Source organism: Odocoileus virginianus, chromosome 21, assembly GCF_023699985.2.
Source record: "Odocoileus virginianus isolate 20LAN1187 ecotype Illinois chromosome 21, Ovbor_1.2, whole genome shotgun sequence".
NCBI classification, from domain to species: domain Eukaryota; kingdom Metazoa; phylum Chordata; class Mammalia; order Artiodactyla; family Cervidae; genus Odocoileus; species Odocoileus virginianus.
Window position 1 is genome coordinate 10,645,487 of NC_069694.1, and position 144,179 is coordinate 10,789,665.

The following is a 144,179-nucleotide window of genomic DNA, read 5'->3' on the forward strand; positions in this document are numbered from 1 at the left end:
ATCCCCTGGAGAAAGGGATGACTATCCTCTCCAGTGTTCTTGTTTGGAGAATTTCATGGACAGAGGAACCCGGTGGGCTACAGTCCTGGGGTTGCAAAGAGTCAGGCATGACTGGAGGACTAACCCTTCACACTTCTTCATATACATATATATACTTATCTAATATATGCTTATTAATAGGTCAGGTAGAAAGAGAATAATATGACCTATGATCCATGAGTAACCTTGAGTCAGAGACAGGTCTGGCTGAGTTGGAGAGTTGGCTTAGGTGGGAAAAATAAAAGATTTCCCCCTAAAAAGAAAGGCAGGGAGAAAATCTTAGGCACAAATGTAGGTCAGCTGATAGATTTGGTGATGAGAATATGTGGAAGATCTGCCAATGGCTTCATTTTCCCAGTGAAATAAGATAAAAGATCATGAAGTAAAAGTTAGAAAAAAGGAAGAGGTCTTGGAAGCTAATAATAAAGTATGATTAGAAAAATGCACCAGAAAATGTACCAGAAAATTGCAGTAGTATTTTGGACTAGCACTAAAATTAAGAACTCATTTGGTATTTGATTTCACAAATGTAAAGAGATATATGGTAACATGGTGTGTGGGTGTTTTTTTGTTTGTTTTGATTTTGTTTTTTCCTTGAGATCTGCTCAACTCCTTAGTTCCAGTAATGAGTAAGTGGAGAGGAAGACTGAATCAGCCAAATCAGTATGTCTCAGGGAGAGATGGGTAAGGAATTCATGTGTGTATTAGTTAGGATAGTCTAAATTGCTGTAAAAATAGATTCAGAATGTAATGGATCAACACAAAATAAATTTTTATTTCTCACCTACATATCAGGTTGGTAGGCATCTTTCTTCCATTTGGTGATTCAGGGACCCAGCCTTCCTTTTTGTGACTTTGCTATTCCCGAAGGCCTTGATTCAAAAGAGTTTTGTAGAAAATCTAGACAAGGAAGACCAATTCAAAAAAGAGAAAAACCATTATGGTAGCATCACACATTACATCCACTCACATTCAATTAGAACTAATCATACTTTCAGTATGCTTGTGAAAATAACTCCTGGCTGGATATCTGATTTTCAGCTACACATCTATCACTACAGAAGGGTAAAATAAATTTTGGTGGACTTTTCGAGATGTCTAGTCTCTAAAATACTGGTTATAGTGATGGATATGGAACTTAACTAGGTTTGGAGGGAAGTGGGAATAAAAAGGTTTACTGGACAGAGATAAATGTTACTGATGCTAGTGGACAAATTGTTGGAATTGGATGACTAGAGGTCTTAATTCAGAAAGATATGAAGTGATGGTCAGTAAGTAGGATAATTGGAAGGATGAAGAAAATTGTTTAGCTTCTAATCTATATGACCCACAAAGCCAATTTTGAGTAAACATAGGGTAACTCAACATCAGAACCTAGTAAATGTAGAGTATCTCAACATGAGATGTCAATTCTCATCCTAATTCCTCCACTGATCATGTGTATTGTAGAAAAATGTATTATTTCCATGATTTTTAATTTTCTGTTGTTAAATATAAATACTAAATCATTCCACTGGATTATTGGAAAATTCAGTGATAGTACATGTGAGCTAAGTTGCTTCAGTCATATCCAGCTCTTTGAGACCCATGGACTGTAAAGTCACCAGGCTCCTCTGTCCATGGGATTCTCAAGGCAAGAATGCTGGAGCAGTTTGCCATGTTTTCTCCCAGGGTATCTTCCTGATGCAGGGATTGAACCCGTGTCTCTTACGTCTGCTTCGTTGGGAGGCAGGCTCTTTACCACTAGCGCCATCTGGTAAGTATGCAGGTATTAATAAAGTGGGCTATAAAATGTATACATTCTGATCGCTTATTTTTTTATACTTCTACCTAAATGTCAGGATGCTGCTGATTCCCACGAATCTGGAATACTTGTAAGTAATAGGGAGAAATACATGTTGCTTCCAACGTGTCATGAATCTTCACTGACTGACCAAAAACTAAAAATGACTTCTCAAAAAAAAAAAAAAAAGGAGTCCGAATATTAACATAGTAAATTGGGAACATATGTTGGGGTCCAGGGCAGAATTTAATGGTTACAAAGTAAAATCCTGTCCACATTCTCAGAGTGATTCATTCCTAAGGTCTGGATTTTCTCCTCAGGTCTGTCATACCAAAAATACATTCAACTGAAGGTTAAAATATTTTGCTATGATAAAACTTCTTTTCACTATATGTAATACAATAAAACTGGTAAGCTTTTTCTAAATTACAATGAATATTTTTCAAACTCATGATACATAGGAAAAGATAGGAACCTAAATTTGAGCCAGTGTTGGAAATATAACTACCAAATTTATAATTATATCCTCTTCATTTAAAGGAGGAAGAAAATTTGTGAAAGATATTTGAAATGCATCCTTCCTTTTCCTCTTCCATTATCTCCACAAAGAATTCTGTACCTCTGACACTAAAACAAAACAAAGCAAGAACAAAACAAGAACACCTGAAGATGTTGGAACTTGAAAGGCTATCAAGATTTCCACCATAGAAGTAAAGATAATTTAAGGCAGAAGACAAGAAAATTTGCAGAGGGAAAAATGAAAGGAGAAAGTTAAATCTAAGAGGACTTGACTGGATTTTGAGAAGAGATTCTAGACATGTTCTGTAAGAGGTTTTGTAAGAGATTTTGAGAATACGTAAATGTTGGTAGCCTGCTGTGTTAGTTAGTATCATAGACCAGGTAGCTTAGACTATTATTTCTCACAGTTCTGGAATCTGGAAGTCTGAGATCAGGGTGATGGCCTGATTGTATTTTGGTGAGAATCCTTTTTAAGGTTGCAGAGTGCTGACTTCCTGTTAGATCCCCTCCTGGGTGAGAGTGGAAATAGGAAGCAAACTCTCCTGTAAGTTTCATAGGGACAGTGATCCCACTTCACCCTCATGATCTCATCTAATTCTAATTATCTCCCAAAGCCCCCAACTCCTAATACTATTGCACTGGGGGTGGGTAGGGTTTCAACATATGGATTTTGGGGTCACTGACATTCACTCCATAACACCTGTATATTTGGGAGCTGATAAAATAATAGAAGTAAGTGAAAGCAGTGTTAGCGGAAATTGAGAATGCAAAATCTGATAGTTAAGAGAGAGAATTAGTCTGGAGGTTCATGATTTGGCATCTGATTAGAAATGGGGAAGAGGGTGCTTGAACTTTCTCTTGTCTTGAAATATCCTCCCCACTGACCTTCCCTTTCATACTCTCTTCTCAGTCTTTAGATTTAAGCTCAGTCATCATTTCCCCAGGTCATCGATCCCTCAGGAAATTTCATCCAGGTGACACAGTCTTAAATGCTGTCACAGAATCCCACCAATGTCCTTGGGTCTAGTCACATCCTTATTTCATGTATCTGTCCCATTAGACAGTAAGTTACCTGAGATCAGAGCCTGTTTGTGTTCTGCTCAATGCCTCACATACTGGCTGGTATACACAGTGCAACTCAATAAAAATGTATTTAACATATTAATGTTTAGGAAGCCTCAAGGTATGTTCTCAGTAAGATATTGCATGTGCTGTGCTTGTCATGTCTGACTCTCTGGGACCCCATGGACTGTAGCCACCAGGCTCCTCTGTTCATAGGATTTCCAAGGCAAGATTACTGGGAGTAGGTCATCATTTCCTCCTCCAGGGGACCCTCCCGACCCAGGGATCCAACCCTCAACTCTTGCATCTCTAGTGTTGGCAGGCAGATTCTTTACCACTGTACTGCTTGGGAAACCCTGGTAAGATAAGGATATGACAACTAATTGGCTGGTGTTGTCATTCCTTAGGTAGAAAGGGAACAGATAGAGGAGGTGGGACTTACTGTTGCTATTTTCGATGTTAAGTTTCAGATGCCTCTGTGCCAGGTAAGTGGAGACAGTGAGTCAGCTGTAGGGTATTGTGGACAGTGTGCTTTAAATGCCAAGATAAAGGGTTTAAATTTCATGAAACTGGAGTGGGATATAGAAAAAAGACTGGAAAGAAGTGGACCAAGAGGACATATTCACAGAAGCAAAACAGACAAGCTGTGTAGAATTTTCTGAGGAATGGACGACCTGGGGAACTGATTACAGAGTTTAAATCTAAAGACTGATACAGGAGTATGGAGGAGGAGAGGGTTCAGAGGGGAGGGCATTTCAAGACAGAGTACAGGTCAAGTGCCCTCTTCCCTGTTTCTAATCAGATCCCATATCATGAACCTAACTGACGTTAGGAAACATAACAGACATTCCTTCACTCATGGAAGGAGTTGGGAGACCAGGCTGATGGATGCTTTAGGTTCTTAACACCCGATCCTGTTGCTTAGCTGCAGAGAAATGTTAATGATTAATCAGGGGCAGCAGCACAGGCAGAAATTACTTCTCCTGTTTTTATTCATATTTATGAGAATCTGTACCTTATAATTTTGCCAGATATGAAATAGCCAGAGGCCTTAGTGACCAATCACTTAAATGTATATTTGAGCCAAATGAAAGCTTGAGAAATCCAGACTCTACAAAATGTTTCCTCAGAATATTTTTGCATACATTATCAGAAGAAATGGTTTTAGGCAAATTTGTATAACTAAGTGCAAAGAATGCAATTTGGTAGGCTGAAAATCAGTATACAGGGTATTTTTTTTTTGTATCCAAAATCCATAAATGACAAAGAAGTGATTTAGATAATGTAATTGTTAAATTATTGTAGCAGAACCCTTTTTGTTTCTTTTTCTAAAGTACTGAGAAGTGTATCTTCCTTTCCTCAAATTGAGAAATAATTGGAATGTAAAAACTGTGTAAGTTTAAGGTGTAATCTCTCAAAGCTAACTAACATTTTATTTCTTCTCATGCAGCATTTTAGATGTTAACCAGAGAAAAAACTAGTTCTGGCCAGGAAGGGATATGATTTAGAAACTAACATTTACATTGCATTTTTTATTTGAAAAGCCATTTAAGAACATAAATTAATCTTTACAACACTGTTGAAAAGTAGTTAATGATAAGAGGGATGATCACTACTCCCATATTACAGATGAGTAAAACTACACTGAATGTTTAGCGACCAAATTAAAATTATCACTCGTGTGGCAAAACATTTATGACTATCCCCATCTGATATTTCATGCTTCAAGTTTTTTTAATGCATAATCATCTCTTGGATGAATAATTGTATTGCTCTGAGGTCTTCAGTAGAAAAAATACTGAAGTAAAAAGACAAGGCACGTGGAGTTTGGTCAGTACACGATGGAATATCATCACCCTCTACTGCACACCCAGTGGTAGAGAAAACTTATACATCACTGACATACTTCATCACTTCCCATACAGGCATCATATTCAATTAAAGAGAGAACTTTCTGTCAACAAACCTGACATGCTCACCTAGGGGATGTCACAACCTCCCCCAAAATCAATATTCAAGTTATGACGGACTGACAGCTTCACAGATGAAGGAGTGTCCCTTGATTTTTACCTACTTTTGCTGCAGAACAAAGAAAAGTGTACAAAGCATGAATAAATAAACTTAATTAAGTTTAAGGGATATGGTTGAGCAATGTAAATCCAGAGCAAACAAAGTCATAGAGCATTAAAGAACAGCTTAATGAAATTCTGATCAACAGGAAAATGATGAAACGCTGCTCCAACTGATTCAATAAAGTTGGTTCTTGGTGATTTAGGAAGGCAAATGTTCACTTGCAAGTGTTTACTTTTGAGAAGTAATTTCCTACACTCTTTAGACTGATACATATCTTGAGAATTTCTATATTTTCTAATATATTTGATAAACTGCTGATCGTTTTCCCTTTCTGCTTTGATCTATAAAATGATTCATAACAGGCTCCAGAAATTAAAAAAAAAAAAAAAAAAGGATTTAAAAACTTCAGTGGAAAAGCAGAAAGACTGGGTTATCAAAAAACACAAGTGCCCAGTCCCAGAAGTTTTGACAGATGCCATTCTCTGGGACAACTTTCCCTAGGTGGAAGGTATTTCTCATGATAGTGTTGGTTTCATCTATTTTTTTTTTTTCTGTACTGTACTTTTTAATTGCACAGGTAGTTTTAAATAAGCAGAGAAAGCACCTTCCAAAAGTTCCATTCGCAGGGAAAGATTCCATCAAGTATTTATATAACAAATTTCTATAATTTACAAAACATTCTTGATCGTTACTTGAACTGTACATGGGGGAAAAGGAGCCCCCTCTCGTAGGTGTTCTGCTTGCAGAAGCAAACCAAAGGACCTAAAATGGAGGCAAGCCTGGAATGCTGAGAAAGGGAAAGAGAAATGATAAAGGGCCATTCATTAATTCCATGTCTAAGACACTGGTCCAGTGGCCCTTGTGTAAATACTTAAGGGAAAATTACTGAAAATTACTGAAAATAAGATAAAGGTACACCCTCAGAAGCTGTAATTCTGATTATAGTAATGTATCTGCATACCCTGGACCTCTGAATATTAAAAGACAATACGTGGGGTGACCTATGAGTTTTGAACCAATACTTCTGAGGAATTGTGTAGGACCACACACCCTCTGCTCTGGCATTTTGGATGAAGCACAGGCCTCTGGGCTGTCCTCAGGCTGTGTAACAGTCAGGAAAAGAACATCCATATTGGATCACTCTTTAGACACTCATCAGCCAGGGAGAGTTTCACTGGCAAAAGGGCCCTCCCAAGAATGGGCAGAGAGGACCTGTCACTCAAGGGAGAAGGGGAACCCTCATAGCTACAGTCACCACAAGCATCGGCAGGCAGGAAGACGGCTTCAGGCAGTGGATGACTGGAAGCGGATCTGAGATATCCAGCCCCGCAATGAAGTCATCTTCTACAAGTTCTTCCTTCACTGAAACGGTGAATTCAGGGTGATCTTTTTCTGAGGTGAAAGGTGCTTCCTCAATCTTCACTACCACACTGACTTGGCTCTCTATCTCAGAGGGTATCTCTAAGACTAGGTCCTTTGTACATACCTGGTCAAAGCGAATCAGTTCAGTAATGGCTTCCAGCTTGGCTGATGACATCCTCGGGGATGGACAACAGGAGGTCGGTCAGGAGTTGGGTCCTTCTGAGTCCGCTTCTGGGAGCCACTCCAGTCTGGCAGACTCCGGGGAAGGACATCTGAGGAACATGACCGGGTCCAAGTTGAAGAAAGTGTCAAACAGGATATCAGACTCAGAGTCTGAAGAGTCAACACCGCGAGAATCCATGGGGAATGTTCTGGAGGGGTGATGACTGGTTCTGCAGCTGCTGTGGACTCACAAGAGGCGGCCACCGGCCCGGCTCCATTCCCCCTGTCTCTGCTTCCTCTTTAGTCATCCATCCCCAGGAGCTGTCTTAACTTCTGGTTCTCAACTACAAACGAGGCCAGGAGTTTTCTCTTGTAAAAGCTCATTTTTCTAGCAGTTCCTGGTTTTCTTCTCCCAAATCTGCCACTTGTTTCAGCTCACTCATTCCAGCTTGCTTTCGGTCTCTGGCAGTCTGACCTCCTACTACTTCAGTTTCCCCGCAGCACCTTCTTTTCCGGGCTCAGGTGCATGAGGCGCGGTTGCTCCCGCGCCTGAGGCGCCCTCCCAGCTCCGCACCCGCACCCAGCGAACACCTCCTCCGTGCTGCGCCGTGCTGGCCCGGCACCATGACCCGCAGGGCCCGGCTGCGGGCCGGCACGACTGCCCAGTACTTTGGATGCCTGGGCGGCCGGGCTCTGCGCGGCTACAACCACCACCATGGCCTAAGCGTTTCTGCCAAGTTCATCTAACTTAACCTCTTCCCTGACCTGCTGTTCTATTTTCGGACTTTTCCCCTGTGACTCCAGTCTCTTCGGAGATGTCACATAGCCACTTCTTCGGGTGAAGATATCCATGAATTAAAAGGCAAAGGTTAAGGCACCCATGAAATAATTTAAATTATAAATGACGTCATTAATCTACAACTTAGTGCATGCTTTCACATGAATCAGATGGCCACGACCTCTGAATAGGGTGAGTACAGAAAGTTTTAGTGGGACAGAGAAAGGCGTGAACAAGTGAACTGTGACTCGTAATGTCCTGGAGGAGGCCTTTTTCTTCTGTTCAGAAATTGTTGTGTCTCTAATTTTAGACTTTAAACATGACTTCATGAAAAAACCAGTGGAGAGAGAGAAATAGAGAAACACACAGGTCCACTTCTACAACTAAACACAATTCTATTTTGTATGAAAAAATAAACAATGAAATTTCTTCACATTCAACTGCAAATATTAGACCTTTTCTTCCTTGGATGACTTCACTTTTAAAAAGATACATACAGAATAACTAGTGATATTAATATATAAATTGGAAAATATAAAATCTAGAAAACCAGAGGAAAAAACTCAGATGTCCAGGATTCAGTTCCTCTAATATAATTAAAGTCAGGAAGTTAAAAGGAAAAAAAGGCAGCGGCAAGTTGTCTAAATAATGCCACAAAACTTCATGGTGAATGACATGCATTTATCTAAACATACTCTTGTTTTTCATTTTCATTTGGATATATTTCTATGAAGTTTGGTTAAGATTTTCCAAAATAATATCAGTTAGATACAGAATAATGAAGGGAAAAGCTTAATAGGGATATTGATTTTAAGGATTTTAATGATGATTCTATGCTACCAACAAGGACATGAATGCTCCCTCCATGTTTGTTCTATTATTTTTTCATTTTCTTCATTTTAATTCTTCAACAATGTGAATGCTGTGCGCGTGTAATATGGCAGGTACAGTGCTGGACCCTGAGATTTTACACTGCTATGACACGAGGGTAGGGCAGTTTCTTATGCTTCCCCCGTGGCACTGGTCATAAAGAACCTGCCTGCTAATGCCGGATATGTAAAGAGATGTGGATTTGATTCCTGGGTCAGGAGGATCTCCTGGAAAAGGACATGGCAACCCACTCCAGTATTCTTGCCTGGAGAATCCCTTGGACAGAAGAGCAAGGTGGGTTATAGTCCATAGAATTGCAAAGAGTCAGACACCACCGAAGCGACTTCACACACAGAGCAGTTTCCTTATAATTAAGGCAGATTTCTATTTTAAAATGCTGGAATGAATCTTTTTTTTTTTTTATTTTGCAATTTCATTTATTAATAGCTTTGGGTATTTGGACACCTTACTTGACATTTTTGATGCTTAGTTCCTTATTCCACAAAATAAGGAAATAGAAAATTCTTAAGCACCTGATCGGTGCATGGCACATAATAATGTGACATATTATCATGTCGTTTATAATGTGACATATTAGTGTCATTTAGTATTAAAGGCAAAAATTTCAGCCATTCTGAAAGTGTACCTACTTAAGCCCAGTTTACCTCCAATGTTTTTGTATACCTATATTTTACTATTTTTATCTCCAGTTTATTTTTGTTTTCATTCCTCCTTGAGAGACATTTGAAATATATAAGGCATTCAGAAACTTAAAGTAGGAAGTTTGGTTTTAAAATTGACAGAATATCTGAATAGACATTTTTCAAAAAAAAAGACAAGTAGATAGTCAATAGGCATGAAAAAATGTTCAGCATCACCAGTTATTAGGGAAATGCAAAACAAAACCACAATGAGATTGTTACTAAGCTCAAGTTCTTGTGCCCAAGGCACAGTGAGGCCAAACATCAGAGTCTGGAGCAGAAAAAGGTTTGCAAGGAGATAGGTGGCTCATGGCTTAAAAACCCTGAACTCTCTGAAAACTTTCAGCAAAATCCTTTTATAGGAAAGTTGAGGGAGGAATGTGGTTAGTTGTTGCAAACTTCTTGGGGTCAGATCCTTTGTGCTTGAAGTGAGCTCACAGTCAGGTCATGCTAGTCCTGTAAACCTCCACCAAAACAAATGTTATTCTCCATCCTGACAAGAAATGGCAAGGTCCTCAGTCTTAACTTTCACTCTCTGAGGTCAGGCCCTGGCTAAGAAAAGGCAGTCTCTACTCCAGCCCGTTAACACTGCCCGGGAGTCTCACGGAGCACACAGTCCGGGTCCTCCCACTGGTGCATAGGCAGGGCTGAAGAGGCATATCTCCGCTGGTGATGCCCCCGTGGCCGGATCCCCAGACCCTGCCCAGCTGTCATCACTGGAGGAGCAAGGCATCTAGTTCCCACCAGTCCTCAGGCTCCTGAGGCCCCAAACAGGCCCGATCCTGTGGACCACAGCTCATGGAGACCGCTGTGGCCATTAGGTTGTGGAGGCAAAGATGGGGGAGAGGTTTACTGCTGCTTCAAGGCCTGGACCAGGCTGACTGGTTGCCGTGGAGTGGGTTCTAGAGCCCTGCAGGACACAGCCCTCAGCCTGTCCCTGCCCTGGCCTTCTCCAGCTCACCCGTAGGCCCAAGGGTGGAGGGCATGCAGGGCCCAGGCGAGAAGACTGCAATCCACCTTTCATCTCCCTCTCTGCAGCCAGCACCATTGCCTGGCTGACTGCTTGGAGGAAGTTCTGTAACCACTATGCTTAGGATCTCATGCTAATGGCCTAGTGCAGCCCTTATTACAATACAATCCCTCCCTTTTCCTGTAGGACAAAAACAGAAGTATAAAGTTCAACACTTTCCTCAAGTTTCTCACAACCATTATGAAAAACAGTATAAACAATCCTCAAAAAATTAAAGATAGAACTAAAGATATGGTCCAACTATTTCACTTCTGGATATTTATGTGACAAGCATGAAAACACTAATTTGAAAGATATATGAACTGTTATGTTCATTGCAACATTGAGTACAATAGTCAAGATATGCGAACAACCTAAGGGTCCTTTGATGGAAGAATGGGTAAGGAAAATACACACACATACATATATGTGTATCTATCTATCTATATATATATATAGGAATATTGCTCAGTTATAAAAAAGAATGAAGTCCTGTCATTTGTAGCAACACGAATGAACACTGAAGGTATTATGTTAACTGAGAAATAAGTCATACTGAGAAAAATGTCATATCATTTCACTCATATGTAGAATATAATAAAGCAAAGCAAATTCATAGATACTGGAAATGGAGTAGTGTTTACCAGAGAGAAAGTGGGTTGGGGGTAGGTAAAAGGCATGAAGGAGATCAACTGTATGGTGATGAATGATAACCAGACTTATAGCAGTGATCATTTTGTAGCATACACAGTTGTCAAATTATAATGCTGTACACTTAAAATTTACATAATTAAAAGAAAAAAGGTAAGTAGGGAGTTAAGTTATAGATTGAAGTTGTGTTTTAGATGCTTGAGTATCTGAACAATTGAACCTGTTTTCTATAAGTGAAGAATTCATTGTATTGTTTTTCATATTCTATATTTTTATTATCTTTGGAAATAACCCATGTATTTAAAATTTCCAGCTTTTTGTGAAAATGTTAGCTGTTTACTCCAATTCTGTTTTTTTTTTAACTTAGAAAAGAAAGCAGCAACAAATGCATCAACTTCCACCATAAAAATATTGATTTGGGTTCATTATGATACATATTGTTGCTTCTAGAATCATTACATTCACTCACTAATTCCCAGAAGCAGACTTTCCTACCTTTTTAGAAACACAATAAGCCATCTACAATGTCACCCAGGGCATAATTGTAATTATAGCTAAAAAAATTTATGGCTTCAAACCAGTTAGATATATTTGAAGATAAACACAAGCATAAACGTGGCTCAGCATTAGCACAATGCCATCTCATGAGTGCTGCCAAACATCTGTGTTGGAAAGAAAGAAGCGAATGCAGAAGCAGACTCTGTTTTCTCCATCTCTGCACGTGTGTTCTGAGATGACACACAAGGGTGTATGTGAACAAATAATGAGAGAATGTTGTGATCAGCAAGACTCATTACTCGTCTCATGTGAATTTATGTTGGTAATTTTGTTGTCAATTTTTTTTCTCACTAATTCTGTGATCCTGAACAGAAAGCAAAGTCAAATCAGAGTTAAAGATAATAATATTAGTTCATTTCTAGGTCTTTGAGTGAACTTCTCAGGCTGTTTATAGTTACAGTTCTTCGAAATAGGGAAAGGTTGCTATCAACCAGATTGGGAATGGAGCCCACTTCTTTGTTACCTCCAGCTACATAACATAATGGCTCCACATATCTTCTCCTGTTGGCACTGTTTTGTATACCATGAATTCCAGTTATACATAGTTTTGCACTTAAGTGAAAGTGAAGTTGCTCAGTTGTGTCTGACTCTTTGCGACCCCATGGACTGTAGCCTACCAGGCTCTTCCGTCCATGGGATTTTCCAGGCAAGAGTACTGGAGTGGGTTGCCATTTCCTTCTCCAGGAGATCTTCCCGAGCCAGGGATTGAACCTGGGTCTCCCGCATTGCAGGCAGATGCTTTACCATCTGAGCCTAAGTGCCCCACAAATATATGCTGATCATGTGATGAGGAGAATGAGTTTATTCACTATGTCACACTCCTAAGATTGAGGTGAATCAATTTGAGTATAATGACCTTGGTTAAAGCAAACACTCATCTTTATTATATAATAAACTATACTAAATGCTAGGATATACTGAGGAGAAAAAAATCAACATAATTCTTCTTGGATGCAGGGCAAAATCTTGTTGGAAAGAAAATATTAATTATATAATGAGTGATGGCTAAGAAATAAGAGGTGTCAGCGCTAGTTACTGGCAAATAGGAGCAGGAAGAAGAGCAGTTTATGCCGAAGTTTCAGCCCTTGAGATGGTCTTGTGATGAAAGGATTATAGAAGGATTGCAAGACATCATAGGGAAAGTGGAGTGGTCTATGACTTAAAATGAGACTGGGGAAATGGGAACACAACTTTTGTTACTATTTTATTGTGAGAGCAACAGGAAAATATGAGGGGCATGTCACTGTGGCTTTGGGGTATAAAGAATTGATTAGAAGGAGTCAACTCTAGACATAAATGAACAATGTAGTGGGGAATTTAGCCCCACCCAAAGAGAAGTCTGACTTTTGATCCTGGCTCCTGTCAGGTAACCTTTGAACCCTTAGAATTTGTTGAGTGTTAGGAGTCTTTGTCTAGTAGCAGGTCCCAGGTATGAGTAAGATGAATCCAAATAATGGTGAAAGTTTAGTCCTTCTTCTAATAAAATATTGCACAGATTTTAGTATTTTAAATTGTTAACCAGATGAAGATTACATAGGCTATATTGTTCATACTGTTTAATGCATGTTTCTGGAGTCTCACAGACACATGCTTCTCCGGACTCATAATACTCTCTTTATTGCATACTCTGCTAATACATATCTTTATGAGCTTATTGTGAAAAATTATGAAGCCTCAGATGTCTAATGTAAATACAAAATGATGTTTAAAACTGTCTTTATCCTTATTTTTGAAGTAGCTTTCTAATGAGAAAACACTGCCGTGACATACCATGCTTCTTTAAATTAGTATGCTTCGTGTGAAAATAAGGGATCGATTGTCATTTTACCAGAGATGTTAAGTATTGTTTGATCATCTAAAGGACTGTTCTAAGAAGGAAATATCTATCTTACGTTATTTTGGGAGTCTGGTAACTTAACAGCTTAAAAGTATTATATGCTCTGCAGAAATGGAGGTGTATATACTCAGAAAATCTTAGGAACATGGAAATGAGACTATTTTGAACTTGCCTAGGTTATTTAGACTGTTCTAAGGCAAACCTTCCTATAATATGAAAATAATGTGACATTGTCATTAAATCAAAGACTTATATTTAACCCCTGTGAATTTGCCAGGAAGAGTGAGAGAATGATAGTCACTGTATAAGATTTTTTGAAGACAGGAATCTCTCTTGTTTTTTGAGTACCCAACATGATCTCCACCTGCACAAGCTGGCAAACAACTGGTGTCAGGGGATTGACTCATTATATGAAAATAAACCTAATCCATTTAGGCTAGCTTGTACTTTATGGGACACAATATTAGTATATTAATGTTCATCAGTAGAAGAGGGGGAAATCTCAAAGCAGATATGTTAAGTTCAACCTTTGAAAGTATTGGCAAACAGTCAACAACTCTGCCTCTCCATATGCAAAAGCATTCAGTAAGCTGAAAAGCTTAAACCAATGTTAGTTGATGTTACTTATAGATCTTAAAGACTAGGATGTCACCAGCATCACAAACTGCTCATAGATATTTTATGGTGTAATTTTAAAGTCAGCATTCTAACCTAATACTTTCATCTAGTAGATGAGCAAGCAGGCCCAGAGATCTTATGGGACTTCTTAAAAGAAGTTCACACTGGAAGTCAATAGGAAGTGTGATTAGAATCTTATATGGGCACTACTTTTACATTATCACTAACATTGACTTTTTTGAAATAGTTTTTGAACTAAATCTCTTACTATAAAAATTTGCCTGAATTTGAGATTTCCCAGCTTGTTTGCATATCCACAATGACAATGACGAAAGTGCCAATGATATTTTGCAGCCAAACCATTGTAATAGGGGCGGGGCAGGCACACAGACATTGGCGCGTGACGGTCAGCTTGAGACCCTGAGAGCAGGGGTGAGAGGCCTGGCGGGCCAGCAGTCCGCAGGCCCGTGGTCCTCGCGGCAGAGAGTGCAGGAGGAGACAGATCACAGCCTTCTCCGTGGGGCCTTCCAGACCCTGTGGCCTCCGGGATGTCAGTGAGCGGGGAGGCCGGCTGACAGGCTGAGGGTTGAGTCCCACAGAGTTCCAGACCCCTCGCTGTGGCTGCCGACTGGCCAGGCCTAAAGCAGCAGTAAATCTGCCCCAACACCACCTCCACGTGGGCTGCGGTCTGTGGAGGCCTCAGCAACTGGAGTATACGGACGCTGCCTTTAAGGTAATATCTTCAGCCAGCTCCAGTCTCTCCGTTCTAATTTCAAAAGTTGGTTCAGCTGAAATCAGTTGTCTCCTCCTAGAAGGTGGCCTGAGGTCAGGGTTAAGTTGTGAACACGTTGCACATCAGTGCTTCGGGTCCAACCAGAAGCGCAATTGCTGTAAGCTGGGAATGAACCTGATTGGTATTTACTACAACACGCAGTTCCAGTGATCTTACACAAATGAATTGCTCCAGGTTAAATGAAAAGCCTGAGGGCGGGCTGGGTCCTAGGTGCCCTGCTCCCTTAGTGACGATGGCTGGGCAGGGTCTGGGGACCTGGCCTCGAAGCCGCTACCAGCTGAGATCTGCCTCCTCAGCCAGGCCTGGGCACTGGTGGGAGAAACTAGGCAGGTGCTGGACCAACATTCCCTGGCTGGATAGCTAGCTTACACAGGGACTCTCTTCTCAGCCAGGACCTGGAACTCAGGGATCAAATGTGAGATTTGGGACCTTGCTCTCTCTTGTAAGAAAAGAAAATTTGTTTTGGTGGAGGTTTATGGGAGTGTGACCTGACTATGTCACTGACCTCAGGGACAAAGTGTCTGACACCAAGAAGTTTGCAACAACTATACCTCTCACCCAGCTTTTCTATAAAAGGGTCTTGCTGAAAGCTTTCAGGGAGTTTGGTGTATTTAAGGCATGAGCCACGAGTGTCCGTGCATGGCCCTGCAACAGACCTTTCTCTGTTCCAGACTCAGAAGTTTTGGTATTGTTTGGTCTCACTGTGCGTCGGGCCCATGGACTTGCATTTGTAGCACCATGTCTCCATTAGCAATGAGCAAAACCAGGCAGAGAAAGGCAACGAGAAGCTATGTGATTCCTAAGGTTAGTGGTGACAAAGACTAGAATGGCTATTGCTGACTTTTCAATCATGATGAAAATTAGAGTTCCGCCTAAACAGCATCAGAACTGCAGGAAGAGAAGGAGAATTGGGAGGTGTTGTCAAGTCCTGAGAGGGGACACTGAGACTTTGATCCTGAGGACTTACTTGGAAAAAGGGAACACAATGGTTGCCTTTACTTGTTTCGCTTTCTTCAGTTTTTTTTCCCCCTCACTTTTGATGTTATCATATAGACAGCCTCTTCATAAAGGAAGGCAGCACCTGACCCATGAGATAAATAATTAAAGCAGTCATAATGATTCCAGTTCTTTTCACCACTTAATGCTTTAGTGGTAACCATGTGACCTATATCTAGCCAATAATAAATAAGGGAATGCCTTCCAGGAAAAATAACCATATTAGCAAAAGAGAGAGAAAAAAAAGAGAGAGCTCTCTGACCTCTTCTTCTTGGCTTTGAACTTACTTGTATAATTATGTGATGCTTGGAAATGCAGAAATCTGTTTTCACCTTGTAAGAAAATTGAGACACTCTTAAAGTTTAGTGCTCTAATGTCATTGAAAGCTGAACCAAGTCTAAAATTACTGTCACTGGGCTTAAAAAAAAATAGTTATATTTTGCTTAAGCCACTTTTAGCCAGGTAATTTGTTATTCATGGTCAAAAGAACCATAATGGATTCTGGTTCCCATTAGTCTCCCTTTGCCCTCAGGTCCCTTCTCTGCTCTTCTTTGTCTTGCTCTGTGCCTGGAAGACCTCTCTGGACCATATCACCTGGACCTCTTTGCTTCCGGTTTCTGGTTGGCATCACCTAATGAGGGGCTCCTATAGATCAGAGTATTTTTTTTTCCCTACAATTTTCTCTGTTTAAATGCGGTTCACGTTGTGTTGTGCCCCCTAAGTGGTGGTTTCTGCCTGAAAGCCTTTATTTCATGGTTGCATTTCTAAATTAAGCCTAATGAATTACATATTTGCCCCTTTTTCCTTCAGGTCATGGGGAACAATATTAACTTCTTGCTTAACTTCTTGTTGATTCTTCTTGAAAGTCTCAACACCTTGTGGATTCCTTTAGTTTTACACATATGTACCTCCATAGATAGTTTCTTCATTAAAAATTCTTACCTGAGGCTGCTGACTTTTTTTTTTTTTTTACTGAAACCCTAACTGATACCTACAATATCTAAAAGCTTTAAAAAATGTCTAAAAGATTTTAAAAATGAATCAGAACATATATATGCCATTTATTTTAAACAGTAGAATAATGCTGGGCCGACACAAGCTGCTTGTAATTAAGATGGAAGTCTTACCCTGTACATTGATTTGCTAGAACTGCTATAACAAAGGGACACAAACCTGGTGGTTTAAAATTGTGAGACAACTGTCTCACAGTTCTGGAAGCTAAATTCCAGGATCAAGGTGTTGGCAGGGTTTGTTTCTTTTTATGGCTTTGGAGGAGAATCTTTTCTGTGCCTTTCTCCTAGTTTCTGGTGAATGTCTGGATCTCAAAAGTCTTTGATATTCCTTCGTCTCTGAGACATCACCACAATTTCTTTCCTCTTCAGATGGTGTTCTCCCACGGGCTTGTCGGTGTCCAAATTTCCTCCTTCATAAGAAATGAGTCATACTGAATTGGGGTCCCACTCTCAGCATTACCTCAACTTTACTAATTATGTGTGCAGTGATCTTTTTTCTAAATAAGGTCACATTCTGAGGTGCTGAGGGCTAGGACTTCAATACAAATTTTGGGAAAACATAATTTTACACATAGCATTCTGTCTGAAGAAATCAGTATGGGTTAGTTCTTCTGCCATGGAACAGAAAAAGGACTTAGAAAAGCCTGTCAAACACTAGCTATGATTGGTGATGATATACTGGACCAAGAATATCAACTCTCAACATAAATTCTCTAGTCTGAATAGTAGATATACCATCATCTTGGAAATGGTTATCCCACATGACTTTAATCATATTTAACAAGAAACCTTCTGACTATAATTTACCTGTCCACTTTAAGACTTTTTATTTAAATACTTTACATGTTTTATTTAGTTTAATCTTTACAACAATCTTATAAGTTAATGTAAGTAAATGCATCAACATTTTTCAGATAAGCTTGAAGTCACTTGACTAAAGTCTCCTAGCTTGAACAAGCTAGAATGGTGAAGCAAGAATTAAAATCTAAGATTTGACACAGTGAGAGAAGGTCATATCGAGGGATCCTAGTGTTGTGTCATCTTGGCTTTTTAATTTTTTGTTGATTTGTTTAATTTATGAAACTGATAATCTCAAGTGCACATCAATATGACTGATTAAATGTTAGATTGTCCTGGGGCTGATCAATGCATTATGCTATCAACTTTGGTTTCCAACTCTAAAGTCTGAGATTCACCTATAACCTCATCTTCTGCTCATTTTCTTTAAATTGTCCCAAGAACTTACAGACAGTAGAGTTACTCTGAGTGAGATTTAGCTAAAGAATCCTCCCCTTTCCTAAATATAATTTCTGTGCTTTTATTTATTTACTTATTTATGGGTTGTGGAATTTTAGTTCCCCAACCGGAGATCGAACCCAGGTGTCAGCAGTGATTGCAAGTCCTCCCACTGGACCATCAAGGAATTCCCTTGCACTTTTATTTTTTAAAAAGCATTCCTTTTTTTTCATTTATTTTTATTAGTTGGAGGCTAATTACTTTACATTGTTGTAGTGGTTTTTGTCATACATTGACATGAATCAGCCATGCATTTACATGTATTCCCCCCTCCCACCTCCCTCACCACCCGATCCCTCTGGGTCTTCCCAGTGCACCAGGACCGAGCACTTGTCTCATGCATCCAGCCTGGGCTGGTGATCTCTTTCACTGTAGATAATATACATGTTTCCATGTTTCGATGCTGTTCTCTCGAAACACCCCACCCTTGCCTTCTTCCACAGAGTCCAAAAGTCTGTTCTGTACATCTGTGTCTCTTTTTCTGTTTTGCATATAGGGTTATTGTTACCATCTTTCTAAATTCCATATATATGCGTTAGTATACTGTATTGGTCTTTATCTTTCTGGCTTACTTCACTCTGTATAATGGGCTCCAGTTTCATCCATCTCATTAGAACTGATTATGTGGTGAATATAGAGAGAATATTCCTTAAGACCACTCACCACTATGTAAGAAATGATGACTACCCTGAATTGGCAGGGAAAACTAACAAGAAGCTATGGAAGTCTGCAGTAGGAATTAGTATGTTTGATCTTAGCACTACCTGAGAAATCGTATATTGGAAAGACCGTCCTCCTTCAGTTAGTCAGTTCAATCGCTCAGTTGTGTCCGACTCTGTGACCCCATGGACTGCAGCATACCAGGCTTCCCTGTCCATCACCAACTCCTTGAGCTTGCTCAAACTCATGTCCATCGAGTTGGTGATGCCATCCAACCATCTCATTCCCTGTCACCCCCTTCTCCTTCATTCACTGGGAAATAAACAGGCAGCAAACAGGACTATATTCTAAAGCAGATGGAGTTGGAGGCCTGAAAGAATAGCATAGCTGCAGCAATCAGAAATGGAAGCTTAAATTGTTTTTCTTTTCACAGATTACTTACTAATGAATGTAATTCCTTATGTTTAGTCAGAGCAAAATTGCCTTTATTGGACCAGATAAACCTCCCAGGTAAACCTTGTTATCTTTAAGGATGATTAGATATCTGTGGTCAGAGTGGGTGTATTTTTGCTGCTGTTTTACCATTTATAATGTAGTTTAAAAGCTTAAATTACATTTCAAGCCAATATACTCTTTTCTCATCCTCCTATAATTGGGCTTCAGAGACTTGAGACTCAGATTGTCTTGCATATAAACATAAGTGGACAATTTACAGATGTCAAATAAGAAGTTCTTGATGCTAAATATGATGGAGAAATGGAAAGAAAAGTGTCTATGATGTGCACTTGATCTTACATAGATGAGTTCCTTTGATCACTTCAACAACATTTGAAATGAATATGCTTAACATTTATCACATTCATGAGAATATTGGTGTTAGGGACATTAAGTTGTTTAAGGTCTCATAGGTAGGGAGAGGAGATATCATAATATTAATCTTAAACTCTTTATAGGATAGCACACCCCCTTAAAGAGCAAATTAAATTCTTTGCCAGATATAGCACAATATTTATAAAAAGTCTGTTTTATAATAATTGATTTGACGATTCATATAAGTATATTCCCCTCCTTCTCTCCCATCCTACTTCTTTCTGTTTCTTTCTTCTTCCTTCTCTCTTTCCCTCCAACATTTTTACCAGACACCACAATGAACCAGATCATGTTTGATTTGAAAGGTGACATGGGTTCATTGATCTATGATTCTCAGTTAATGACAGTTGACTCTAGGAGTCTCAGACTTCAGAGATGAGAGACCTGAGCCTATATTGGGTAAACTAGGAAATCACACCCTCATGAGACTGGCAAAACTATATAAAACTGGTGGAGAAAAGGAAAGTCATAGTATAGCATACACTCCAGCCACCTCTAAATGGACCAACATGGCCAGTCCTTCTTTTCATGGGGGAATTTTATTACCCCAATTTTAGCTAGTATTGCAAACTTAAGCCTTGTATATAAAGTAACATTGATCATTTAATCTACATTCTTGGTCAGGTAGTACTGTCTTTAGCAATCAGACTGGAAATAACAGAGATTAAATTTGGGGATGTGACTACTGGGCATTCTGTTGTCCTATGTCTCTGAAGTCAGATTTTACACAGTTTTGAATATTGGATAATCCCATGGACAGAGGAGCCTGGTGGGCTACAGTCCATGGGGTCACAAAGAGTCAGACACCACTGAGCGACTGAGTACACATGCACATATATGCCTTTGAATGTTAATTAGAAATCAGTTTATTCATATATTCATGATATACTTTAAATTAATTAAAATTCTTTCCTTTCTTCATTCATTTCTTTCTCTAAGCCAAAGATAATTGATTCATCATTTTTTCCTAGCCTAGTGGGAGGCTCTGCAGTTAGAGAAAAGAAAAAGAAAGATCTCTGTTCTTTGAATTCCATTCAGACTTTGGCTGGAGTATATTTTGCCATATATCCAGACTACATCATGTGAAATGCCAGGCTAGATGAATCACAAGCTGGAATCAAGATTGCTGGATTCCATTGATTGCTGAACTATCAACAACTTAAGATATGCAGATGATACCACTTTAATAGCAGAGAGTGAAGAGGAACTAAAGAGCCTCTTGATGAATGTGAAAAAGAGTGAAAAAGCTAGCTTAAAACTCAACATTCAAAAAACTAAGATCACAGTATTCAGTCCCATCTCTTCATGGCAAATAGAGGGGGGAAAATACACTATCAGATTTCATTTTCTTGGACTCCAAAATCAATGCAGATGGTGACTGCAGCCATGAAACTTAAAGACACTTACTCTTTGGAAGGATAGCAATGATAAACTTAGGGTTTTAAAAAGCAAAGACATGACTTTGCTGGAAAAGGTCCGTATAGTGAAAGCTATGGTTTTTCCAGTAGTCACATATGAATGTGAGAGTGGGACCAGAAAGAAGGCTGAGTGCCAAAGAATAGATGCTTTTGAACAGTGGTGCTGGAGAAGACTTAAGAGTCACTGGGACAGCAAGGAGATCAAACCAGTCCATCCTAAAGGAAGTCAACCCCGAATAGTCATTGGAAAGACCAATGCTGACACTGAAGCTCCAATATTTTGGCCACCTGAGGCAAAGAGCTAACTAATTGGAAAAGACACTGATGCTGGGAAAAATTGAGGTCATGAGGAGAAGAGGCAACAGAGGATGAAATGATTGGATGACATCACTGACTCAATGGGCATAAGTTTGAGCAAACTCAGGAAGATGATGATGGACAGATAAACCTGGCATGCTGCAATTCATGGGTCACAAAGAGTCGGAAAAACAACTCAGTAAGTCTCAAAAATGACTTAGTGACTGAACAATAATAACAACAACGTGTTTAGATATATTTTTACATTTTCTATTTGACTTTCACCAACAAGCATACCAATGGGTATCATCAGAACACAAGAATCAGCATATTACATGGAAGTCAACATTTTAACATGCTTGCAATCTAGAATTTGAATATTGAATTGTTTATCAATGTAATAAATTACATAACATAGTACTTGTAGGGCTTCCCAGGTGGTGCTAGTGGTAAAGAACCCCCATGCCAGTCCTGGAGATGTAAAATACATGGGTTCGATCCCTGGGTCAGGAAGATCTCCTGGTGAAGGGCATGGCAACCCACTTCAGTACTCTTGCCAGAAAAATCCCATGGACAGAGGAGCCCCAAGGATAGGCTACAGTCCATAGGATCACAAAGAGTCGAACATGATAGAAGCAACATAAAAATACTTGTGATTTAAAAATGCACAGCCATCTACCATTCCAATTTAAGTATTGAACCAAAGGACTTTTTATGGTAAAGTTCCAAGACATCCCTTAAAAAATCTTGGGAGGAATCTGAAATAAGTTTATTGTCATCTTGAGACAGAGCAGTGCTGAACCTCGTCAAGATTCATGCCCATCCAACTACCTTTCAGCCTTTCACTTAATCTCTTGGTATCTAAAACTCTGTCAAACTAAACAGCTCTGTTTTACGCACATGTTTTGAAAAACCTCACAGACTTTCTGTCTGCACATACAGTATATCTTTAAAATAATATAACCTTGAAGCAGCATTGAACTATTATTTTCATAAAAGGAAAACTAGAAATCAGTGAAGCTTACATATTTGCTGTCTTTACAGAAAAAGAAATGCACTCCTTTACAGAAAAAGAAATGCACTCCTTTCCTTATTTTCACCTTGTAGCAAAGTTCTGCCATTTTGAGACTACAAACATAATTCTCTTTTTTTCAAATAATTCAGATATGGGTTTGCTTCATTTCTCCCTAAATTTGAGAGTTTTTTCAAATTAAATGTCTTCTCAAAGAATTGAAACTGTGGGACACACATTTTACCTATTATTTGTAGCTCAGAACTCTAGTGAATATTGTAGGTAACCTATAAACTCAAAGACTAGTAACAACATAGAGCCTACTCCAGAGTCTGTGCTTAAAAGGCAGAGTGTAGACCATGGTGGTGCTAGTGATAGAGAATCATTCTTTCATGATTTGCTTTATGTTATGTCATGGTCTTATCTATATTTGTTTCTTTCTTTTTTTTTTCCATTTATTTTTATTAGTTGGAGGCTAATTACTTTACATCATTACAGTAGTTTTTGTCATACATTGAAATGAATTAGCCATGGATTTACATGTATTCCCCATCCCGGTCCCCCTTCCCACCTCCCTCTCCACCCGATCCCTCTGGGTCTTCCCAGTGCACCAGGCCCGAGCACTTGTCTCATGCACCCAACCTGGGCTGGTGATCTGTTTCACCCTAGATAATATACATGTTTCCTCTTCATAGGGTAGCATATATCTTGTATATTAAACTAATTTTATTTATGAACTTACATTTACAAATCACTATTTATAAAAAGCATGTTTTGTAGTGATTGATCCAAACAATTTATGTATGTACATTTCCTTCCTTTCCTCTTTCTTCCCATTTTCATCCTTCTCCCTTCTTCAGTTACTCCCATTCTCCTTCCTTGACTTCCCTCTGCCTTCCTTCTTTCTTTCTATCCAGCAAATGTATTGTGCACCACAATGAACCAGGTCATGTAAGAGTTCCATGGAAAACGAGTCCATTGATCTGTAATTATGTTTGCAGCTTGATTTCTGACTCATCCCAGGGGTCCCAGGGCTTCAGAGATCAGAGACTTGGGACTATAGAAACTTGTAAAGGTTTAGAAATTTCATTTTTATTCTCTACCTGTTTCTATGATGGATTTCCTTCTAGAGAAGTAAATATCTCTTAGTCTGTTCTATCCTCTGTACTTAGTATTGCATGTACAGATATGAATTCTATAAATGCTACATGAAATTCTGAATCTGATGCATTCATGCTTGCATTAGAAATTTGATTAAAGGAAGAATATTATAAGGGACAAGATTGTGGACCTGGAGGGGTTTGCACATTCCATTTTAACCTGGTAATGCCACATGTTTTTAGTTAATATTCAACAGAAGACTTTACTAGGCTTAGCAGTAATTCATGCTGTGAGTTCATAAATAATACTACTGGCATTGCTTAATAATAAATAACATGTCATCAGGAATAAAAAAGACCAACACAGAAGGGGCAAAGAAGAGTAGCATCCTAAAAAGTGATATTTCCCATGGTTCTACCATAGTCTTAAGAGGTTACCCATTATAAGTAAATTGGTTTATTTAGCTCATAGATAACCAGACAGGTACTCATAACCTTAAATTTTAGAAATTGGGCTACAAGTCTATATGCACTTCAGCCTACTGTAAATCCTTTTCCATTGATATGAACCTCCCATTCACTCCATTCTAAGACACACTTTTATATTATGTATGTATGTATGTAGTCATTTGGTACTTATTATCTACTATGTGTCAGACATGGATTTATAAGAAATGCTAAAGAATGAGGCAAGATGAGATAGTTGTATAAGTATTGGAATTAGGCAGATTTGGACTGAATTCTCTTTACTGTCATGGAGACTCAAGCTAGTAGTGCCAATAAGTCATGCCCACAACAAAATGTAATATAATGTCAAAAGTAGCACATTTTTAGTACCATATGACTATTAAGGCAATAAATGCTTAGAATTCATTGGAAAGAGACCCTATAGTGTGTGTGGGTATTCATATTTAGTTACTTAGTATTAATATACATAAATTTATATAATACAATCAGCCTGAGAAAGATATTCATGTCTTTTTAAAGTCTACTTGAAGTTGTTATGTTATATAGACATTATACAGTTTTGAAATATTCTAAATAAAACTTCTAAAATATTTAATGACAGAGAACTATCCTACTACAACATAACTTATTTAGCTTTACTTCCTACAATGGGGGATGTGTTTTTTAAATGTGTCTAAGTGTGATGTAAATATTCCTGATTTATTAAACAGTCTATTGAACAGGGTCTATCTTCTCCTTTAAAGGTATTAAACTTCATGCTTTACATCCTGTCTGTTGAATAACTGGAAGAAGAAGAGGAATGCATTCATTTTGAAGTGTTTTAGTGATTTATTTCATTCCCTCCTCTCTTTGCTTCCTGCCCTTAACAAATCTAAGGGCAATACTGAGTGTGTTTTCCTATCAGAGGTTGCAGACTGGCTCCTGGAGGACCCCAGATGGTTCACAGATGTCTTCTTTTTGACTCATACAATGTTGGCCTACATCATATTTTTATTTTATTCCTAATTATAACTGGAGGAATTTACTCATATATGGATAATTGAGTTCCCTCAAAATAATGTCAGAAAAGTTCATGCCAGTGGATCTTTTTTTAAACATTGTGATTATTGGCTGATTGAGGTCATCTTCCCTGTAGTTCACCACAGTCCCCACCGTTCCCTATTGCATCCTAACACTGAGGCCCAATGTCAGTTGCTATATAGCAGAGCACTTGTGCTATTGTTTTTCTTATTGTTGAATGAGAAGAAAAATTAACTATTTCTTACAGTCCTGCCTCTATCTTATACAAAACCAACATTGAATATTTATACAGTCATCCCTTGAAATCCATGGTGGATTGGTTCTAGGACACCCTACAGATACCAAAATTCAGAGATGCTTAAATATCTTATATAAAATGTGTAGTCAGCACTCAAATTCACGGATTCTACTTCTTCAGATACAGAAGTCAGCTGTATTATTGTATGCTTTTCTCTAAAATTATATTATTTTAGGACTCCTGTCAATCACTATATTTAATTAATTAATAATTAATTAATGGATTAATAATTAATCCAGTACAGTGAAAAGGATCAAGCAGATTTAGAGTCTGACAGATCTGGGTTCAAATCCAAGTTTACCATTCACTGATGGCTTAATAGTACAATCAACCTTTGAATAACAGGACTTTGCACTATGTAGATCCACTTATATATGGATTTTTTCCCCCCAGTAAGTACATACTATTGTACTGCACCATCCAGAGTTGGTTGAATGCATATGCAGAGCCATGGAAATAGAGTATGTGCATACTGTAAAGTTAGGCATGGATTTTCTATTGGATAGAGTGAGTTGGCATTACTAACCTCTACATTATTTAAAGATTAACTGGATAATAAGTCAAGTGACTTATCATTGCCAGGCCTTTGGGGTATCTACAAGAAAGTACTAAAAGTATGTTTATACTTTTAAAGAAATTGAAATGTTTTAAAAATATTTGTATAAATTAAAGACATTCCAAAAGGGTTTTTAAGAGAAATAAATGAGACAATGCTTATATGATATATTTGGTGCAGAGCAGACACTGCATGTACATATAACCTCCATGCAATGATGAGATAGAGTTCTTTGTGGACTCATGTAATTTTGGTGTTTCTCAGTATCATAAGGAAGTAGTGGTCCTTCTCCCTCCTCAGGCCTTAGTGGGGAACTAGGAATCATTCATTGGGAGTCATCAAGTACAATTGCAAACATTGCTGCTTCTAAATTCCTTAGAAAACACAGAGGTTACTTCTGTGACATATAATCTATTCAGTTGCAGGAAGGGGGACTCCCTTCCAGGGCCCGAAACTGGGCTCTTGTCTAACAATCGGAAATGAATTGTCTGAGGAGACACATGTGCAGGCAAAGCAAGAGATTTCATTGGGAAAGGGCACCCGGGTGGAGAGCAGGAGGGTAAGGGAGCCCAGGAGAGCAGCTCTGTCACATGGCGCGCAGTCTTCGGTTTTATGGTGATGGGATTAGTTTCCGGGCTGTCTTTAGCCAATCATTCTGACTCAGAGTCCTTCCCGGTGGTTTCCGCCTTGTTCAGCCAAGATGGCTGCCAGAGAGAAGGATTCTGGGAGGTGGTCGGACATGTGGTGTCTCTTTTTGACCTTTCCTGAATTCTTCTGGTTGGCGGTAGCTTGTTAGTTTCTTGTTCATTATCAGGACCTCCTGTCATAAAACAACTCATGCAAATGGTTACTATGGTGCCTGGCCCGGGTGGGCGGTTTCAGTCAGTGTGCTTCCCTCACAATTAGAGCAGATCATCTAAAAATCTAAACACTGTATCATTATCTATGCCCCCTCCTTGTCATGTTCAATTAATAACTTGTATTTTAGTTTTATTTCTTCCACCTACACTGAAGAACAACCCCTATGCAACTATGGTGATTACTATAAACATGTTGTGAAGATGACTGTATTTTTTCTATTTTTTAATATATAAAAAGAATTTTAGGAATGTGTCCCTGATTCTATTTCATTTTTGGAAATACCTATTCTTCAGTGGGGGAAATACCTATTCTCTCTCTCTCTTTTTTTAACAGTATGAGTTTGCTGAAAAAAAATATAATGAAGTATCCTATCTTCTGACCCCCTAAGTGGGTCTGAAGTTTCTCCTCACCCTGGCAAAATCAGACAGACTTCTTCCTGACTCTAGGCCCCTGACCTTTCTTTTCCTGGAGCATTTACTTTAGAAAACTTGCAATTGTAAATTCTTTCTCTGCCCCTTTGAAATGTATGTAATTCTTTCCCAGCTTCCTGCCAGTTTTACAGCCCAGGAAATATCTTTTTTTCTGGGACCTGAAAATCATCTCTTTAACTTGTAAACATACAAGGAAATAACACCTCTATCTTCCAGTCTATGTAGGAGGTCTGAGCCTAATTTCTAAGCCAATTAGCAAACACAGATGGCCTAATCACAGAGAAAACACTTGCAGACTCAGGAATAATTCAATGTTCTCCACACATCCCCTTGATCAATTTGTCCCCCAATGTCCTCCAGGTCTTACCACTAGATCATTACAGCCCTTGAACACTCTCCCACTTTTTGTTTCAGCAGAGATGAGTTTCAGTCTCTCTCCTCTATTGCAATAACTTGAAAAAAATCTTCCTTGTTTTTTTAACTTTATCCAGTGTAACTTTTGCCTTGATAAGTTTTTGAACTGCTACTTGATTAAGTCAAATTTGATACCTGCTTCTAAGAATAATGCTGTATGTTGTGTACCATTTCTCAATTATATGTTTATAATATTTTGTTTTAAAATTCTTTTTAAAGTTTCCTTATTTAAAGATGTCTCATTTTAACTTTGTTATGTTTTAGTGTGTTTATTTTCTAAACAGCAAATTAAGTATGTTTTGGAAGATGGAAGGAAGAAACATTAGTTTCTTTTGATCATTTTCAATTGTTGCAGTAGAATGCTAATGGCGTTATGGAGTCAAGCAGACATAGTGAGAAATATTTTTACAGAAGGTTATAGAAATTTATGGATATGGCTAATAACGTATGATAGCAACACAAAACACTCTCAGAAAGGATCACCTTGTCATAGTTTCCTACAGATATAAGCAGTTGTGGATAATCCCTCTTGTTCAGAAGACAGAATGTGGAAAGTCTCATTTTTTTTTCTATTTTATTTTATTATTTTTTTCCCAATTATTTTTATTAGTTGAAGGCTAATTACTTTACAATATTGTAGTGGTTTTTGCCATACACTGACATGAATCAGCCATGGATTTACATGTGTTCCCCATCCCGATCCCCCCTCCCACCTCACTCCCCATCCCATCCCTCTGGGTCATCCAGTGCACCATCCCTGAGCACTTGTCTCATGCATCCAACCTGGACTGGCGATCTGTCTCACACTTGATAATATACATGTTTTGATGCTGTTCTCTCAGATCATCCCACCCTCGCCTTCTCCCATAGAGTCCAAAAGTCTGTTCTATACATCTGTGTCTCTTTTTCTGTCTTGCATATAGGGTTATCATTACCATATGGGCCAAAGATCTAAACAGACATTTCTCCAAAGAAGATATACAGATGGCTAAGAAACACATGGAAAGATGCTCAACGTCACTCATTTTCAGAGAAGTGCAAATCAAAACCTTAATGAGGTACCATTATATGCCAGTCAGAATGGCTGATATCCAAAAGTCTACAAGCAACAAATGCTGGAGAGGGTGTGGAGAAAAGGGAACCCTCTTACACTGTTGGTGGGAATGCAAACTAGTACAGCCACTATGGAGAACAGTGTGGAGATTCCTTAAAAAACTGGAAATAGAACTGCCATATGAGCCAGCAATCCGACTCCTGGGCATACACACTGAGGAAACCAGATCTGAAAGAGACACATGCACCCCAATGTTCATTGCAGCACTGTTTTATAACAGCCAGGACATGGAAGCAACCTAGATGCCCATCAGCAGATGAATGGATAAGAAAGCTGTCCTACATATACACAATGGAATATTACTCAGCCATTAAAAAGAATACATTTGAATCAGTTATAATGAGATGGATAAAATTGGAGTGAAGTAAGCCAGAAAGATAAACACCAATACAGTATACTAACTCATATATATGGGATTTAGAAAGATGGTACGAAAGTCTCATTCTTTTGATGTTTTTGTTTTGTCTTTTCCTTTTACTCTTCCTGACATTAACTCCTGACTGTTTCGTAACAGTGGGCTCACATGTACTTACTCTTTAGGGGACAATAACTGTTGCCAAAAAAGCCTTCACTTTTCATACACGATTAAGTGAGGGGAAATTTCCTTAAAGTGTCCCTTACCAGATCCAGCCAGTCCAAAGTCCATTCCTATATCTCAGGTCATATTCTGTGTCATTAAATAAATAAAATATAATAAATAAAAGTGAAAAAGCATATGATTTTGTACATTCAGTTTTGATAAAATATAATTTATTTGATGAGTTTGTCCTGTAAATTATATTTGTTAAAGAAAGCTACTCTTATAGAGGCAAATAAAATCAACTGTAAGTATTTTGTGGGTAAAATATTAATACATCTTAATATAAAAGTCACACTTAGAATCTTTTCCATTGAGCATATTGGCTGCCTATGGACATGTGCTTCAGCATTTACATAGGGAAGCACTGTAGCTGATCATGTCTTCATTTAAGAGAGACTTCTGCAAGGAGTATAGCTGTCTCACAGCCTTCAACTGCCACACCTAGTGATCTGGTGTGGCACTCATGCTGAGGCATAGTCTCTCTGGAGATCAATCCATATGCGATGTGTTGAATTATGCTCTCTAAGTCCCTATTTTGAAGCTCTAGCCCCCAAAGTGTGATTGGATTTCGAGATAGGGCCTATAAGGGAATAATTAAGGCTAAAGGAGGTGATGAGGGTGAGGCCCCGGTCCAATAGGATTAGGGTCCTTATGAAAAGAGATACCAGAGAGGTTAGTTTTTCTCTTCCTTTGCCATGTGGGGAAAAAGCAAAATAGTGGGTGTCTGCAACCCAAGAAGAGAATTCTCAGTACAAATCAAGTTGGCTGGCACATCAATCTTGGACTTTCAGAACTGTTAGAAACAAATGCTCATTATTTAAGTCACCCAGTTTGTAATATTAAATTATAACAGCAGGATCAGATGAAGACACCAGCCCATAACTGAGTCTACTAGGGATGCTAAAGCTGGGTCCTTTCCACTCAATGCAGTCTTTGACTGGAGGCTTTCCAGAAGCCTGGTCTAGACTTTACCAGATCTGTGCTCTTTCTACACTATTTTTCTTCTTTTGAGCTCTCCTTTCACAGGTGTTAGACCTGCATAATGTGTGAGAGCCTCTTCCTAACTACTCCTGGCCTTTTTCCCCTTTATCCTACATGAATCTCTTGCATATGTGAATTCATCTTAGCATTTTATTCCAGGAGGACCTGAGCTGACACAAAACTCAACTTGATAGCAATTTCAAAATTTTTAGTCATAAGTTTCAACTGTGAAGTAGATTCCAGATGATTTTATGAACACAAAAAAGAATATTAAGATCATATTTAAAATATAATCATCTGAAAAACCATGTTAGAGAAATAAAACTAAGAAGCTTATTAAAGTGTGTAATTATCTACCAAGAATAACTATCTGTTCTATTGTAATGTATAATAAGGTACTAATACATAGTTTTTTGGATTTATATTCACTGACATATTTTAATGTCTGGAAATAACTAGAGTTTTTCAAATAATTTTTAAACAGTGATATACATTAGACTGCGGAAAGCTCTTGAAGAGATGGGAATACCAGACCATCTTACCTATCTCCTGAGAAACCTGTATGCAGGTCAAGGAACAGCAACTTGAACCCTGTATGGAACAACTGATTGGTTCAGGATTGAGAAATGAGTACAACAGGACTCTCAACTGTCACCCTGTTTATTTAACCTATATGCTGAGCACATCATGAGAAATGCCAGGCTGGATAAGTTACAAGCTGGAATCAAGACAGATGGGAGAAACATCAACAACCTCAGATATGCAGATGATATCACTCTAACTGCAGAAAGGGAAGAGGAACTAAAGAGCTTCTTGATGAAGATGAAAGAGGAAAGTGAAAAAGATGGCTTAAAACTCAACATTCATAAAACTAAGATCATGGCATCCAGTCCCATCATTTCATGGCAAATAGATGGGGAAAAATGGAAACAGTGAAAGACTTTATTTTCTTGGGCTCCAAACCACTGCAGATGGTGACTGCTGCCATGTGTTCAATAGCTCCTTGGAAGGAAAACTATGACAAACCTAGACAGCATATTAAAAAGACATCACTTTGCAAACAAAGGTCCATATAGTCAAAGCTATGGTTTTTTTCAGTAGTCATGTACGGATGTGAGAGTCAGACCATAAAGAAGGCTAAGCACCAAAGGATTGATGTTTTTGATCTGTGGTGTTGGAAAAGATTCTTGAGAGTCCCTTGGACAGCAAGGAAAATCAAACCAGTCAATCCTAAAGGAAATCAACCCTGTATAGTCACTGGAAGGACTGATGCTGAAGCTGAAGCTCTAATACTTTGGCACCGTGATGTGAAGAGCTGACTCATTGGAAAATACCGTGATGCTGGGAAAGACTGAAAGCCAGAAGAAGTGGGGAACAGAGGATAAAATGGTTGGATAGCATCACCAACTTAATGGACATGAGTTTGAGCAAACTCCAGGATACAGTAAAGGACAGGGAACCCTGAAGTGCTGCCATCCATGGGGTCACAAAGATTTGGACACAATTTGATAGTAGAACAACAGTAAATATATGTATGGCTGCATTAATATCTCTTTTCAACTTAAAACAAACCATTAGCTACTTTTTTTATACCAGAGTAGTGGTAGTAATCAAACAGAAATCATAGCCAACAATAAGGGAGATTATGGAAATCACCTGCACAGTCGTGTCCAGCTCTTTGTGACCCACAGATGTGTAGCCCACCAGGCCCCTTTGTCCATGGGGATTCTCCAGGCAAGAATGCTGGAATGGGTACCATGCTCTCCTCCAGGGTATCTTCCCAACCTCATAGATCACACTCAAGTCTCCTTCACTGCAGGTGGATTCTTCATCATCTGAGCCACCAGGGAAGTCCATGCTACTGATAGATCAAGCAGAATAGCTAAAATTGGCCATTGGAATTAACAACATAGAGCCATTGTTGACCCTGTTTTTTGAAGTTTCAGGGGAATATTGGGGACAATAGTTTTATATTCAAGGATTTCAAGTCACCTTGCTTATTTAATTTATATGCAGAGTACATGCAAAATGCTGGGATGGATGAAACACAAGCTGGAATCAATGTTGCTAGGAGAAACATCAACAACCTCAAATATACAGATGATACCACTGTAATGGCAAAAATCAAAGAGGAACTAATGAGTCTCTTGATGAGGGTGAAAGAGGAGAGTGAAAAAGCTGACTTGAAACTCAATATTCAAAAAACTAAGATCATGGCATCCAGTCCCATCACTTCATGGCAAATAGATGGGGGAAAGGTGGAAACAGTGACAGATTTTCTTTTCTTGGGCTCCAAAATCACTGTGGTGACTGCAGTCATGAAATTAAAAGACACTTCCTCCTTGGAAGAAAAGCTAGAACAAACCTAGACAGCATATTAAAAAGCAGATACATCACTTTGTTGAACAAAATCTGTACAGTCAAAGCTATGGTTTTTCCAGTAGTCATGTATAGATGTGAGAGTTGGATCATAAAGCAGGTTGAGCACCAAAGAACTGATGCTTTTGAATTGTGGTTCTGAAGATCTCGAGAGTCCCTCAGGCAGCAAGGAAATCAAACCAGTGAATCCTAAAGGAAATCAACCTTGAATATTTATTGGAAAGACCAACTGAAGCTTCAATATTTTGGTCACCTGATGCAAAGAACTGACTCCTTGGAAAGGACCCTGATACTGGAAAGATTGAGGGCAGGAAGAGAAGTGGACATCAGAGAATGAAATGGTTGGATGGCATCAGTGACTCAGTGGACATGAGTTTGAGCAAACTCCAGGAGATAGTGAAGGACAGGAAAGCCTGGCATGCTGCAGGTTATGGGGTCACAGAGTCAGACACAACTTAGTGACTGAACAACAACATTAAAATAAAATGTGTATAGAAAAATTAAAAACAGCGACCAATGACAAGCATTAGAAGGAATGTAAGAGTCAGTAAATGGAGGTGGGTATTGTGAATATATTTCTAATTTAAAATGAGAAAGAAAAGCATTCTCTTTTAAACATAAAAACATTTCTCCTCCTGGGAATGAGTTATTAGAGAGGGATCAATTGAAAGGGACGGTGATAAAGAATCAGGTAGGAGGGAGGTTGTGTAAATAGGAATCTGTGCTGTGGGAAGGATAGAGAACCTGTACTGTCTCCTGGGAGCTGAGGTATTTTGTTTTCTGTACATGGGAGAAGTTTGTCAAAAGGAAGTTTTCTTGCTTTGACTTAAATGCATTTTTTCCCCCTTGTATGTATACCTGTAATCAGAGAGAGCACCTGATGAGATATTCCCAGTATAAAAAAACCCCAATCAAAAATGGAGATAGGTAGCTACTTTTCCTTTTTTCCTTCCTCACTCCTTAACCTTGTATTAAATCAAGGAGCTGATATTCATTTGTCTCCAATTCCTTGCTCCTAACTGCGAAACTACATAATGAAGTTTAATATATAATCTGAGAAAAGGGATACACCAGTGATTCATTCTTCATTTATTATTTTTATGTTCTTGCTCTATCTTCCTAATCGTAAATATTTTACAGTGTGTGTTTCAAATCTTGCTTTGTTATGCATGCTCTTGTATCCAATATAATAGAAAGAGATCTAGACTTACCACATCTGCTTTTATGCTCTTCTGCCTGCACTGTTAGTGTGAACTGTGGCAAGTCACTTGAGAATGAATCTATATTCAGAGTAGGACAGAGGCAAGAGAATTGCATGGGAGAGGAGCAGGAGTCTGAAATAAACCATACTTGGAACTAACACTATTCCTGGATCTTTCAGCAATATAGAAAAACTAGTTTATTTCTTAGGGCAGTTTGAGTTGTGTGTTCCATAACTTGCAACAATAAACATCCTAATTGTTTCAGTTTAGCAATTAGCAATGAAGGAAGAGCAGACTCACTTTCTCTGGCATCATTCTTTTGAATACAACCACTTTCAGACCTCCATATGAAAGTAAATTCCCTATTTGTTCCACAGGAGATTTGTTACAGCATTTTCTCTGCAAATGTACCAGATATGCATTTTCATTATGAGACTGATTTCTCATGCAAGTAGAGGAAAAAAGTTTATATTGTTATAATTCCATATTAATAAGATTTTATGTATGAAATATTTTATCATAGAATGTACAGCATATGGTTACAGAATATAGGCAGTCATGAATTGAATGACAGAAAGTTAGAAATTAGCAAGTCTTATTTTAACAGCTCATGATAAAGAATATCATTGTCATTCTTTATCATTAAATATCTTTAAAGAAAAATTTTCGACTGTAGTCTAATAAAGTATAAATATTTACTCAGCCCCTAGTATGTACAAGGGCCTATGCTAAATATCTTCAGAGTACAAAGGGAGAGTTTGTAGAGATGCCTTCTCCCAAGATAGCTAAAATCTACACAGAAGATGAGGTGCTTACGAATTACAAGTGAGAAATCAGATCACATCTAGCTGGTTGTTAAATTAGGCCTTAACCTCTAATTCAGAGCAGAAAAATATCAGTAAAGACTGAATAAATCAGTGAGACACTTCCTGATTTTTGTTGGGTCATGGCCAAGAATTTTTTTTTCTCTGTATTTTTTTATTCAAGCATAGTTCATTTACAATATTTCACATGCACAGCAAAATGAGTCTGTTGTCGGACGTGACTGAAGTGACTTAGCAGCAGCAGCAGCATTGTACATATTTGGGTATATATATATATATATATTATATATATATAATATATATATATTTTCCTAATTCTTTTCCATGAGAGGTTATTGCAAGATATTGAGTATATTTCCCCATGCTATACAGTAAATCCTTGTTGTTTATACACTTTATGTATGGTAGTGTGTATCTGTCAATCATGTGCATGCTAAGTCACTTCAGTTGTGTCTGACTCTTAGTGACCCTATGGACCATAGCCCACCAGACTCCCCTGTCCAAGGGATTCTCCAAGCAAGAAGATTGGAGTGGGTTGCCACACCCTCCTCCAGAGGATTTTCCCAACCTAGGAACTGAACTTGTGTCTCCTATATCTCCTGCATTGGCAGGTGGATTCTTTACCACTAGCCTCTCCCAGGAAGCCCATATCTATTAGTCCTACTCCTCATTTGTCCCTTTCCCCCTTCCCCTTATGGAAACATGTTTGGTTTCTATCTGTGAGTCTATGTCTGTTTTGTAAATAAGTTCACTTATATTATTTTTTAAAATTCCACAAATAAGTAATATTGTATATTTGCATTTCTCTGCCTGACTTTCTTCACTTAGTATAATAGTCTCCAAGAATGTTTTTCTATGAAAATATTAGGTCAAATGACATTCAATATCTTCAAGGTTGAGAACCCTCATGGTCTGTAACTAGGGCTCCCATTCTTAAAACAAGTGCTTTTGTCATTGTATTTATGATTGCATTTAGAAGTTTCCTTCATTAACTAATTATTTTCTGTCCATTTTATAGATTGTGGATATAAATCCAGCATATATTCATAGACATTTAACAGTGTTAAAATAATGAACCACTGATTGGGATTTAATGCATTGTAAGAAAGGTGTTTCACATGGGTAAATTGACTTCTAGAAAGGCCTATTGTTGAACTGGAAAGAGTTGAAAACTTGGAATCAAAAAACTCTGGATTGTTTCTCACCTTTCTGATTTAATAGTTTTTTGGATTTGGTCTTTTCTTTCAGAGTTTTAGCTTTCTTGTACATAAAACACAGATAATAATAATATCTATAGCACCAAAATATTGGTGATAATTGTGTTTCCATCCAAAATATGGAATATGAAAATACTTGTAAGTTGCATGCATTTATATGAATATTAGTTATTACTGCCATTTGTCCTAGAAAGTTTCCAGATTTCTATATTAATAGCTGGGGTGAAAATTTATAAAATTCCTTTCTGGTGAAAGACAGATATAAAAGAATCAAAAACTATAAAAAACTTGGTCACTGATGACTAACATTTGTCCAAAGTTGTCAAACTTGTAACAAAAAAGTGTTTTGTTTTTTTAATACTGTAAAGAAAATAAATGCTTTGGTCATCCAGTATTAGGGAAAAGCCTCCACACAAAGCTGCTTCTAAAGTATCAGCAGATGTTAAAGTTAGCTTGTTAGAGCTCTGAAGATTATATGAGGAAAAACGTCACAAATGGCAAAAGAAAGACATCTAGCCATGTGGAAGAGTATAGCACAAACTGTGACCTTCTCATTTCCAATTTTGTAGTCAGTTTTGTTTGGTACTAATGTCAGGCAATGAAGTGCTCAGATCTATCAGAAAAGGTGATGTAAGAACAAAAAGGAAATAGAGTCCCTGATCATATAACTCCTCAAACTGAATTTTAATATGTGTGCAATTCTGAAAACTGGGTTTGGAAGGATGAATCAACAGCCATATTCTTTCTATAAGGCAAATTTTTATAAATGGAGATTTTGAAGCATGAATTAACTAAACAAAAATTTTAAATCCTGATGACATGAGCGACTAAGTTCAAGAACAGTACAACTCTGTGCTAAAGAGGTGTAGAAAATTACATATGTCTTCCTGCTTATTGTTGCTAAATCTAAGAACTAAGTAACACTCATAAAAATTATGATGCATGAAAATTTTAGTATCATCTTATTTTCATGCAAACTACTTTCATATGTAGAAGAAAGAAGGCACAGTGAAGATGATAGGAGATTTTTCATTCACACATCGTGAACTATTGCTCTTTTTATAATAAAATACGTTAGTAAAGGAAAATTGATTTTCCCTGGAAAGAAGATATTTACTGTAATATTTCACTTAAACTGCAAAGAACAGTTAATGATCAATAATTCACTGGGAACCATTTTGAGGAATGTAAATGACTAGTTTGCTTGTTGTATTATTGTTCAATTCATTCTCCATTGATTTATATTAGTCATTTTTTTAAACCTTGCTCATATGTGCAAATGCTATGGGTTTATATAATGTTGATGGATCATGTGATTCCGTGTAACATTAAAATATGTTAAAATAAGTACACAAAGAGGGATTCTAGATGCATTTCCATCACAGTAGCAGCCAGGAAAGCATGTATGTCATTTTTTCTGCTGAAGAAAATATCTTTTTGTCCTATTTTCATTCTGCCAAAGTGAAACAGGGTCCACAATTTAATGATGTCCAGAATCTTCCAAGTAGAGAAATATTTCTCTGAAGATGGGTAGTATTAAGATAGAATTTCTAACTGAAGTTAAACTAATTTTTTTCTAAATATATAATTTTTCTACCAGCTTCCTAATTAATATTTGGTTTTTATGAAGTTTATTAGTGAAATTACATTCAAGATTGGAGGAAAATTGATGGAATATTTCACAAGTGTTGTCAGAGTACAGAATGAGAAGAATGTCATAGCCACCATTCCATTTCTCTGACTACTGAAGAGATGCGAAAACGAACAATCATTTTGTTGATAAGGAAACTTCTAACCCTCTGTCAGACACATGCAATTGATGCTCATATTCAATATCTATGTCCTAGTCATTCATTGAGGATCTTCTATGTGTCTGTCGCTTTGCTAAAAGTTATGAAGGCAATGAAAAATCCGAGGTCAAAGGGGCAAGGAAAGACAATAGCAGAGAAATCATCATGTTGCAAGTGCGCACACTGAGATAAAGTTGTTGTTTTTCTTCTTCTGAAGTTTTTCATGACTGCTGTCACCAAGTATGCCTATAGCTCTCCCAAACAGCAAAATGTAGCATTTGTACTGTTTATATTTTTTACTATATTTTCACTTTGTAGCATTGTCGCCCCATGATGCAGATTCCTTGATAACCGCATTTTCACTCCTTCACTGACCCCATCACACTTAGCACAGTGCTGAGTGTATGTTCAGCAAATTGTTTGTTAGGTTAAATGTGAAATGTGTCACCCAGCCCCCCACTGGGCTTCCCTTGTGGCTTAGCTGGTAGAAAATCTACCTGCACTGTGGGAGACCTGGGTTCGATCCCTGGGTTGGGAAAATCCCCTGGAGAAGGGAAAGGCTACCCACTCCAGTATTCTGGGCTGGAGAATTCCATGGACTACATTTCATGAGGTCACAAAGAGTTGGACATGACGGAGCAACTTTCACTTCACTAACCACCATCATGTAAATATAGTACATTGAAGGTAAGTCTATCTTTTGCAGTTGACAGAATATAAATGTCTTCTAACATGCTCTTTTTGACTGATGTCATTGAGATACTTAGTCTGGAAGGAACCTTTACCAAGACTGGCACATAAACAGAGCTGAGTTATAGAGAGCAAAGAATAAGGAGGACTAGAACTTTTAGAACAGGATTTCCAACCTCCGCAACCTAATGTCAGATGATTAGGCATTAGGAGGGGGAGGTAAAGTAATAATAATAGAAATATAGTGCTATATTTAGTGCTATATTTATATATATAGTGCTATATAATAAATGTAATGTGCTTGAATCATCTCAAAAACATCTCCCCCACCCTGTCTGTGGAAAACTGGAAAACCATGAAACCAATTCCTAGTGCCAAAAAGTTTGGGGACTGCTGATTTAAAGCAAAGATTCTCTCAGGACTCTTTGGATTCAGACAGACAAAAAAACAAAATTGAAGCAAAAATTAAAAAAAATGCATTATATGAGTATAGGTTTCAATGTAGCAGTTGCTTGAGAACTTCTAACAAGAGGGATAAAAGTCTGCAGTCTGATTGGAATGCGATGGGGAATTAACACCAAATATGCATAGCACTTTATTTGAGATTGACACTATATTTTTTTTTTCCCAGTCAAAGAATCTTTAAACCTGGCCCGTTCAACCCTGCTTGGAATTGTCTCTAGGCTTGTGCCTTGCTAAAAAGGCAAGGAGGGGAAGGAGGCTCTTATTTTCTAGGTTTTAAAGGTATTTATTACCAAAGCACTTCATAGTTTCCTGAACTTCATAATATTGACTTCTTTAGGCAAATATAACAAATTATATAAGTAAGCACACTTTGTTAGTTTCATTTTATTTTAAACAAAAAATCACATTAAAAAAAATCACATTTAACTTACAAAATTATTTAATTGCTATTTTCTATATAGTACCAATAAATATATAATTGTGTTGTCCTATTTAAATTCAAGTAAAAGAAACATTTCCTAACTATTCAAATTTAATCAGTCATTGATAAGAGGTAATACTTTCTTTTTTTTATTTTTTTATTTTTTTTTCCATTTATTTTTATTAGTTGGAGGCTAATTACTTTACAACATTGCAGTGGTTTTTGTCATACATTGAAATGAATTAGCCATGGATTTACATGTATTCCCCATCCCAGTCCCCCCCCCACCTCCCTCATAAATATCATTACAGTAATACTGTCTTGATTGAGAACTTTAGATAGCTATCCATAATCTGAGTAAATGCACTAAAATTTTTTGGCAAAATCAAAAAAGACATATTTTCTTAAACAGGTGAAAAAAGTAGTTGATGGTGTGTGATTTAATTTGGTCTTGGTATGATTCACTTTCTGAAATTGTGTCCCTACAGTTCAGTAGGCATTTTGATATCTTCCAGAAACACAGATTAAATTTCTTACAAAAAAGTATTTGATTAATTTACAGAGGAAGGATTACCCATTTAAAAAGGCATTGCTGGGTAGCAACATCTACTATTTATATGAGCCAAGGTGGTGGTATTCATTTGTTCAGTTGTGTCCAACTCTTTGTGATCCCATGGACTGCAGCACACCAGGCTTCCCTGTCCCTCACCGTCTCCTGGAACTTGCTCAAACTCATGTCCATTGAGTCAGTGAGGCCATCCAACCATCTCATCCTCTGTTGTCCCCTTCTCCTCCTGCCTTCAATTTTTCCCAGCATCAGAGTCTTTTCCAATGAGTCAGCTCTTCACATCAGGTGGCCAAAGTACTGGAGCTTCAACTTCAGCATAGGTCCTTCCAGTGAATAATCAGGATTGATTTGCTTTAGGATTGACTGGTTTGATCTCCTCACAGTCCAAGGGATTCTCAAGAGTCTTCTCCAATACCTCAGTTCAAAACTATCAATTCTTCAGTGCTCAGCTTTTTTTATGGTCCAACGCTGATATCCATACCATGACTACTGGAAAAAACATAGCTGAAAGTGAAAGAGGAGAGTGAAAAAGTTGGCTTAAAGCTCAACATTCAGAAAACTGAGATCATGGCATCTGGTCCCATCACTTCATGGCAAATAGATGGGGAAACAGTGGAAACAGTGTCAGACTTTATTTTTGGGGGCTCCAAAATCACTGCAGATGGTGATTGCAGCCATGAAATTAAAAGACGCTTACTCCCTGGAAGGAAAATTATGACCAACCTAGACAGCATATTAAAAAGCAGAGACATTACTTTGCCACCAAAGGTCCGTCTAGTCAAGGCTATGGTTTTTCCAGTGGTCATGTATGGATGTGAGAGTTAGACTGTGAAGAAAGCTGAGCCCCAAAGAATTGATGCTTTTGAACTGTGGTGTTGGAGAAGACTCTTGAGAGTCCCTTGGACTGCAAGGAGATCCAACCAGTCCATCCTAAAGGAGACCAGTCCTGGGTGTTCATTGGAAGGACTGAAGCTGAAGCTGAAACTCCAATACTTTGGCTACCTCATGCGAAGAGTTGACTCATTAGAAAAGATCCTGGTGCTGGGAAGGTCTGGGGACAGGAGGAGAAGGGGACGACAGAGGATGAGATGGCTGAATGGCATCACTGACTCGATGGACATGAGTTTGAGTAAACTCCGGGTGCTGGTGATGGACAGGGAGGCCTGGCATGCTGCGATTCATGGGGTCGCAAAGAGTCAGACACGACTGAGCGACTGAACTGAACTGACTGAACTATATGGACCTTTGTTGACAAAGTAATGTCTCTGCTTTTTAATACACCATGCATATTTTAACGATTGTGCTGAAATCACTTTGGTTGTTTTTACTTCCTCTACCCTTCACTTTGGAAGTGTTTTTGATTTTATAAATTTGTTATTTTCATTTTTGCCTTCTCCTTGAATGAAGAAGATAAGTTTTGTTCCTGCATGTGTATCCACGTCATATTTTTTACTCTTAAAAATCCTTATTTGTGACTAAAAGACCCTTATCACTTGAGCTAATTCCATTCCTGCTTTCAAGGGTGGAGCACATGACGTAAGATGAGCCCTATCACCCTACTGGTGCATTTCAGTGTCTGGCCAATGTGATTAGTAAGTGAAACACATGTGACTTAATCTAATTGGAATACAACTCAGAATTTGGTGAACATTTTGGGAGAAAGATACTCTTGTACCTCTGTAGAATATGAAAGAAAACTTATGCAGACAAGTATCCTAGAGAAAGCATTTTGATACCATAAGAGAAATTCTATGAAGGAGGAGACAAAGTAGAAGACTGTAAAGACAAGGGAAAAAATGTGTGGCCTGACTTGGTGATAACACTGTAGTCATGGTTCAAGCATTAAGACGTGTTTGAGCTGGGCTTGCTGTTATTGAAACTAAAAGCATCTAAATGGAAATAAAAGTACTATATTTTTTATTCATGGAGGAATACATTTAAATGTCTGTTTTAATTGGAACTAAAAGTGTATGATACGTCCTTCCATAACTGTGTGAATTCCTAAGCCCTAGAGCTCCCTAGCTAAGATCAGAAATAAGCTCTCTTTGATTTCTAGTACAAATCCATTTTCTCTACCTCAGCATTTCCCCAGCTCATGTCCCTCAAATCACCTCCAAGAGTTAATAGGTTTTCCATGGAAATATTCCTTTGTGCTTGAATAAATTTGAAACTTTTATTTTGTACTTTAAACATATTCAGAGTAGTGTCCTTTCTGTGTAACATCTCAGGAACTTCAATACTCTAACATAGTAAATGAATCCACAGGAGAGAAATCTAAGTTCAACATTTCCCAGTCTTATGTAAACATCCCATTTTCAAAGCACACTTACTAATATTTTTTAGATTAGGGCTCCAGTCAACAGAACTTTCATAACCCCAGTCTTATTGTTTTCTTAATAGTTTGTATTATTTTTTAAAAATAGGCAATTTACCTTGTAAATTCTTTGTCTTTAATAATGTTATTTGATGTGATTTTGATATTTCAAGGGATAATGTTTTATGATATAATCTGCATGTCATAATCAGCTGTGTTATAGTTTTATTAATGTTTTTATATTTTATGCTAAAATATATTTAATTATCCTAAACATGCTCACTTTTTGATAGACAAATATTAGAGGTGTTTGTGTCAGGACAGCATTGGAAAAATGGATAATATTCTTAGATGTGTTAAATTATTAATACCATCATTACTGGTAGATTGGACACTAGAGAAAGCAGAATAATAATATTGATACCACAAGAGATCTAGAGAGAATTCACCATGAGTATTGAACCAACTATAGTGAGAAGGGTGAGTAATTTGAAGGTTCTCTTCTAGTGCGTGCTTGCTTGCTAAGTAACTTCAGTCATGTCTGACTCTTTATGATGCTATGGACTGTAGCCCACCAGGCTCCTCTGTCCATGGGATTATCCAGGCAAGGATATTGGAGTAGATTGCTCTGCCCTCCTCCAGGGGATCTTCATGACCAAGGATTCAAACCTGCATCTCTTATCTGTCTCCCACATTGGCATGTGGTTCTTTACCTGTAGCACCACAAGAATAAAAATACTTCACAACATTCCTTCTACATGTATCTAGTTTAGCAATGGAGAAAAGGAAATGGACATTTTTGTAAATTTTTTCCATCAATTTGTTTTCATGTATTACTTCTATGTTTCAACCTCTATGGGTCACAAAGAGTCAGATATGACTTAGCAACTAACCAAACAATAACAACACAATGGGAGTTCTATTTTTAGTTTTTTAGGGAAATTCCGTAATGGTTGTACCAATTCACATTCCCACCAACAGTCTAAAAGGGTTCCCTTTTCTCCACACCTCTCCAGTATTTATTGTTTGTAGATTTTTTTGATGATGGCCATTCTGACTGGTGTGAGTTGATAACCTCATTGCAGTTTTGATTTGCATTTCTCAGATAACTAGTGATGCTGAACATCTTTTCATGTGCTTTTAGCCATCTGTATGTCTTCTTTGAAGAAATGTCTGTTTAGATCTTTTGCTCATTCTTTAATTATGTTGTTTCTTTTTTTGACATATAGTTGCATGAGCTATTGTGTATTTTGTATATTAATCCCTTGTTAGTTGCTTTGTTTGCATTTCCTCCCATTCTGTGGATTGTTTTTTCATTTTAGTTATGGCTTTCTTTACTATGCAGAAGTTATTAAATTTAATTAGGTCCCATTTGCTTATGTTTGTTTTTATTTTAATTAGTCTAGGAGGTGAATTTTAAAAGATATTTTGACATTAATCATTGGTTTCTGCCTATGTTTGCCTCTACACGTGTTATAGTGTCTGGTCTTACCTTTGGGTCTGTGATCCATTTCAAGTTGATTTTTGTGTACAGTATTAGAGAGTGTTCTAATTTTATTTTTTAGATGTAGCGGTCCAGTTTCCCCAGCACCACTTAGTGAAGAAACTGTCCATTCCTCTTTGTATATTTCTGCCACTTTTGTCATAGATTAGTTGACCACAGCTGTGTGAGTTTGTTTCTGAGTTTTCTATCCTGTTCCATTGATCTAGATGTCTGTTTTTGTACCAGTACCTTAATGTTTTGATTACCATAGCTTTGTAGTATAGTCTGGAGTAGGATTGCCCTAGCTCCATTTTTCTTTCTTAGAATTTCTTCCTCTACTTGGGATATTTTGTGTTTACATATAAAATTTTAGGATCTTTTTTGTTCTAGCTTTGTGAAAAATGCCATTGGTACTTTAAGGATTGCATTCATCTCTTGATTGCCTTGGATAGTATATTCAGTTTGACAATATTGATTTTCCCAGTCCACAAACATGGTATATGTTTCCATCTGTTTGTGTCATCTTTGATATGTTTCATCTTTGTCTTATAGTTTTCAGAATAGAAGTCTTTCGTCTCTATAAGTAGGCTTTTTTCCCTAGGTACTTAGGTATTTTATTCTTTTTGATGCAATGGTAAGTGGGATTGTTTCCTTGATTTCTCTTTTTGATCTGTTCATTGTTAGTGTATAGGAATGCAAGAGATTTCTGTGTATTAATTTTGTATCCTGAAACTTTACCAAATTCATTGATGAAATCTGGTAGTTTTTTTGTAGTCTCTATAAGATTTTTTATGCATAATATCATGTCATCTACAAAGAGTGACAGTTTTACTTATTATTTTCCAGTTTGAATTCCTTTTATTTCTTTTCTTTTCTGTCTGCTGTGACTAGAACTTCCAAAACCATGTTGAATAAAACTGGTGACAATAGACACCCACCCTTGCCTTGTTGCTGTCTTAGAATACTTTCAGCTCTTCACCATTGAGAATAATGTTAGCTGGAGTTTTTCATATATTTCCTTTATTGTGTTGAGGTAAGTTCCCTCCATGCCCACTGGAGAGCTCCATGTCTGGAGAGCTTTTATCATAAATGGGTGTTGAATTTTATTAAAAAAATTTTTTTTTTACATCTACTGAAATGTATGGTTTTTATCTTCAATTTGTTAATGTAGTGTATCACACTGATTGATTTGTGGGTAGATGTTACCACTTCTATAAATGTTTGATAAAATTTGCTTGTGAAGCTGTTGGGTCCTGGACTTTTGTTTGTTGAGAGGTTTTTAATCACTTTCACTTTCAGTATTTGTGAATGGTCTGTTCATATTTTCTGTTTCTTCCTGGTTCAGTCTTAGAAGGTTTCACCTTTATAAAAATTTATCTATTTCTTTTAAGTTGTCCATTTTATTGGCATAAAGAATTTGTAGTGGTCTCTTATGATCCTTTGTATTTCTATGATGTCCATTGTAACTTCTCCTTTTTAATTTCTAATTTTTATAGAGTTGAGCCCTCTCCCCTCTTTTCTTGATGAATCTAGCAGAAGGTTTATCTATTTCATTTATCTTCTCAAAGAACCAGCTTTTAGTTTCAGTAATCTTTGCTATTGTTTTCTTCATCTGTATTTCATTTATTTCTGCTCTGATCTTTATCATTTCTTTCCTTCTACTAAGTTTGGGTTTTGTTTATTCTTTCTCTAGTTGATTTAGATGTAAGGTTAGGTTGTTTATTTGAGATTTTTCTTATTTCCTGAGGTTAACATTATGTTACTATAAACTTCCCTCTTAGAACTGCTTTTTCTGTGTCCAGAAAGGATTTGAATAGTTTTTTTTTTTAAAATTCTCTCTAGGTATTTTTTATTTCCTCTTTGATTTTTTCAGTGATCCATTGGTTTTTTAGTAAGGGCTTGGCTTATTGAATAACTAACAATCAGCACATCCATCTGCAGTGGGAAATATAGATGACAGAATTCCTGGGCATGGAGGTTGCATAGATAAAGTGGCCTTGATTACTCTTTTGAGTGGGAATTATTGTGATAAAAACAGAAATAAAGCAGTTCTATAGAAACAAAACCAAATTTCTCCCTCCAAAGAGCCTGTTTTAGACACAAGGGAAATATATGTAGAGTGTGTACACGTGTCATGAACCTAAACAGCTAGATTTATTGAAATATTAGAAGGTCATGTGACAATATAATTAGAAGGATGGAAAAGAATCAGAGAAGGTATGTATCCATATAGCTGAATCATTGTGTTGTATACCTGAAACTAACATGACACAGTAAATCAACTATACTTCAATTAAAAAAAAAAAAAAAAGAAGAGAGAGGCACATGATGAAAGTCTAATAATGAAAGAAATGTAGAATTTTGTAAACATTGTGATTGTCTTCTCAACATTCATCCCTCCCCCACTTACTAATTAAGATCCTGAGAAGCAGTTGGAGGGCTTCATCCAAGACATTAGACCCATCTCCTTGACTATCATTGTTTCAGGAACTCTGGTCTAACCCAAAAAAATGAATCACATTCCTGGGATGGGAGGGAATAATTTCAGAAGGGGTGGGGGTGTGAAGACAGTATTTCCTTGAGAATTCTGAGGAAAATTTCCTTTTCTTAAATGTTAGCCACAAGAAAAGACAGAATCTGTTCTTCTGGACATGAATTTATCCTGTGCAAGAGTTGTCACATTTACTGCTGTCTTTTTACTAGCTCAAGATGAAACTACACAGGAAGGAGGGTAAGGTCAAGAGGACTGGGAGCAAGGAGGCCAGAGATGTTGGATTCTATCATATCTGAGGTCTGCTCTAAACTGTACTCCCAGATTTCCTTTCTACTTAAGAAGAGTGGAGGTGAATTTTCTCATTTTTTTCAATTGAAAACATTTTAACTGATATAAAATCTGTATAAAAAAATTATGCCTATTTTCCCTGAAGCATAATGGTAGCACTCAAAAGCTACAGAGACAAGTAATTTGGCTTAGATTACATTATTCAGGCCAATCCTAATTTAAAGAAGTACCTAAACTGGAATAACATTACTTTTTTTTCAGAGTAGTACAATCCCTTTGGAACTGTCACTAACCCATTCTTTTTTCTTCTTTGTTACCAAGAGGAGTGCTTTTAAGATTTTAACATGCATACAGATTAACTGGAGTGGGACTTGAGATTTAATGTTTCCAATAATCTTTAAGTAATGTTGATGCAGTTGGTCTATGGGTCACACTTTCAGTTGCAAGGACCAAGTGGACTTCAGACTTCTGCAGTAGGAAAATCAACAACAATGAGTAATACTGGGCTCTGACCATGTTATTCCATTATATTAAAAAAGATCCAATGAATATTTCTGTGTAGAATCCAATCCTAAACAGAGTTGTGTATTTCACATTCATCACCATCTCAAGTATATATTAAAGAAATCTCTTCTCACAAATTCCTAATACCTTATGGGAAGGAGAGAGTGCTGGAGGAGAAACTTCCTGATTAAATTTTCTTTTCCCACTTAATTTGATCTTACTGAAGTAAATTGAATGACTATGCAAAAAATGGGAAAAACCATTAACACATAAATTGGGCAAAATAAACAATCCTCAGGTACTTACATGGATTTATATGAAAAAGCAATGTACATAATACAGTTATGCAAATAACTTAATCTATCTCACTTGGATAGTTTTAACTGGGCCCTCATCCAAGTGCTTTCATTGCCCTTATTAGTTGTCAACACATTCTAGATTCTCATTAATTATTTGTACTGTCCTTTTTATTTTTTGAGAAAAACAGTGCTTTCAATTGTGTGCTAAAGTGAAACACTATTAAAATAAAGAAATTTTATAAAAATGCAAATTTTGTGATATGGCCCCAATTAATATTGTAGAATGTTTTTTCCCTCTGTATTTGAAAGAAGCGACATATAATGATCATTATACTTTAACCACATTTGGGGGAATGCAAGAAAGGAATCCTTTCCTTTTATACTGCCCTCACCCATTTATACAAATGTATAATATGTAGGTATGTAATGAACCTTAATTTCAAAATATTTTTCTGACTATCTACTTGTATTAACTGGGGTAATTCGCAGCTATAACACCTTAGGCAAATATGTCTTAATATGATAGCAACATATTCTCACTCATGTTTCCTAACTGGGATTCTTTTGGCAAATGGGTAGCTTGCCTGCAGTTTGTTCTTTGGGGGACTTAGGTTTTCTTTATCTTTTGGCTTCTCTTCCCACCAAAGTCTTGAAACTTTCTGCATTCACACTGTGAAAGGCAAAGTGAGAGAAGAATACACCAAACTGTTAGGTGCCCTGGCCTAGAAGCAATATATCATTTCTACTAAAATCTTGCTATTATGAACCAGTCATATGTATTCTTGCATAGAGCTAGCAGATGTAGTCCACAGGTGGGAAGTTATTTCCCAGCACCAACAAAAAAATGAAAGGGGAAGCACAAATTTTGGTAGAGAGATTGCCCATCTCTGCTATATTATTATTTATACATTTTAATACATATTTTATACAAAATTTGTACATATTGTTTTTACTATTCATTCACTTTCAGTGCACTGGGCCAGGTCAGGAGACTCACTAGAAAGGTAAGTGAGACATTGACTATTATGTACTATCTAATGATGTAAACAGGAATGCAAACTTTTAAAAAAATGTAATAGTGTAGTGTGGTAAATACTAGGAGTTGAAAACACCAGAAAACAACATTTCATCAGAACTTTTGCTTTTTACATGGTATATTCTGATGATACTAGAAGAGAAACAGTAGATTTAGGAAAAAGAAGACTCGGAAGAAGTTACAATCATTAGGGTATGACAAGAGCTTAAAGTTAGATATTGACAGCAGGAAGAGAGGTTAGTTTCAAGAGTCGTCTATTCAGTGATATTAAAAGGATGTGTACAATAAAAGAAGTAAAAGTTTCAACATGGCATGAGCCAGTGCTGACCTTGAGAAATTGAATGAATGACAATACTTATCCTTATAGGGAATTAAGAAGTTACAATAGAATTTGAGTGGGCGAATGTCAATTGGTTTATTTAGAAACACCAAGTGAGTGTATATGAAAAGTAGTCTATGTTTTGGTTCTCATATATCAGGAAAGTGATCAGAGATTGAAATATAATTCAACAGTATTAGAAGGGTAGCTAATGCTAAGAAGTTAGCTGAAACTGTGAGGAAGAACATGTAGAATCAGAAGAGACAAAACCAAAATGGACTAAGAAAAAAAATCAAAATTTAGGATACAAATGTAAAGAAAATGCGGCTTCCCAGGTGGCTCAGTGGTTAAGAATCCACCTGCCAACGCAGGAGACGTGGGTTTGATCCCTGGATCAGGAAGATCTCTGGAGTAGGTAATGGTAAGCCACTCCAGTGTCTTGCCTGGAGAATCCCATGGAAAAGGAGCCTGGCAGGCTATAGTCTATAGGGTTGCAAAGAGTCAGACATGACTGAAGCGACTTAGCACACATGCGAGCGTGCCAGATTTTTGTTCACTCAATGACAACAGATTAAGTAATTCAGTCTTTAGTGAAGTAAGTATATTTGAATGAACTGTCAATGGTTCTTGGTAGTTTTGTTGTTATAGATATTTCAATGTGACAAATACAATTTTCTATGTCAACTTGATTAGACCAAGAGATGCCCACATAGCTGGAAAAACATATTTCTGGGTGTGTCTGTGAGGGTGTTTCTGGAGGAGATTAGCCTTGGAATTGGTGACTAAGTAAAGTAGATTGCCCTTCCCAATGTTGGTAGACATCATCCCATCCATGTAATCCTTGGATCAAACAAAAAGACAGAGAAATGTTGAATTCTTTCTCTCTGCCTATTTGAGCTAGGATATAGGTCTTTTCTTGTCATTGGGTGGGGCCCTTGGCCCATCAGTCGTCAGGCCTTTGGACTTAGAGCTACACCACTAAATTTCCTGTCTTCAGATTGCAGATGACAGGCTGTGGTATTTCTCAGTCTTCATAGTCATATGGGTCAATTCTTCATAATGTATTTATGGATATCCTATTTCTTCTGTTTCTCTGGAGAACGTGAATACCAACATATTTAATAATCAATAAAATCCTTATCTTTCTTTTAAAATATGTGCATATGCACATGCATTGTTCCAACTAATTTCAGGATTTTATGGACTTCTGGAGACCCATATGTAGCACATAAAATCCAAGTTAAGAATTCTAACACTATGTACCTAAAGAGTTCAGATCCTAAGATAAGATTAAATAACATTGGTGAATTGTTTCTTTTAGGGTAAGCAAATTCCCAAATATATTTTTATCAAGTGAAAAAATTTAAAGGAGATACATTGTTTTCATTTCCTTGATATAAAATCTTTTATAAAATAAAGGACATCATGGAATTCAGGTTTTAAAATTTTGCTCACTTTGATTTTCTCTTCTGTAGGCAAACCCCGAACAAAAATACATTTTATTTTGGTGCTTTATAACCAGATATTTTATCTGCTATTCCTTTTAAAGTGACACTGTCAGCTTCATTATTGCTTCCTTTCATATTTGGTTTATTTATAATATTCTTCATTGAAGATACTGATTTTTCTTCCCTCATATTTTCTGTTAGTAAAATTTGACTTCTGATTCTTGTTTTCTGATTATTTCTAGTGTATTTGGAAAATAATGTTAGAATGGATTGTTTATTATGCTCATTAAAGAAAACATTACTGTAAAAAATGATGTCAACAATGACCTACATGAACAAAGATAACATATTATATATTATATATTGACTAAGTCAACTAGAGGAAAACTAAAAAATAATAAGAAAAATTAGAGTGATTTCACTTAGAATAATAGAGTATTTTCTGTAGTATGTTTTATGCTGTCTTATGGTGTTTATCCATTTTACTTTCAGACAATCAAAGTAACTCATATTTTTTGTTTTCTAGAGGGATGTAGTCTAGTTTTTTACAAAGAAATTTTAATTGCTCCTCCATTGCTACAGACCATGAGATATAAATTGATGTAGCTCAGGCATTTTAGCTAGTTTAATTCATTTTCTGTAGATTGTTATAATTAGTAAAAACATCAACTATAAAACATCACCTTTTCCAGTTCTCAGTCATTTTTCACATCTCAGCAAGTAATTTTTTAGTTAGATTTTTTGCTTGTTCATTTATTATATTTCATTTTTATCTCTTCGCAATGTTGTTGTTCAGTCACTAAGCCTGCCTGACTCTTTGCAACCCTATAAATTGCAGCGCACCAGACTCCTCTGTCCTTCACTATCTCTCGGAGCTTGTGTAAGCTAATGTCCATTGAGTTGGTGATGCCATCCAACCATCTCATGCTCTGTCATCCCCTTCTTCTCCTGCCTTCTATTTCCAGCATCAGGGTCTTTTCCAACGAGTCGACTTTCTCATCAGGTGGCTGAAGTATTGTAGCTTCAGCTTCAGTATCAGTCCTTGAATAACCAGTTCTTGAATTCAGTCAACATCATTGAATATTCATTCAGGGCTGATGCCCTTTAGGACTGGCTGGTTTGATCTCCTTCCAGTTCAAGGGACTCTCAAGAGTCTTCTCCAACATGACAATTCAAAAACATCAATTCTTTAGTGCTCAGCCGTTTTTATGGTCCAACTCTCACATTTATACATGATTACTGGAAAAACCATAGCTCTGACTATGTGAACCTTTGTCAGCAAAGTAATGGCTCTGCTTTTGAATATGCTGTCTAGGTTTGTCATAGCTTTTTTCCCAAGGAGCAAGCATCTTTTAATTTCATAGCGGCAGTTATTGTCCACAGTGATTTTGGAGCCCAAGAAAATGAAGTCTGTTACTGTTGTCATTGTTTTCCCATCTATTTGCCATGGAGTGATGGGAATGGATGCCATGAACTTAGTTTTTTGAATGTTGAGTTTTAAGCTCACTTTTTTACTCTTGTCTTTCACCTTCATCAGGAGGCTCTTTAGTTACTCTTTCTTTTCTGCCTTTAGGGCAGTATCATCTGCATATCTGAGATTATTGATATTTTTCCCAGAAATCTTGATTCCAGCTTGGGATTCATCCAGCCTAACATTTCACATGATGCACTCTGTATATAAGTTAAATAAGCAGAGTGACAATATACAGCCTTGACATACTGCTTTCCCAATTTAGAACCCGTTTTTGTGCCATACCCAGTTCTAATTGTTGCTTCTAGACCTGCATACAGGTTTCTCAGCAGACAGGTAAGGGGGCTGGGTATTCCTATCTCTTAAAGAATTTTCCACAGTTTGTTGTCATCCACACCGTCAAAGGCTTTAGTGTACTCAGTGAAGCAGAACAGATGTTTTTCTGCAATTACCTTGCTTTCTCTGTGTCCGTTAACATGTTAACAGTTTGATCTCTGGCTCCTCTGCCTTTTCTAAACATAGCCTGTACATCTGGAAGTTCTCTACAGGTTCACATACTGTTGAAGCCTAGTTTGAAGAATTTTGAGCGTAAACTTGCTACCATGCGCAATAAGCACAGTTTGTTTGAACGTTCTTTGAAATTGCCCTTCTGTGGGATTGGAATGAAAGCTGACCTTTTCCAATCCTGTGGCCACTGAGTTCTCCAACTTTGCTGGCATGTTCAGTGCAGCACTTTAACAGCACCATCTTTTAGTATTTTGAATAGCTGAGCTGGAATTTCATCACCTCCACTGGCTTTGTTTGTAGTAATGCTTCTTAAGGCCTACTTGATTTCATACTCCAGGATGTCTGGCTATAGGTGACTGACCACACTATCATTATCCTAATCATTTAGACATTATTTTTGTATATTACTTCTGTGTATTCTTGCCATCTCTTCTTAACCTCTTTTGCTTCTGTTAGCAATACTTATCCTGTTTAGACTAGTGATTTCTATGCACCTTAACTTCAGAGTGTCAGGCACGTGGAGACATTGAAAGAGACAATTGGTCAAAATACTCCAAGAAGTGTTTACTATTTTATCCTTAACCACCAAAGGTAACATCTCATTTCTACTCCACCCACAAGTAGGACAACCTGAGTTGCTGATTCAATAGTCATTCATATAGACATTGTTCTATTTAGTTCATTTTCATTAAATGATAATCATATGCTCAGCACTGTTTTGGGAACTGAAGAGCAACTAGTTAAAGATACATATATTAAGTACTAAAAATATAGAGAAATTCATATTCCCTCATCTTAATACAAACTCATATTTAAGTATCCATTCATTTGACCAGTAAACACTTTTACTTGAAGTGCCTAATCTCTCCATGTGCCCACTCAATCAACATTTTCCAGTTTTCCTTTATTTAAGCTGACTAGATCCCTCTTTGTAGAAGCAGTCTTGTACTTAGAGCAGTAACTTTATTTTAAAGACATATTTTTTAGAGCATTTTTAGTGTTCACCACAAAATTGAGAGGATGTACAAAGGTATCCAGTTGCATGGCTTGTCTTTTAATTCTATAGTTTTTTTTTTTTTTTTTTTTACTGCACAGAAGTTTAGTTTTAATGAAGTTCCAGTTCATGGATTGTGTCTTCAGTGTTATACCTAAACAGGCAACAACATCTGTGTAGTCATCCAGGTTTTCTCCTATATTATCTTTTGTTTTGTTTTTGTTCAGTTACTGAGTTGTGTCCAGCTCTTTGCAACCTTGTGTATTGCAACACCCCAGGCTCCCCAGTTCTCCACTATCTCCTGGAGTTATCTTCTAGGAGGTTGTAGTTCTATCTTTTACATTGTGGTCTAAGAGCAGAAAGTTACTTTAAAATATTACAGCATGTTATTACTTTACAGTATTGATTACTTAGCCAAACTGAAGAGAAATAAGAGAAATGTAGGTATTTTCTTCAGCTCTTGTCTATTAACTTGTTAAAGGGTTGTAGCAAATAGTGGGTCCCTACCAGAAAAGAGATTAAGGGCTTGGAAATCTAGACTCATGGCTTTTAGTTCTTAATGTGTGTATTTTTATTTACCTGGAGGCGTTTCATTTACTTTTGGACTAAGTTTTTAATGCAGCACTTATTCTTGTGGTCTATACTTACTTAATATGTCCTATTTTCAAAGGTGATTTAAATTGAGAATTGATGGTTGGAATAGGCCAAAAGGTTACAGATTCATATGGACCCAACTACTTTTTTGTTTATGACGTTTTTCCCCTTCACAGTCCTATGAACCTGAACTTATACAGGTTATAACATAAAAACTAAATTAATATGAAGTGTTTGATCTCTGTGTGTCTCATTTTGTGGCTCAGGAAACTGAAGCAGTTATGCTACATGTTCTGCATAGAGAGTAGAAAGCATAATACCTTCAAAGGAATATACATTTATATGTACACCTATATTCTTTCTCTAAAAGTATTCTGTATCATGTGAGAGTAATCCTGTCATTTTCCAGGTTGGAAAATAATAGGGTTTACTGATTTTTGTTGAAATAAACTCTACAAATTTATTTTATACCCCATTTGGGGGCACCTTTCCTAGAGGACAACAGGAAAACTTGGATGCACAGGTTTTTTTTCTTTGTGTTTTTTCTTTTCAAGTATAACCAGTGTTTCAGAGTCCAAATCAGCCTGGACAGAAACAAGTTTAATATTATTGATAATAAGAGACCATCTCTGTCTCCATTTGTAATTGCAGATCAGTAGAAATCCAGGAACTCTAATTTGTTCCTAACCAATTTCAGAAGATCTCAGGGAGATTGTCAGATTTATTCTCCAACACTCTGTCCTCTTATCCATTTGTGTATGCTTTTCAAAATCACCTAAAGTTAACTACTCTGAAGCAGGCAGCTCAATATATATTCTCATCTTCCTGTATTATACATTTTAGAAAGCATATTTTGGTAACACAGAAGAAGGCACAAATTTGTTTTTTTATCTTGTTTGTATCCCAGAATTCAAACTGAGTTCTTGGGGACGGATGGGGCCTTAGGCCAGAGGTTAATGTTTACAACAATTCTCTCTGCTGATCATTTGTCTGAACAAAACATGCAAATTCTGAGCCTCTTTTCTCTTTTGGTGAAAACTCATGGTCCCTCCTGCAAACCAATGCCCAAGTGACCTGCTTCAAGGGCATCTAAATAGGGGATGAGTTTTTTTTTGTGGGAATAGAGCTGACACCAAGATTGTGTGCCTCCATTTCATCTGAAAGTGTATTTATTCTTTAATTTACTCATAAAAAGTGACTTTTTTGGTCCAGATAATTGTTTGCAATCTCCTTCTAGTTCAATGGAATACTAATGAAAAAATATTCTCATGTAAATACTTTCATTTTGTTATCCTTAATGTTGTTTTACTCATGTGATGATTGTCTAATTAGATGACTTTCTCAATCTTCACATGACTGACTACTCAATGGAAGATTTTTTCCTTTTCATACATGCTTAAAAGTAACCCCTTATTGTGGCTTTAAGAAATTAAGCTAAAGTTTAAGAAGGTATAATGAATACTAACAATCTATGTGCTATACAACTTTAGCTCAGTAAGTAAAATGTGCATGAAAAGGATTGGGATTAATAAGACTAGGGGTTAACAGAAACAGACTATAGATATTACACTAAGTTTGACAGAGCTCCTGCTTCCCAACAGAAATTCTTATATGGAATTGCGAAAAGCAACTTTTTAATGAGCATATGATTCAGTAGGTAAAATACATCTGCCATCTCTAAAGAAGAAGGGTGACGTGCTTCTAACTGGAAACTAAAGCTCAAAGACCCGGATACCTTGTCTTAACTATGGCAATAATGCTTGAACATATATTTTGTCTTGAATGAAATGTTTTTGATTTTCTAATTTTAACTCAGATGGTAACTGTGTTTAAAAGTACTTTTCCCGTACACATGTGGAAAGCTACAGTTCATCCACATTTCATCTGCATAGATCTGAAGGTGCTTGGTACTGAGCACAGAGCATGGAGCTTTTGAGTGACATAAACTCTCAGTAATCATTTCACTTGATATCATCATTTCATAGCTCAAAAAATTGATGCTGAGATAGAGTATGATATACCTTCAAGGTTACACAGTGAGATTTGTAGCAGAATCTAAAGTTGAACCCAGACCTATGATATCCAAGTAGTTCATACTCATTCTTGTGCTCCTTTCTACCCAAAATGATGCAAATATATGAGTTAGTAAAATTAAATGTAAAAGGGTAAGTCATTTTTATTAGAACTGATGGGAATCTACTTCACTGGCATTTTCACTTCTCTTTCACTGAATAGTTTTAGTATGTGGACACTGTTGAATATTTTAGGATGCAGACACAGTTGATAACTGAATCTAAAACAAAAAGAAAAAAATAACATTTCTTGCGTGTTTTTAAAGCATATAGTTATTTGGGATAATATGATACTTATTGAAAGGTTGTAAAACAGGTAAACCTTAAATATTTTCTGCTTCAGGTCAATCAATTCATTATTTCTACATACAAAAGTACACAATTCAACTCATTTTTTTGCCCTATGGCTTTATTTATTATTTTTATTTTTTTTTCCCCAACAATGTTTTTGCGTCAGTACTTTTTTGCTGTAAAAGCCACTACTTAACTGTATGGAGGACTTTAAATGATTAGCATAAAAATAAATTATCTGCCTAGGAATAAATGCTACCATCTTTTGTAGGCAAAGAAAACAATGCACAATCTACAAAATTTGCCCAATGTTAGGAAATTAAGTTGTTCGTTGTTCAGATGCTAAGTTGTGTCTGATTCTGCTACACCATGGACTTCAGCACATCCGGCTCCTCTGTTTTCCACTACCTCCTGGAGTTTGCTCAAATTCATGTCCATTGAGTCGGTGATGCTAACTCAGAGATGACCCTGATTCTCCCAACTCAACATCAACCATAGTTGTATAACTTATTGTAATATTTCTCTGTTTAAATAACTACTACTCATGGTGAGGTTGGAAATTAAGTTTTCAATTTCTGTGTATTCTATCTGCTAAAGGTTGAATACAGGCTAATGTCACTGTGATTACAGAAGCCCTATTAGAATATTCAGTTACTCTGGTTCTGCTTCCAGCTCTACCACTGACAGCTACACATTGGCCATCTTAAGGCATGTCATTCTTTAGAAATATCCACTGAGGATGACCTACTGGTGTGTGTGTGCTAAGTCACTTCAGTGGTGTCCACCTCTTTGTGACCCTATGGGCTGTAGCCTACCAGGCTCCTCTGGCCATAGTGTTTTCCAGGCAAAAATACTAAAGTGGGTTGCCATTTCCTACTCCAGGGCATCTTCCCAACCCAAGGATTGAAATCGTGTCTCTTAAGTCTCCTACATTGCCAGGCAGGTTTTTAACCACTAGCACCACCTGGAAAGCCCTAATCTACTGGTAGGAAATGCCAGAAGCGGGTGCTTCATACACAACTGTGAACTTCAAGTCCTCATCTCATATTGAAATGTATTAATATAATGGGTATAATGCAGTAAGGAATTCTAAGTTTTTAGACAATTGAATTTATTTGTCAACATGTGAATAATTAATGATCTCACCTTGTGAATGATTATTCCCTTTTAAACATTTCAGTATTTGTTGAGACCTAAATATGAAAAAGAGTTCTGAGAAATAAGCATATGAGTTCATCTTTGAAGATTTATTTCCAATCTATAGATGCGAAGGAACTAACATCAGGCTATTGCTATTAAATTTTTAGAAACACTACCCACGCAGTAAGATTTCCTGACCTTGCAGGCTAATAAAATGTTTTAATGTATCAGAATCAGCAGAGCATGTGGGCGGATAAGTCACTGAGCTAATTAGTCATCCCTTTCCCAAGAGCTGTGTATGACTTAGTGGAGTGTGTTTAGCATTACAAGTAAATCAACACTGTTGCGGCAGGGAAGCATCATTTCTGAGTCATTTTCATAACTCTGCCACCTTGACTTTCCAATAAAACCTCCCAAGTTTATGATGCTTACAGCTTATAAAAAGGGAATGTAGCAGGAAGGAAAATTAATGCCACACATAATCGTATGATAACCAGAGTACACTAACTTTAAAAAACAGAATGTATTTCTGAGTAATGGAAATGAAGATATATATTAGTTCCTATACATAAATGAACAATGGTGAATAAGTTATTTTCATTAGAATGGACCCACGACTATTTTACTGGCATTTTGGCTCATTTTCTACCATTATGATTTTAGGATGCAGACACAGTTGAATAGAAAAACAGCAAACTTAGATCTATAGCTAGAAGCAGTTGAAGATAAGTTTCAGGCAGGTCCTTTTATGGGAGTAGCAAAGAGAACTGTAATGTCTCTCCTTGGAATTCTTCAAGGAGAGACAGAGGAAGCAAGCAATAAAAATAACACAAAATTTTAAGTTTCCTATATAATTAATTTTATTTTTTAATCTTTACTTGTATATTTTATAATCTGATTTGCAAATACTTCTAGTTTGGACCCTCTGAATGAGTAAATCCATAAGGCAGGCCAGACCAAGACTATTATTGTTATTCTGATTTTATAGATGGAAAAGGAGATACAGAGAAACAGTATTGCTGAAGGTTACCTGCTTGAAAGTGGCAAAACTCAAAATACCTAAGACAAAAATACAAGGAAAAAAGGATCAAAAATTGATACAAGGAGAATACAAGAAACAGTTTCCCATAATTAATGCTTTCTTTTTCTCCTTGTCAATTCTTTCTTTGTCCCTTTATCTTTTAAATAAGGCCACCATCTTTGATCTTAAAACTCATTTCCTTGGCTCTATTTTTCCACCATTCTATTTGTTTCTCCTCTCAATTTCAACATCTGAAAAGAATAAACAACCATCACTTTCTTACCAACAACTCCCTTTATAAGCATTTGCAATCTGGCTCCTGCCTCTCCCTACACTGGAACTACCCTCCTGACAGTCATCAGTGTTTATTCTTAACTCCAATATTTTGTTCTCAGTAATTCCTCATCCCTCCTTGAGCTCTCCGCGACATTTAGAACTCTTGAAAATTTGCTTACTTAACTTCTCTCCCCTCTGTGATTAAATGACACGATAAGCCTCTGGAAAAAAATAAAGTTTCTTAGACTCCACATTTGCCTCCTCTTCTTTCAGGTCTTCAAAAAAGGCTTTGTTTAAGTCTTTCCTTTCACTGTCTTCCTTATATGTCAATTTCATACATTCCTATCAAATATCATCTTACTAGATTTTCTGGATTTTTTTCCTCAGGCTTCACTTTTCTCTTGAGCAACTGACCCACATTTCTAATTACCTGTTAGATATCTTCATATAAACTCAGTTTATATTAAAGCCAAATTTATTATCCTATTCACAACCATCTCAGTTACTGTTCCACAATGTACCCAATCCCCTACCTCAAAGACAAAGCAAGGTAAAAACAAAATAAAAACAGAAAAATAAACTTGATGCAGAATCTTTTCCTGAATCTGAGGCTTCATTTTTTCCTTTTGTTTCTATTTCCAGTCTGGCTCTTTCATGTGTTCTGTCCATCCTATTTTTCACTATCACTTCCCAACAGTTCTAATTCTCTGTTGCCTGAATTTTTCAACTATAAAAAGGGATTTGTATTAGTATAACATTCTATCACTGTTATGAGGTTGAATAAATTGATACACACAGAACACTTAAACCAGAGCCTGGCTTAGATCAATTGCTTAATAAATGCTAGCTTTTGCTGCCACCACTACTACTATTACTATTTTTACTACTACACCAGGACGACCTACATAAATTGTGGAGTCCATTAAAAAATAAGGTTCAGAAAGCAGGGAAAAAACTTAAATCAGTTTGCACTGTCTTCTGTGTTCCTAACTACATTTCCAAAGTCAGTTTCTATTCTACAGAGTGATAAAGTGATGCCCAAGAGAAATTATTCACCAGCCAGTGGTTAAAAATTGCAAGGTAGATTTTATTCCAACAGTAGGGAAGAGAGACTTCAGTATACAATATGCTCAACTCCACCAAAAAAAAAGATAGGAGTCTTTTAAAATGCTGGGCATGCTAACAATAAAGTACTGAAGGGCATTAAGCGAGCTTGTCAATGTGACTAGGTCTTTAGGGCTTGTTAATTAGCACTAATCTGGAGGAGAAACGTACTTTTAATATCTTTAGGACATAAGGTTGTTTTGTAAATTGGATAAGGCACTCACCAAAGTTAGGCTCCTACCCTCCCATGGGAACTAGGATTCAAGAGAACTGTCTCCCTGGAGGTTCTCATTTCAAAGAGCTTGTTTCCCACGTTCTTAACGGAGACATTTCTGCATGGTGGAAAACTTTCATCTTGAAGGGAAGAGAAAGGATTTATAATTAAAAGTTTGCTAAATGAACTGCTCTGAAAAAGGAAGGTCAAAGACCTATAGTCAGGTTTTGGCTGGAATAAAGAGCAAATTCTTCTGTTAGTTGTAGTATTGTTCTCCAGTGGATCAGGACCAAAAAGGATACACACACATGCACGCGCGCACACACATATGCACATAATTTATTTTCAGCAATTGCATCAGTGTAGAGGCTGAGAAGGCCCAAGTTCTTCAGCGTGCAATCTAGAGACACAGGGGTGCTTCCAGTCTGAATCCAGGCCTGAGAAACTGGGGAATCGATTGTGTAAGTTCCAGCCTAAAGCCAGCAGACTCAAGACCCAAGAAAAGCCAACATTTCAACTTGAGTCAAAATCAGGAAAAAGCTAATGTTCTGGCTCAAGACAGTCTGGCAGGAAGATTTCCCTCTTTTCCCAGAATGGTGAGGCTTTTTGTTCTTTTCAGCTTATTGGATGAGGGCCACCCACGTGAGGGAGAGTGACTAACTTCTTTATTCAGTCTGTTGACTTAAATGTTAATCTCATCCAAAAACAATCCCAGAGACACACCCAGAATAATGCCTCACCAAATATCTAGGCACTCCATGGCCCAGTCAAGGTGATAGGTAAGTGCAAATGCAAGTCGCTCAGTTGTGTCTGACTCTTTGCGACCCCAGGGACTATATAGTCCAAAGAATTCTCCAGGCCAGAATACTGGAGTGGGTAGCCGTTCCCTTCTCCAGGGGATCTTCCCAACTCAGGGATTGAACCCAGGTCTCCCACACTGCAGGTGGTTCTTTACCAGCTGAGCCACCAGGAAAGCCCAAGAATACTAGAGTGGGTAGCCTATCCCTTCTCCAGCAGATCTTACTGACCCAGGAATCGAACTGGGGTCTCCTGCATCGCAGGTGATTAGCCAAAATTAACCATTGTAGCAGTCTTGAGCTTTCTCAGGTATATATTTTTAAGTGGGATGGAGGAGCATGATCTTCCAAGGATCAGGGTCTTGGGCCAATAGAAGCTATAGTAGAATTTAATTCTCATAGCACAGAAAGGTTGGACAGTGTTGTTTATACTGAGAATTTTACAGTTCTTAGCAATCAAATGGCATTATAAGAATTTCATGAGATTTATGTCTGCTAAGTCGCTTCACTTGTGCCTACCTCTTTGAGACTCTATAGACTGTAGCCTGCTGGGCTCCTCTGTCCATGGGGATTCTCCAGACAAGAATACTGGAGTGGGTTGTCATTACCTAACTCAGTGGATCTTAATGACCCAGGGATTGAACCCATGTCTCTTAAGTCTCCTGCATTGGCAAGTGAGTTCTTTATCACTAGTGCCACCTGGGAAGCGCCACTTAGTTGGTAAATATTTTAAATCAGTTTAGAATTCTAAGAATATTTTAAATGAACTTTGTTATGATAAAAGCTATGATAAAATAGCTGATTTATGTATGGGAGAAAAGCTAAGACAAACCTAGACAGTGTATTAAAAAGCAGACATTATTTTGCTGACAAAGGTCCATATAGTCAAAGCTATGATTTTTTCCAGTAGTCATAAACAGATGTGAGAGCTGGACCATAAAGAAGGATGAGTGCTGAAGAATTGATGTTTTGAACTATGGTACTGGAGAAGATTCTTGAGAGTCCCTTGGACAGCAAGGACATCAAGCCAGTCAATCCTAAATGAAATCAGCCCTGAATATTCATTGGAAGAACTGATGGTGAAGCTAAAGCTCCAACACTTAGGCCACTGATTCGAAGAGCTGATTCGCTGGAGAAGACCCTGATTCTGGGAAAGATTGAGGGCAGGGGGAGAAGGGGGTGATAGAGAGTGAGATGACTGGATGGCATCCCAGATTCAATGGACAGGAGTTTGAGCAAACTCTGGGAGATAGTAAAGGACAGAGAAACCTGGCATTCTGCAGTCTATGGGGTTACAAAGAGCTGTACATGACTTAATGACTGAATAACAATCCATTACAGAACTGTGCATTTTAGAATTGAACTAAATTTTATATTTTGAAGGGATACAAATTCATCACTTACTATTTTCAAATTGCTGCCTCATTCTGTCCTTACCTTGATGTGTACATGATCTTAGACATTTTGAAAATATGGAAGCAATGAGCTCAACCACACAGGCTTGAAATTCCAGAAAAATATTCTTCTGGCAAAAGAAATAGAGCCAGTTTTATATTGTTACTGTTTTCCCTTTAAAGATCAATATTCTTCCATTTACTACTGTTATATACCAGGATCTTGTTATGGGGTTTTGTCACTATAATTAAACCAATAATGAGTACAAATATTTAGTATAAGTATATTCATAGTAGCAGGTTCTATGGAAAACAAAGGTTTTTCTCATCTTGCATTCACGTCCCCTAGCCATAGAACTCTTCCTAATGTGAAAGCCCTTTGTTCCACATGTGTATGCTTCTCCCTTTTCTGAATGAAACTTCAGATCTTAGTCAAAATCCTTAACCTGTGTACTTAGCATTTAGTCTCCCTCTGTGAAACTTTTAAAAGTGATTTCCATGCTAAGAAGCAATTAGTTCAGCATACCCTGCAAAGAAAGTCTTCTTCAGTATTATATTTTCTCTCTTCTAGATATCCAATCCTTTTAATATCTTAACTTATGTCTACAGAATGAAGGTGCTTTATAAGACAGACTTTGTACCTATTTACAGGGGGACATTACTAATATTATGGCAAATAGATCAGTTTCCAATGTTTTAGATACCTTTTAAAGTTTCTATTTTCTCAATCCCACTTTAGATATTCAAGAAATATTTATTAAGTTCCTATTATGTGCTATAAATACTATGTATTGAGTGCCTCTTGGAAGATGAAACTACACTAGCTAATGAAAGAGAGTATGGCCTCAGTTACACAGAACTTTCATTCTAGTCTGGGAAGATAAGGAGTAGTCAAATAAATAAAACATATGATGAGTGATAAGTTATGAAATAAAAGCAGGATGATTTTATTAGACAGAGCCCTTAGTTAGGTGAACATTTTACCAGGTGAACAGGGGAAGATCTGACTCCTAAGGTGACATTTCAGAAAGGAAGCATGAGAAATGGAAGTGTAATCCATAAGATGATTTCAAACACAACTTAGAGCAACTGTGAGTGTCCTGAGGCAGAAGTGAACTTAACATAGTACAGGAATAGCAAGGAGGCCAGTGTGACTGGAACAGAATGAACAATTGGAAAGTGGTAAGAAATGAGCTCTTAGAGAAGCAATAGGGGGTCAGATCACATAGGGCTTTGCTTATCAGTATTCGGATACTGTCTTTCACTCTGAATGTAAAGCTATTTAAGGGTTCTGTGTAGGCTAGTGATACATGTATGACCTACATTTGAAAAATTCCCCTCACTGCTATTGTTAAGGATAGATTAAAGGAGGGTGAATCTGCAAGTAGAAAAATGAATCAAATGCTATTGAGATACTGCGCGCTTGGCCTAGGGTGTTAACCACAGAGGTGATGAGAAGTGACTTGATGCTGGTTTTATTTTGAGTGGGTGTGTGTGTATGTGTGTGCTCAGTCTTGTCAAACACTTTGCAATCTCATGAACCGTAGCCCACCCGCAGCCTCTGTTAATGGGATTTTCCAGTAAAGAATACTGGAGTGGGTTTCCATTTTCTCCTCCAGGAAATCTTCCTGACCCAGAGATGGAACCCACAAGGCCCGTGTCTCCTGCATTGGTAGGCGGATTCCTTAGCACTGTACACCTGGAGGCTAGAACTGACAAGGACAATGTCCAGATATTTGAGAAATAGGACAGATGCAGTCAAGATTTTTGGGTTGAAAACTGGAAACATATAGCTGCCTTTGTCTAAGAAGAGTAGAAGAGACACTATCAAGACACGTTCTGTGTTGAACTATGTGATATTTTTGGAACTCAGTTATTAATCTGAGTGGAGATGTAGGCTAGGTAGCTGGTTACATGAATCCACAATATCCTGGCTGAACATAAATGTTTAGTAGTTACCCCTTCTGGCTCAGCCAGTAAAGAATCTGCCTGCAATGCGGGAGATCTGGGTTTGATCCCTGTGTTGGGAAGATTCCCTGGAGAAGGGAAAGGCTACCCACTCCAGTATTCTGGCCTCAGAATATACAGTATTCTGTATAGTCCATGCGGTCACAAAGTGTTGGACATGACTCAGCCACTTTCACTTTCTTTTCACTCGCTGATGGTGTATCAGAGCCGCTGAATGAGCCATGGAAATTCAAGGATGAGTAGAATGACCAATAATAATCTTCCACTGTATTTAGATATGGAGTGATCATAGGTGACTTTGGCAAAAGTAGTTTTAATGGAACGGTAGTGTAAATGTCTGAATAGAATTGGTTCAAAAGAAAGTAGGAGGAGAATGATGAGATTCAGCAGGTATCAAAAACTCCTGAGATTTTGAGGTATGTTGTTGTTAATAAAAGAAACAAAACATAGGGGTTCAAGGGAGAATTTATTATAGAGAAATTGTGGCTGATCAATTGAATGGGAAGAATTTTCAATTCTGCTTATATGTGTAAAAAGAGAGTCCCATAGGAATCTCAAGGTCATTTAGAAATATGTGGAAAACAAAATTTGATCACGGTCAGAGTCAACTAGAGAATATAAACAAAAAACTCTCAGAGTAACCACAGAGAAATCACTATGTAGAGCTAAGGAGCGATGGAGACTGACTATCGTTATTTCTGGAAAGTCTGAATCTGAATATTTGGAAGATTTCATCTGCCTTAAATTTGTATGGTCATTTTCTAAGCAGACTTATATGAATCATCTTGTTTTATCTTCTCCACAACACTGGTAATAAGTAAAAGGTAGACCACCCTTAACTGAGGTAAAAATGTGCTATCTCCAAAGTTGAGGACTTGACTTAGCCTCTCTGGCAAGTTTTATTCTCATGATATATTAAAGTCATAGAAAAATGAGGACCCTTTAGCTTTCCATTCTAAAGAGAAGATACATATTCTAGGAAGATGACTAGTAAAAAAAGATAGCCAGTCACTTAAAATATTTCCAAGTACCCAAGGTCATTGAGAGGACATGGCCGCAGGTTGACCTGGGCATCTAAGACTTCTCACCCCTGTCCTTGGAATATGTATTCTGCTTGCTTTCCCTACAATAGAATCTGCCTCAGGGATAGTGCCCTGAGATAGCAGTGTGTTGTTGAGACCATCTGGAGTATTCCAGACCGAATCCAGTTAAGACCTCTACTTAAACTTTAAGCTTCTGGCAGGCGCGGTCAGAGATCTATTCCTGCTGCTGTTGCCACCCAAGACAAACCTAGGGTGTCAGTTCCTTTGCTTATGGAAACTCTACCATCCATCTGGGGTGGCTTGATTCTTTCTTTGGTCTCTCTTTGTTCTCCCAGTATAGGGCCCCATTTCAGATTTCACCAGGGAAGTTCCTGAGGTTTTGAACAAACAGCAAGAGGTAAGTTGAAAAACATAATAAAATATGCTTATAGTGATGAAAGTGTAGTTAAGTTTAATGGTGGAAAATGACATCATGAACATGGAAATCAAGAGAGAGTTGTACCAGATGGTTTCTACAACCATTCTTGTGTGCATGTTAAGTTGCTTCAGTTGTGTCCTATAGTTATGTCCTGTGACCCTATAGGCAGTAGTATGCCAGGGTCCTCTGTCCACGGGGTTCTCCAGGCAAGAGTTGCCATTTCCTCCTGCAGGGGACTTTTGTGATTCAGGGATTGAACCAGCATTTCTTAAGTCTTCTACATTGGGAGGCAGTTTCTTTACCACTAGCGCCACCTTGGGAAGCCCTCTATAACTTTTGATAGAGCCAAAGCATCTTAGAAAAGAACTGAGATAAAATTAGTTTAAGAACTTTGAGAGGGAATTTATTACAGAATAAGTTCTGTACTATCTATTGTAGAGAGGAAATTTGCTGTCCTTGTTAAACAGATTTTTAATTAATAAGGAAATATCACATACACTGTACAGAGGGATTATCATTTTTCCAAAGAATTAGAAAACAATAGAATATACTTAACACTAAATTAAATCAAACACAATTTAATCATTTTAATGACTCCAAAGTTTGCTAGAATACTTTACATTAGAGAATGAGTTTCAGCAGGTGTCCTGTGACAAAAATTGCAGGTGTACACAATAAGAAATTAGGTTATTGATTAGATTATATTTTGGAAGCACTAATAACTATTGTTCAGATCACAGAAATATTTAGACATGGCAGGTGTTTAGACAAGCCTTGTAGTACAAGAGGATCGTGTCTTCGTTGATTCATTTATTCATCCTCCATTTTGTTGAAAGCCTGCTGAATGCTTGGCATTGTGGTAACTGAATTATTATCAGTAGGAATTGTATTAACAAAGCTTTCTATCTTCAGAAAGTTGACAGTCTAGTTCGTAGAGCAGAAAAGTCAAGTATAGGAATATATACTTGATAGCATGGAAGCCCGGGAGAGAGTTACTCCGCCTAGTCCTAGTGTTACAGAGGCTCTGGGACCAGGTGGACCCCAGCTGGGTCCCTTCGTCACCCCGCACCTCTGGCGCCGATGCAGGAGAGTCCAGGTTCTGCAAAGCAGAGCAGAAACTATTCACTGAACAAGGAATGGGGCAGGGTGATCTTCTGCTCTAAAGACCCCTCCTCCAGTGGTGAGGTGGGGGCTGGTGAGGGGAAGTGCAAAACCTGTGAAGAGTAAGAGATTAGTGTGCCTGTGTGAGCTGTCAGCTCAGTTGTCTCTGACTCTTTGTGACCCCATGAACCATACCCCGGCATGCTCCTCTGTCCATGGAATTTTCCAGGCAAGAATATTGGCGTGGGTTGCCATTTCCTACTTAAGGGGATCTTCCTGACCCAGGGATCAAACCTTTGTCTCTTGTGTCCCTGCATTGGCTGACAGATTCTTTACCACTCTGTCACGGTAATCCCCAAGAGGAGTACACCATCAGAATTCAGGAGGGAGGCAATTGCCAGAAACAGCTGAAGCTGCACAGTCCTTTGGGCTCCTTTGCATGCTGCTTAATTTTGTGTCACAGAGTGCAACCCTCTGTTTGGATGGAGATCCTAACATCTTAGAAGCAAAGGTAGCTTTCAGTCTCTTCTGCTCAGGTACTGCCCTCCTGCTCAGGCTGGAACCAGTTCAGGGCAAATGACTAGCACCTTCTTGGTCCTTTCTGGCTCCAGGGTGGTTCTATGGTTTTACTTATGTGGCGTCTGCCTTAGTTTCTATTAAGTATAGCTGTGGGCACATACTAACAGATTTTGGTGTGGGGGGAGAAACAGTAGTTTAGTGTTTGTACAGTGACAAAGGTCTTTTCCTTGCGACATTAGGTTGGATAAAGAATAATTTTGGGGAAAATTCACCTCTCTGTTTGAAATCCTGAGGTTTGTTGCTACTGTATTCATCATGCATATGGGAGCATATTTAATGGGTAGTTAATAGATTTAAAAGAAAAGTGCATGTCAGTGGAATAGAGAATTAGAGATGAAAGTCTTGGTCGTTGATTCAGACTGCTTGGGTATATAAGAAGGCAAACAAAATGTATTGGAAACCACTTTTCACTGAGTAATGCTCAGAGTGGCTCATTTTTTCTTAAAAAGCAAAAACAAAAACCAAAAAGCCAAACCCAGAGTGTTTAAGTGCAACATTGATTTCTTTTTCAATGACCTTGAGGGATTGAAGTTCAGCTGAAAAATGAGTAAGAATTCACACATTGATTTCATAAACAAATACATGTAGGCCAAAGGACTCACACAATCATTTGTTAATCTGTAATTAAGACATATGTATTATTCAGGGTCCAGTCTGGAGATAGAAACTGCAGCAGCTTTCATTGTTATTTCTCTTTGATTTTCATTTTCATCAGGCATATTTAATATAAAGATGTAAAACTAGGTATTGGAAGAGTGGAAAGAGAAAGCTTACATACTACTGCATCGGGGGGAATAGCTACTGGAAGGTGATTTTATCATAAGGCTGGGACAATGGAAAGATTGATGTTATTAAAACATTGGAGATGGAGTAGTGAATCTGCAGAGCCTGAAACTCAGGTGGCTGAAACTTAAGATGTCCAAGAGTCTTGCTCACTCAGTGAAGCTGACATCTCTGAGGAGGTGTCGTCAGGTGGATCCTGAAAGTGTTTGGAAAGAGCAAACTGAAATCAACCGCTTTTGCTGAAATGGAATATTACTGTCAGGGTGAAATGTTGTTGCTATGGTGATAGAGCGGCAAGAAGCAGAACACAAGATCAAGAAACAAACAGGAAGGAGTATGTCCCTTCTTTTACCTTAATTCTTCCATACTTTTCTGGTACCTTATATTGGTAGAGACTTACAGAATACAGAAGCCAGAGGACAAAGCAGTCCCAGTCCCAGAATCACAAAAGGAGTATGAAGGGTGGGTTTAAAGATTAGAGCCATCACAAAAACTGATAAAACAATTTATGACTCTGATACACTAGCAGGTAATGTATGCTGTTCTCTGCTTAGTCGCTCAGAATTGTCCAGCTCTTTGTGACTCTATGGACTGCAGCCTGCCAGGCTCCTCTGTATGTGGGGATTCTCCAGGCAAGAATACTGGAGTGGGTTGCCATGCCCTCCTCCAAAGGACCTTCCCAACCCAGGTCTCCCACACTGCAGGCGGATTCTTTACCATCTGAATTACCAGGGAAGCCCAGCAGGAAACATATTTGAGTATAATTTTGTATTGTATGTGTATGTGCTCAGTTGTATCTAACTTTTTGTGACCCCATGAACTATATAGCCTACCTCTGTCTGTGGAATTTCCCAGGCAAGAATATTGGAGTGGGTTGCTGTTTCCTTCTCCAGCGAGTCTTTCTGACCCAGGGATCGAACCTGTAACTCTTGAGTCTCCTGCATTGACGGGAAGATTCTTTACCACTACAGCGTCTCACCCGAGAAGCCCTACTATAATTTTTGCATTAGCCCTATATAGTTTAAGGTTGGAAGTGGAATTCTATGAAGAATTTGTTTTTGCTCCATTAGAATTGAAAGTTGATTACTAATCAATACATTTATACTTTTAAAAAGCTTAGTTATGTAAAGTTACAGAATATTGCCTTAAGTCTCAACATGCTTCAAAATGCGGAAAACTCACTTGGTGGATGTATCTGTCTTGAAGTCATTTTATTGTTCTATACTGTTTTATTAAAGACTGGTATGTAAGTTTGCTTCTTGGAATGCAGTGTGAAATTTTGGCCTGAGTTAAGGATATCAGAATATAAAATACAAAATTTGTATCAAGGCAACAAACTTTTTTCATGTGACTAAAAGAAGAATGCTTTATTTTAATTCCAAAATATTCTATTTTCAGCTTTATCATTACTTTATCATTTTCTCAAATATCAATCCACAATTAACAATGGGAAGAGGTGAAAGAATCTGGTCTTCTGATTAATCATGTAAAAATCTAAAAAGAGCTCAAGATTAGAACAGTCATAAGCTACACGATTGGAACTCTTACAAAAGCTATAGAAATCACTCAACACAAGAATTCACTCAATGATGAAATAACATTTAGAGGAAATTATTTATTTTACTTTATTAATGTTGGTATTAAAATGTTCAGCAGGGCTTTTTGTTTCTTAAGGGGAAAAAGGTAGGCAGAAAGTTGATCAAGCAAAACAATAAGAAATAAGATTTTGTAAAATAAGTAGATTTTAATTGCATCAGGTGCTAAAGTGTTATTTTTCCCTCAAGTATTCTAAGCCAATTTTTCATATGCATCATTGCATAGCACCAATGTTGCTTATTGTTCCCCATTTAGATTCTTGTTTCTAATCAAGTTTTCTGAATAAATTAGTAAGTCTATATATTTTACTTGCCTCTCAAGATTATTTTTTTTAGTTTAGCACCTAAATTACTGTTTCTTAAAAGTATTATAGCATTATATATTAATAGTTCTGTGAATTTTCTGATTTGTTCTTCAGTAATATTTTTGCATTGTGGGAAATCTAACATCAAGTTTGAAGTTTATACCTAGATAAATTGTAATATATATTTTTGATATAAAATACTAAGAGACAGGAATCTCTTTAGTTTTCAAGGAAGAGTTGCCTTTCCACGCCATTTTGAAAATTATTTATCTTTATCAAAGTAGGTAAAGAAATATTAACATAATATATTTGTTTTAATTAATTAAATTAATGAACATATTTAAGAGAAGTTATTAAGAGAATAATAATAGGCTTGATTTAAAGAAAGATATTATCAAATGCTAAGATTAAAGTCTCAGTACAATCTCAATTTTTAAGAATTTCAACAAAATATTTAAAAATTCCTGTTTAAACCAAACAAACTATTGTCAGCACTGTGTCAGACTTTATTTATGCCTTTATTCCACAGATTTCTTGATTGATAAAATGTCGTGATATCTGAAGAATGAATTAGAGTGTGTTGATGATCAGAGGAGTCAGTATTTTGGCAGAAAGACCAGCACGTATTAAGGTCCAGTGATAGGGGGAGGGATGATATGTTTTAGGAAGTGGAAAGAGACAAATGTGACTATTTTGGTAGATAAAACTCAAACCATTTAGAGCCTTTAAGTTCAAATCCAGGATTTTGATATTTATCTTAAAATTAAGAGAATATTAATATTGCTCAATCAGAGGTACTGGTATTATTGAACCAATGCAATTTTCATTTTTAAAAATTGCTCTGGCTCTAGTGAAAATGAAGAAAGAACCAGCTAAAGACAAGTGTGTCTCTAGGAGGCAATGTAAGTAGCTATACTTACCAGTGTTTGCCTTGGCTTCAGTGAGCTCATAGATCTCTTGGAGCTAACCCATAAAATAAATTTTAAAAACAGATCTGCTGTTCTAGAGACTTAGTAATTAAAATTTTAAAAAAGAGTAAAATTAGTTCTGAGATATGTTTATTTTATCATGGAGGAAAGAACTAGAACAAACTCATAGCTTTTGAACTCTTTTTATAAATGGTATGTTTTTATACAAGAGTATAAGATTGACAATATGAGTCTATTCTGCCTTGGAGACAGTTGCTTAAGTGATGTACCCATGGGATTGAGAAACACATCTCTATAGCTACACATCTTAGGTTTTTAGTCATCATTGGTTTCACATTTATTTCTTGATTTAGAGTTCTCCTGGGAAAGGGAGGGTAACTTCAATATTCATTTTGAATTAATAAAAATGATGATGATAGCAATAAAAGCAAAATGATAGATAATATTTGGTTCGTGTATAGCATAAAAGAAGCACTTCTCTAAGAAACACCATCTCAAAAATCAAAACTCTGAGGAGAAACTTTTTAATTATAATTATCCTAAGGATATAAAGAAATTCAAGCTTGGAAAGGAACACATGAGATTATACAAGAAGAAACTGAATTCAAGCCAGGGTCTGTTTGACTCCAAAACATATATTCTAAAATTATACTCCTCCTTACTGGGAAGTAAGTATGGAAGATCTGTTGTGAATAGTGAGTAAAATTGCTTTCTACTTTGCCACTGTTTGGTCAACTAGCTTTTAGAGGTATTAAGTGCAACAAACAAAGGTTATTTGAGGTAGAGGATTTTGCTGTTGTTTAGTCACTCAATCGTGTCTGACTCTTTGCAACCCCATGGACTGCAGCACACCAGGCTTCCCTGTCCATCACCATCTCCTGGAGCTTGCTCAGACTCATGTCCATTGAGTCAGTGATGCCATCCAGCCATCTCATCCTCTATTGTCCCCTTCTCCTCCTGCATTCAATCATTCTAACGAGTCGGCTCTTGGCATCATGTGGCCAAAGTATTGGAGCCTCAGCTTCAGCATCAGTCCTTCCAATGATTATTCAGGGCTGATTTCCTATAGGACTGACTAGTTTGATCTCCTTGCAGTCCAAGGGACTCTCACGAGTCTTCTCCAACACCACAGTTCAAAACCATCAATTTTTTGGTGCTCAGCCAAGAACAAGTAAAGTAGAATTTTAATGAATACTGGCATGATCATATCCTAGATCTAACACAAAGATTGCTGTTTTCAACTTCCTGTTTCAAATTAATAGAAATATTTAAAGCAATGGAGATAAATATATAAAAAAAAACTCTGTTTCTTTTCTCAGAAGAGACAAATAGGACTGTATATCTCCCTTTTGTTGATTTTCAAAATATTCTACAGAATATTTTGTTTCTCTGTAAAGAAATGAAATAATTTCACCATAATTTAATTATACTGCTTTGTTAAGCCTTCTTGGCATATTTGAAGAAGTAATAAAAATGAAGTTGCATTTGTTTTTATAGTACAATGGTGATAGGGGAATATTTTAATCTTTTTCTCTAGAGTGCATCCAAGGCATCACAATTTCTCCTCATTATAACAAGAGGAGAAAAGAGCTTGCAATGGAAGTTGAATAACCCTGTGTGAGTTTATAAAACATATTGTGAGGAGACTATGACATACGTAGTTGTGCATATGAAAGATCAATTCTGTACTCAATATTTTTAATTTTTAAAAGTAACTTATTCATGCAGACTGATTTTAGTTAGATTTAACTTTTTAAACATTGGATCCTATGACTTTATTCACATTTTTTGTTTTAATTAAAGTTCATTTAGTTTAATCTTTAATTAAATATTTATAATATATTAGTTTCAGGTGTATAGCACAGTGATTCAATATTTTTATAGATTATGCTCCATTTAAAATTAGTATAAAGTACTGGTTATTTTCCCTGTGCTGTACATTGCATCTTTGTATCATATTTATTTTGACATAGTAGTTTGTGTCTTTTAATCCCTTTAATCCCAATTACCATGCTCTTCTTCCCCTTTTTCTCCCCACTGGTAACCACTAGTTTGTCTTCTAGATCTGTGAGTCTGTTTCTGTTTTGTTGTATGCATTCATTAGTTTTACTTTTCAGATTCCACATATAAGTGATAACATACCGTATTTTTCTTCCTCAGACTTATTTCACTAAGCATAATAATCTCTCTACATTGTTGTGAATGGCAGAACTTCATTCTTTTTATAGCTGAGTAATATTCCACTGTTTATATGTATATACATACATATATATATATATACACTCATAGACACACATACAATGTAATAATGTGTATTCAAATTATATATGTATTCAAATTAACAAACTATAATTATTTTTCCAAAGATGTATTGTTTTTCATTCACATCCATCATACACTGTAACCCACCCCCCCCCAAAAAAAAGCAATGTACGTGAAATAAGAGAAAATAAATCACAAACACATAGCATGGGTAACAGGTCTTAGTTACACACAACTCAGTTTCCAGCAATATAAGGAGGCTGAAAATGTTCTTTTATAAGAATTTTCTGCTAGCAAGATTTTTAGGCAGGTGCTTGGTTGGCCTGTAAGTTTTGAGTACTTGAAACAGTTTTGTTTGCTTTTCTTTTCTTTAGCATTTAGAACAGCCATCGTTGTCCTACGAGGGACAGAGCTTCCATCATGTCCAGGAAAAATGAGGGAGGGAACCACAGAGGCAGCATGAGATCCAAGTACAACATTCAGATGGTTGGTCCAGTGTAGCTTGGGGAAGGAGGAAGGAGACGGAACTCTAGGGTTAGCCACATTCCTTCAGGGGTGTGCACCAGCCATTTTTTCATGCATCTGCACCAACGACTTGTAGGACTGCTGGGCTCTTATCAGACTGTGTTGAAATTTGTTGGCTCCACACTGCCTTTTCCTTCACTAGAGTGGCACTGATCTGCGTGATCACTTATGATTGCGTAGGCCCTGCTCCAGCCCTGCTTGGTGAGAAGTTTCATGCAGATGCAGATGGCACCTCCATCTGCAGAGGGATACTTAGGGTGCTTCCAAACCTTGGCTATTATGAATAATGCTGCCATTTTCATTGAGGTATTATTTTTTAATATATGCCAAGAACCGGGATTGCTGGGTCATAAGTTAGTTCCATTTTTAGTTTTTTGAGCAGCTTCCGCACTGCTCTCAACAGTGGCTACGCCAGTTAGTATTACCACCAACAATGGACTGAGTGCCTTTTCTCCACATCCTTGCCAACAATGCTTATCTGTAGACTTTTTTTTTTCCCCCACCGAGGGAGTCTATTGGTTTAAAATGAGTTGCCTATGTGGTAATAAAACAGTCTGTAGGGGAAGAGGGTGGGGAAGGCACAGGGAACATGGCCCATGTCCTCTGTTAAGAAGGCATGTCCCCATTTTTGGCATCTCTAGTTGGGCAGGGCTGGCATCCTCAGAGATCGCAGAGAAGATAAGCGGGGTGGGAGAGGGAGAATGGGGGAGCTCAGAGAGAGACACACACAGAGAGAAACAGAATAGTTGTGTGTGTGTGTGTGTGTGAGAGAGAGAGAGAGAGAGAGAGGAAAGGAGAGGAGAGGAAAAATCTCAAAAATAGGACTCTGGGTGTGTTTCTGTTTGAGAGAAAAAGGAGGGAAAAAGTATGAAAAAATGAAAAAAGGAGTGGGGAGACAGACCCTACTCTCCCCTTAGGGGACTGGTTAGACTTTTCGATTTTAGTTATTCTAACAGACATGAGATGAAATCTCATTTTGGTTTTGATTTTTATTTTTCTAATAATTATTGATGTTGAGCTTTTCATGTGTCCATTAGCTCTCTATAAGTCTTTGGAAAAATGTCTATTCAGGTCTTCTGCCCATTTTTGAGTCAAATCATCGTTTTTGTTTTCTTGTTGAGTTGTATGTTGTTGTTATTGTTCAGTAGCTCAGTCGTGCTTGGCTCTTTGTGACCCCATGGACTGCAGCATGCCAAGCTTCCTTGTCTTTCACCATCTCCTGGAGCTCGGTCAAATGCATATCTGAGTTGGTGATGCCATCCTACTATCTCATCCTTGTTCACCCCCATCTTCTCTTGCCTTCAATCTTTCCCAGTAGTGTGGTCTTTTCTAAGGAGTCAGTTCTTGGCAACAAGTGGCCAAAATATTGGAGCTTCCACTTCAGCATCAGTCTTCCAATGAATATTCAGGTTGATTTCCTTTAGGATTGACTGGTTTGATCTCCTTGCAATCCAAGGGACTCTCAAGAGTCTTCTCCAACACCACAGTTCAAAAGCATCAATTCTTCAGTGCTCAGCCTTCTTTATGATCTAATTCTCACATCCATTCATGACTACTGGAAAAATGATAGCTATGATTGTTTGGATCTTTGTTGGCAAAGTAATGTCTCTGGTTTTTAATATGCTGTCTAGGTTGGTCATAGCTTTTCTTCCAAGGAGCAAGTGTCTTTTAATTTCACGGCTGCAGTCACCATCTGCAGTGATTTTGGAACCCAAGAAAATAAAGTATGTCACTGTTTCCCCATCTGTTTGTCATGAAGTGATGGGATTGGATGCCATGATCTTTGTTTTTTGAATGTTGAGTTTTAAGCCGGCTTTTTCACTCTCTTCTTTTACTTTCTTCAAGAGGCTCTGTAGTTTCCCTTCATTTTCTGCCATAAGGGTTGTAGGAGTTGTTTATATATTTTGGATATTAATGCTTAATCTGACATATCATTTGCAGATATTTTCTCCCATATTCAGTAGGTTGTCTTTTGGTTTTGTAGATGGTTTCCTTTGTTGTGCAAAAGCTTTTAAATTTAGTTAGATCACATTTAAAAATTTTCGCTTTTCTTTCTTTTGCCTTAGGAATAGATATGTTCTGCCTGTGTTCTCTTCTAGAATTTTTATGGTTCCCTGTATTACATTTAGGTCTTTAATCCATTTTATTTCTGTATATGGTATGAGGAAATGTTCAAAATTTTATATGTAGCAGCCCAATTTCCCAAGAACTGGGAGATTTAACTTTTTTTTCCCTCTCTTTCTGTAATGCTACTCTCTGTCTTTAGTTAAAAGTTAGGTTTTACATGAAAAGTAAAAAAAAACAAATCTGAATATATCTTTTTAACTTTCCCACAAAAAGTCTCCTCAGATTAAAGGTGTTAATGCCATCCCTTCTCTTTTTAATGATAGGTTCTGACCACTGAAAATGTCTAACCTATATTCACAATATTTTTTAAGTTATGGAGTTAATGTGCAGGATAATGGCATGGCTTATTTAAAGTTTGCAAAGGGAGTACATTCCTGTCACTGTATGTTAGTTTTGTATAATACCTAGCATTTTAACATCCTAGTACATCCACTGTCCATGATATGAAGACATAAAGTTCTATTTTCTCTACTCACATATTCTTAAAGCACTCTGAAAAGAAAAATAGCATGCTAAAAGTGTTTTGTTCTTTGTGGCACTACTCAGGTTTAGGTTAAACCCAAATCTTCATAATTTCCTCCATGGTTTGACAATTCTCTCTGCTTAGTGCAAACCCATTAAAGTTTCTCTAAAAGAGAAAGGCTAGATTTGGGAAAGTAGAAGGCTGCAAAGGACAGTGAAATGAACAATGCTAACCTCAGTTTGTTAATTGAGGTCATTGGTTAGCTTTAGAGAATCCTGTATGCACAATTAAGCAAGCATTTCACACGGGTCTTCCTCATGAACTGGTTTTGAGCTATTCAGCTGAACAGAAAATTGATAGGCATGGTAAACATGCTCTAGTTGCCTAATTAGCTCAGGTAGTACAATTACTGGTGTTCAATATCTATCAACAAAGCAAAGGTGCTTTAAATGTCATATAAACACTGGAAATAAAAATAAAGCACAAAGGGATTTCACACAACCAGCCATCTGAATGAAAGTCGACTTCTTGCTAATCCTGTCTTGTAATGTAGAAAGCTCAACTTAGAGAAAGAAAGACAAAAAAGAAAAGAAAAAAAAAACTTGTTTGATTTAAAATTGCCATTTCTGAGAGTTAGAGAGTCATTTAAGACAGTGTTTACAAGCTTTATAAAACCTCACATTAATTTGGAATAATAAAATAATTGGTTAAATAAGTCAAACTAAATGATACCAGCAGAAACTCTCCCATTCTATAGTCTCCCTCCCCATGCAGAATGAGCCACATGCGGAATGAGCCCCATGCAGAAGAGCTTAAGAATTCTATCTTACAGAATGCAGTCCTATAAGTGAAAACATGTCAGTGTATTAGACTGAGTTAAGTTCAGATATAAATTTTCAGGATGTTTTTGTCTTCTAATATCATTTTGCAAGTTCTTATATATAGCCTTCCTATTATGCCTACCATTTATCCATTTGATTACTGAACTAGTACTTAATAAGCAACCACTTTGTGCTAGGACTATGGAAGCATATACTTGAAATGGTTGAAATGCTTTGCACACAGAATGTCTCAGGGTAGTGGACAGACTGTAATTGACGGTCCAGATGAACTTTTCCCTTACTCAGATGGACATCCCCACCTCCCTCACTCCTAGGAGAACCTCTCTCCAAACAGCCTTCTGACTCAGGGAAACCCGGGTCTACCCGCAGCTCCAGCTGGTGAGTGTGTATGTGTCGTGTGCTTGGTCGCTTCAGTCGTATCTGACTCTTTGCAGTCCTATGGACTGTAGTCTGCCAGGATCCTTGGTCCAGTCTATGGGATTCTCAAGGGAAGTTCCAGCCCCCTTCCAAGGGATTAACTTAGTAAAGAGCTTCTCACCCATTGGCTGACTGAGTTATCCTTAGAGATCTGCTGGAGATTTTGAGAAAGGCATTCTTACCTTTACATTTTTATGAGAGAGTCTCTAGGACTCTTTTCCTTTGGATTCTGTAAATACAAAATGTTGACACAGAAAATCAGTCATTTTTCACATGAAGGAAACAGCCAGAAGAGGAAGGAATCACAGAGAGGAAGGCACATTCAAGGCGACAGCAGTTCTGACCTTCAGAAAACCCACTCTACCTCTGACTTTTATTACTTTTGTGGCAGTATGTATTGCTTTCACTGGTACTTAGAGTCACAGTACTTTAGTCTATAAATGAGAGAAATCCTTTTATCAAAAAATCATTCAGAACCATTTTGTTTTATTTCTTATTGTTTTCTCTTCTTTTGTCACAATTTATCACCAAAAATTTTTAACAAGTCAAGACTATCTGTTTATTGGTATATTATACAAAGGAATTTCTTGATTCTTTAATAATATAATGCATGCTTATAGTTTATAAACCAAATAGTGCTAAAATGCTTGTGCATATTGTTAGATGCAATATCTAAGCTGTAAGAATGCCAATTGATTTTTTTGAGGACTCCTACTTCTGGTATTGTCTGGATGTTCTCTATTTCCTCCCTTTTTCTGTTTCACATTTTTCTCTTAACTGGAGACTCCTATCAAACAGCTGATGATTCTTGGCTGTTTGTTAATACACTGAGATAATTAAAAGCCTTAAAAAGCTTTACTTTCATCAAGTAACTTTTGATTTCCTTATTTCCTTCCTACAAGTTTCTACAACCTAACCTCCTTACCTGGCTTCTCCTCTTGTATATGAAATTCAAATTCCATTCTCTCTTGGAATACTCCATCTTCAGAGAATTCCCTGAGCAATTTATTGAAAGCGCTACTCCCCATCAGCCACTCATTAACTCTTATAATCAGTGCTACAAAGCACTGATTTTTATTTTAAATTATATTATACAACTCTTGTTGTTGTGCAGTCACTCCGTTGTGTCTGACTCTGTGACCCCAGGGACTGCAACACTCCAGGCTTCCCTGTCCTTCACTATCTCCTGGCGTTTGCTTGAACTCATGCCCATTGAGTTGATGATGCCATCCAACCATCTCATCCTCTTTTACCCTCTTCTCCTCTCGCTCTCAATCTTTTCCAGCATCAGGGTATTCTCTAATGAGTTGGCTCTTTGGATCAGTTGGCCAAAGTATTGGCACTTCAGCTTCAGCATCAGTCCTCCCAATGAATATTCAGGGTTGATTTCCTTTAGGATTGCATTGGTTTATGGTCTGTCCCTTCTTCCTTGTGCCTAAGCTCCATGAGGGTGCAGATGAAGTCCTGTTTAAATCTGTAGTGCCATATAACATGGTGCCTAGCACATAATAGAGTCTCATTAAACATTCATTAGGTAAATGTGTTACCCTTAAATTAGTCCTAAATTCAATGTGCCTATTCTTAAAGGCATATTGTTCTTTATTAAACTTTTTTGGGGGAAGGAGGAGGGGGATTCCAAAATAGGTAGAAAGATTGTTTCAGAAGTCCAGAGAAGTCGCTATTTTTTAAGATCGCTTAAATTATATATTCAATATATGCATGGCAGTTGATGCTAACCATTGTACCAAAAAGCACAAGGAAAGTCTAGCATTTTTGTAAACTAATTTCAGTTCAAGTATATTTAGCTTTAGGACTTAGATGATTGAGAAACAAATAATTTCCCACTAAAAAACAGCGATGGGTTCAGTGAATCTGTCATTCTGTCAGATAAAGGTCTAAGGGACCCTCCTTGATTTACTCTAGAGAATTTTTTAAAGTAGTTCCTTTGGAAAAGTGTTCATTCTGCTTAAAGCTATACTTGGTAAATGATACTCAAGACACTTTAAACTCATCTATTATTCCATGTGTTAATAGACACATCACTAAGAGAGGAAAGAGCACCATTGTAAAGAAATATTGGAAAGTGCACATTCTGCATATTAGGAAATTTTACTAATGAGGGAAAGATGAGCACTGAAAGCCTTTGTTATTGCTCTTCTCTTCTGTATGAATTCAGATATTAGACTTAAACTAAATGCAGCAAATATTTATTGACTTTATATGAAAGGTGTTATTGAATTTAGATACTGAAGGTAAATAGATAATATGGGGAAACTTTCTTCAAAGGATGAACTCAATGTAAGCAAATACTTATAACACAAGTAGCAAAATAGTTTGTGCAAAATAATATGGAATGGAGGGAAAAAGAAGGAACAAAAATCTCTAGATTGGAGGATATGTGATGAAGGACTTTCTAGAAAATCTAAAGTAAACTGAATGCTTGCTGGGGCTTTAGGGACCATAGGGAGTAATTCAGATCAGACTGTTCTAATTTTGGTAGAGTTTTAATGGCCTTGAAAATCTGAGGGGTGAGTGTGCTGGGAACCACAGGGGTTGTAGAACAGAACAGTGTGTGTGACTGTGTGCACATGTGTATGTTGTTGTGTGTTATGGATAGAGAGAACCACTTTAGTGACATTTATGCAAAAGATGTCTCAGTTATATTTTAAAATGGCTGAAAGTGTATAAAGTTTGAATCAAATTGAGGTTTGATTTTGGCTATTCTGTAATTCAGGCTTATATAGCAGGAATCTAAGAAGTTGTTCTAATATAGTAATAGTACTCCTATGCTTTAAATAATCAACAGGGTTGAAATGTCTCTATAGTTTATATATTTTTAAATAGAAAAACAGGATCCTCAGTAAGCAACCCGAACTATTTGTGACACAGATACTTATCTTCCTTGATTATATTTTCTATAAAAGAGAGGTTTACAGAATTAAAAAAGAAAAGATGCAAAGTGGCAGCAATTATTTTGTCTTTGAGGTAAGGGAGGGGAGACAGGAGTCATATCCATGTCACTTTATATAATTGCAGTAGTAAATTTTTCCATATTGGTCTTCATTCCTTTGTCTCCTTTAACTTTGGAACATGTTAGATTTTACTTCTCTGTGCCTTATAAGGCATAACATTTATTAGCTGGATATTATGCATTGTTGTTACCATTAATTACTTTGATGCTAAATCAGGATAATAATAATCTGTTTCTGATAAATTAAAAGTTGCTTTGTTTTATGAAGTCTGACTTGTCAAGAGAAAAATTTTTTTTTCCTATGCTTAAAGAAAGCAAACCTCTAAACTGAGAATAATCTAATATTTAAGCAAGGCAAATGCACTAAAATATTATTTTTTGTCTCAGTTCAATAGCTTAGATTACAAAGAGCTTAATTTTTACAATAAGGTGAAATAATTTATTTTGCACTAACTATATATTTGGGCTTCCCAGGTGGCACTAGTGGTCAAGAACCCACATACTAATGCAGGAGACCTAAGAGCATGGGTTCAATCCCTGGGTTGGGAAGATCTCTTGGAGAAGGTCATGGCAACCCACTCCAGTATTCTTGCCTGGAGAATCCCATGGAGAGAGGAGCCTGGCAGCCTACAGTTCATAAGGTCACAAAGAGTTGGACAAAACTGAAGCAACTTAGCATGCATGCAGCTATATATTTAGGTATGTCAACTGCCCATAGCTTGTGAAATAGTAATATCCCCATGAGATAAGAGAAAATGACACGGAAGATGAATGTGTCAGTTATATATTACTTGGATTATATAGTTTAAAAGTTATATCCTTTATTTTTTGTTATTGGTAGGTTAGGACAAGATTTTAACTTTAGCCTTCAAGGGATTTAATTTTGAAGATACAAAAAAAGGAAAAGAAAACTATAGGTTTCTGTGAGTATGTATCATTTTGAGAGCTGTCAGACTTCTCTGAAAAGGAAATTAATAATTCATGAAAAATAGAAAACTCTCTCATCCATGGGTGTTTGGTTTCAGAAGTGTAGACTGAGGTGGAAGACCAAAAAGTCTATGGAAATATACAGTTACAGGCAGCCTTCCTGCTTATCTGGTCACTAACCTGCAGCCCTGAAAAAGACAGGTTTCCTCTCTGCCAGTAATAGGAGATGAAAACCCAAAAGGCAAAGAGTTTGTATGATAAATAAAGACATGACATTTAAAACTGTTTCTACTTGTGGGAAGAAATTTTGCCTCATTAAAGGTTAAGTGCCCCTTAAGACTTGGTATCTCTTAAGTCTGTATATTTTTCTAAACTACAATAGTGGGTTATAAAAATTCTATTGGTTTTATACAACTACCATTTACAACTACCATTTCTTTCATCTCTTTGTTATTCTCATGGTGAAACATTTAAATAATATTTAAAAAATAAGAAAATATCAGTTCAGTTCTGTTCAGTTGTTCAGACATGTCTGACTGTTTGCAACCCCATGGACTGTAGCATGCCAGGCTTCCCTGTCCATCACCAACTCCTGGAACTTGCTCAAACACATGTCTATTGAATTGGTGATGCTGTACAACCATCTCATCCTCTGTCATCCCCTTCTCCTCCTGCCTTCAGTCTTTCCCAGCATCACGGTCTTTTCAAATGAGTCAGTTCTTAGCCTCAGGTGACCAAAGTATTGGAGCTTCGCTTCAGCATCAGTCCTTCCAATGAATATTCAGGACTGAGTTCCTTTAGGACGGACTGGTTGGATCTCCTTGTGGCCCAAGGGACTCCCGAGAGTCTTCTCCAACACAACAGTTTGAAAACATTAATTCTTCGGTGCTCTGCTTTCTTTATGGTCCAACTCTCACATCCGTACATGAGTACTGGAAAAACGTTAGCTTTGACTATATGGACATTTGTTGGCAAAGTACTGTCTCTGCTTTTTAATATGCTGTCTTGGTTGGTCATAGCTTTTCTTCCAAGGAGCATGGGTCTTTTAATTTCATGGCTGCAGTCACCATCTGCAGTGATCTTGGAGCCCAAGAAAATAAAGTATGTTACTGTTTCCATTGTTTCCCCATCTATTTGCCATGAAGTGATGCCATGATCTTAGTTTTCTGAATGTTGAGTTTTAAGCCAGCTTTTTCACTGTCCTCTCTCACTTTTATCAAGAGGTTCTTTAGTTCCTCCTCACTTTCTACCGTAAAGGTGGTGTCATCTGCGTATCTGAGCTTATTAATATTTCTCCCAGCAATCTTGATTCCTGCTTGTGCTTCATTCAACCTGGCATTTCGCATAATGTACTCTGCATATAAGTTAAATAAACAGGATGACAGTATACAGACTCCAAAACACATTATACACTCTGGTATGTTCTGTGCTTAGTAGCCCATTCATGTCTAACTCTTTGCGATCCCATGATCTGTAATCTGCCAGGCTCCTCTATCTATGGGGATTCTTCACATAAGAATACTGGAGTGGGTTGTCATGCCCTCCTCCAGGGGGTCTTCCCAACCCAGGGATTGAACCCAGGTCTCCCACACTGCATGCAGGTTATTTACTGATTGAGCCATCAGGGAAACCCAAGAACACTGGGATGGATAACTTATCCCTTCTCCAGGGGATCTTCCCAATCCAGGAATCGAACTGGGGTCTCCTGCATTGCAGGTGTATTCTTTACCAGCTGAACTACCAGGGGTGGTACGACTCTGGTATAAACCCCAATAATATTTGTAAAAGTTCATATTTCATAGATTGCCTATGAATGCACATGTATACCACATCATATTATCATCTACTTTATGGCTATAATCTATTTTGTAAATTTTAAAGATTTTCATTTCTTTGAACTTTCTCCCAAACTCCTAAGTTAATAATCTCTTTTTTTATTATTATTTTTTCATTTTTTTTATTAGTTGGAGGCTAATTACTTTACAATATTGTAGTAGTTTATGTCATACATTGACATGAATCAGCCATGGAGTTATATGTATTCCCCATCCCGATCCCCCATCCCGCCTCCCTCACCACCCGATCCCTCTGGGTCTTCCCAGTGCACCAGGTCAGAGCACTTGTCTCATGCATCCAACCTGGGCTGGTGATCTGTTTCAACCTAGATAATATACATGTTTTGATGCTGTTCTTTCGAAACATCCCACCCTCGCCTTCTCCCACAGAGTCCAAAAGTCTGTTCTGTACATCTGTGTCTCTTTTTCTGTTTTGCATATAGGGTTATCGTTACCATCTTTCTAAATTCCATATATATATGTGTTAGTATACTGTAATGGTCTTTATCTTTCTGGCTTACTTCACTCTGTATAATGGGCTCCAGTTTCATCCATCTCATTAGAACTGATTCAAATGAATTCTTTTTAATGACTGAGTAATATTCCATGGTATATGTACCACAGCTTCCTCATCCATTCGTCTGCTGATGGACATCTACGTTGCTTCCATGTCCTGGCTATTATAAACAGTGCTGCGATGAACACTGGGGTGCACGTGTCTCTTTCAGATCTGGTTTTCTCGGTGTGTATGCCCAGAAGTGGGATTGCTGGGTCATATGGCTGTTCTATTTCCAGTTTTTTAAGAAATCTCCACACTGTTTTCCATAATGGCTGTACTAGTTTGCATTCCCACCAACAATGTAAGAGGGTTCCCTTTTCTCCACACCCTCTCCAGCATTTATTGCTTGTAGACTTTTGGATAGCAGCCATCCTGACTGGCTTGTAATGGTACCTCTTTGTGGTTTTGATTTGCATTTCTCTGATAATGAGTGATGTTGAGCATCTTTTCATGTGTTTGTTAGTCATCTGTATGTCTTCCTTGGAGAAATGTCTGTTTAGTTCTTTGGCCCATTTTTTGATTGGATCATTTATTTTTCTGAAATTGAGCTGGAGGAGTTGCTTGTATATTTTTGAGATTAATCCTTTGTCTGTTGCTTTGTTTGCTATTATTTTCTCCCAATCTGAGGGCTGTCTTTTCACCTTGCTTATAGTTTCCTTTGTTGTGCAAAAGCTTTTAAGTTTCATTAGGTCCCATTTGTTTATTTTTGCTTTTGTTTCTAAAATTCTGGGATGTGGGTCATAGAGGATCCTGCTGTGATTTATGTCGGAGAGTGTTTTGCCTATGTTCTCCTCTAGGAGTTTTATAGTTTCTGGTCTTACATTTAGATCTTTAATCCATTTTGAGTTTATTTTTGTGTATGGTGTTAGAAAGTGTTCTAGTTTCATTCTTTTACAGGTGGTTGACCAGTTTTCCCAGCACCACTTGTTAAAGAGGTTGTCTTTTTTCCATTGTATATCCTTGCCTCCTTTGTCGAAGATAAGGTGACCATAGGTTCGTGGATTTATAATAATCTCTTATAAAATCTTTCATAGCCTTCTCTAGTTCCCTATCATAAAGATCATAGAAAATTTTGGTCATTTTATACTATGCGAGGTCACATTACATACACTGCTTCCTTGATTTCTGGCTTCAGTCACACATCTTAAATCAACTGATATAAAACTAACTGATTTTATTTAATGATATTGCTGAACCTCAATTTGTCCAACCATTCTACAGTTGATGAGTATATGCTTAACTGCTAATATTGCATAACTGTCCAGAAGATACTGCAATAGATCTTCTGCAGCAAATATCATAATGTGTATGTACTTATAATTCTGTGGAAGAGATCTGATATTTTTAATTGAAACATATATTATCAGTTTGCTCTCCAAAAAGACTATATTTCCAAAAAACAATCTATGAAATATATGCTAAAATTTTTTATTACTTCCAATTCTTTCATACTTCAATCAGGAATCCTGCAATTTTTACAGCTTTAAATGATCAATTCTTTGATATATCATTAAATTAGATATGATTTTTTGTCTTGGACTGGCTTTGGTATGTGATGTCGACTTGAAACTCATTTCTTCATCAAAAAAATAAGCATACTTTTTCTTTTCCCTTTTTGGAAGTTTTTAGATGTTGTTGTTATTTTTTTAATGGCTTTTTTTTCAATGTTTAACCTCCTTGACTCCCTGTGATCCCATTTCATTTGTAATATAAGAAATGTTAGCTGTGAGATAATATTTTCCTTAAAACTTCAACTTAAGAGTATTAATCTTTTCAAATCCAAGAATGGAATATTCCATGATGATCTAGATAATCTGAGCCTTGTAGATCACATTGTCTTCCCATCCATCTTTAGTTTTATTCTAGCTCTCTGCATCTCCAGTCCTGATTTACTTCTGAGCTCAGGGTTTTCATAGCAAACACAGCAACCCAACTTTGCACATTTATTTTAATATTGTAGCTTCCCTGAAACTGTTTCCCGGGTGGCTCAGATGTTAAAGAATCCACCTGCAATGTGGGAGACCTGGGTTTGATCTCTGGGTTGGGAAGATTCCCTGGAGAAAGGTACAGCAACCCACTCTAGTATTCTTGCATGGAGAATTCCATGGACAGAGGAACCTGGCAGGTTAGTCTATGGAGACACAGAGTCTGACACGACTGAGCGACTTTCATTTATTCACTCATTCATTGATGGAAGGTAAACTTGATGTTAACTTGTACTTGGAATTCTTTCCCTTTGTTAATATCTAATCAAAATTGTGCTCCATTTATATTTAACATAAAGTCCACACTTCTCCCCAACCCTGTAACAGTCTTGCTTCTTTCTTTTTTTAGCACAAGAAAACTACTTTTGCTGGTAATTCTTCCTTGTCCAGGTAAGAAATAAATTCAATTTGTGTTCTTCAGATGAGTGCGAATTATGATTACTTTGAAGAAAGATAATAATCTTAAAAGTAGCCCCCTACTCTAAAATCCCATTGGCCTTTTGGAATTCTAAAAAGTTATCAAGATTTCCAGCTGTTTTCAGAACCATATTGTTTAAATATATTACTTTTTAATTTTCTTGAGCAAAATTTTGAAATGGACACAGTACAATTTTAGTAAAGACTTTGTATTTCGTTCTGTCTTTCCCTTTTCTCCTATTGACACTTTTACTGCTCACACTGTCTCTATCAGCTCTGTTCACATCCTCAAATATATCAAAATGTTTCCATAAACTTGCCTTCTTTTCCCATAAGCTCAACTCCTCCAAGCTCTGTGCTCTCCAAAATAGATCTCCATCCAGTTCACTGCTCCAGTCAAGCGATTGAAGGCAGCACAAAAGAATCTGACAAACATTCCAACCAGGACATATCAAAGAAACAAGGATAAATGCCAGAAATGTCAAATGACTACAAAGGAAATACCCTATGGAAATTAAAGGTCAAATGACTGACTCTGAATATCAAACAAAAATTCATATGCTTTTTCATGTTGAGTAAAATGTGGTTATTTGCACAGAGATCATTATTTGTGTGTGTGTGTGTGTGTGTGTGTGTGTGTGTATGAGGAAGCCTGTGTAAAGTGGCTTAAAATATATTTATATTGTTTAGAGAATTTCACTCTTCAAAAGAAAGGCTGTCTACTCCCTTAAACATCATGATTATACAGTGGAAAGAGGAGAGCTGGATCATTAGGCTATAAGTCAGCTATGGACACAGATTTATTTTCATGGCATTTTGAGGGGAAGAGAATTCATTCAACTCCTTGTGAGAGGGAGATATAACACAGCTAGCTAAGAAAAGCTGAGTAGGGTGGGAGTGCATGGAATAGAAAAGGGTAATACAAAATACTAAAAAAATAATTATGCTCTCTTTCATCTGTAAGGCTGGAGTAAAATGTCATTAATTTCCTCCGATCAGAGGTAAAAAGATACATTAAATTTTGGAGGCCACAAATGGTTTTCATTGTTTCCTGGAGTGAAATCTATTTTGCTGTGTTTGAAGAAGCCAATGTTTGTCACTGTATTTCCCAGTGAGGTAAAGTGGTAAATTGTAGATGTGGATGACTATTAGAAAACCAGGGTTAAGAGTCTAGCTCTGTTACAGATTGTGTGATCTTGAGTATAGATAATTGCTCTGTGCTTCTATTTCCTCAAAAATGAAATAGTTGCATTGCTGCAGTTATTGCTACTGCTTCCCTTACTGTGTTGTTCAAAAGTATGATAACAGTACTGCTAAATACTGGTATCCTATAATTGCTATATTTATTGAAAAGAGCATCCTGTGATGGAGACCTTCAGCACAACATTTACCATATATGAAAGATTAAAATCAGAGAACTTAAAAAATACTGTAGCAGACAGATTTTAAGCTGTCCCCCGTGATTCTTACTCAATGGACATGAATCTGAGCAAACTCCAGGAGACAGTGAAGGAAAGGGAAGACTGGCGTGCTGCAATCCATGGGGTCGCAAAGAGATGGACATAAACGAGCGACTGAACAACAACAGCATATTCCTTAAGACCTAATATCCATAGTTTTCTGTAATTCCCTCCCTGAAACACGTAATGGCCTGTGAGTTGCTTCTAACCAACTGGATGTGACACAGATGATAGTGTGTCTCTTTTATAATTATGTCAAAGAAAACTCTTGTCTAGCTAACAGACTCTCTCTGTTTTACACATTTTATACAAGAGACTCTTCCACTCCTTTTCTCACCTTTCCACTGATATTAGTTTCTTTTATTGTTCATTCTGCAATTATTTTGGGGATGCCTTTATTAGTCCTATGCATTCTTTTTGGTTCTGGAGACATATCAATAAGCTAAGCACTGGGCCAAAATAGTGCATGAAGCCAGCTGTTAATTGAACAACCACACAAATAAGCATGTAATTATTAAGATGAACAGTGATGAACATTAACAAAGAAAGATCCTAGGAATTCACAACCTGGTGATAGGGGGAATTATATGACTTTCAGGTTGGGATGCCAAGTAAGACTTTCTTGAGGATATGGGGCATTTGGACCAATATCCGAAGGATGAGTTGGAGTTGACTGAGATAAAGGCTGGAAACAAGATTTAGATGGACATTCTGGGCAATGAGATTAGGACAACCAGAAGTTGGAATATGAGTGTGAATTTGAAGAACTAAGAGGAAATTTGATATGGAGAGGGTATAAATAGCAGAAATACATTTATTAGTCATTTATCTTCTCTTTTGTGTTTCCATTTTCTCAACTCACACATTATTCCCTACTCTAATATTAGAAAAAAGAAAGCTTTATAGACACTTCTTTTTACTTTGAAATATTTAGGTCATTGCTCCTTCTAAATGGATTTTAAATCTGCCATGAGGAAGTAACCTTATTTTGGTGTGTGTATGATAAGAGACACTTGCTTTTCCAGTGTCATTTATTGATGAGTGCATCTTTTTATCCTGATTTGCACTGCCATTTCTCACCCCTATATATATATATATATGTATGTGTATATATATATATATATAAAACATCTATATTTAGATATGTTTCTAAATTTCTGTTTAATTCCATGTCATTCTCAGTTTTCTTTTGAAGTACTTGATACATGTTTTATTATTCTTTTTGCCATTTATATATTATTGAAATACAACCCAGTTCATAATACAGTTGGGCATAAAAATAATTAGTATGGTTTCTGTTATAACTCAATGCCAGTTTATAAATTTCATTTTGTAATTAAGGAACTGTTTAGAGTTTATATTGCTATGACTTCTTTTTTAGTTTATTTATGTTTAATTGAAGGATAAATGCTTCCTTACAATATTGAATGGGTCTCTGCCATCCATCAACGTGAATCAACCACAGGTGTACATATGTCCCCTTCTTCTTGGCCTTCCCTCCTACTTCCCACCCCATCCCACCTCTGTAGGTTGTTACAGAGGTTGTTTAAGCTCCCTGAGTCAACAGCAAATTCCCACTGGCTGTCTATTTCACATACGGTAGTGTGTATGTTTCCAGGCTACTCTCTCCATTTTCTCACCCTCTTCTTCCCCCGTGTCCACAGTCTGTTCTCTCTAAGTCTCCATTGCTAACCTGCACATGTACCCCAATGTTCACTGAAGCACTATTTACGTACCTAGGACATGGAAGCAACCTAGATGCGCATCAGCAGATGAATGGTTAAAGAAGCCGTGGTACATATATGCAATGGAATATTTCTCAGCCGTATACAGGAACATGTTTGAGCCAGTTCTGCTGCTGCTGCTGCTAAGTCACTTCAGTCGTGTCTGACTCTGTGGGACCCCATCGATGGCAGCCCACCAGGCTCCTCTGTCCACGGGATTCTTCAGGCAATAATACTGGAGTGGGTTGCCATTTCCTTCTCCAAGGCATGCACACATGCTAAGTCGCTTCAGTCACGTCCAACTCTGTGCAACTCTATGGACAGCAGTCAGTTCTAATGAGGTGAATGAACCTAGAGCATATTATACAGAGAAAAATGAAAATAAATATTGTGTATTTATGCATATATACAGAATCTAGAAAGATGGGCCATTTGGGTTTGATTTCAATGGCCATTCCATTGTATAGTTGTTCTATAACTACTTCATGATTATTTAACTTTAGATGGAATCTTGGTATTTGGTTAGACAGATTTTCTCACTTATTCTCTTTCAAAATTGCCTTGACTGAGAAGTTCTCTACAAATAGCTTTAAGAATAATTTGTCTCTAGTAGTTTTGTTACTTAGTTACTACAATTGTTCATCTTCTTATGGGCCCAGAGAGTCTGGAAATGGACTCCATCCTTACAATATCAGCTTACTTTGCCATAAAAAGTTCTCTTTAAATGATAAGTAAGCAATTTGTACTGCAGACAGAAAACACATAAGCTTTTAAAATGTGTGGTGATTTTTTAACAAAAATAACTTGTACACAAAGAAACCCCAGTAATTATCAAAAAGTATACATTTTATATCATATCTCTGCTTAATATTAAGAGAATAGTTTTGAGCATTTTGGATCTTTACTTTTTGGTATAAATAACTGAATCAGAGTTTCATGTTGTACATACAGATAATTTTTTAGTGATTTTGATGGGACAGCTTTGAATTTTGGAGGAGACATCCTTATGGTACTGAAAATTCCCCCATCTAAAAGAGGTGCTTCTCTTCATTTCTGTTTATTTTTAAATCTTTCAATTACATTTTGCATTGTTTTCCATGAAAGGTCTTAATACGTTTGCTAGTTTTATTCCTTAGTACTTCCTATTTTTTGTCCCTATACCTAAGAACATTTTACTGACTATTTCTTGCTAATGTGTTAGGAATGCAGTTGAGTTTTGTCGGTTCAGCTTGTTCATTTAACTTGCTGAACACTTGTTAATTCTAATTATGATATATATATATACAGTCTGTCTATATATAGACTTCTTTGATTAAATTTTCTGGGATTTTGTCTGTTATAATAATATTTTAATGTTTTGTTTTATAAATTGTGGTACTTTTTTCTTAGTTTGCATATTTTCAATTGCTGGCACACTTTCTGTTCATTGACTTTCTTAATACTTTCTTCAGTTTAGTTCAGTCATTTGATCATGTCTGACTCTTTATGACCCCGTGGACTGCAGCCAGGCTTTCCTGTCCATCACCAACTCCTGGAACTTGCTCAAACTCATGTCCATCCAGTCGGTGATGCAATCCAACCATCTCATCCTCTGTCATCTCCTTCTTCTCCCGTCTTCAATTTTTCCCAGCGTCAGGGTCTTTTCAAATGAGTTAGTTCTCAGCATCAGGTGGCCAAAGTATTGGAGCTTCAGCCTCAGTCTTCCCGTGAATATTCAGGACTGATTTCCTTTAAGGTTGACTGGTTTGATCTCCTTGCAGTCCAAGGGACTCTCAAGAGTCTTCTCCAACACCCAGTTCAAAAGCATCAATTCTTCAGCTCTCTGATTTCTTTATGGTCCAACTCTCACATCCATACATGACTACGGGTAAAACCATTGCTTTGACTAGATAGACATTTGTCGGCAAAGGAATGTCTCTGTTTTTTAATATGCTGTCTAGGTTTGTCATAGCTTTTCTTACAAGAAGCAAGCATCTTTTAATTTCATGGCTGCAGTCACCATCTGCAGTGATTTTGGAGGCCCCCAAAATAAACTCAGCCACTGTTTCCACTGTTTCCCCATCTATTTGACAGGAAGTGATGGGAGTTGATAATATGATTTATTATCATATTTATTATGATATGATTTATTATTTATTTGATTGTTTATTATTTGATCATTTATTATTATATGATTTATTTTTTGAATGTTAAGTTTTAAGCCAACTTTTTCACTCTCCTCTTTCTCTTTCATCAAGAGGCCCTTTCTTCTGCCCTTTCTGCTTTCTTCACACACACACACAAAACACATGCATATATATATAATTCATTTTATCAACAGTTCTATAATTTCAGGATTTTTGAAAAATTTATTATTTGCTTTGAGTAACTTTCTTTTGTTTCCTGTTTCTTTGCTTTCTTACATCTTTTCTGTCTTCTATAAACACTATTGAATTTTGGTTTTTATTCAATTTGATAATCTTACAGTTCTTTTTCATACATTTATACTTTGCTCTTTTAAAAAATCTGATAGGGTTGATCATTGTACATTTATTATTCTTTTTACTACAAATATTATTATTATTATTAATATATTCAGATTTTGCTTAATTTTAACTTTATTGGATTTTGGAAATATTTTGCATTCAAATTTATCTTTATCTTTTGGATTGAATCTGTTTCATACACCTTTCATTGGTTTTGTGTGCTTTTATTGTGTATGTGTGGCTAGCCTTAACTTTTTAACTTTACACTTGGCCTAACAAAATTTTAAAGCTACTGGAGTTTATATCCTGAAGTTTCTTAAAAAGCAATGCAGATTTTTTTTCATTTATAATTTTCTTTGTTTTTGTCTGTGCTGGGTCTTCCTTGTTGTGGGGGCGTTTCTCTAGCTGTGGCAAGCAGGGGCTATTTAGTTGTGCTGTGAAGACTCCTCGTAGCAGTGGTTTCACTTGTTGGGGCGCACAGGCTCTGGGGTGCTCAGGCTTCCGTAGTGGAGGATTCTGGACTCCAGAGCACAGACTCACTAGCTGTGGTACACAGGCTTAGCTGCTTGGTGGCATGTGGGATCCTCCTAGATGAGGGGTCAAACCCATGGGTCCTTGCCTGGCAGGCAGATTCTTCACCACGGAGCCGCCAGGGAAGACCCAGATGGTTTCCAATATTTATCACCCATGCTTGCTCCTGTTAGAGCTGCATTGTGAAAGGACAGTGGTGACTCTGAATCCATGAGCTGGCGGATTGGATACCTTAACTTGACCTGAACAAGTTTCTCTTGCGTGAACTTGGGCTCTGATGACATGGGCCATGTTCTGGATTTTCAGAAGGTAATAATTTTGACAGTACAGACAGGGGTCATGCATGGCAGTGAGGGCTTGACTATCCTTCCCCATTTGAATGACATGAACGGAGTATATTGCATTAGGGTCAGCCCAGACAAGAGGCAAAACAGCAGCCAGGTGGCCTGACTCTGGTGTTGTATTTAATATTTTAGCACCGTAGCGATGGTAGGTGGAGGCTTTTCTTCAGATTAGGATTGATAAAAAGTGTTGGCTCTCACCAGTGGGTCACTGTTCAGGCACAGAGTGAGAATTGCCAGAAATCACTGTCAATTTAAATAACTGTCCAAAAAAGGGCTTTTTTTTTTTTTTTTTTGCTGATTGAATCAAGTATAGAGAGGAAAACTTAATCCATTTTGATTAGAAAATTCCAGGGTTATTTCTTACTACAAGGTGGTGAAGTGAGTCAAATTGGTGAACACTTTGTTTCCTATAAGAAATGTCAAATACTGGCCGCCATGATTAAAATCGGTGACTAACAATCTAACCAAGGGTTAGTTTATATTGGGCTCCGTTTTCACATAGCTTCAATGTCTTTTCTCTTTACCCCTATTACTCTAATCATTACTACTGGCGTTAAAGTTTTATACCAGACTCGATTCCCGCAAGTCAGGCTGGCCATGTTCTTCTGTACCCTCTGTGCCATAGTATCAGGCAGCTTTGCTTCCCTGAATCTCCTTTTATTGTCCTTTGATGCTCCTTATGAAAATGTTTTTCTTTCTCGGCCATGTCATAAATCTAAATTTATTACTCCCTCTGCTATTGTGTAATGTTTAACACTAATAAAAATGCTGCTTAGCATTTACCCAAAGGTTCATATTTTCAAAGTGCTTTACAAGGGCTATTACTCAGATCTCTTTTAATGAGAGTATTTTCAGAGGCAATGTGTATGAATATTCAGGAGATGTTATAAATGTGAAGCTAAATCCTGACTCCTGTAATGATTTGGAATTTAGGTATGTATACACAGAAATAGGAAAGTGCTGATCTGGCAATCACAAATAAAAAAGAAGCATTTATAGTATTTTATTGAGGTCAGTAAAAATGCTCATTTCTATAACTCTACCTATCTATCTGTTATTTGGATAGATTATTTTTATTGAGGACAATGTCTCTAAAGTAAGGTTTTAAACTACTGGAGTCTCTCCTTGTTAATATAACATTCATTAAACTGAGAACTTTTCTTAAATTGAGAGCAAGCTTCTGTTTTATTTAAATCCAGAATTTGTTACTTAAGGTTTCAGGCTTTAGTTGTGTTTCGCTTAGTTCAGGATGGGTATGTTTTAACTGAAATTATGCTGGTAATGTTCTACTGTCCCATTCATATATTCCTTGATATTCTGAAAATAAAATTCATTGCTTTAAACAATGCACTCCAATTCCCATTAATAAATGCATAGAATATGTTTGAGCTGTTAATAATTCTACAATTGGCTTTGTCACTATAGCTCTCAAAATTTAGTAATCCCATGCATCATCCAATCTTTTGTACCACAGGAGAATTTCTGTATAGGGAAAAATATAAAGTAAAATTATGATCTTACATTATTCTTCATGCATGTACTGAGAGTAGGGATGAGGTCTCATTATTCTTTGATTTCCTGATGATTAAATAGTCATTGGCATTTATTATATACTCAATAAATGTCTGTGAACTGCTAGTTACTGATTGTATGTAGAGGAACATCATTTCAAACAACAAATAACTTGTGAAGGAGAATTCTTCTGGGGCCAGCGCCCCAGCTTTATTGGCTGGGCATCACTTGGAACCATGCAGAAGCTTTCCATCTCACTCAACATTAAACCTAATTTGCAGACCGCAGCCTGAGTGACTTTCTCTCCTATATGGTACCATTCCTTGTTCTGCCCTCTAGTGCTTTGATCCCACAGAACTTTGTTTTGTTCTTTGACTCCACATTTTCCTCATAGAGCTGTCTTTATTTCCACAGACTGTACCATGGTGTTTACTTAAACATAACCTCCCCAGAGAGGTCTTCCTGATCATTCAAATCCCTCATCTATCCATCATGTTATTGTAATATGTGATGGCTAATTTTTTGTGTCAACTTGGTTGGGCCATGAGGAAACTAGATATTTGGCTAAATATTCTGGGTGTTTTTGTGAAGGCATTTTTGAAGGATAAACATTTAAATCAGAGGACTTTGGGTAAAGCAGTTGTCCTTCCATAATTTTGGTAGACCTCGTCCGATCTGCCTTTAAAAAAAAGGCTGACCTTTTCCTTTCCAGCATGAGGAATTCTTCAGTGGGTGGCCTTTAGACTTGAACTGAAACATTAATTATTCCCAGTTCCTTTGACCTTGCTCCTCCTGGGTCTCTAAGATGCCAGCCCACCTTGCATATTTTGGGCTTGCTTGCCAGCCTCCGTAATTGGATGAACCAGTTTCTTACAACAAATCATTTTATCTAGCTAGCTAGCTATCTAATCTGTCTAATCTATTTATATATCTAATTTATCATCTATTCATCTAATTTATCATCTATCTTACCGGTTTCAGTGAAGAACCCTGATTAATGCTGTGGGTTTGCTTATTCCATTTTCCTTCCCTACTAGAAGTTTGTTCCATGAGAATAGTGACCTTACTTTCATTATTCTTGGCTATATCCCCAGGTCTTAGAATGGGTCTTACCGAGAATATATATAGTAATAAACTATTGTTGAATGTTAGAACTAAGGAGTTGACCCATAGAAACCTATTATAAGGATATGTAAAAGCATAAATAATAGTAAGGTATTTTGGATTGCCATATATTCTCTGGGGTGAGCTATAAAGATTAATTATATTTAAGTATATACATATAATATAATTATAGACAGATTTATTAAATAAAAGTATTTATTTTGAAATATTGTGCATTTAAATTACCTTGTTACATGATTCTAGTAAACTAAAAAGCTATCACTTATTGCATGACTGATAATTTATACTTGATGTGACATTAGATTATTAATATTTGATTATTTTATCTAATATTAGATATATTTAATAATGGTTTAGCCACTAAGTCATTTCTGACTCTTGCAACCCCATTAACTATAGCCCACCTGGCTCCTATGTTCAGAGTTTCCCAGGCAAGAATATGGACATGGGTTGCCATTTCTTTCTGCAGATCTTCCTGACCCAGGATCGAAACCAGGTCCCCTGAATTACAGGCAGATTCTTTACTGATTATTAATATTAGATTATTTTATCTAATATTAGATAATTTAATAATACAAAGATACAAATATTTAGGCATTACCATTCTTCTTTACTTCTCTTTATCTCAGTTTCCTCATATGTGAAAATAATAATAGTATCTATCTCACAGAATTATTATAAAAATTAATGAATTAGTACTTGCAGATTGTGTTAACCATTATTATTATTATTATAGTTGTTACTAGAATTAGCATTGCCAAATACACACTATTTTATAGGTCAATATGAGATTTCATTAATTATATTAATGGAATAAAAGCTACTAAAGTAGAAATTATGTTTTATTTACTCTCTTTTAATGAAATTATGTTTTCAGGATAACAGAAAGACTTTTTATATTTTTATATTTTATTACATCATATTCCTGCAAGCTATGCTAAGTGGTAGCTTACACTTCTTCCTCTTCACACCTATCAAATATTTATAAATGTTTTATTCTTGCTAAGTTATATGAATTTAACTCCTCTAATTTTTTCATTTATGATATTGTGTTGACTTCTTTAATTATTTAAACTTCTATGCTCTGGATGCTCTCCACATTTCTTGAATTATTTGGAAAACCCATGCTAAAAATACATATGAAAATTTAAAATATATCTCAACAAAAGTGATATCAAACTAATATTTTTGGACATCCAGTGGAAACATGTTCATTATATCCTTTCCTGAGTGCATTATGTGTTTTGGTCACATTGGGTTTTATATCTTCTTTAAAAATGTCAGTCTCAACTGACAGATACAGAAACTGGTATATTTAGAAACTCACACACACACAGCGCTACATCTACATTTATACACCCCAAAACACAAATGCACACACACACACACACACACACACACACACGCACATGTATGGATTATTTCTATGATTGTATTGGTAAACGTTTCTGGTAAATAATTTCTTTCGAAACTTCATCAGTTCAGTTCAGTCGCTCAGTCGTGTCCGATTCTTTGCGACCCCATCAGAAGTCACAATTATCCCCAGTTTCCAAATGTAAGTACTAAGAGGTTAAATGATGAGCCTTGTAAAAGCTTTACAATTTTCTTTTGTTCTGAACTAGTGGATTTATCACTACAAATTCTTCAGAGAAAGTGAAAGACCTGTTTGCATCAGTTTTAGGATTTGTTATCTATATTTGCATGTCCCTCACCTTAGAACTCAGGTCTCAAAGCATTTTTATGGCAACTTAAAAGTGCAGCAAATTTGCTGGAAGCAATAGTAAATTCAGTAAAAAAAAAAAAAAAAAAAGTTACTATGCCTCCTTTTCTGCTCCATTATTGGGCAAACTGCTGTGGATTGCTTTCAAGCTGAGCACCTAACACTGGAGCAAATCCATCTAATGACTTCCTTCTGGGTCACATAGGGTTGAAGGAACAACCCTCTGTTTAAGCAGAATGAATCTCTAGGATGACAAAGTTAAGTATGGGGTTATCACACAATCTCAGTTTTTTCCAAGAACTAAACACTACCCCGTTACCTCTAAAGAGGGTCTGTTAGGTTTTCCCCATTTGAAGCAAACATGTCTGCTACCATATGTGTATGTTGTTTATGTGCACCATGCTCTTTCTGTGGGAACCCTAAAGGCTGTAATCTTGACTCCCAAGGTAACAACAACAACAAAATGCTGGGGTCCTATAGGCGGATATTTGCAAGTGATATATGTGATGAAGGGTTAGTATCCAAACTGCACAAAGAACTAATACAACTTAACCTAAGAAAGAATGAAATCTTGCCATTTGCAACAGTATGGATGGACCTATAGGATATAATGATAAGTGAACTAAGCCAGAGAAAAACAAATACTGAATGACTTTATCTGTATGTGGAATCTAAAAAACAAATAGAGCCAGACATCCTGGAATGTGAAGTCAAGTGGGCCTTAGGAAATATCACTACGAATAAAACTAGTGGAGGTGATGGAATTCCAGTTGAACTAAAATCCTAAAAGATGATTCTGTGAAAGTGCTGCACTCAATATTCCAGCAAATTTGGAAAACTCAGCAGTGGCCACAGGACTGGAAAAGGTCAGTTTTCACTCCAGTCCCTAAAAAAGGCAATGCCAAAGAATACTCAAACTACCGCACAATTACACTCACATGCTAGCAAAGTAGTGCTCAAAATTCTCCAAGCCAGGCTTCAAGAATACATGAACCGTGAACTTCCAGATGTTCAAGCTGGATTTAGAAAAGGCAGAGGAACCAGAGATCAAATTGCCAACATCCACTGGATCATCAAAAAAGCAAGAGTTCTAGAAAAACATCTATTTCTGCTTTATTTACTATGCCAAAGCCTTTGACTGTGTGGATCACAATAAACTGTGGAAAATTCTGAAAGAGATGGGAATACCAGACCACCTGACCCACCTCTTGAGAAACCTATATGCAGGTCAGGAAGCAACAGTTAGAACTGGACATGGAACAACAGACTGGTTCCAAATAGGAAAAGGAGTATGTCAAGGCTGTATATTGTCACCCTGCTTATTTAACTTATATGCAGAGTACATATCATGAGAAACACTGGGTTGGATGAAGCACAAGCTGGAATCAAGATTGCTGGGAGAAATATCAATAACCTCAGATATGCAGATGACACCACCCTTAAGGCAGAAAGTGAAGAAGAACTAAAGAGCCTCTTGATGAAAGTGAAAGAGGAGAGTGAAAAAGCTGGCTTAAAGCTCAACATTCAGAAAACTGGGAGCGTGGAATCTGGTCCCATCATCCATGGCAAATAGATGGGGAAACAGTGGAAACAGTGGCTAAATTTATTTGTTTGGTCTCCAAAATCACTGCAGATGGTGACTGCAGCCATGAAATTAAAGGACGCTTACTCCTTGGAAGGAAAGTTATGAGCAACCTAGATAGCATATTACAAAGCAGAGACATTACTTTGCCAACAAAGGTCCATCTAGTCAAGGCTATGGTTTTTCCAGTAGTCATGTATGGATGTGAGAGTTGGACTAAAAGAAAGGTGAGTGCCGAAGAATTGATGCTTTTGAATAGTGGTGTTGGAGAAGAATCGTGAGAGTCCCTTGGACCGCAAGGAGATCCAACCAATCCATCCTAAAGGAGATCAGTCCTGGGTGTTCATTGGAAGGACTGATGTTGAAGCTGAAACTCCAATACTTTGGCCACCTGATACAAAGAGCTGACTCATTTGAAAAGACCCTGGCTGGGAAAGATTGATGGCAGGAGGAGAAGGAGACAACAGAGGATAAGATGGTTGGATGGCATCATTAACTCAATGGACATGAGTCTGGGTAAACTCCTGGAGTTGGTGAAGAACAGGGGGACCTGGCGTGCTGCATTCCATGGGGTTGCAAAGAGTCCGACATGACTGAACGACTGAACTGAACTGAAATGACCGTTTACTTCTGTGATATCAATCTTAAGGTGATTTTTATATTAACTAGATATGTCTTTAATACTGAAAAACTAAGAGCAGACATAACACAACTCTGTTTTTACATTACTTATAGTTTAGAACTAGTTGATACTTGGCAGTTAAATCACAACAAATGCAGGTTTTTTCGCTGTTTTCATTTTCAGCTCAGTCACTCAGTCGTATCAGACTCTTTGTGACGTCATGAACCGCAGCATGCCAGGCCTCCCTGTCCATCACCAACTCCCGGAGTCCACCCAAACCCATGTCCATTGAGTCAGTGATGCCATCCAACCATCTCATCCTCTGTTGTCCCCTTCTCCTCCTGCCCTCAATCTGTCCCAGCATCAGGGTCTTTTTGCTGTTAGACTATGATAAATTTCATGTATCAGGATCCACAGAATGAAGGACAGCCTTGATCCTTCCACGTCACAAAGCTAAGTCATCCTTAAACTTAAGTCTGCCTGAGCTTACTGGAAATGACTAAATCTAACTGTTTACCAATGACAATCCTCCAGCTCTGCTCTAGCTAGCTTTCTGTGCCCCCCAAAATTGTATCTGCTATTCTCATAAGAAAACTGCAGATCTCCTAGTCAATTGTCACTCATTTTCATGTTGCCTATAATGCCCTCTGAAACTCACTTTTGCCCAAAATTCTTCTTCAAGAGTGCTCCACCACTTGTGAAGCACCATACTTCTCCAATCTATGAATTGTTTTCCCTGAATAAAGAATATAAAACTTATCATTAAATTTTTTAGTTTTGTCAGTTGACAGTTTGTTATGGTGGAAGTCTATAATCAGTGGTAGATGAGGGAGGGTTAGCTACTCTTTGGAAAGTTCACTGGCAGGTTGTGATGAAAGTCCTAAACCAAATTCAACTGCAGAGACATACACTTAGCAACCAGACTCAGCTGGTAAAGAATGTGCCTGCAATGCAGGAGGCCCTGGTTTGATTCCTGGGTTGGGAAGTTCCCTGTAGAAGGGATAGGCTACCCACTCCAGTGTTCTTGGACTTCCCTGGTGGTTAAGACTGTAAGGAATCCGCCTGCAATGCGGGAGACCTGGGCTCAGTCCCTGGGTTGGGAAGATCCCCTGGAGGAGGGCATGGCAACTCCAGTATTCTTGCCTGGAGACTCCCCATGGGCAGAGGAACCTGGTGGGCTACAGTTCATGGAGTCAAAAAGAGTTGGATATGACTGAGCACACATGCATGTATATATATGTGTATGTATATGTGTATATATATACACACACACACACACATAAGTTTCATCAAGGAGAGTGTCTTTAAACATCCACTATGCTCGGAGGGATTGGGGGCAGGAGGAGAAGGGGATGACAGAGGATGAGATGGCTGGATGGCATCACCAACTCAATGGGCATGAGTTTGAGTAAACTCCGGGAGCTGGTGATGGACAGGGAGGCCTGGCGTGCTGTGATTCATGGGGTCGCAAAGAGTTGGACACGACTGAGCGACTGAACTGAACTGAACTGATGCTAAACAAGCTCCTAATTTCAGTCAGGAAAACCCATTTCTACTGCTTGTTTTGCTAATTGGTATTTCTTTTGCCTTCAATCTTTTCTGGCAGTGTTCAGGATAAGAGCTGAAGTTGTAAAGGCTGACTCTAGAGTGGGCTTTCTGATTAAATAATAACAGACCACCCTTGATGTGTGGTTTACTGATTAGAAACTGTCACTTGAGCACAGCTTAACACCTATGTAATATCACACCGTCTATATAGAAGTTGTTTTAAAATAATTTGCAAACATGGTAATGTTGATTCTCTCTGAATAGGATCAGAAAGTGGCATTCTTTTTTAATCCCAACCAAGCACAATGTCTGGCATGGAGAAAGTGTTGAAGAGGGAGAGATTAAATCAAATTTTGCTGGGGCTAAGCAAATGATGAAAATGAGGAATTAGCCATGAATGGCTCATCCTATCAATTTTGCCACTGATATAGGTGGGATTTTCTCAGTCTCCTTGAAAACACCCTGCCTTAGATAGAGTATCATCATCATCAATTCGATGAATTTTTTTATGAAAAGGAATGCAGATTATTTAAAAACCTAAGTATTTTCAAGTTTGTTCTGAACATTCAAAAATATTTATTATATAATTTTTGCCACTTTACATCTGTGTGTGAGATGTACTTAACGATGTGACACTAGGGGTATTGAAGATAAATTTAAGGCAATCATATTTCTAAAACCAAAATAGTAATTGCTATTTAATAGATGTATTTCATCATAGAAAATTATGATAGCTTTTCCTAATTCTATTGGGTTTTTGTCTTTTCTTCCCATGCAATCTTTATGTATCTCATTTCTAGCGTTCATACCAGATATTTTATTTGTGATTCATTTGACTTTTTAGATGGCTGTATTTAATATTTTAAATAATTCTATTATACTTACTATAGGTCAAAAGCAAAATTACCTCTTCCAAATTTATTTTATTTTGCAAAGTGTTTTTCAATTTTATACAAGTAGAAACTGAAAGATAATTTACATATCCTTTTTCTCAGTTTGTAATATACATTTTAAAATTTGAAAGCAATGACTGTGATTTAGATTGTAAGATTTTTGCAGAGAAAATAAACTCTTTTCCAAAAAGATATATAAAGTGACGTGTGCATGCAAAAAGAAATGTTCTGGAAAATGTACAATAGTCTAACTTCCAGTCTGAGATTATTCTGATTGCATCTTTATTTTACAGAAAAAAATTAGAATATATGAATGTGTTCTAGATTTCTCAAAAGTAGAAAGTGTGTGTTTCTGTATGTAAATAAGAGATAAATAAGTGTATAAAATTATTATTATCAAGAATTAAAGAGTTTTCTTAACAGTCAGTCATGAAGTAAATTATGCAGAGCTGCCTGGCAATAAAACAAATATCAGTTTCCAATGAAGATTTTCTGTTTTAATCTTAATTTCACATTTGTTAACTACTAACAGGCAGGCACCTAATAGTGTTGTAGAAATAGGCTTCCCTCGTGGCTCAGATGGTAAAGAATCTGCCTGCAGTGCAGCATACCCGGCTTTGATTTCTGGGTCAGGAGTTCCCCTGGAGCAGGGAATGACAACCTACTCCAGTGTTCTTGCCTGGAGAACTCCATGGACAGAGGAGCCTGGCAGGCTATAGTCCACGTGGTGGCGAAGAGACAGATATGACTGAGCGACTTCACTTCCACACTTTTCTGTTTGACGAGATACATTGTGGTAGAACCCAAGTTCATGTACTTGATGCACAGTGAGGCCAACAAACCAAAATGCCAGAGTTTGGAGCAGAAAAAGGTTTATTGCAAGGGCCAAGCAAATGGAACTCGTGGCTTGTACTCAAGCCTTATCTCTCCAGTGGGTTTCAGGGAAGAGTATCTATAGGAAAAATTCAGGAGGAGGTCTTCAAGGTGTGTGACCTTCCTCTGAGGGCCTGGTGGTGAGGTAACAGGGTGGGGTCACGGGAATCATAATCATCAACCTTCTGGTTCCAACTAATCTGGGGTCCAAGTGTTTGTGCTTAGTCTGAAGTTTCCATCGACAACCTGGGTAGAGGGATTCAGAGATACATGTCACATTGCCATGTACATCCCTTGAGGAGGAACCAGGACCCTGATAAACTGTTGTTGTTTAGTTACTAAGTTATGTCCAGCTGTTTGCAACCCCATGGACTATAGCCAGCCAGGCTCCTCTGCCCTCGGGATTTCTCAGGCACGAATACTGGAGTGGGTTACCATCGCCTCCTCCAGGGGGTCTTCCCTGCTCAGGGATTGAACCCGTGTCTCATACATCTCCTGATTGGCAGAAGGATTCTTTACCACCGAGTCACCTGAGTTCTTGACCATCTTTCTTTTGTTTCTTTACTTTTTTTGTCAGTGAAGTCTTAGCTGCTTTTTCCCCCCTAACTTTTAAAATTTAAACTGGGGGGTCCATATTTACTTATTTATAATTTTTAATTGAGTATTGTTGATTTACAATATTTAGTTTCAGATGTACAGCATGATACTGTTAGAAATAGGTTGACTGTTCTCTTCCACCATCGGGTTTGATACTAAAGGAATTACAGTTTTCTCTTCAGAAAATTTAATTCAGCAAAGAATTCACAAATCTATTTAGCTGGATTCACTGTTGCCACATTTAACATTGCAAACATTTTGAAAAATATCAGCAACAACAAAACAAATGTTCATGGGAAGGAGAGTAGATAATGATGTTATTATATAATAAATGTTATACAGCTATTAAAATGAATGTACCAAATGACACACAGTAATATGGATGAATCTTAGTAAAAAAATATTAAGTGAAAAATTAGATTCAAATGATCATGTAAAACAATAGTCCATTAAAACATTTAAGATGTCTGTATGCGCATATACATTTAATAGTCTCCATATATGTATTCTAGGATTTCCCTCACTGTGCAGTTGGTAAAGAATATGCCTGCAATGCAGGAGACCCAGGTTTGATTCCTGGGAGGAAAGATCATCTGGAGAAGGAAATTACAACCCACTCCAGTATTCTAATGTGGAGAATCCCATGGACAGAGGAGCCTGGCAGGCTACAATCTATGGGATAGCAAGAGTTGGACACGACTTAGTGACTAAACCATATATGTATTCTATATAACATGCACATTCTTTTTACTAATGAATATAAATGTAGTTTATGATTGATTATGCAATGATGAATGTGGAAGTCAGATGATTTTTTATCAATTTAGTGAGGGACAGGAGGTTTGATTGTTAAGAGGAGAGGAATCACATAGCTGAATGTAGGTTTGTCAAGGTCTTAGCTTTTAGTTTGGGTGGAGGGCCCAAGATTGTGCATTGCAGTATTAAAAAAACAAGCTAATTAATAAAAATAAAAATAAATTATTCATAGACTAAATTATCAATGAGAATATATCTTGAATCAAACTCTCTAGGGTTTTCTGAGATTCTAGTGTTTATTATTAGCTCTTTTTCCTAGTTTGTCTTTTTAAGGCTTTTCAGTTTTCAGCGCTCCAGAGAGTTTTTGGCCTGTCTTTCTTTTGGATCTTTTACAGTTCTATCTTTATTTGATTTCTTTGACCATTTTTCTTTTGTAGTAGAGAGGAAACTTTTCCTTTCTTCCCTTCTCAAATCTTTGATGGCCTCACAACTAAATTGACATAGGATAGATTAACAGAAGGAAAACACCGCATAAGTTTAATTTTGTATATATAGGAAATCATAGAAATATATACTAAAAGAAGTGACCTAGGTAGGAAGCTTTTATACCTTTTCAACAAAGAAAGAATTATTGTGAAGAACTGATGAAGGTGTTTGGTCTTGTGGTGCCAAATCACCAGAGAAGTAATGAAGTTTGTTTATACAGCTTTCTTGGCCATGAATTCTCTATCTCTGGTATTAAGGGTACCTTCTACTCTCCTGGTGCGAGGAGGGTACCCTTACATGGAAATTTATTTCCTGTTTTCAGGGGGACAAATGACAGTTAGAATGCCTTTCTCATGCCAGTTGTTTCTTAAGTAACTTTAATTAAAAATAATCAATATGCCAAAGTGACATATTTTGAGATGACATGCTCTAAATCCCCTCAGTTCCTCCCACTGAAATTTCTCTGGAAGTTTCACATCTTAAAACCTGAGATGATGGCTGTGAGGAGGAAAGTCAGGTTAGCAGCTGAATGACATGAGGCCTATATAGGGAGAAAAGAATCTAGATTCAAATGAGAATAAACAAATAGAAAAGAGCAAATTAAAGAACATTTCCCTACAACCCTTTAAATCAGTCACCCAGTTCTGGGATTAGATCAATTCAATAAAATAGGTATGCTTCATTTAATTGATGTTAAGTGTTGATCTTTCTTTTAATAGATGTAAGTTAAATAGTATTTATCCTGTTTGATTTACATAGAAGCAGCATTTTCCCCCAGTGACTACACAAGTTCCTCTTTGCTGGGCAGACAGGGTCTCATTGCATTTGCCCTGATCATTGAGGATGGTATGGGGTATGAAATTTTTATGAGTACCCCTGAGTTTTTGTAAACAAGTTTATCTCTGTTGTGAAATTAGTTCCTCCGTCAGGTTCAGTCCATAAAGGAATGGGAAAATGTAGAATATTCTCAGTTATTAATTTCTCTACTTCTGTTGTGACATCAGTCTAGTTAGATATCATTCAGTCCATCCACTAGACATGCAGACAGTAATCTAACAGTGAGAGTAGCCTAAATCTGGAGGTAAGTCTAAAAAATCCATTTGTAGTGCTGCAAAATTCAGTGTGGGCTTTGCAGGACTTCATGGGGAATATTGATTTCTTCCAGAAATTTGGTAAGATTTGCAAGTGGCACACTAGGAAATAATTTGTTTACAAATTTTGTGGGTGCCAGAGAAGAACCAATGGTCTTACAGTTCCTTAATTATTCTCCACCTACACACACATCCCGTTTAATAGAAGATAAAGTGAAAGTGTTAATTGCTCAGTCATATCTGATTCTTTGTGACTCCATAGACTGTAACCTGCCAAGCTACTCTTTCAGTGGAATTCTCCATGCAAGAATACTTCCTGGTTGCCATTTCCTCTTCCAGGGAATCTTCCCAACCCAGGGATCGAATCTGGGTCTCCTGTCTTCCATCAAGATTCTTTACCATCTGAGCCACCATGGAAGCCAAGGACAAGCCTAAAGATTAAAAGAAAATAATGGCTATAGGATGTCTATTTGCACCAATGTATAATCCCTGATAACTCTTTGGCATCTTTCAGCATGTATTTGTCTTTTTCAGATTGTGGAGCATTTGCCTGATAGGGATAGGCAGGTTTAAAGTTGGTTGGAGAAAGAATAGGGGATCCATTTGGAGAATCATATTTAGCAACCTTGTTGGTCCTTTTGTTTCTTAAAGATACAATATCTCCTTACTATGGCTGTGAACAAAGGCAGTTTTAGAAAGGAGGTGATTAACTTCTCAGAGGGCAGCAATTATATGTCCTTTAGCTATAGGAGTGTTAGCAGAGATCAAGAATCCACGTGATTTTTAAGTCGTGGCAACAGTATGTCAGATTCCAAAAACACAACTGAAGTCAGTGTAAATAGTGACAATTTTCCCTTTTGTTAATGTGTAAACCCTAGTAATACCGATGAATTCAGCAGCTTGGGCTAATTTTACAGTGGGCATAGTGTCTCTCAAGTGGTTCTTGGGGGAAACTATGGCCCATCATGTCATTAAGTTTCCCTGGAAATTATGTTTATAGGATGTCACAAAATAGAAGTCTGGATTGTCTAAAGAAGTGTCTATGGGTTGTTTTTTTGTGTGTGACTTTGAGACCATTTCTGTAGTTGCAGGGCAATAATGTAGAACAGAATAGGGCTCTTCATCATCAGCAGAGGGTAGTAAAGAACTGGACTCAAAGTATTGCTGTAAGATGATGGAAAGGTTAATCAAACAGTCCTGTTTGTAAAACCAAAAATGTTGCCCTCCATTCCAGTTCAAGCCTACAGCCACTGCAGTACATCTTGAGGGAATTCAGATGGAGAAAAATAGGACACTTTTTATGCTTTGTCCCTGGATAGTTAAGATGCATATCAGTGAAACTTCACTTATAAATTTCACTGACTCTAGATTCTTGCATCTTCCCACACATGGCAAACACTAAAATCATTAACTTGAGATGTCTGTTTTTTTGTCATTATCGATAATCTTTTAATGTTTGATTACATATTCTTTTCCAGAAAAAAATCCATGTATATCTTGACTCCTTTCTTTCCTCTTTGGCACAATTCCTCAGAGCTATCTGAGCAGCTGTCTCCCAGGCTATAGTTGTCAGTAATTTCCCCCCATGTAACTTAACTCACAACTTTTATGTTGTGTTTTTTGCTTTCATTCTAGATGTTCATAGGTAATCTGTCACTATGTAGACAGATGCTATCTTATGAAGTTTTGAGAAGGCAGGCATCACATGGGGAGCATAAAGCTGAGCGAGGGAGCCTGATGTAAGGGACTGGCTTTGTTAATTTAGGTGGCAGCTCTGACTTCTGTGTACAAGCATGAAGGCATGCCTGCCACCACAGGGTCTAACTGGCCTGTGCTTGCTCAGCTGTGTATGACTCTTTGTGATCCCATGGACTGTAGACTGCCAGGCTCCTCTGTCCATGGAATTCTCCAGGCAAGAACACTGGAGTGGGATGCCAGTTTCTCCTCCAGGGGTTCTTCCTGATCCAGGGATCAAACCTGTGGCTTCTGCATTGGCAGGCAGATTCTTTACCACTGAGCCACCTGGGAAGCCCTAACTGACATGAGAGATATGCTATACAACATCTCTGGGAGGCAAAAGCCTGTCCTAGAATACTTGCAGCAATCCCATTATTTGTGTGGCTGTTTAAATGAAAAGGTTTGTCAAAATTAGGTAAACTGAAAGCTGAATGTGTGAAAAATGTTAATTTTAAAGCTTCAAATGAGATTTATGTCTTTGAAGGTGAGGAAATGGGCTCTAGAGTGGTCTGGGAGAAAGGTGTTCAGAGGCTTAGTAAGGGCAGAAAAGTTAGTAATCACTGGTGGTAATACCTAGCTGCCCCAAGCTATATAACTGTTTTCTCATTTGGGGGAGAGGAATGAACATTACTGACTCAGTGCATTTTGGGGTGAGCTTTTGAATGCCTTTAGATAGCTCCTGTCCTAAATGTATGAGTTAAGTGTACTGAAGTTTGTACCCATTAGGAGACTTTATGGTCTTGTTCGGCTAGTGCCTTTAGGAGAGTGGAGAAGACTGTAAGGGCACCCTGCTTAGTTTGGTTGCAGAACAAAAGGTCATTAATACACTGAACAAGAGTGGAACCTTGGAGGAAAGTTTTAGAATGCAATTGAGCTTTAAGGACTTAGGAAAATATTGAAGGATACTCATAATATCCCTAAGGTATACAAGTCCATGTTAACTGTCTCCCTTTACACATAAATGCAAAGAGAAATTGCGAGTTGGGATGTATCAGAATTGAAAAGAAAGCTGAGCAGAGATCTGTTGTCTATAAAGCAGGTGCATCTGTGGAATTAAGGTAAGAACAGTGGCTGGACTGGGAACTGAAGCTGGAGGGGAGGAGGCCTGGCACAGTCTTTAGAAGAATAACATAGCCAGAGGAAATGGTAAAAACTGGTTAAAACCAACTAGGTCCAAGATGGCAGAACACTTGACTTCCAGTGGACCTTGAGCCCCATTTTATGCTCATTGTAAAACATCAGTGTGCTAAATGACACACCCACATGTGCCATGACCGTTCTGAGGCCAACCATAGAAAGACCAAAGGTGGAAAGTGTAGGCATTAGTTGTTCAATTGTGTTCGACTCTTTGTAGCCCCATAAACTGTAGCCCACCAAGATCCTCTTTCCATGGATTTCCCCTGAAAGAATACTGGAGTGGGTAGTCATTCCCTTCTCCAGGGGATCTTCCCAACCCAGGGATTAAACCTATGTCTCCTCCCTTACAGGCAGACTCTTTACCATCTGAGTCACCAGGGAAGCCCTCCAAAAGGTGGATGGTGGCTCAATTTCTGGAAATCTCCACCCTTCCCCCCAAATAATTGGGATAATCCTCCCATTCATTAGCCTATGAAATTACTCAGCCCATAGAAATTAACCATTCTATATATGGGCATTTTCTCACCTTCTGAGATAGCCCACGCTCTGGGGAGTGTGTTTCTCTCTAAATGAATCCACTTCTCACTTCCTATAACTTTGTCTCTTATTGAATCCTTTCTGTGAGGAGACATCAAGAACCTCATATTCACTGGGAACAGGACTGCGTGAAACCAAAGAATTACAAAAGAGTTTGTGGCTCTTAGTTCTTGCACAGATCAATAGATTGTGTTCCCATCTGGGTCAAACGTATGTTCTTTCTTCATTAGCAAGACTGGAGTTTTACAGGGTGAGGAAGTAAAGACAAATGCAGCCCAATGTAAGAGAGAGTCTATTATAGGTTCATTCTCTGCTCTACATCTATGGAGAGGTGATATTGGGTTAGTGATGGAAACAGTTCTTTTCTTTATTTTTGAGCAACACACACGAACTCTGCACCTAGTTACCATCTAATCCCATTTCCATGTGTGGCCCAGAGACCAACTGGAGATTTCTTTAAATATTCACCCTCTTCAGAACAATTTAAATGAAGAAGAGGTTCCAGTAAGGGAAGTAGGAAACTTAGGGTTTGGTCTGAGGGCAAGAAAACAAAATCACCCTTCTCATTTATAATGGCATTACACTTATAGAACAAGCTTCTACCCAAAACTGTTCTGTAAGGAATTGGAAGCTAGTGTCTACTGAATGACACATAAACACAACATAAAAGCTGAGTCTAATTTATTCACTGTCTTAATGAAGACTGTATCCCAAGAGACATCATACTTCTCTGAGAAACTGCTCTGAAGAGGTGGGGGGAGGTCAGTTGGCCATTGAGTAGGATCTATATTAGTGTACTTATTCCAATGACAGTTTAATCCAATAAGCCTTTTTTATTGAAAGACCTGAAGATAAATTTCCATATTTAGAATAAATCTTAACCATAAACACAAGAGGTATCTTTGAACTGGGTGCAGAGATGCAGCCTCCCATGATCCAAAAGTTCACTTCTAGAGTTAGCAAAGTGAGAAAGAAGAGATTTGCTGTCATAGGCAGTAAAAATGACATAGCAAATCTAGTGCCTCCTTGTTCTCATGGAAACAGGAGGGTCTCCAGTTACAGACCCAATAATCTGTGACACCAGGCAGGTGCTACCAGAATGGGATATATGGCAACTCACTCCAGTGTTCTTTCCTGGAGAATCCCATGGACAGAGGAGCCTGGCAGGGTACAGTTCATGGGGTCACAAGAGTTGGACATGACTGAGTGACTAAACCGCCATGACAATCCCAACAACAAAGGTTGAGATGACAAAGGCCGCTTATGACAAACATCCCTGAGAGCTGGCGTGGCCAGACAGAGCATGCTGCTTGAGACTGTGTCTCAGAATCACAGTGTATTCAACTGGCCACCAGATGTGCAGCAGTACATGTCCATTTTAGATGGTGAAGGTCAGAGAGAAGGTCATTAGTCCTAAAGCCAAGCTCCGAGGATGTCAATAGTCCTAAAGCCAAGCTCTGAGGACACAGAACAAAACAAGAGGAAAATTTCATCCAGTTTTTATATAGAGGGCCCACAGCAAACTGTCTAAACAGATGCCAGTTGATGAGAACCACAAACTTTCCAGTCTGTGAGCTGGCTTGAACAGCAGGTTTATAGGACCTCTGCCTGCCTTTTACACTATGGTTTTCCTCCTCATGACAAATGACACAAAAGACAGAGACAGATGAAAACAATGGCCATCTCCAGGAGGAATGAGATCCATAGAAGACAACAGTACTCATCACAAATCTTTATTAGAATCACTCTACCCAAGGCATGAGGTTCACATAAATATTTTCTTCTGTCAATCTAAATTTAGATTAAAAAATAAATAAATAAAGGACTTTCCTCACTTTGTTTCAACTGAACCTGCAGGTAGACTCTGGGAGATGGATGTGGTCAGAATTTTTACCTTCTGCCAGTTCTTGTCAGAGGTCCCCAGATCTCTCTCCTGTAGTAGCCCAGAGCAGCAGTGTCAGTCACTGAAGTGTCTCATATTGGCATCAAAACTCCAGGAAAGTGGCAGTTTTTTCTTCTCTTCTAAGTTCTGTGGCTGGACAGATAATTAAATTGACATAAGACAAATTAACTAGAAAAAAGAAATTAATTTGGTACATATGGGAGCTTGTAAAGACATGAAACTCAAGAAAGTGACTAAAGCAGGCAGTTTGTGTACACTTTAAACAAAGAAGTGGCTTTCCAGGTGGCACAGTGGTAGAGAATCTGCCTGCCAATTCAGGAGACGCAAGAGACATGGGTTTGATCTTGGGTCGGGAAGGTACCCTGCAGTAGGAAATGGCACCTCCCCCCCCAGTCTTCTTGCCTGGGAAACCCCATGGGGTCACAAAGAGTCAGATAGCACTGAGTAACTGAACATGCACACACGCAAACAAGAGAAAAGTATTTGCGAAGAACTGACAAATAGGTTTGGGCTTGCATGGCTAATCACTGAAAAAAGTAACAAAGCCTATTTATATACTGTTCTCCACTGTGAATTCCCTATCATTGGCAATAAGGATGCCTTCCAAGTGCTGGGAGGGTGCCCTTCACATTGAAATTCATTTTTTGTTTCCTGGAGACAAAGGAAGGTCAGAACATCCTTCTTGGGTCAGTTATTTCTTAAGTAACTATAATTCAAAATAATCAGTACATCAAAGTGGCATATGTGGGGATGGCTTGCTCTGAAACCTCTCAATCTTTTCTAAATGTCACTTTTCATATTTTCAGATAAATATATCTCCACTTTTATATTGTTATTTAGTCTTTAATTCTTTACCAACTGGGCTATGAGCTTTTAAACAGTGGTGTTGGAGAAGACTGTTGAGAGTCCCTTGGACTGCGAGGATATCCAACCTGTCAATCCTAAAGGAGATCAGTCCTGAATATTCATTGGAAGGACTGATGCTGCTGCTGTTGCTGAACGACTAAGTCGCTTCAGTCGTGTCCGACTCTGTGCGACCCCATATACAGCAGCCCACCAGGCTCCCCCGTCCCTGGGATTCTCCAGGCAAGAACACTGGAGTGGACTGCCATTTCCTTCTCCAATGCATGAAAGTGAAAAGTGAACGTGAAGTCGCTCAGTCGTGTCCGACTCTTAGTGACCCCGTGGACCACAGCCCACCAGGCTCCTCCGTCCATGGGATTCTCCAGGCAAGAGTACCTGGAGTGGGTTGCCATTTCCTTCTCTGGGAAAGACTGATGATGAAGCTGAAACTCCAATACTTTGGCCACCTGATGTGAAGAACTGACTCATTGGAAAAGACCCTGATGCTGGGAAAGATTGAAGGCGGGAGGGGAGGGGGATGACAGAGGATGAGACAGTTGGATGGCATCACCGACAAGATGGACATGAGTTTGAGTAGGCTCTGGGAGTTGGTGATGGACAGGGAAACTTGGTGTGCTGAAGTCCATGGGTCGCAAAGAGTCAGACACGACTGAGTGACTGAACTGAACTGAGTCTTTAATTATGTGACATTTTGTCGGTTTTAAAATTTCTTTCCTAAGCTCACTGGATATTTTACATATTTCTGTTTTTTTCTTTTCTTGTTTCTGATTTCTGATAAAGTTATTACTTTATGTCTGCAAATGCTTGTTTAATTTTTTTCCAATGTGAGTACTATCCTAAATATTTCTTCTGCTTGCATTTTGTTTCTGTGAGTGTTTTTGCATATTTCAATGTTTTGATTCGTATTTTCAGTGACAGCTTTGTATGAATATTGCCTGCCTTTATTTGGCTTATTTTAAACCTCCCCACATTCTCATCTGGCAATAACAGCATTTCTATTTATTTATGGTGAGAGATTTTTATAGTTCACAAAGTTGCATAGTTTATAAGTAGCCTGTTTGGGGAGACAATGTAGTGGGATGTTAGTAGGTTGAGACCTTGCTTTGGGGGAAGATATGATTCTGCTTTTGAAATAGCACCTTTTTTTTTTGCTTGTAATACCTTGATTTCCACCATATGCTTTCTGTCCTTCAATAAGTATCCATAAAACGCATAACTTCTCCATTCCCATCATCAAACAGTATCATCAGGATACTGTTACTCCTGTCATGCGAATGGTCAAACCTCTTCATTCAATTCCTTAGGAGCTGTGCTCTGACTCACTTTGTTGCAGTTATGCTTTATGTATTTCCCCTGCATCAGGCAAGGACTTCCCTGGCAGCTCAGCAGTAAAGAATTTGCCTGCCAATGTAAGAGGCTTGCGGGAGACGTGGGCTTGATCCCATGGAGAAGGAAATGGCACCCATCTCCTGTGTTCTTGCTTGAAAGTTCCCTTGGACTGAGGGGAGCCTGCTGGGCCACAGTACTCAGCGTCGCGAAGGGCTGGATGCAGTTGAGAGACTAAAAATACTTGCATCAGACAGGCATTTCTTTTTTGGGGGGCTGTGATTTTATGGGTTTTCTGCCTCCACAGGCCACGGGTATTTCCCTCTTTTCCGTGCTACCTCTGCCTGGCTCTGTTTAGTAACTGAGTCTGGAGATGGCTATGCAACATTTGACTGTTTTATTTCTCAGCTTACATATGTGCCCAAGCTTGTAGTATCCTCTGTTCCCGAGTTATTTGTCAGATGGTGTTACTTGCTCTCAGATCTCTGTCTGTAAGTTCTGGGGGAATGTGTGAAGAGGTTCGGATTTAGGCAGTCACCATTCTTCTTCCCAGGACTCCCCTGGTGCCTCAGGTGGTAAAAGTGTCTGCATACAATGCAGGAGACCCAGGTTTGATCCCTGGGTTGGGAAGATCCCTTGGAGAAGGAAATGGCAACCAACTCCAGTACTCTTGCCTGGAAAATCCCATAGACAGATGGAGGAGCTTGGTAGGCTACAGTCCATGGGTTTGCAAAGAGTCGGAGGCGACTTCACCTTCACTTTCTTTCATTCTTCTTCAGGTGCCCTAAAGCCAGTATGGTTTTAAGCATGAGTCTTTATTGACTGGTGCCTCATTGAGAGACTAGTATTTTCTCCTGTATATTTTGCAGCTCTTGGCAGTGCTTGCATTATATGCAGGCTGTCTATCTGCTTAGGCATTTGTGGTTGCTTCCTCTGTAGCCTTGATGTTCTTCCGTTTACTGTTTTACTAGGAAGAAGATTTTAAACCCTTTTTATTGGAACACAAAACATAACAAGCTACCTGCACAATGGAAGTTCACTTCTGTACACACCATCAAACAGTGTAATAAAAGCTTTCTTTCCCAAACTGCTTGTGTGAATGAGAATAAGGGACCCGACCTTTCTGGATGACTGCTCTGAGCCAGCGTACTCAGCTTTGCATGTGAAGCTGCAGTGGACTTCGGACTATTTTTATCCTCTCAGCTTTAGCAGGGCACATTCTATAAAACCTCCTATATCAGTTTCCTGTCTCCACTCCCCATGGAACCACAGTAGCCTGAATAATCTTTTTGAAATGCAAATATCATTTAGAAGAGCTAAAGATAAAAATAATTAACTTTTTAATATACCTTTATTTAATAATAAAACCATGGCTTCCATAAGCAGTTGGCCAGGAAAAACAGGGCAAGTTTAAAGATAGAAAGTGCAGCTGTGGAGCTGGCCTTGTTAATAATGCTGAGGTCGAGCAAAGTCAGATTAGATATCATAATGAAGGGCCCTGAGATTTGCTTCTGATGGATGAGATACGATAGAAACACATATTTGAGAGGAAGCTCTCTTTCTCTAAGCTTTAGGCTGCTGTAAAACATCATGACTTTGAGAAAGAAGTTGCATTTTGTAATGTCTGGGTGCTTATAAGTGCAGAACAGAAGCAAGAGTTGGCTCCCACAATCGCTAATTGACAGAATGATTTAATATTGAGTGACTGTTTCAGCAATAATTTTCAAAACTGGTGGAAGGAAATGCTCTGGAAAAATGTGGTTAAGGGCTGAATCACTGTGAAAGCACTATTTCAGTAAGTGACACTAATTGCAAAGTAATGGCCATATACTTCGCATTCAGACTTATGCTGACAGATCAATGTTTTATTATTTTTTAATTTACCACCTTATAAATCCAGTTGGCCTGCTATAACTCCTTCTTGAATTCTTTTGGAAATGAGCCTGGGCATTCTGCTTGATACATGCCAAACATGGGTTCTTAATTTAAAATTTTATTATGGCAGTACCAACTACCCTTCCTAAAATCTTAAAGATCTATCAAAATTTCCTCCATATCTTGGTTTCTAGGAGTTTTTAACTAAGCTGTAAAAATACGATTTCTCTTGACACTTGGGATGTCACATTTTCAGGATAAATGTTGCTCTTTTGCAGTATCTTTCCATTTCTATCCTTTTCAAATGTTTAAGGAATACAGCTTTGCTCAACATAGTTATGGGGGAAATATTTCTGTTATTAATGCTAATGATTAAAAGTTGAAATGTTGTCTTTGACAAGGCTTTTACTGCTAGTGTTACATTTCATTTTATGCACAAACAAGCATTTCCTTTAAAAAAAAAAACAAGCATATCCTTTAATGCATGCTTGACTTGGGGACAAGGTAGTCCCTGGTGAATTCTGGAGCTACTTCTGGAAAAGTAAGTTCTATGTAAGTAACTCCAAAAAAGTGTACAAGTGAGCATCTTGATTTTTTTTCTGTTATTATTCCATCTATTGATGTTAATGGAATTTCAATAAATATTTTTGTTATGTGTCCTAAGATTCTTTCAGTGTCACTTTTCAAAAGATTTCGTTTGCAATTTGTCTTTGTGCCCTTGCAAGTTACTTTTCTGTGGGGGGAAGAAAAAAAGCCATCAGTGCAACTGCCAAATGAACATAAAACACCCTTTATTGCAGATGGTTTCCAAAATGTCTTTGATTCGTGTGTAAGGTATAGTGGGAAGTGGATTGTGCTTGCAATGGGGCAGAAATAGATTCTATAGCTCCATAGTCACATAGTCACTTTCTAAAACTTAAGATCAAACTTTCAATGCTTCCTCTTCATCTCAAACATTTTAATTTCTCTGTTTAAAAGAATATTTAGTTATTATTTTGTTAATAATCATAAAGCTCATATCTTTTAAGGGCTTATTATGTTGTAGACATTATAATCATTGTAATGGCTCTGTCTCATAAAATACCTATATCATGGACTCTATTTGTAATACAAATTCAATATTATGTAGAAGATATTGGGCTTCCCAGGTGGTGCTGTGATAAAGAATCTATCTGCCAATGCAGGAGACACAAGTGATGGGTTTGATCTCCAGGTCACGAAAATCCCCAGAAGTAAGACATGGCAACCCACTCCAGAGGGTTGGAAAATTCCATGGGCAGGGATGACTGGTGGACACAGAAGTCCGTGGTGTGACAAAGTTTGGATGCAATTGAGCACACAGGCACACACGCATGTAGAAGACCTTATTAATTACTCCAAGTTTCCAATCCTCATTTGAAATATCAAAACAATAACTTTGGGTTGTTTTTTGGATTTAAGAAAGCAACAAGTGTAAAATCCCTAGCATAGGGTTTGGCACACTATAATATTATTTTGACATCTAAACATTACTTGGTCTGAAAAATTGAGCATTTGAGCCAATTTAGGCTCTCACTCCTTTGACTGAGACTTAGGAATAAATAAGCCAGTAAAAATAAGCCCATCATTTCTAATGTCATTAAGATTATTCACATGATCCCTTGTGACTTTTTCCAACAGCCCACACTTCTTTTATAAGAACAAGTTAAAAGACTAAACAAAAAAGTAGGAAAACAAGAGACCAAGCAAAGTTGAGTTCCACTCCAAGTTGGAAATTAGCTTTATCTGTCATCAGTCACATCAGTTCATATCCAATCTGAAAAACTGCACTCACCTCATGATAAATTCTTATCTTGGACTCAGATGTAAGGTTTTAGGGGGATAAAGAATTGTCGCCATTTTATTTTTTCCTTTTTATCAAAATAAATATGTCTTTCTATGTTGAATTACATAGTATACAAGTGTATTATTAAGTATAATGAAAGAAGGCAATGAAGTAGATTGAAAAGAAATATTACTTCCAAATTACAGAAGTCAACCCAGAAGGCATGAAGTGATGACAGCGTTCTTGGTATAGACTAGCATTTCCTGATTCATGTATTTTGTAGATTGTTATTTATTTATTTGCTTTTTGGCTCCCTTGGCGTTTTCCTTGCTGGTCCCCTACTGGGCTTTCCCGAGTTGCGTGAATGGGGGCAACTTTCTAGTTTCGGTGCTTTTGCTCCTCATGGCACTAGTGTCTTTTCTGGAGCACCAGCTCTTGTGCCCAGGGATCAGCAGCTGCGGTGCCCAGGCTTAGCTGCCCCAAGGCATGATGGATATTCCCAGGCCAGGGATCGAACCCATGTCCTCTGCAACGGCAGGTGGGTTCCTAACTACTGAACTACCAGGGAAATTCTTGATTCATGAATTAACATCACTGACTCCATGTATTCCAGAGAGAACAGGGCTCTTTGTTCTACTTCATGAAAAAGATATATGTGTGCTGGTTTATAGGGACAAATAAATATGAAATGGGGACTCCAACTTTCCTTTCTACTAGTAGAAGAACTAGGATTTTATCAACAAGAAAATAAAATGTAAAGGTCAGTCCTTAAAAATTAAAATGGATCGAACTAGGATGATTTTGTTAGGCGTTGCACTACATTGATTGTTATGTCTTTTTGATCCTGATTTTTAGTCACAATAAGGGATGGAAAAGTCTTATCCAAAAGGAATGTTCCTGTTTTCTTTGACTTCCCTTCACTTCCTTGCTCAAAACAGTACTCTCACCATCTGAAAATCGAAGTGTTATATGTGTATATGACCTATAAGTCTATTAGACAATTTTAATGCATTCAATGGTGTGTGTATACATGCATTCCAAAAATGGCTTACATGATGCTTATTATTTAAACAGGATACATGTATAAATTACTGAATTTGATGGGGTTGAGGGCATTAATGTAGCTTTTCAAAATATAAGATGAGCAAGCATGCAGGACCCCCAGGATTTAATATGCAGATGGCAAACACGCTAGTGCTAATTCCCTATCACTCTTTACCAACTCAGCACATGGCTGTAGCTTATTCACACCTCATGTGTCTATCCCGAACACACACCGTGCCACACTAGTGACTCACTTGGAATCTGCACTGCCTGGATCACTGAGAAAGGTCTTGTTATATAGGACTTCAGTGATAGCTAGTGAAAACAATTTTCAGGCTTTATAAACTTACATTGACTTCATAATTTAGTCATCTTGGTATAGATAGAAGACTGAACATTTTTTTCTAATTTTTTCTGAATTCATTACAATATTGTTTGTAGCTATTACCCCTTGCTTGTGATTATATTCAAAGGTTTGATGTTTAGTGTGTGACCGATCCTTTAACTGACAAATTGCCTTCTTAGCAAAACAGCAAAAAGCTGTGATGTTATTTGCCCTTAGTGATCAAGTGTATGGCTTGGAAGAAAAAAGTTCTTCACTTGCTTTGGGTTGCTTTCCTGTATTATCCCACTGTGAAGACTAGGACTTTTAGTACAGTGTTTATAACCACTATAATTTCCTCTCCAAAATTCAGTACAGCATAGAGTCAGGGAAGATTTGAATGGCTGTTTGCTTGCTTGTTTGTTCCACTTTTTGAAAGTTCTTTCTTCAAAATTACGTTAAACCAAGGAAATTAAATCTCCCTGTTATGTTTCTTAGACGAGAATCTTTTATTTTTTATTAAGTAATTAGTTAATGGAAAGGGAAACATCTCAATTACTCCAGTTTTCATTTTCAAATTCAAATCCTGAATTTCTAACATTTTGGAATGCTTATGGAACAATATCACACTTTAAACGCTATCTTCAGAGAGGGCAAGACATGATTATCTATACCATTGTTGTGTGTGCATGCTCAGTTGTGTCCAACTCTTTGCGACCCTATGGACTGTAGACTGCCAGTCTCCTCTGTTTACAGTATTTTCCAGGCAAGTATACTGTAGTGGGTTGCTGTTTTCTTCTCCAGGAATTTCCAAACTGAGGGAAGGAACTAGGGTCTCCAGCATTTCAGGAGGATTCTTCACTGCTAGCACCATCTGTGAAGATCCATCTATACCATAATATTCCTTGTAGTTTTGTAATAATTACTGATATTTCATAAATGTTAACTAGAAGCAACTTTCTCATTGTCTTCTCTGTTAATCTCACTTTGTTCTTCCTTGAATGTCCTCTTCTTCCCTCCTTCCTGAGACAAAATATGTTTGCTGAATTTATTTGAATAACGTTTAAAATATACTGATAGTAAAGTTAAAATTATTTATCCAAAGCCACAGTACATACATACATATGCACATTACTGCAGCGACAGTTGCAATTTTTATAATCTGTCCAGAATCCTAGCACAAACTATCAGAGGAAGCTGAAGGAACCAAGAATGACTTGGTTTTGTTAAGAAAAGAAGGTCATTTTGGGAAGTGAAATACTGTAGCATTACAACTTAATGATTAAAAACTTAGTTGAAAACCATTTCTGACATTTCAGAGCTGCAAGTTACTTAATCATTCACTCTAAACCCAAATTTCTTATTCATAATCTGGGGAATGATAGCCTGTCTTATTTATTGTTAGGCTAATTAAGATAATGTGTAGACAATGCTTAGCATAGTGTCTGCAGAAGATAGCTGCTAAAACAATAACTTCCTTGATGATGTTGGGTGTCAATTAATTTTAGTTCTTAGTCAGTTGTTAACATGCAAAAATTTTTGCATGAAAAATTGTTTTTCAATAATTCAGGAATTATAAAACACATTTTCTCCCTTTTGCTGTTCTTTATCAGCAACGGGAAAGGAATAGTCAGCTATATGTGTTATGCTTTGTTTTAAATGGTTGTTGCTCTGAATTCCAAAATATCATTATTGATAAATTTTCTCAGTTTTGTAAAATTGCACAGGTGTCAATCACTGCTCAATGATGGTTTATGATATTTATTTTAACACAAATCCTACTTCTTTTTGGACTTAGTTATGAAAGTGTAGTTTGAGGTCAAGAGTTAAGAGGGCTTTAGGACCTTTAAAACAATGGAGAGTTATGCAAAATGTCTGATTGGAAAGATGGCTTATTAGGTGCTCTTGTAGGAAGATTATTTTGAGGTACTGAAGAGACTGAAGTGGGAAGGTAAGGAGTTCTGTTAAAACCGGCATTCCATGTAAAAGTGAAGTAATCAGGAAGTCAATAAAGGGCAACTATAAAGTAGAAGATCTATAGAAAGAATTTCTAGAGGACGTGGGGGTCAAATGGATTTTGCCATTTTTACAAAATAAATATCTGATTATGCTACTTCTTTGTTTAAAATCTTTTGATAATTTCACAATGCCCTGAAAACATCTCCCCATATCCTTAACAACACAAGGCTATTTTAGCCTCAGATAAAATCAGACCTATCAAAATGCAACTGAAGTCATAAGGAGTTTATTTAAAAAAAAAAAAAGGAATCCACAAAAAATTTTGTCTCCAAAAAGCTACAATCGTATTTTCCAGGATACCGTGTTCTGGTATTCATTCTCTATATGGGGTTCTGCCATTCTCTATATGTAGTTTTGATGTGTCCCATAAAAATATATGTTAAAGTCCTAACCCTTGGTACCTGTGAATATTATTTCATTTGGGAATGAGTCTTTGTAGGTAAAATCAAGATAGGATGAAGTTATACTGGTATGGATGTAAGAGTTGGACCGTAAATAAAGCTGGGTGCAGAAGAATTGATGCTTTTTGAACTGTGGTGTCGGAGAAGACCCTTGAGAGTCCCTTGTACTGCAAGGAGATCCAACCAGTCAATCCCAAAGGAAATCAGTCCTGAATATTCATTAAAGGACTGATGCTGAAGCTGAAACTTCAATACTTTGGCCATCTGATGTGAAGAACTGACTCAATGGAAAAGATCCTGATGCTGGAAAAGACTGAAGGCAGGAGGAGAAGGGGATGAAAGAGGATGAGTGGTTGGATGGCATCGCTGACTCAACGGGCATGAGTTTGAGCAAGCTCTGTGGTTGTTGATGAACAGGAAAGCCTGGTGTGCTGCAGTCCATGGGGTCACAGAGAGTCAGACACGACTGAGCGAATGGACTGAAATGAACTGAAATTATACTGAATTAGTGTGAACCCTAACCCAGTATAAATAGCATCCTTATGAGAAGATGAGAAGAGACATATATCCACACAGAGGAGGAAGCTGGGTGAAGATGCAGACACAGGGAACAGAGGAACACTTTTCCTGGACTCTGGGATTAGCCCCACCCAGCTGCCATAGCAAAATACCGCAGATTGGATGCCTGAAAAGAGATTTATTTCTCACAGTTTTGGAGGCCCGAAGTCTGAATTCATGGTGTCAGCATATTTGGTTTCTCCTGAGGTCTTTCTCCTGGGCTTTCCAATGACCGTCTCCTTGCTGTGCCCTCACATGATCTTTCTTTTCTGCATATACATCCTTGGCGTCTCCTTCTTACAAGAACAATATTTCTACTGGATTACAGCTCCACCTGATGGCCTCATTTAATTATTGATTTAATGGTTCTCTCTCCTAAGTCCCAGTGGGAGTTAGGACTTCAACATACAAATTTCACTGTGGGGAAATTCAGTCCATAACAACTCTTCAAGTAGATTTCCTTTCATATCCAATTGGCCAGGGTTTAATATCATGACTAATCCTAATCACTGGCAAGATAAACGAGAACTACATGGCAGTTTATACCAAATAAGACCTATCTCTTAGATTGGGAAGGGGATTAGTTATATTTGATGCATTGGGCATGTATATTTTAATGAAATTGGAGTTCTGCCTGTGTGGAAGAAGAGAAGACAGGTTGATAATGACAATAAAACCATCATCTCACACTGTCTTCAAGGCCTTTTCTAATCTTGTGCCTGACTTTCTCTAGATTCATATATTTCTACTTCTTGCCTTGCTCTCCAGACTCTAGGGGAAAAGTTTTCTTTTCGAGTTCATCACATTTTTCTAATATTATCATTCTGCTAGTTGTTTCATCTAATTGGAATCTGGTCCTTTATGTCTTCACATAGTTTGCCTATTCCTATGCTTCAGGTCTCCGCTTAAGTGACATATCTTTGAAATAGACCGACTTCCCATATAGCACATATGCTGCTCACAAAACATTCTGCATTTTTAAAAATGCTTATCATATATATTATTTAGGCAATACTGTCTTTCATACTAGACCTAAAATGAATTCATGACAGGAATGTCCTTATCTGTCTTATTGATTTCTTCAGCATGATTGCTGGACACTCAGTAAATATTTGTTGACTGGTTTAATGCATACGAATGAGTATCAGGAATATTAAAACATAATTTAGATGTCAAACAAGTATTTGAAAATGGTTCAATCCATTAGCTCAATTATGGAAGACAAGAAGCAAAGATTATTTATAGAGACAGTGGAAAGTGTCACCTTTAGGAAACTAGTGATATTTAGATAGAAATACATTTCATCAGTGACAGGAAGCTCTGCTTTGATTCCTGGGTTGGGAGGATCCCCTAGAGAAGGAAATGGCTACCCACTCCAGGATTTTTGCCTGAAAAATCCCATGGACAAAGGATTCTGGAAGCCTACAGTCCAAAGGGTTGCAAAGAGTTGGACAGGATTGAGTGACTAAGCACAAGCACTTTTTAATGACTCTAGTATGTAAGGTAACATAAAAGAATATTTTTCAGCACTCTGCATCTATGTGATGTTTAAATTAGATAAATACATCAAATTTAGATGTTTAAAATTAATTAAAATTTTCATTGCTTTCATGAAGCTAAATAAATTATTTCAGTAAATTTTACTATTTTTTCTTATTTTTACGTTGCAAGAATTATGGTGCAAACAGTGGTTTGCCTTCTATGATTTCCATGGTTTTTAAGTTAGGCTACATTTTTAAAATAAAAATTAAAAGATCCAATGTAATACAGGCCAGTGTATATATGGAAACTGGTACACTTTCAGACTAGCTAGCTTCCCTTGTATTTAATCAGATTTCATTGTTGTTGTTTCAAGATGTAAGGACATACAGTGTTTTATAAATATAATAATAAAGCATTTATAATAACTTGCCTATGCTTAAAAGACATTATTTTCTTTTGTTAGAGAAAGCAGTTTCCAAACATTCCTAGTTTAATGTAATGATATGTAATGGAGGGACATTTTCTGAGCTTAAACTTTAACTGTCAGCCATTTCATAGACAGAAAAGTTTACTCTTTGCTTTTCCAAGTTGTAAAAGATCCAGGAAGGTTGTCTTTCGATGATTCCTTCAGCAAGGGCTTAGAAGACATTTTACTTAGGGGGACCTTCAAAGAACAGAACATCCGCTGAGGTTTCAAGTCAGATTTTACGGCTTCCATGATCTTTAACTCTTGTCATAGTAGCTTAAAATGTTGAAAGTATGAAGGTGAGAGGAAGCGGAGGAGACAGATGGAACATGGGGAGAAAAGGCGCAGAGCCGCTGCACGGAAGTAAATGGCTCTGAAAAAAACGCTGAGAAATTTATGTGGTGCCGTGTGAACTTTTATCTTAACTCTTAATGTGAGAAGTCATTGGCCTTGCACACTGACTTTGAACTTGTAGACAGCATGCATTCTGAATTTGCATTTATACAGTAACAACTGTGTTTTCATTTATCCATCACAAAGACAGGACCTTAATGACATTTTTGGCCATAACAAAAATAAAAATAGTAATAAAAAAGGTTTATATCTTTGTCTGGTGGATTTTCAGTATTTTTTGGAGGTTGGAAAAAAAAAACACTAAAAAGTTGCTACAAATTTTCTATGTTTAAAAGTGAAAATGTTTGCAGCGGATTTCTTTTCTTTTTTTTAATTTTGAGAAATCCCTAGGCTGTGATAAAGTTCCACATGCTTTTGGAGCACTAGAAAGAGTCTCCAGGTTATAAAATTTTCATTTTTAATGGAAACTGTTTCATGTTATTACCGGAACTACCTTTGTCCCTGCATAATCAGAAAATAATTTCCCCTGTACAATTGTGTCCTGTGTACATGTGTGTGTGTCAGTGTTTATATTTCAAGCAAGAGATTTTACAGGAAACGGAAAGTAGAAGTGGGCCAGAGAGCCTAGGGTGCAGGCCTTTCCCTGAAGCTCATGTAGAAGTATCAGAGAAACGACAGGCCGAGCTAAGGTCCATTTGAGCTGAATTTAAGAATACAAATAAGACAGATGTGGGAAATGAACTGTGATGGTTATGTTTACTTTGTTTAGGATGTGGAGGTCCAGCTCACATTTTTAAAAAAATATTCTAAGAAGAGTTGGAGTACTGACAAGAAATTAGTGTGAGATGACAAAATGCTTCCCAGACTTCCTGGGCAGCAGCCTTATGCTGTGAGGACAAATGATTGAGTTAACAAGAGGTCAGTAGGTCTGAACTCCAGAACATGTCAGAATTCCTCATGAATTCACCAGAATTTGCTGGAGAAGAGAATTGAATTTAAATATTTGATTACATGTGGTCATTTGATGACGTCTCTGACTTGTTACCAAACAGACTTGGTTACCAAAGAGAACCATATATGCTCGGGGATAAATGGGAGACATGGCTATGGCTGTCTCTGTCTCTGTCTCAACCTCTGTAGAAAATGATCCACTTGGAGCAGACTTGTAATGATACAGATTTTTATAGAGGTATCAAATTTTGGGACTGAAATGGACTTTAAGGACTGAATAGTCCAGTCAACTGTCTGATGTTTGATTGAATCCCTCTCTCATGACTTGGCAAGTGGTTATTTACATTATCAGGGGGTCTCATTACCTATGGAGGAAATATAGCCATCAACTGGTGACACTGAATGTTATACTTTGATCCCAGACCTACTTTGGCCACCTGAGATGCGAAAAGCTGACTCATTAGAAAAGGTCCCGTACTGGGAAAGATTGAAGGCAGGAGAAGGGGAGGACCAAGGATGAGATGGTTGGATGGTATCACCGACTCAATGGACATACATTTGAGTGAGCTCCAGGAGATGGTGAAGACAGAGAAGCCTGGCGTGCTGCAGTCCATGGGGTTGTGAGGAGTCAGACACAGCTGAGCAACTGAACAACAGATCTATCTTCTTGGACCTCCCCCTATTTGTACTGACACCTAGACCATGTATAGACACTGTTTGATGTTATCTAAAGTTATTTATCATGACCCACTTCTCTTCAATGGGCTACTTATCTTGAATTTCTCAAGCTATTCCTCAAGGCACAGATCACTCTCTCCCTTTTTTATTTTACAGTGTGATGCTCCTACCTGATTAGTGACTTGCTCTTTTTGAAGGCTAAATCTAGCAGGACAAAATAAATCTTACACAAATAAAGCTATGCTAACCTGATTATGGCTTTTATACTCATAAAATATGAGTATCTGGATTAAAATAAAGCAATATAATGAAAACCTATTTAGAAAAATTTGTGATGAACAATTTGAAGGGCTCAGACTATCTTTACTCTTCTGTATTTGTGAAATTTTAATGGCTATATGCCAAGAACTGTGCTGTTTTATCTACATTGACAATCAGTTCTATGATTTTAGCATTATTACTTAAGGCTAAGTGGAATTATATAGCTTTCTTAAATCCATACAGCTAGAGCATAAGACAAGTTTCAAAAGCCAATCTTTTCAGTTCCAGAGCTCATACCCAAAATGTCTATGCAAAGCTCTGGGATAGAAAATAATGCTGCAAAGTGAAGCCACCAATGTCAGTGGGTCTTAATCTTGATTTTAGTTATACTGTGGCTAGTAATCATCCATAAGCTTTAGACAATGCCTGATTTAGGTTTGAATATCTTGGCATCTGTATGCAGAGTTTTATTGTAGCATCATTATCCTTTACAATAGAGTGGAAAGTTTGTTTATGAGCCCCACAGAATTCCAGAGCTTGGTTAATGAGTTTGGGAAACTCTTCCAGCACCTAAAGCTCTTGTTGCCAGTAGAGATAATTTGACTCTTGGTCAGCTGGTAGTTCTTTCCCAGAAAAGGAACTATCAATACCAGCAACCTCATGTTCAAATTTCTCACACTCGTAATGATGGTGACAATACTATATGTTTCCTTGTTCAGGGTATTTATAATAGTCTTCAAGTCACAGATAGTATAATATAGGAAGTCAGTGGATGAGTAATGACTCAGATGTCATAGAAAATGCAGCCTGAGACAGACTTAGAACTCATATAAAGACGTAGCAAAAACCAGACTGTCTCTGGAACTCATTACAGTGCCAATGTGATTAACAGGAACTCATTGCACTTTGTAAACAATGATAACTGTCTGTATTATTTTTGTCTGTTTGTTGAGGGGCTCAGTTGATGTAGAGGGCCATTTAAGTAATCTTGTAGAACACTTCATGGTACACTGTAGAAGGAGCGGTACTTTAGGAATGGGGCAGAGTCTCATCTTCTTTCTTCCCCAATCCCTATCCTCACTTTCAGTTAAATATTATCAATATATATGTCTGTTTTGTAATCATATCATAAATGCTTGTTTAATGACTGAAAATATAGATAAGATAATAAGCTAAATGGTTTAGTCTCTACCATCAAGGAAATGATACTCAACTATAGGAGAAAGACAAATATATTTCAGGGACACTTTTAATTACAATCAACAAATTCAGAATTCCTAAAAAGTAATATTTTCCTGAAAAAACACCCAACCTATTCACTTGTGAATAGGACCTTAAAAGATTATAAAATAGACTTAAATAAAATATTATCTTTTGTTCCTCTAAAAGAATGTATTGAGGAGTAAGTTAGTTTTAGCTGAAGATGTTAAAATTTAAGATGAAGTGCCATATCCATCTCAATGGATGAGGAAAAGGGAATAAAGAATTGCTCCTAAATATTGGTCCCATGAACACAGTGATCTGGCATCCACTTTCCAGCTTCATAAGATTGAATGGAATTAATTTAGAATACTGGATAAAATAAAGGAGTCAGGGAAGGGAAGCCCGGATGGAGAAAAATTAGAAGCAGTGTATTACTTCAAGAATCGATATCATCTGGCTGGGTCAGAAATAGCATTCAGTATCACCTGATATCATGGGAAATTCCTTGGGGTTTACAATAACTTGTTTGCAGACTGGTGGTCAATCATTAGGCTATCTCTGTATGTATTCCCACTAAAGTGGAGAGTGTCTCCCTTCCTTGTGAACTGCATTTATCCGTAGAACGGGACAGAAGTGACATCTTGCAAGCAGTCCTGGGTTCAGCTCTTAAAAGACCTGTGATCTTCCACCCTTTTCTCTTTCAATCTAGTTGTAAAGAAAAATCAGAGCAGGACTTTCTTCTGGGCAGAAAGACTATACCGAAAGGCTCTGGAGGCTAAGGTATGTGTTATAAAGAGAAACCATGTGAAGGAGAATAGAGACACCCTACGCAACCATTGGCACTAGGGCTCCAGATATGTGAGGAGGTCACCTTAGAATTTCCAGTCAAGCCTGTCCAGCTTGGGTGACCTCACCTAATTCCATGGGGAGCAGATCTGCCCAGTCATCTTAGAGAATGGTAAGAAATATCAAATCATTATTGATTTAAGTCTCTAAGGTTCGGAATGACTTCTTATGCAGCAAATCATTATTTCCTGTGCTAGGTTGAAGGAGTACAAGTAACTCCTTACTTATAGAGAAAGGAAGAGAAGAGAAGCTTCTTTTCAGTAGAGAAACATAAATGACTGGAGTAGTGATGGATCATGGAAAAACGTGTTTTCTTCCTTGAAAGTGAACTTCAATAGCATAGCAGTTCTGACTTTTTATGCCTTCATTCCTTATTCTGCCTAAGAGGAGGTGGAGTGAATTCTGTTTTGGGTGAGTATGGAAGAAGAAATGAGGCCATTTGGAGGCCAGTCTTTCCTTTTCTTTCATCTGACACTGAATCCTTTGTACCAATTCTCAAACTCATGTCCACTGAGTCAGTGATGCCATCTAACCATCTTATCCTCTGCCCTGCTCCCCCTTTCCCTCTTTCTCTCAATCTTTCCTCCACATCAGGGTCTTTGCCAGTGAGTCAGCTCTTTGCATCAGGTGGCCAAAGTATTGGAGTTTCAGCTTCAGCATCAGTCCTTCCAATGAATATTTTGGGTTGATAGTTCTTTCTAGTATTGCTGTAAAATTGTGTGAGTGCATCTATCTAAAAATGAGGTTTGGTGTCAAGAAGAAAATTTTCTTAAATATATAAACCATATTCTACAACATCAGCCCCATCAGTGACTCTTCGAGGACAGTGAATCTGGTACTGAAGAAGGGTTGGAGTCCAGGTTAATGTCTGGGTTTTGGCCAACAACTTTGCTGTAGAGAATGGAAATTGGGCCCTAGATAACTGGGCATTTAAATACACTCCTATTTGGGTGGGACCCTGGGTCTACGCCTCAAGCTAACATGGCCTCTTGTGGTCAGAGCCTTTGTCTCTCTGTGGAATATTGCTCTGGGCCTAAGACAGCCAGGCATGCACAAGACAAGTACAGAGGCTCTGTCATCTCCAGACCTGTGCCTGCCTCTTTTCTCTGGACAATTCCTCTATGCCCTTGAACATGCCAAACCAGTGCCCTCAGATGATTTTCTGTCCTGCCCCATATGCTGCAAACTACTGACTAGTTAACCCCCTTTCTTTCCCACCTTGCCAGCAGTGGATACCCACAGGTCCACACATTTATTCTTGTGGTTACTCTGCCCTCTGTACTTTTTTGACCAAAGTGAGAAAACATGTCTTCCAAATATACTAAGGATGTTTCTGCAGGAACTAGGAGGGAAGCAGTGCCTGTCTTCTGGAGTAGAAGGGCCTCCACCCCCACCCCCAGGCCTGTGAATCTGCTGAAGGAGGCAGCTCAGCACCCTAGTTCTTTGGGCTGCAAGGCATCACCTACTGATTCCTCCACAGGTTCAGCCCCTCTGGGCATTAGAACCTCCTGCAGAGTTCAGATTCAGCCACCTCTTCTTCAACTGGGAGCCCAGGTGCATCAGACAGTCAGAGCCCCCACCTGCCCCAAGATCTTGTTCAGCAGATTTCAGTTTTCAGTTTCTGCTGTAGGAAGAGAGGGAGGCTCCCCTGTACTCATGCATCTCCTGGAAAGAAGCCTGTGTTGGGTCCTGCACGGTTGCCCCCACCCCCGCGACCCCATGTCCCTCAGAGGAGGCAGAGCTCCCAGCTACCTAAAGTGTCCGCTTCACTTTTTAGTCCTGTCTTTGTTTTTAATAAGCAAGACCTCCTCCCCAGCTTTAATTTTTAAAAAATTATCTTTGTAGTTGATGTCTAAAATGTGGCTATTGCACATTCTCTGAAAAATCACTTGTAGAAGAACTGTCTCTGCTTCAAGCTATTTCTACTATTCACATTGAAGGGATTCTGCTGGATTTCGGGGTCTCGATATTGACTCCAAGAGCAGAGTGGGGAAGAAACCAAGCTTAGACTTGGGGCCACAATGAGTATAGTCAGTTTTATGATTCTGCTTTTATGTCCCTTGGTAAAAGTGATGAACAATATGCATTCCTCATAAATAAATTTTAAAAAGAACCTGAATGGTTAAAAAAACAACAACAACAAACTCCTATTTGAATGCCATTTTCAGCAACATGGATGGACCTGGAGATTGTCTCTGAGCGAAGCAAATCAGACAGAGAAGGAGAAATACTGTGTGACATCCCTTATATATGGAATCTAAAAAGCCGTGATGCAATGAACTTATTTACAAAACAGAAAGAGGTTCATAGGCTTAGAGAATGTACTTATGGTTGCTGGCAGGGAGGATGAGGGGAAGGGATAGTTAGGGAGTTTGGGATGGACATGTACATACTGCAGTATTTAAAATGGGTAACCAACAAGGAACTCCTTGCGTAGCACAGGAAACTGTGCTCAATGTCTATGACAGCCTGGATGGGAGGGAAGTATCGGGGGGATGGGATGTAGGTACATGCATGGCTGAGTCCCTTTGCTGTCCCCCTGAAAGTATCACATTTTTAATCAGTTTTGTGCTTAGTCGCTCAATCGTGTCTGACTCTTGAGAGTCCATGGACTGTAGCCCGCCAGGCTCCTCCAGCCGTGGGGATTCTCCAGGCAAGAATACTGGAGTGGGTTGCCATGTCTTCCTCCAGGGGATCTTCCCAACCCAGGGATCGAACCAAGTCTCCTGTATTGCAGGCAGAGTCTTTACCATCTTAGCCACCAGGGGAGCCCAAGAATACTGGAGTGGATAGCCTACCCCTTCTCCAGGGGATCTTCCCATCTCAGGAACCGAACTGGGATCTCTTGTGTTGCAGGTGGATTCTTTACTACCTGAGCTACCAAGGAAGTCCTTAATCAACTATGCCCCAATACAAAATAAAAAGTTTAAAAAAAAAAACCCTACTCATTTGGAGAATGCAATTATGGACATCTTTGTGGGAATTCTGAGGGCACATTAAGGTAGGCTAATTCTTTTGTTCAAATTTTTAGTCATTTAGAGGCTGTGTGGGGAAGAGGCATGTCACTTACTGTGTACTGTTTAATGCCTGGTTGCTATTCACCTCACATCGAAGAATGATGCTTTAAAACTCACCTTATAAACAAAAGTTTTGTAACTTGATTATTAATTCTGAGCTACCTAATTAAGAATGTATTTTGTTTTATAAATTACTACTATTCAGGTATTTGAAAATGACCTGTAGTGACTAAATAATTGAGTTTTGTACCTTAACCTTGAAATGCATTTGAAATCACTTTATTCATTTACATAGAAGGTCTTTGTTGTTTGGAAGAGAATAAACAATGGCAGGCTACATATTATTAAAGAACAGATCATTTTTCAAGAAAGAAAGGCTTTATGATATAATTGGATGCAAGTATAAGGAGTAAGAATCAGAACACCTAACTCTTTTATTGATTTTTCTCTTTTCATTACTAAATTTACTCAGCTAATCAGTATAGAGGTGTCTGACTCTCCAGGTAGTTGTAAATATGAAATGAATAATGAATAAATATACAGAAAACACTTTGAAAACAGTCACAAATATTAATATAGGGGTTCCTTTAATATATTCTCACAGATACGTATTATTATATCTTTCTGGGAGTTAGGTGTATTTGTGTATGCTCTAGGCTAGGTAAAACTTTGAAATGTTTTTCTATTTAGGACCCAAGAAAACAATTACTACAGTTCCATCTGGAGTTAAAATGAAAGTTGAATCATGATCATTACCAAGTGCAATAGACCTTTCTGTAGCTTTTTTGCTGTCAGTTCAAATTTTTAAGTGCTATATATATCCTTCTCTCTTAGACCTTATAGCTGCCTGGTTGACCACTATTCCCTGATTAAAGTTAAAAACCACAACACCCTTAACAGGTCATAAATCATCTCATTCATAAAGGTGCAGATTACAACAGGGGTACAACCTCATTGCTTTTATGGATGACTGTTTCCGATTAGGTAAAGCATAACACAGGTATATTTTCTAAGCCTGAAAGAAGGCTACGGCTCACAATTGTGCAGGGAACAGCTGTCATTTTGCCTCTCAAACATCCATCAGGCAAAATTATTAAATCAACATGCATCATTTTGTATAATAGAACTAAAATCACTGTTATAGAACAGAATTCTGTGATTGATTTTTCCTGCTTTGAAAATAAACAACTCGACTTTGCGTTCATGGTTATGTAACAGCAGGAGATCATTATCTTGTGACAAAACTCTATTTTATTGACATTATCTCTAAATGATCCCTTGATAGGATACATAAAATTTAATACACATTCAATTTAGAAAGATTCCATTCACATCATACTGACATCTATCTATAATTCTATCTTTTACAGCCAACATTTGAATCCAGAGTATTTGTTTCTGTAATATTTGATTCTTGCTTAAGTCACTCAACAAATATAATTCTGATGAAAATCTTGATCTAATGCACACTTTTTGACATCGAATGCTTAAGGATGAATCCTAACCCCACTAGTGTAAACTTGGACAGGATGCTTGCTTTCTGATGAAGTTTAATCTATGAAACAAGAATAATAATAACAATGTGTAATTCACACAATGTTGCCTGGAATAAATGGGTTCATATATTTAATATACTTAAATGGTATACACTTGTCTGGTATATAGGAAGAGAACTATGATCAATATTCATTTCACAGCATTCATCCTTTCACTTATTTTTAATTCCTGTTTAGGTCCTGTGGCTTAGAGAAATATGTTTCAATTCTCTGAACCACTGTGTGCTAAAAATTTCTGCCTTTAAGTTGTTTGGCATATTAGATAAGGCCGCATTTACAAATTATGTTTTTAAATAGTACAGAAAATATCTCTTTTATAAATGATTAGAGCAGTTTGGAAATTAACTCTTTAAAAAAGTTGGAATTATGACACTTACTGCAGAGAATTTTGTTCAGCAATCATTGAGAGTTGTTTTCTAAATTGACCCTGTATTGCTCTGAGTGTGTTACTTTTCCTCCTCCAGTTCCATTCTTTATCCTTAATTCTGCTCTGTGCCCCCGAAGGCCAGCATCTACAGACTGTGTCACTTTTCACCTTTCCCCTCGGTTGCCTAGTGGATTTGATCTAAGATGGGGGGCATCAGTTGGAGAGAAATCAAAAATGAGGGAAGTGAGAGAATATACAATCTTGATTCTCTCTCCCCCAGGTCATAGGGAATGAAGTGTGTCTCTTATTGAAGACCAGACCCAGGTAGGCAACCCTCACCAAACAACTCTCACTGTTTGGGTTCTGGTAATTGCTTCCATTTCTTGCTCATTTAGACCTAGTAGTAGAAAGCCTACAGCTCTTGCCAGCCTAGGGCACTGCATCATTCCTTGGTAGTTTTCTCCATTCACCCTTTTGAAGACCACCTTCGTTAAGCTAGCTTGAATTACCCAATTTGACTGTGCCACCTGCTTTCTGTCTAGATCCTCACTGATACATACATCCAAATTTGAACTGTAGAGTAAGCAGCCATATCTGAGACATATGGAAATGTTAAGTGCTTCGGGAGATGAACATTATGGTTGTTGAAATTTTGTAGTGTCTTCAGCATGGTAGTTGAAGTGCTTGTTTTATGTGTCATTGTTTGGAAGACGTGAGAGTGTTTGTCATCCTCACTAATACAAGTTTTAAAAAAGTGTTAAAAAGTAGAGTGCCTTTTGGAAACATAAGGTCAGATTAGCATTCATTTGGATTTCGCAAGGTAACTGAACACAGATTTGAATTGTAAAGTAGCTGTAATTATCTTTTTAACAGACTCAGTAACTCTTCTTGGCAACGAGCACTATAATTTTAGACATTGTGTTAGGTAGAAACTTCCATGTTTTTGACAGGCTAGAAGATGAAAAGATACACAAAGACTTCCTGTTGTTAGTCTCACTTTTTGTCTCTTCACATTTCTTTACATTTGACACTATGACCTAAATGGGATTTACACTTCATTATTCATGACATATTGTCCTCTTTAGCAGAATAAAGGAACTATGCCTTTATGGAATAAAGTTGATGTTAGGGCTAGGGTGTAATGTATTGTTTGCATGATGATAATAACTTTTCTAAAGAATAGAACGTGCCTAGATATTGCAGTATTTGTATAAGGTAAGTAGGTAATACTATAAGATAATAAAAGTGAAATAATTCTTAATAAGATATAACACACCAGAGATATTGGGAATAATAAAACATATCAGAAAACTCAGGAAAAATGCTAAAGCAAAAATATAAAAATTAATTTCTGTTTGGAATGTTATTTAAGGGGGTTTAATTTTGCTTACTCCTTTGAGAATGCAAATCACACTTAAAAAATAAGTATCTTCTTAAACTTCTTTTCTATTCTTACTTGAGATGAAAACATTTATTTTAATAATTAGCTGAGTGGTTAGGAAATGGTATGGATATGCCAAGGAAACAAAAAGAGACATAATTTATTTCAGAAAAAAAATTTAAATAAAAAGTAATGGGAGAATTTGTTTAACATTTACAAGAGAAAATTTAGTGGGAGTTAAAGTGCTGGGAGGGATTGGGGGCAGGAGGAGAAGGGGACGACAGAGGATGAGATGGCTGGATGGCATCACCGAGTCAATGGGCATGAGTTTGAGTAAACTCTGGGAGTTGGTGATGGACAGGGAGGCCTGGCGTGCTGCGATTCATGGGGTTGCAAAGAGTTGGACACGACTGAGCGACTGAACTGAACTGAACTGGACTGAAAGTGTCCCTGAGATTCCAGACACTTAATGTATTGTTATTTATTATATAATTATATATAATAAAACTAATATAGAGAAAAAGTATTATTATTTTCTCATCTTCCATCCTATCCACTTTCACACACAAACTTGAGAAACAACCTCAAGTTTAAAAGAAAGGTTGATATAACTTATATTGTTACAAGTCAGAACATAGTCATCTCAGGGAGTAGCTGAGTCAACTCGGGCTTCCGTTACTGTGTACCGTAGACTGGGTGGTTTAAATGGCAGAAATTCATTTCTTGCAGCTCTGAAGGCTGGGAAGTCCAAGATCAAGGTGATGACAAGGTAGGTTTCATTCTGAGCCCTCTTGGCTTACAGATAGCCACCATTTCACTCTGTGCGCACATGATCTCTTTTTTTGTGTGTAAGTAGAGAAAGAAATGGAGAAGGAAATGGCAACCCACTCCAGTGTTCTTGCCTGGAGAATCCCGGGGACGGGGGAGCCTGGTGGGCTGCCGTCTGTGGGGTCGCACAGAGTCGGACACGATTGAAGCGACTCAGCAGCAGCAGCAGCAGCAGAAACAGAAAAGGCTCCCCTAGTTGCTCAGACAGTAAAGCATCTGCCTACAATGCGGGTAGACTCGTGTTCGATCCCTGGTGGGGGAGATCCTCTGGAGAAGGAAATGGCAACCCACTCCAGTACTCTTGCCTGGAAAACCCCATGGATGGAGGAGCCTGGTAGGCTTTCAGTCCATCTCTGTTCTTTTTATAAGAAGAAATCTCATTACTAATCTCATCTCGGGGGTTTTGCCCTTGTGTCGCTATCTAACCCTATATGCCCTCTGAAGGTCCTACCTGCAAAAATCATCATGTTGGGGATTATGGCTTCAATGCGTGAAGTTTGGAGGAACACACACATTTGGACTATAACAGAGAGGGTACTTCTTTGTATGTCTTGATCTATTGGTATTGTGAATTGTGTGATAAAGGAAGTTATCCTTTAAGTGATTTTCCTTCTTTTCTTAGCTTCCTTCTTTTCCTGCTTTCTTTCTTCCTTCTTTGAGGTTTTTTATATGTGACTATGAATAAATGTGAATAGGTTATATGTTCCTACCTAGTTTTTTTTCCCTTAGGAAATATATAGTCATTCCTCCTTTACTTTACAATTTGATTTACAATTGCATTGCTATTTTTTCAAATAATACAAAGAATTTATATGTATTTTCATAGTGTATACTTTAGCAGTATATATATAATGGTTTGTCAAAATAATAAAGAAAATTTTAGCTAAAATTTTAGCTTAAATTACCTAGTTCTCAGAACTCATCTCACTTGTTTGCAGTCTCTTGTGTAAGAATTTTTTTAAATGCTGAATTTCAACATCTCTTTATCACTTTTTTTTTACTGTAGCTTTAAGCTGGTACACATGTGCACATAAGTTCTTTGTAAGAATATATATGTATAATGAAATATCATGTAAACCTTCCTTATCATTTGTATCTCTTGGGAAATGATAAAGGTGATTTTTTAAAGAACAAAACTGTGACTCTCGTGGTACAAAATAAAGGGAAATACATTTGGAAAAAAGTGAGCAATTAGATATATGAATAATTTGTTTTTAGGAGTAGACATAAAATTAACCAGAAGCATTTGAAAAAATGTAGTAGACATGGTGGTAAATATTTGATGATTCTGATTGTCAAGTGTTATTTCAGAGAGCATAATTTTGAATGGAACAGATGAAGAATCATCTATATTTTGTCTATAGAATTTTATATTTTAGTCCTAGTCTTTTATCAAACATCTTCTCCCCTTAATGTTATGTTTTTAAAGAAATTAAATAAACTTATTTGAATGTAGCTGCTTTATGTCATGTACAGTGTTGATCTTCTGGAAGCCTAACAAATTAAAGGTAAGTCTGCTGTTGTGTTTTGAGATACTTGGTTGAGCCTTTCTTTCCAAGTTGGTCATAGAAAGAAGCCAGCATGCATTGATCATATATATTTGGCCAATGGCAAAAATAAATTAAGGCTTCCCTGTGGCTCAGGTGGTAAAGAATCTGCCTGCAGTGCAGGAGCCCAGGATGTGATCCCTGGGCTGGGAAGATCCCCTGGAGAAGGGAATGGCAACCCACTCTAATATTCTTGCCTGGAGAATCCCATGGACAGAGGAGCCTGGTGGGCTATAGCCCATGGGGTCGCAAAGAGTTGGACGCGACTGAGCAACTAACACTTTAACTTTCAAAAATAAATTAATTCTCTGCCTTGATTGATATCATGATAGCTTCTCTCTCAGACGAAGAATTGTAATGAGACATATGACTAGATGAGGCTAAAAGACAGAACCCAACCCCATTAGTAAAATTTGTGAATAGCTTGGTTGTGGCCATATGTGATGTTCCGACTTCCCTCAGAAATTATAGAATATACTATAGTCTGTACCAGATCCCACTCATGAGAAAAATTCATAATTTATTATCCAGCCATTTGGATTTAGATGGACCCATCAAAATTCCTGATATTTTATTTCCTGGAGCCTCCTGTTAGCCCTGATGCATGAAATGACACATTGAAATGTGGTTCAGAGCACATACTGAAATACAGTGGGTTGAACTCAAGCAGCATCATTAAGACCACATTACGTTATTATACAAATTATTTTGAAAGTTAACTGCTATGCAGGTGAATAGTGGATGAAGTGTATTGTATAAATCTAACATTTTTCCCACCATGGTGATTATTGAAATTTTGGGCTCATAGGTTGCCTGATGTAGTGGATAAGTACAGCTCCTTTGAGGGACGTAAAACAACCTGCTAATGAGCTATGGTGAAACATTCCCACTGAAAGATATCAAATAATCTGAGAACTGAAATATCTTTTCTGTCATAGGTATGTTAGAGAGACACCGCAATAAGGATATTCCAGTTTAGCAAAGCTCACTGATAATATGAAAATAGATTATAGGAATATGTTACCTGTATGTCCCATAGGTCAGTTCACATTTCTGCATTGGGATAGGTAATGGAATTCCCAGAAAAATCTCAATAGCTATTGATGAATATTATCAGTTCAGTTCAGTTGCTCAGTCATGTCTAACTCTTTGCAACCCCATGGAATGCAGCACATCAAGCTTCCCTATCCTTCGCTATCTCCCTGAGTTTGCTCAAACTCATGTTCATTGAGTCTGTGATGCCATCCGACCATTTCATCCTCAGTTGTTCCCTTCTCCTCCTTCCCTCAATTTTCCCCAGCATCAGGGTCTTTTCCAATGAGTCAGCTCTTTGCATCAGGTGGCTAAAGTATTGAAGCTTCAGCTTCAGCACCAGTTCAGTTCAGTTCAATCCCTCAGTCATGTCTGACCCTTTGAGACCCCAGGGACTGCAGCACGCTGGCTTCCCTATCCATCCCCACCTACTGGAGTTTACTCAAACTCGTGTTCATTGAATCCGTGATGCCATCCAACCATCTCATCCTCTGTCATTCCTTTCTCCTCTTCTCCCACCTTCAATCTTTCCCACCATCAGGGTCAGGGTCTTTTTCAATGAGTCAGTTCTTTGCATCAGGTGGCCAAAATATTGGAGTTTCAGCTTCAGCATCAGCCCTTCCAATAATATTCAGAGTTGATTTCCTTTACGGTTGACTGGTTTGATCTCTTTGCTATCCAAGGGACTCTCAAGAGTCTTCTCTAACACCACAGTTCAAAAGCATCAACTCTCCAGTGCTCCACCTTCTTTGTGGTCCAACTCTCACATCCATAGATGACTACCGGAAAAACCGTAGCTTTGACTAGACAGATCTTTGTCAGCAAATATCTCTGCTTTTCACTACATTGTGTAGGTTTGTCATAATTTTTATTTCAAGGAACAAGCGTCTTTTAATTTCAAATTCTCTATGAATTTGGTATAAAGCAAGCTGCCTGGCTGACTGGTAGAAACGTCATAATAAAGAATGCAATGTCATTTGGAAGTCTGCTGCCTTGGTTGAGGAAGAAAAAGATGACCCTGCACGATGAGCAGAAATGAGAAGTGTATCTGATATTGAAGGAAGAATTATGCTCTTACTTTCATGTTAATATCTGGGCTTTGGCCAACAATTTTGTTGTATAGACTAGAATACAACTATGGAAATCTTTTTGGGAATTCTGAGGATAAATTAAGCTAGACCTTTATGATGCCCACCAGTTGCTACCTTAGAAAGCAACTGTAAAGCCAAGACATACAAGCCGATTCACCCTCTGGATATGACTAGTTTGGAACTGAAATCAGCAGACACAGAAGTGTATACCCTGCATAATTTTGAGTAAAATGATGATACATTCCTCTGCCAATGACTGACATTGAAAATGTGGTTAATGACGTACAGAATGCCAATGCTGCTGCTGCTAAGTCGCTTCAGTCGTGTCTGACTCTGTGCGACCCCATCGACGGCAGCCCACCAGGCTCCCCCATCCCTGGGGTTCTCCAGTCAAGAACACTGGAGCGGGTTGCCATTTCCTTCTCCAATGCAAGAAAGTGAAAAGTGAAAGTGAAGCTGCTCAGTCGTGTCCGACTCTTAGTGACCCCACGGACTGCAGCCCACCAGGCTCCTCCGTCCATGGGATTTTCCAGGCAAGAGTACTGGAGTGGGGTGCTATTGCCTTCTCTGATAGATTTAATGCAATCCCTATCAAATTATCAACAGCATTTTTCACAGAACTAGAACAAAAATTCACAGTTCATATGGAAACACAACAGGCCCTGAATAGCCAAAGCATCTCGAGAAAGAAGAGTGGAGCTGGAGGGATCAACCTTCCTGACTTCAGGTTATACTACAAAAGCTACAGGCATCAAGGCAGTATGGTGCTGGCACAGAAACAGAAATATAGACCAATGGAACAAGATGGAAAGCCCAGAAGTAAACCCATGCACCTATGGGTACCTTATTTTTGACAAAGGATGTAAGAATATACAATGGGGCAAAGACAGCTTCTTCAATAAATGGTTCTGAGAAAACTGGACAGCTACATGTAAAAGAGTGAAATTCGAACACTTCCTAACAACATATGCAAAGATAAACTCAAAATGGATTAAAGACCTAAATGTAAGACCAGAAACTATAGAACTCTTAGAGGAAAACATAGGCAGAACACTTCATGACAAAGATCAAAGCAAGATCCTCTATGACCCACCTCCTAGAGTGATGGAAATAAAAACAAAAGTAGACAAATGGAAACTGATTAAACTTAAAAGATTTTGCACAGCAAAGGAAACTATAAGCAAGGTGAAAAGACCACCCTCAGAATGGGAGAAAATAATAGCAAATGAAACAACTGACAAAGACTTAATTTCCAAAATATACAAGCAACTCATATAACTCAATGCCAGAAGAGTGAACAACTCAATCAAAAAGTGGGAAAAAGACCTAAACAGACATTTCTCCAAAGAAGACATACAGATGACTAACAAGCAATGAAAAGATGCTCAACATTGCTCATTATTAGAGAAATGAAAATCAAAACTACCTATGTCATGAGGTAATGACATATCACCTCATATTGGTCAGAATAGCCCTCATCAAAAAATCTGTAAACAATTAATGCTGGAGAGGGTGTGGAGAAAAGTGAATGCTCTTTCACTGTTGGTGGGAATATAAATTGATACCCCCACTATTGAAGATGGTATGGAGATTCCTTAAAAAACTAGGAATAAAATCATCATATGACCCAGCAATTTCACTCTTAGGCATATACCCTGAGGAAAGCAAAATTGAAGAGATACATGTATCCCATTGTTCATTGCAGCACTATTTAGAATAGCTAGAACATGGAAGCACCGTAGATGAATAAAGAAGTTGCGTTACATACACACAATGGAATATTACTCAGCCATAAAAAGAACACATTTGAGTCAGTTCTAATGATGTGGATGAACCTAGAACCTATTATACAGAGTGAAGTGAGTCAGAAAGAGAAAGATAAATACTGTATTCTAATACATATATAGGGAATCTAGAAAAATGGTGCTAAAGAATTTATTTACAGGGCAACAATGGAGAAAGAGAAATAGAGCATAGACTAGTGGACATGGGGAGAGGGGAGGGGAGGGTGAGATGTTTGGAAAGAGTAACATGGAAACTTACATTACCATGTGTGAAATAGCCAATGGGAATTTGCTGTGTGTCTCAGCAAACTCAAACGTGGGCTCTGTATCAACCTAGAGGGGAGGGATGGGGAGGGAGATAGGAGGGAGGTTCTAAAGGGAGGGGACATATGTATACCTATGGCTGACTCATATTGAGCTTTGACAGAAAACAACAAAATTCTGTAAAGCAATGATCCTTCAGTAAAAAATAAATTAAAAAAAAGAAAAAAAATGTATTTTCAGAGTGTGGTATGCCTCTACTAATACTTATAAAATGTGTAAGTAGAATAAAAGAGAGATGGGAGAATAGCCTGATAGCAAAATATTTCAAAAAGTAAGCATATATGATTACAATAAACATTTTATTTTTTCTCATTCATTGACTGATACAAATGATGATTGATCATATTTTTGTATGTCTACAATTATGCATAAAATGTTATAGTAGCTGCTCTAATACAATTTTAAGAGAATTTTCAGAAATATTAACAAAGGGATATTGACCATGATCAGGAGGTGAACTTGGGGGAGTGGAAGGGTAAATAGATGATTCATTTTTTTCTCTTATCTACCTTTTGAAATACCAAAGGAACTTTGGTATAACACTGGTATAACTTTGGTATAACACTGACTTAAGAAATATTAATATATAGGTGGATACAGGATGAGAATCTGACCACAACTGAGTACTGGAGAAAACACCCATACTTCAGTATCAATATTAACTAGTAAGTCATGACTAACTGGTATTGATGGGATGCACCTATGCCAGAGAATGGGAACTAGCCATATATTCCTGAGTCCTAATTAGGAGTAAAAGCTGAAAGAAGCCTAGATCTTGATGACTTCCCTAAGTTGAGATTGAGCATACTTTATCATCATCACTGTGATCAGACACATCTCAAGAATAAAATGATTTCAAGATATTCAGATGCTGGACTTATTTATGTGCTGTTTCTTACAGTATACATTTTTACTTGTTTAATTTCCTAAAGCTAAGTAAATTTATTGCAAGAAGAAGTTACTGTGTCTGCTATATTTGGTTGAAAATCTCAACCCAGGATTAAAAATGTAGTGTTCTTTGATGTTAAGAATCACGGATCTTCTCAGGACTTCCCTGATGGTCCAGTGATTAAGACTCTGTGCCCCAAGTGCAGGAGCCATGGGTTCAGGTTCATCCCTGGGCAGAGAACTAGGATCCTGCATGCATGCTGCATGGCACAGACCAAAAATAAAAATAAAGACATGAAAACTTTGGGAAAAAAAATCATGCATTCTTATGGCAATAGGAAAAAGGAGTCTCAAGGTTGTGTGTTGTTTTAGTGCCTTACTCTGAAAAGGAAGGGCTGTCTTCTCTTGCTGTGGAGCATCTAATCATGACTAATTCCTATCTTCTTTTGGGCAAGATATTGATATCCATTGCTGAAGTCTGTAATTGATCAAATTCACGGTTTGTTTTCTTTTGGCTCCAGTTCTTAGTGAGCTACCTGGTATGGTTTTCATCACTGCTGGATTCAGAGCTGCAAGATCCATCACGTGGCACATTTAATAGTCCTGTTGTTCTACTGGGAATCCCTTTCTTTGCCTCCTGACATCTGGGATGCAACAGAGGACTCTGCATGTCTCTAAAATCAGTGAAAGTTTCCAATTTTGTATCCTTGTAACTGGTAAACAATCCCTAAATGTACCTGGCTATTTCTAGATTCTGCTGGCTTCAGAGTTTCTTCCCAGACAGGGAATCTAGGACACAGTTTTCAGTTCCAGTTTTCTTCCTTCTGATTCTCCCTCAGATCATTTAATTGCAACTTCCTGCTTGGAAGAAAATTCCCCTATGTCCTGTGGCTTTCCTTTTCAAAGTACCCCTCATTCCCCCCCCTTATTTCAGACTATAATTGAATACTTAAACTACAGAATTAATTCATTCTACATCAAGCAAAATCAGTATCTACTATGAGCCACACTTTGTTCTAGATACTGAAAAAGTTAGACAAGACTGCTGATCTCATGGAACTTATATTTTAGTGAGGAGAAACAGAAAAAGCAGAAAGTATAGAGAAAATAAAATTGATCAATGTTACAATAAAATGGACTTCCCTGATGGCTCAGATGGTAAAGAATCCACCTGCAGTGCAGGAGACCTAGATTCAATCCCTGGGTCAGGAATATGCCCTGGAGAAGGAAATGGCAATCCACTCCAGTATTCTTGCTTGGAGAATTCCAAGGACAGAAGAGTCTGGTAGGCTGCAGTCCATGGGGTCACAAAGAGTTGGACACAACTGAGTGACTAACACTAGACAATAAAACAGTATGACTTGGTTGATAACTTGGTTAGGTTGGGTGGTCAGAATAAGTCTTACTGAGGAGGTACATTTGAGCATAGAAATTAACGTAAGAGTAACCGAGAAAGATGATAGGACAGATCATTCAAGTGAGGTGACAGTGAGGGCAAAAGTGCTTGTAAAAATCATTAAGAAATAGTTAGAAGACCCATGAAGCAAGAGAATAAGGAATCACTGGAAGAAGAATAGATTAGGTCAAAGAGTTCAGTAGGCAGCAAGTCATGGAGAAGTTTTTACCATGATGAAACGTTTAGATTTCAATCCATTTGCAAAGAGAGAGTTTAGGAAGATTCCAAGCAGAGATGTGGAACTTCCCAGGTGGTGCAGTGGTAAAGAACCTGCCTGTTAATGTAGGAGATGCAAGAGACTCAGGTTTAAAGCCTGGATCAGTAAGATCCCCTGGAGAAGGAAAATGAAACCCACTCCAGTATTCTTGCCTGGAAAATTCCGTGAACAGAGGAGCCTGGTAGGCTATAGTCTATGCAGCTGCAAAGAGCTGGGCATGTCTGAGTAACTGAGCATGTAGGCATGCAACCAGAGATATAACACTATCCAATTTATATTTTTCAAATGTCACTCTGGGCTTCTTTGGAATTCTGTGTAGAGGGTGTAGCAGGGTAAAGAGAGCAAGCAAAGAGATCTTTTATGAAGCTATTTCTGAAATCTACATAAAAAATGGTGATGTGAAATAGAGACAAAAGAATATCCAACGGATGACTTTTGGAGGTAGGGCCTATAGGACTTACAAACGGATCAGTTGCACTATATGAGGAAAAATAAGAAAATAAGAATGATTCTACATTTTGGTTTTGAATAAGCAAAACATCCCTCTATTTGTAGATAGTAGTAAGATTAAGAAAATAACAGTTTGGACGGGGTGGGAGAAAAAAGGAAGATTGTTCTATTTTTTGTGTTAAATTTGAGATTGCCCTCTTGCATGTCTATCCACTGTAGATGCAAAGAAGCAAGTGCAATATATTAATTTAATCCTATGAGATGCACAATGTTGGAGTTATAAACTACGTGGTACCAGTAATTTTAATACTTAAAGCTCTCATAAAATAAGGTTATATGGAAAGAAAAGACCTAGGAATTACCTTGGAATAATACAACACTTGAGATTAGAATGGAAGAAGGGTGGTTAGTTACCTAAGTGGTAACTGAGGAGGATGTGTTGGCATGCAGGACAAGTGACAAAAGCGTTTTAGGAATTAGGGAGTGATCAACTGTAGAATGTTCCTGAGAGGTAGGAGAGTAAGATACGGCAGTGGGTGTAAGGATCTTTTCTCCTTAATCTTCCAGATTCACTCTCTATCCTTCACTTGCCTGTGCTCTATCCCCAAAGGCTGAGATATACAGAATAATCAGGAGTTTTCTTGATCTCTGGATTTTGTCAGCTCAGTTCATTGTGATATCTAGCGTGAGATCTGGTGGGGAGAGGGAAGTCAGGATGTCTATTCCTTACCCCATCTCTTGGAGGCATGCTTTGGGCTGGCTATGTTCCTCTATTGGAGACATAGCTCCTCTCCCGGGGGGCCCCTTCTTCTTGACTGTTTTTCTTCCTGATTAGCAAATGCACTCTTCTCTCGTCATTCCAAGACTGGGGTCAATAAAAGCTCTGCTGTTAGTTGATCTTGGATGCTATTTTATCTTCGTGTAATTCTAGAATCTTCCTACACTATGTAAATAAACCCTGTGTTCAACCTTCCTTGAATTACACTAATTATAAAATGTGTTTCCTGAGTGAAACGGTACATAAAAATGACATTGAATTGTAGTGTGGATATTGTACTGGTCCTTAACAAGAACAGTTTCAGCTTCCAAGGGGAGGTGAAACCTAACTAGAGTAGTAGATAAGGGAAATGATGTGAGGAATAAGAAATAGCAACAGTAGAACAAATTTTCCAGATGTTTTGTTATAAAGGGAACAGGAGATTGAGGTGGTTCTGAAGAAGGGGGCATTGGTAAAGAAAACATACTGAAAATTGAACACACTGAAATGAATTTCAAAG

The 144,179-nt window shown here is 37.6% G+C and overlaps 1 long non-coding RNA gene and 1 pseudogene across 3 annotated transcripts; one reads left to right on the forward strand and one right to left on the reverse strand.

Annotated features, from left to right (window-relative positions):
- Positions 1 to 6,631: 6,631 nt before the first annotated feature.
- Positions 6,632 to 7,717, reverse strand: LOC110152182 (uncharacterized; annotated as a pseudogene).
- Positions 7,718 to 38,236: 30,519 nt separating this feature from the next.
- Positions 38,237 to 86,415, forward strand: LOC110152189 (uncharacterized). Of its 3 annotated transcripts, none has more exons than XR_002318296.2 (6): positions 38,237 to 38,299; positions 46,257 to 46,396; positions 48,109 to 48,142; positions 65,163 to 65,224; positions 85,800 to 85,840; positions 86,204 to 86,415. It is a non-coding gene; the product is annotated as an uncharacterized lncRNA (long non-coding RNA). The 3 variants fall into 3 exon arrangements; XR_002318297.2 differs by having other exon boundaries at positions 65,168 to 65,224; XR_011482567.1 differs by lacking the exon at positions 65,163 to 65,224.
- The last annotated feature ends 57,764 nt before the right edge of the window (positions 86,416 to 144,179 follow it).